This window comes from Pseudophryne corroboree, chromosome 10 (genome assembly GCF_028390025.1).
Source record: "Pseudophryne corroboree isolate aPseCor3 chromosome 10, aPseCor3.hap2, whole genome shotgun sequence".
Lineage (NCBI taxonomy): Eukaryota > Metazoa > Chordata > Amphibia > Anura > Myobatrachidae > Pseudophryne > Pseudophryne corroboree.
In genome coordinates, this window is record NC_086453.1 from 258,640,916 (window position 1) to 258,785,094 (window position 144,179).

Genomic DNA, 144,179 nt, shown 5'->3' on the forward strand with positions numbered 1-144,179 from the left:
TTTGTTTAATACACAAAGTTATTAAAAATATTGTATTAAATGACCTTTAGGCTGTGTGTATAAGGTGTATTTGAAACATACATGAATTGTGTGAATGTACACACACTTTGTTTAATGCACAAAGTTATAAAAAATATTGGCTAAAATTACCTACAGGCTGTGTGTATAAGGTGTATATGAAACATAAATACATTCTGTGCTTAGACTTGGGTCCCATCACCATGATATCTCATTATGATAGGCAATTATTCCAAAATACGGAAAAATCCCATATCCAAAATACCTCTGGTTCCAAGCATTTTGGATAAGGGATACTCAACCTGTATATACATACATACAGTACACACCTTGATGAAGTCTGTGAGATGAAACGCGTTGGTCCAACCCTTAAATTACCTCTGATTGAGATTATACAGGTTGAGTATCCCATATCCAAATATTCCAAAATACGGAATATTCCGAAATACGGACTTTTTTGAGTGAGAGTGAGATAGTGAAACCTTTGTTTTTTGATGGCTCAATGTACACAAACTTTGTTTAATACACAAAGTTATTAATAATATTGTATTAAATGACCTTCAGGCTGTGTATAAGGTGTATATGAAACATAAATTAAATGTGTGAATGTACACACACTTTGTTTAATGCACAAAGTTATAAAAAATATTGGCTAAAATTACCTTCAGGCTGTGTGTTTAGGGTGTATATGTAACATAAATGCATTCTGTGCTTAGATTTAGGTCCTATCATCATAAGATCTCATTATGGTATCTAATTATTCCAAATTACGTAAAAATCAGATATCCAAAATACCTATGCATTTTGGATAAGGGATACTCAACCTGTATATATATATATGTATATATATATATATCTATATATATATATATATATATTATCTTCATATATTTTTTTTACTCACATATATTTCTGCTAGGTTCTTCATCGCGCCCTAAGGGCGCTCTTCACACCGTCATAGGGGGCTACGCCCCCTTAACCCCTGCACGCCTTTGTGTGGTTGAATATATGTATTATATGGAGTATTACCTGCATTCCTACTGTTGTTAGTGATGAAATATTGCGTAATGTAAGGGCTGCCAATGGTGAAGGTGCCATCACCTCTTGTGATGGCGTGAACAGCGGCTGCAGGGCACGATGTAGAGAATGTAGCGGGTGGGGGGGGGGGGGCGTGGATGGGGGAGGGTGTCTGTAGATGCTGCAGGTGGATGGGCGGATGGGGTTGGTAGGTGCTGCGGGTGTGGATGGGCGGGGGAGTGGGGTCCAGAGGTGCTATGGGTGGGGGAAGGGCGGGTGTGGCGCGGGTGGGGGAAGGGCAGGTGTGGTTTCCTGAGGTGGTGTGGATGTGCCACGGGTAAGGGAAGGTATGGGTGCGGGGGTATCTGCGGTGTGGGGCAGGGTGTCTGTAGATGCTATGGGTGGAGGGGGGTTGATATGGGGGAGGGGGTGCGCGGATGGGTGAAGGGGTCGGGAGGTGCTGGGGGGCCGCGAATGGGGGAGGATGTCTGGAGGTGGTGCGAATAGTGGAGGGGAGAGGGTGTGGTGGATGGGGGAGGGGCAGATGCAGGGCTGTTGGGGATGGGGGAGGGGTTCCGAAGGTGCTGCGAGTGGAGAAGGGGCTGGTTGCGGGGGTGCGGTGGATGTGGGAGGTTGGCCGGAGGTGCTGCGGGTGGTAGAGGTGCAGGTGTGGGGGTGCATGGATGCTACGGGTGGGAGAGGGTGCTGCAGGTGGGGTAGGGGGTTGGGAGGTGCCGTGTGGGGGGGAGAAGCATGGGTGGTGTGGGTGGGAGAGGGTCAGGTGCGATGGTGTGACGGATGGGGAGGGGGTCAGGAAGTGCCGCAGGTGGTGTAGGGGCAGTTACGGGGGTTGCTGCAGGTGGGGGACGGGGTCCTATACACACAGCATGCATTGCACACACATACTGGTCTGTACAGTCTTTACAGACGCAGCGACTGCACCCCTGTCCGCACTCACCACTTGTGGCTGTGCTGGGCCCAGGCATTCGCATGGGCTGGCACTTCCTCACACAGCTGTAGTATATTTCCCACAGCAGCGGCAGCAGCTGCACGTTCAGCGCCGCCGCCGCTGCCATCTCTGCTCCCCGGCGTCTCCGTCAGGAGAAACAGTGACCCGGCATCCCCCGAGCCCGTCACTTCCCCACCCAGCCGCAGATTGCTCTGTTCCACCGCCACCACCAGCCCTGATCCCCGGGTCACACAGCTGAGCTTTCCCCCTTGCAGCATGGTGCAGAGAGGGGCTGCACCTGGAGAGCTGTGCCCCAGGGCAGTCCACCGGACAGGGAGAGCACTGTGCCTCAGTGTCCCGTGGCTGCAGCCATGCTGGGACACCAGAGACAGTAAATCCTGGGCTGGGTGTTTCTCCCTCTCCTATATAATTAGGCAGATCTGTGACTCCACACATCGCTGTGACTCCGCCCAGCATTAGAGGGCCAAGCACAGAGTCACAAGGCTATTATACAGGAGATCTTTTATCTGTTTATGTACCTCTTTTTTTATGTCTTTGAAAAATTAACTCTTTTTAACATAATGAATTTGTCATATGTGAAAATGTATTTATTTCACTTTCATGCTCCTGTTGTTATAATAAATTGTATATATTTTTATATATATATATATATATATATATATATTTATATATATATATATATATATACCGGGTATTGTTCCTTTATTAGCCATATTACTGTCATAACACCAGTGGTTGCTTATGCCCCCATTCTTTTTCGTTGCATAAATTTTTACAGGGACTTACCACCTCTGTCTGTGTGACATAGTTCATAGTGTAACACCACTTTCCTTGCTTAATGGGGATACTACTGGTAATTAGTGCCTATTCCCAAGCTGTTTAATAGTTATACCCCTTTCACATCGCAAAAATAACCCGGTATCGACCTGGCATATTGCGATGTGAAAGGGGCCTTGGAGAGTTCCCGAGTCGCCTGACCCGGTAATTCAACCCGGGTAAAAAGAAGGGTTATTCCTGGGTTGAATACCAGGTCAATGGCAGTGTAATGGTTTCCTGGGTCGATGCGACCCGGGACCCGTTTACTACATAGGGACATGCGGCGTGGAGATGAGCTCATCTCCCAGCGCCGCCTCCACCCCCACCCCTGGCTCCACCCCCTGCTGCTATGGCAACCGCGCCGGGTCGGGAAGCCAGCGCTGAGGCTCCAATGCGGGATTCCACCCGGGAAGGACCAGTTTCAAATTCTCGGGTGGGATCCGGCATTGGGTATTTAATGATCTTGGCTTAGGCCAGCTCGGGACAGCCTATATTTGATCCAAGTATTTTGTGATGTGAGATAGAGATGTTACTTTAGTACACATTAGTACTTTCAAACACCATTAATACCTGTTCTTCAGTACTCCCCCTTCTGGGTATTTATCCTTTTTATTTAATAATCCTTTTTAATAATGACAACCAGCAACCGACATATTTGATACAGTATATATAACTATATTTAAATAAACAGTGGTTCACAAGATGATACCTAAAGGTTAATACTGATATGACTCAGTTGCTTCACATCCATAGCATAACTTTAATACTGTAACCAGAGGCGTAACTAGGGTTTTTGGAAAGATGAAGAGTGGTGCCCCCCCCCCCCCTCCCCCCCAATAAATAGATAAATAAAAAAGAAATAAAAAAATCAACTATATGTGCGTGCCTTCAGCATGCACCCCAAAAAAATGGGCGTGGCCATGCACCAGAATGGGCGTGGTCACATACCAGAAGGGGCATGGCCACTGAAAATGGGGCTAGCCAACATGACTATCACCTACCCCCTGTGTCGCCTCTCAGCACACTATCACCTCCCCCTGCATCGTCTCTCAGCACAGTATCATCTACCCCTTGTGTCGTCTCTCAGCACACTTTCATTCAATTTTTGCACATTACGGCACAAGAGTTCCCTATTTACACAGTACACAGGTAGAGTCCCCTTTTTACACAGTACACAGGCAGAGTCCCATTTTTACACAGTACGCAGGCAGAGTCCATTTTTTACACAATACACAGAGTCCCCTTTTTACACAGTACACACAGATACACACTGCCCCACAGTGCCAGGTACACATTGCCCCACAGTGCCAGATACACATTGCCCCACAGTGCCAGATACACAAATGCCCCACAGTGCCAGATACACAAATGCCCCACAGTGCCAGATACATAAATGCCCCACAGTGCCAGATACATAAATGCCCCACAGTGCCAGATACATAAATGCCGCACAGCGCCAGATACATATTACCCCACAGTGCCAGATACACAAATGCCCATATGCCCCCAGTGGTGCCTCATAAACATATGCCCTTATAGTGCCAGATATACATATGCCCCCGTGGTGTCAGATACACATATGCCCCCAGCTGTGCCAGATACATATATGCCCCCAGTTGTGCCAGATACATATATGCCCCCAGGGTCCCAGATACATATTTGCCCCCTCAGCGGTGCCAGATACATATGCTCCTTCCCAGGGCCGGTGCTAGGGTGTTCGAAGCCCTCCTGCAAACTATAAATTTGCACCCTCCCATACTTTACAAAGGGACAGCGCACATAACACCCCCTGTAGTAGTGACATGTATACACATAATGCTCCCTGTAGTAGTGCCGCTTACACACATAACGCCCCCCTGTACCAGTGATGCTTACACACGTAACGACCCCCTAAACCAGTGACACTTACACATGTAACGCCACTGTACCAGTGACACTTACACACGTAATGCCCCCCTGTACCAGTGATGCTTACACACGTAACGCCCACTGTACCAATGATGTAACGCCCCTGTACCATTGGCGCTTACACATGTAACGCGCCCCTATACCAGTGGCGCTTACACACGTAACTCCCCCCTGTACCAGTGACGCTTACACACGTAACGCCACCTGTACCAGTGGCGCTTACACACGTAACGGCCCCTATAGTAGTGATGCTTACACACGTAACGCCCCCAGTACCAGTAACGCTTACACACATAACGCCCCCTGTAGTAGTGATGCTTACACATGCAACGCCCCTTGTATTAGTGACACTTACACACGCTATGCAGCGTACACACGTAATGCCCTTTGTAGCGGTTACACTTACACACATAACGCCACCCTGTACCAGTGACGCTTACACATGTTAGGCCCCCCTGTACCAGTGACGCTTACACACGTAACATCCCCTGCAGCAGTGACGCTTACACAATGTAGCAGTGACGCTTATACACACAACACCCCCTGTAGTAGTGACGCTTACAAACATGCAACGCCCCCTTTACCAGTGACGCTTACACACGCAACGTCCCCTGTAGCAGTGACGCTTACACACATTATGCCGCACAGTCACCAACACAGATACACACATACATACTGTACATACATTACACACATACACAGTCACACATATATTACACATACACACACATACATACTGTACACATAGTACATTACACACATACACAGTGTCACATATTTTACACACACACACACACACACACACACACACACACACACACACACACACACACACACACACACACACACACTCTTTTTCCATCCTCTTACCTGAGGAAGTCTGGCAGGCCAGAGCTGGAGCAGATTATCTTCCTGTTCAGCCTGGTTCCGTGTAGCTCCGCTCCCAGGTCCATGTAGCTCTGCCCCCTTCTAGGTCAGCACACGGGGGAGGGGAGAGGAGGCTTCATGCTGCCGGCGACACTGCCTGTCATAGAGTGTGATAGGTGCAGAAGCAGCCGGGGGATGTCAGCTCAGTACAGGGATGCAGTGCAGGAAGAGCGCCTCTCCATTCCTGGCGCTTCCCTGCACTGCATCCCTTTGCTGAGCGGCTTGCGCCAGCTCTGCTCCTTCCAATACCAGTTTTCCATTTTTTGTGTTTATGTTTATACCCATAAAACTTTCCTTGGCAATACTTTAACTTGCATCTATACAACCAAGGGTCAATATGGCAAATGTACTATGCATCCTATGGTGGTCATTCCGAGTTGATCGCTTGCTAGCAGTTTTTAGCAGCAGTGCAAACGCTATGCCGCCGCCCACTGGGAGTGTATTTTAGCTTAGCAGAAGTGCGAATGAAAGGATCGCAGAGTGGCTACAAAGTTTTTTGTGCAGCTTCAGAGTAGCTCAATACATACTCAGCGCTTGCGATCACTTCAGACTGTTCAGTTCCTGTTTTGATGTCACAAACACGCCCTGCTTTCGCCCAGCCACGCCTGCGTTTTTCCTGGCACAGTATGTATAACACAGCGCTCAGCCCCTGATAATTGAACTTATGGGGTGTCAGTGTTCACCTTATCTATGTAGTCTTGATTATAATATTATGTCACAGGTGTGAATCATAGATTGTATTGATGTCAAACAGATAATAATAACTTAAGGTATCAATTAAACTTTTATTGGGGAGTCACAGTGCTCCTCCCAGACACTTTGTTAATACTATGGGTTCAGGGTTAATTCTGTCCATGCAAATTGCGTGAATTTTCTCCTGTAAATGACTTTTAATAATCTCTGACAATTATCATAGGCCCGCAAAGTTAATGCGCCCAAATGATCCAATCAACAAAATATAGAAATAAAAATAAAAAATAAATAAAAGAATTCAATTGCTGATCGCAAATGTACTTGTTAAATGTGATGTTCCACCCTAGATAGAGCCGTCTTTAGTCCTGCTAACCGCAGAAGATTCTTGGGTATAAAATAGAAATGCAGGTATACGTTGGGGGATATATGTTCTGGGGGTGCGGCGTCCCGTAACCCTCAGGTGCATATACTTACCCTTCTTCTTCTGGTCGTCCTTGTCTTTCGTCCCCCGCTGTGCTTGCTTGTCCCTCCGTCTCGCTCCCCGGCCGGTGTAGAACCTCTGTGTGCAACCTGCACACCGATGCTCGGACCTCCGGGATGACGAGATCACCGGCGGCTACGGCACTTCCGGGTACTGTTAGCCTGTTGTAGGCATTCAGTCCCCGGCGCGCTGCAGCACTGACGGCGGCTCTACTTCACTAGCCAGTGAAGGAGACTGTAGGATCGGGAAGCGGTTGATGCTGTCAGCGGATCTTTTAAAGGTGATAAATGTTAGATCATGTCGTGTTCCTCCAACGCGTTTCAGCCTTAATTGGCCTTCCTCTGGGAGCAGTGTATCAATTAGTGCTGTATGGGACTCCTTATATGGTCCCTCCTAATTTCTGATTTGCTGTAATTGATTGAATAAATGGGAGTTAATCTAAAACACACGCTGAGTTGTAATTGATACTGTCTGTTTGATGTAAACGTTATTTCTTTTTACATTTGATGCAGTGTTTCAATTGCGGATTTGTAAATATACATGAGCCTCATTATAATTCCTTTGGATAAATGAGATATATAATGCAACACTGTCCACCTTTCCGTTTAGTGGAATAATTTCAAATTAGCACCCCTTATATGTGCCAGCGTAATATGCTAAAGTACCCTGACAATCATTAACCTTATTTCTGATAAGCTTATATGTGTATGTATCCCCATATTACCTTACTAACTGTAGAGAGAGGGGACAATTAGTATAGGAAACTTAGTGATGAAAACACACACACACACACACACACACACACACACACACACACACACACACACACACACACACACACACCCTCCTCCTCCTCCTCACTCACACTGGTCCACCAGAAAAATGGAAGAAGAGACGAAGCATTATAACAGACTGCTTCAGCATGGGAAGGAGTTTCCAGATACTGTTTTCTATGTAAATGTGAGTACATACCTTTCATATTATTTTCATTTTAATATAGCATTGTCTGCATTACCACTCTTCAACCCGGCTAGCTACCAGGGTAGGATTCCCGGATCACTTGATCCGGGAATTTGCCGGGGGACACGTTTCCACTAGAGAAAACCACAGGTAAATACGCGCCCCGCGCATTTACCCGTGTTTAAAAAAGTTAGTGGAAAAGGGGGATTAATAAATGGATCACCTGCCAGGTCACCTCAACCACTCCTCCCCTACTGTCCTCCCCCCCCATCTCCTGCCCATTATTACCCTCCCTGTTCTCAGTCCTCTGCATTCCCATCGCTGTGACAAATGCATGCAATGCACAGGACCCAGGGGCTCCTGTGCATTGCACACCATGCACTCAATATAGATACACCTATGTCTACCAAGTAGGCAATGTTATAAAGAGCTCCGGTGCAATGCTGCGGAGCAAGGCGTCTCTCTCTCTCTTGTTATGGTGCCAAAAAAGTCATAATTATGCCCCGGATGCATTCAGTGGCCCTCCCTGCACCACACAGTGTTTCGGGCCAGCGCCTTCTCCATGCCGTGTGACATCATGTAGGTGCCATCCACCACAGCGCCCATAACCAGTCAAGCCCAAGATCATCTCTGGGTCGAGTAACTGATCTTTAGGTGTCTGTGTCCTGCTGGCTGCTTATCATGGTGTCCTCAGCCTCACACAGGGGTGCATCACATAAGAGATATGAATATCAGTACAGTATCCAACATAATGCAAAAGAGGGGTGTACTCACCAGATTTTTTAAAAAGGTTTTAAAAGTTTTAATCAGCAAAATGTCATGGTGCTAAAGGTCCTAAAATGGGATGTAGTTAGGATCCCGGAATTCGGGATCCTGACAGATAGGGAGGGGTTAGAGTTAGGCTGCATGGAGGAGGGGTTAGGGTTAGACTGCGTGGAGGGGAGGGTTAGGGTTAGACTGTGTGGAGGGGAGGGTTAGGGTTAGACTGCGTGGAGGGGGGGTTAGGGTTAGGCTGCGGGGAGGGGAGGGTTAGGGTTAGACTGCGTGGAGGGGAGGGTTAGGGTTAGACTACGGGGAGGGGGGGTTAGGGTTAGGCTGCGGGGAGGGGGGGTTAGGGTTAGGCTGCGGGGAGGGTTAGGGTTAGACTGCGTGGAGGGGAAGGTTAGGGATAGACTGCGTGGAGGGGAGGGTTAGGGTTAGACTGCAGGAAGGGGGGTTAGGGTTAGACTGCGGGGAGGGGGGGTTAGGGTTAGGCTGCGGGGAGGGGGGGTTAGGGTTAGGCTGCGGGGAGGGGAGGGTTAGGGTTAGACTGCGTGGAGGGGAAGGTTAGGGATAGACTGCGTGGAGGGGAGGGTTAGGGTTAGACTGCAGGAAGGGGGGTTAGGGTTAGACTGCGTGAAGGGGAAGGTTAGGGATAGACTGCGTGGAGGGGAGGGTTAGGGTTAACTGCGGGAAGGGGGGTTAGGGTTAGACTGCAAAGGAGATATTAGGGTTACGCTGCAGGGAGGGGAGGGTTACTGTTAGGCTGCTGGGAGGGAGGGTTAGAATTAGCTGTACCTGCCTCCTACACCACTGTGACTTTTTGCTGAATAAAACTTTGGGAACCTTAACAAAAATAAAATAAGAGTCTGGTATTGACAATATAACACTCCCTTATATGCTATAGAGCTTCAGCCTTCCCCTAAAGGTTCAGCCTTGGTAAGATGCTGTATCAAATTAAAGTAAAATGTGGGGAAATAGGGGTTCTGGTGACCAACGGTGTTAAAAGCATATTTAGAATATATATATATATAATATATATACACACACACACACACACACACACACACACACACACACACACACACACACACACTATGTATATATTTACATATGTATGTGTGTGCTGTATATAGAAATATACTGCCTATCTATACACACACATTAGATACATTATGTCAGGTCAGATCTCAGTATGCCCCCAGCTTCACCCCAACCCCTCTATCTGCTGCTTCCATCATGCCCCAACTCCTGCCCCATCCGGTCTGGTATTGCCTCTTTCTCTTTCCTACCACAGCCCTCTCCCATACTTACCCCATTTCCATTGGGCAGCCAGGTCCTCTTCCTAGGCTAGATCTGTCCCGTCTCCTTTTGCGCATGAAAGTCAGAGACAGGACAGACCTTACCAAATTTACATCATCACTAAGTGCCATTTCCATTTATTTTATCAGATTATGGTCACATTAACAACGTTTTTTTCCCTTTATAGGCTCTCACAATACATTATTATAACCTCTCTGCAGGGTATACCCCTGTGCAGACCACACCCCAACAACACTGGTCACATCCTCTATGGCGGTACACAATAGGCCTTTCATAAATTCTAGCTCCAGGCCCATATGGTCCGTTATCTGGCACTGGGGGCATGTCCGCAGCCACGGTGACCTCAGAGTCTGCCTGGCTGACAGGCACCTTGTAAGGCAGCTGCAGACTTGTCTTGCTAGGTCTGCCTTGCGGGGTGAGAAGGGCTTTATGGCAGGGAGATTACTGCAGCAATGGACAAAATAGCATTCACTCCCACTCCCTCCCCAGTCCCAAACACTAATATTTGATTTTTATTTTATAAAAATGTACAACATATTAGCTGCCTGTTTGATGAGCAGGCAAGCTACGGGCATTGGTGGCATTGGAATGAGATGTGAAATGGCAGCGGGGGAGTTAGATGGTGGTGATTTTGTAGGCCATTAGTGGCAGTGGCAGCAATTAGTGGTAGAGGGCATCAGGGGCGGTGGCAGTAGCAGGCATCGGCTCGGGGGCAGTAGCAGGCATCAGGGACAGTGATAGTAGCAGATATTGGCTTGGGGCGGTAGCGGGCATCAGCTCAGCGTGTCATCGGCTGGACTCAGCGGACATTGTGGCTGCAGTGCCTCACCAGCCACTGACCTCACTGCACGCCACTGGGCAGTAGGCACAGGAGGGAGGGAACACCAGTCTAGCTGTCAGCTGTAACTGACAGCTCTTCTTTATCCTGAAGTGAGGTAAGGTTTCTCCCACTGGCAATCACCCCATATCACTCTGGGTCATAGGCCTGGGTGATAGGCCAATCCAATAGCTCCAAAGCAATAACTCCACTGTGTGATTAACAGCTATAAAAATATATTTCACATTTGTTAACTTTTTGTCACTTTGTCACTTTTACCTCACATATAGCACTTAACCCTTAAGGCCAGTACTCACTGGCCGATGGCAGAGAGATGTGTGCTGAGCGAACCGCTCAGCACAAATCTCTCCCGGCGCTCAGCACAGCGCGATCTGTGCTGAGCGTGCGGGGGGAGACGGGGGGAGCGCTCACTTCACCCAGCGGGTGAAGTGAGCGACCCGCTAGATTGGCCTGCATGCAGGCCAATCTAGCAGCAGCGATAGCGATGCGCGGGGCTGCGCATCGCTATCGCTGAGGGGGCTACACACGGAGCGATCGTGCTTAAAATCTAAGCAATCTAGTCAGATTGCTTAGATTTTAAGCAGCGATCGCTCCGTGAGTACCCCCCTTTAATCAGGGTTACACAAACATGAAATAGGCCCTTACTGCAAGAGAAAACAGGCATCTATGCCTACAGATGTGCCTCATCATGCAATATGGCTACAGTCATGGCAAACAGTCCCTCTGGAAGCACCAGGTTCCTGGTGTAGTATCGGCTGCGCAGATCGTCTTTCTCTTTTAAAATGTGCATCTTATTTGCAAGAATAAAACAACTGCGAGCAATAAACAAGATTGTACTGATAAATGTGATGTGTGACATTTGTACATGTGGGTGCAAATGACTGAATCTGAATACTAAGTGCTATGATGCAGCGACTGTGGCTTTTCTCACGCCAAGTTCCATTGTGCTTCATCTGCAACTTTATACATGGTTAAAATGAATTCCTGTGCAGTTAAAGTTGTAGCCCAGAGTCTATAGTAAGCAGTGAATGGTGTTTCGCTGCATCTGTGATGCAAATATGACTTAAATCGTTTAAATACAGTATAAGGATGGTACACATCTCGATTAGCTTAGTCACACCATGCGACTTGTGCTATATAGCGTATTGAGGCTAGGTGTATAAGGACACATCTGTAGCCTGTACTGTATTTCTATAGATACATAGTTGCCTCCCTCCCTCATTCAGCAGGAGACTCCCTGAAATAGTAGCAATCTCCCTGACTCCCTGAATAGTCAGTCCATCAATCTCCCTGACTGCACCTTATTCCCATTATATAGCTGTTATATTCTTGGGGGAAAAAGAGATCAGAGATACATACATTCAAATGGGATCATTAGTGCAATTTCCCTGCATTGGTTATAAGGCAAAGTGATCCCTATGGCTACATGCATTTTAAATAAAGGTTTCTTGTGGCCACTTACAGCATAGGGAACCTCTTATAAAACACAGTACACAAACAAATCCTGAAAAAACAGGATTATAATACCTACCAGTAAATCCTTTTCTCCTAGTCCGTAGAGGATGCTGGGGTCCACTTCAGTACCATGGAGTATAGACGGTTCCGCAGGAGCCATGGGCACTTTAAGACTTTTCTAGAGTGTGAACTGGCTCCTCCCTCTACGCTCCTCCTCCAGACGACAGTATAGGAACTGTGCCCAGGGAGACAGACATTTCGAGTAAAGGATTCACTTTTAAGTTAACGTGAGAGTCATACCAGCTCTCACTTCAACCATGCCGCACACATGGCAATCAACAAAACACATGCCAACAGGCATGAACATTACAGCAACCGTGCTGAAAACATTTTAACAAAATAACAACTGCAGGTAAAGTACGCACTGGGCTGGGTGCCCAGCATCCTCTACGGACTAGGAGAAAAGGATTTACCAGTAGGTATTAAAATCCTGTTTTCTCAATGTCCTAGAGGATGCTGGGTCCACTTCAGTACCATGGGGTTATACCAAAGCTCCAGTACAGGCGGGAGAGTGCGGATGACCCTGCAGCGCCCATTGACCAAACTTGAGGTCCTCATCGGCCAAGGTGTCAAACTTGTAAAACTTAGCAAACGTGTTTGCCCCTGATCAAGTAGCTTCTCGGCAAAGTTGTAACGCCGAGACCCCCCGGGCAGCCGATCAGGATGAGCCCACCTTTATAGAAGAATGGGCATTCAACGAATTCGGTATCGGCAATCCTGCCGTGGAATGAGCGTGCTTAATCGTACCTCTGATCCAGCGCGCAATGGTCTGCTTAGAAGCAGGACACCCAATCTTGTTGGTAGCATACAGGACAAACAAAGCCTCTGTTTTCCGTATCCGAGCTGTTCTTGCGATATGAATTTTCAAAACTCTGACGACATCAGAGACTTTGACGCAGCGAAGGCGTCAGTAGCCACTGGCACCACAATAGGTTGGGTTATACGGAAAGAAGAAACCACCTTCGGAAGAAATTGCTGACGAGTTCTCAACTCTTCATGGAAGATCAAGTAAGGACTCTTGTGAGACAAGGCCCCTAACTCAGACACCCTCCTTGCGGATGCCAAGGCCAATAGCATGACCAATTTTGAAGTGAGAAACTTCAACTCTATCTCCTGGAGAGGTTCAAACCAATCCGGATGAAGGAACTGCAACACCACGTTAAGTTCCCATGGTGCCACCGGAGGCATAAATGGAGGTTGGATGTGCAGAACCCCTTTCACAAACGTCTGAACTTCTGGAAGGGAGGCCAATTGTTTCTGAAAGAAAACGGACAAGGCCGAAATCTGGACCTTGATTGAACCCAGTCTTAGGCCCGCATCCACACCTGCCTGCAGAAAATGGAGAAAACGTCCTAACTGAAACTCTTCCGTAGGAGCTTTCTTGGATTCACACCAAGACACATATTTTCTCCAAATACGGTGGTAATGTTTAGACGTTACTCCTTTCCTGGCCTGAAACAGAGTGGGAATGACTTCTTTTGGAATACCCTTTCGGGCTAGGATCCGGCGCTCAACAGCCATGCCGTCAAACGTAGCCGCGGTAAGTCTTGATACACGCACGGGCCCTGCTGCAGCAGGTCCTCACGAAGAGGAAGAGGCCGAGGATCTTCTATTAGCAACTCCTGAAGATCTGGATACCAAGCTCTCCTTGGTCAGTCTGGGACAAGGAGGATTGCTCGAACCCTTGTTTTTTTCACGATCTTGAGCACTTTTGGTATTAGTGGATGTGAAGGAAAGTCATACACCGACCGAAACACCAACTGGGTCACCAGTGCATCCACTGCTATGCTTGAGGGTGTCTCGACCTGGACCAATAGCTCTGAAGCTTCTTGTTGAGATGAGATGCCATCATGTCTACTTGAGGAACTCCCCAAAGACCTGTCACCTCTGCGAAGACTTCTTGGTGGAGGCCCCATTCTCCTGGATGGAGATCATGTCTGCTGAGGAAGTCTGCTTCCCAGTTGTCCACTCCCGGAATGAAAATTGCTGACAGAGCTCTTGCATGTCTTTCTGCCCAGAGGAGGATCTTTGTCACCTCTGCCATCTCCGCTCTGCTTTTCGTTCTGCCCTGACGGTTTATGTACGTGACTGCTGTTACATTGTCCGACTGGATCTGTGCGGGTTGATCTTGAAGAAGATGCCCCACTTGTAGAAGGCCATTGTAAACGGCTCTCAACTCCAGAACGTTTATGTGAAGACAGGTTTCCTGACTTGACCATCTTCCTTGGAAGCTTTCTCCCTGCGTGACTGCACCCCAGCCTCGGAGACTTGCATCCGTGGTTACTAGGACTCAGTCCTGTATCCCGAACCTGCGTCCCTCTAGTAGGTGAGAACTGTGTAGCCACCACAGAAGCGAAATTCTGGCTTTGGATGACAGGATTATCTTCCGGTGCATGAGTAGGTGGGATCCGGACCACTTGTCCAACAGGTCCCACTGGAATACTCTGGCATGGAACTGGCCAAACTATATGGCCTCGTAGGCAGCTACCATCTTTCCCAACAACCATATGCATTGATTAATCAACACTCTTGTTGGTTTCAGAATTTGTTTGACCATTCTTTGGATTTCCCGAGCCTTTTCCATCGGAAGAAATACCCTCTGTACTTCTGTGTCCAGTAGCATCCCGAGAAAGGATAATCTTGTCGTCGGTTCCAACTGTGACTTTGGAAAATTTATTATCCAACCGTGTTGTTGAAGTACTGTCAGGGAGGGTGCGATGTTCTGCACCAATTTTTCCCTGGACCTCGCTTTTATCAGGAGATCGTCCAGGTAAGGAATTATATTGACTCCTTTCTGTCCAAGGAGGACCATCATCTCCGCCATCACCTTGGTGAACACACTCGGTGCCGTGAAGAGCCCAAACGGCAACGTCTGAAATTGGTAATGACACTCCTGTATCGCGAATCTCAGATAAGCTTGATGAGTAGGATAGATGGGAACATATAAGTAAGCATCCTTTATGTCCACTGGCACCATGAACTCCCCTTCCTCCAGACTGAAAATCAATGCCCTCAGAGACTCCATCTTGAACGTGAACCTTTGCAGGTAGAGATTCAGAGATTTCAGGTTTAAAATTGGTCTGACCGAGCCGTCCGGCTTCGGAACTACAAAGAGGTTTGAATAAAACTATTCTCCTTGTTGTGACAAGAGAACCAGGACAATGACTTGATCCTGGCATAATTTTTGTATTGCTGCTGCTACTGCTTCCCTGTCTGGAAGAGAAGCTGAGGTTGATTTCTGCTCCTGTGATCCTGGAGACGCTGCAGACTTTTTTCCTTTTCCCCTTCCTCTACCCACAAAGAAAGGGTATCCTTTACCCTTTTTGTATTTATTGGTCCGAAAGGACTGCATCTGAGAGTGATGTGTCTTTTTCGCCGGCGCAGGAGCATAAGGCAAGAATGTCGACTTACTAAACTAAAGCATCTAGCCCATCTCCAAACAAGGCCTCACCTTTATATGGAAGAGCCTCCATATTTCTTTTGGAATCTGCATCAGCATTTCATTGGCGAATCCACAATGCCCTCCTTACTGAAATAGCCATGGTAGCGGCTTTTCATCCCAAGAGCCCAATATCTTTCATGGCTTCTTGCATATACGCAGCAGCGTCTTTGATATGACCCAATGTTAGGAGAATCTCGTCTCTATCTTTGTGTCAATCTCTGATGACAAGTTTTCTGACCACTTTTCAATAGCACTACTCACCCACGCACAGGCAATGGTAGGTCTGAGTAGTGTCCCATTGGACCAAATAAATATATTTTAACGTATACTCTAACTTGCGGTCTGCCGGTTCCTTTAGGGAAGCCGTCCCAGGTGCAGGGAGAATCACCTATTTTGTTAATCGTGACAGGGCACGGTCTAAAACGGGGGGTGACTCCCACCTTTTCCTGTCTTCTGCCGGGAAAGGAGGACAGGAAAAGGTGGTAATCTGAAATTTCTTTTCAGGGTTTACCCAGACTCCCTCAAAGAAAGTGTTCAGCTCATGAGATGGAGGAAAAGTTACGTTCATTTTCTTTTCTTTATAAAAGTAAGCCTTCTCCTGAGATAATGGAGGGGCTTCCGTAACTTCTAAGACCTCCTTTATAGCAACAATCATGTACTGAATGTTTTTCGATAATTTTGGATCTATTCCTCTGGAATCACTAGTGTTGACACAGGAATCAGAGTCTGTGTCGGTATCAGTTTGTACTACTTTTGCAAATGACCTTTTATGTGACCCAGAGGCGTCCCCTGTGGATGAAAAAGCAGAACTATTAAAAATCACGTCTTCCAGGAATTTTCTCCAGGTTTCTGCATGAGACTCAGACTTATCCAATCTCTTACTGATATGATTCACACTATCACGTAATTCTTTCACCCATTCAGGCTCGTGGTGTGCCGGCAGCGCCACCACATTACAACTCTGTGTCCTTAAAATGGCTCCCTCAGGAGAAGAGCTCCCTGCCTCAGACACGTCACCACTCGTGCACAAACACACCACAGACTCTCCGGGGCTTATAGGGGACAGACCCACAGTAAAATCTGTCAGAAGGACACAGAAAGGATTTGCCAGTTCACAACTCAGCGCCAATATAAAATCCCTGTGTAATATAAAATGTCCACAGAGTCCTGTAGCACTTTTATAATGTCAAATTATACAATACAGCACCAAATACACTGTACCCCCCCTTATTTACACCCTGATACTTGGTTCAGAAGTGGAGGAGGACCACCGTTTCTTCCCCTGCAGCCTGTGTGGAGAAAATGGCACTGAGCAGTGTGCTGGCTGAGGAGAAAGCCCCGCCCCCTGTAATGGCGCGTTTCCCCTCAGAATTTCTCACTAAAATATTTATACTGGCGGGGGTGTAGGATTGGGCCACGGCATAATAGGCTACTTTTGCCAGTGTAAGAGTAGGTTTTCATGCTGCCCAGGGCGCCACGCGCCCTGCACCCTGCTGTGCGCTGTGTATGGATAGCATATCCGCGCAGCATTCCTGCTCGCTGCGCGGTACCTTGAGCCGTCACGATGACCAGAGGTCCCTCTTGCAGATCTCCGGTAATAATACTCACGCATCTTCTGACTTCTGGCTCTGGTAGGGAGGTGACGGCGTGCTGTGGGAGTGAGCTCATAGCCGCAGCTAGTGTTCAGTACCTTTCAGGAGCTAATGGTGTCCTGTCAGCAAGAAGCAGAGCCATGAAACTATTTAGGAAGTTGGTTCCTACTTCTTCCCCCTAAGTCCCATGAAGCAGGGATACTGTTGCCAGCAGTGTCCCTGAAAATAAAAAACCTAACATAAAGTCTTTTCAGTGAAACTCAGTAGAGCTCCACTGGAGTGCAACCAGTCTGCCTGGGCACATTTTATAAACTGAGGTCTGGAGGAAGGGCATAGAGAGAGGAGCCAGTTCACACACTAGAAAAGTCCTAAAGTGCCCATGGCTCCTGCGGAACCATCTATACCACATGGTACTGAAGTGGACTCCAGCATCCTCTAGGACGTATGAGAAATATCAGTGTCTTTTCTTCAACAAGTAGTTCTTACTAACTTTGGGGCTCATTCACATTTGGATGTAAGTCATGTTTATGACACACCTCTCAGATGTAGCAGTCCACATCCGTGCTTATAGGTGTTACTTTCACAATCTCCCTGAAATGCTTTTTCAAAAGTAGGCAAGTATGACATACACCCATAACACACCCTTGCTCAGGGGCGTAGCTAAGATATATGGGGCCCCATAGCAACTTTTTCTCACCCCCCTTCCCGCTAACAGCCCTGCTGCATCAGCTCCCCGCAAACCCGCCCCACCACCACCGCCGGACACTGTGCGGGCGGGCACTCACCTCTTGTGCCCCGCAGCTTCTCCTCCTGCTGCAGGCACATCTGCTGTCAATGTCCCGGCCGCTGACTCCGTGTCTCTCCATCCTCACTGAAGCTGGGAGGAGCCAGACTAAGCAATGCCATGGCTCCTCCCAGCGTCAGTGAGAATGGGGAGTAGAGCCATCCGTTACCCGTAAATCACTGACAGTAGATGTGCCTGCAACAGCAAGTAGGCATATTATCCAGGTGCAGGGGGAATGGAGGGCCGGGCCCTGGACATGGCTAGGGCCACATAGCAACCGCACTCCCTGCACCTACGATACCTACGCCTATGCCCTTGCTATAAAATTACCTTGCTGAACATTTTTACAGTTTTGCTGAGCAAATGCTATTTTCCCAGTTAAGAAACCACAGTAAGCATAATAAAGCAGCTTTTGGCAGTCTAACAACAAGGCTTTGAGCACAGCATGCAGAGACAGAGCTCTGTAGTCATTCAACCAAAAAGTACAAAACAAACACTGTAGGAACTTGTTAAACTTTCTGTTCATTAACATAAATGACCTGATTTCACATTGCATTTTTTCTCTAGAGACAAACATGTCAGGAAGATTTTCCAAAGCTTGGAGTGAGATAAAGTGGAGAGAGAGAAAGTACCAACAAGAGCCGGCCCTAAGCAATATGATGCCCTAGGCAAAATTTTGGCTGGTGCCCCCTAGCACCACCACTAGTTCCGCCTCTGACCCTACACCCCTTTCCCAGCACCATCACTTCCCACCCATAGCAGTCCTTTTTTTTTTTTTCCCTACATCCTGTAGTTTAAATAAGAACAGTGTGCACATTCGGCGCACAGACCAAAAAAGTATGTGTTTTTGCTGGCTAGGGGCATGGCCACACAATAGTAACCCCAATTCAAATTATGCCTCACAGTAGTGCAACTTTATTCACAATTTATAATGCGATGGTGTCCCTTATTCACATTACATCACACAGTAGTACCACTTTACCTTATATACGTTACTCCTCACAGTAGTGCCCCTCATTCACTTAACATCATACTGAATTGCTCCTTATTCACATTACACCACACCATATTGCTCCTTATTCACATTACACCACACCATTTTGCTCTTTATTCACATTAGACAACACAGTAGTGCCCTTTCTATACGTTACGCCACAGTAGAGCACCTTATACACATAATGACACACATTTGTAATGCATTTATACACATAATACCACACAGTAATGCCCCTTACACAGATGACACACATTATTAATGTCCTTATAAACATAATGCACCTTACACATTATGCCAACCCTTATTAATGCCCTTATACACATAATTTCCCTTACACATATGCTGCACATTGTCAATGCCCTTATACACATAATGACCAACATAATGTCCCTTACACATATGCCGTACATTATTAGTGCCCTTATACACATAATGACACACATAGTGCCCCTTACACATATGTTACACATTATTGATGCCCTTATACACATAATGACACATATAGTTCCTGGCGTAAGTCAACTGGCAGCTCTGCTAACGTTGGGTGCCTATTTTTTATGAAAATGCATCTTATTTGCATTGCTATGTGGCTAGGATGCACAAGCAGCTTCTGCTGATTAAAATGATATGCGGCATGCCTATATACTGTGTGCGACTGTGGCTATATCTGCATACAAAATGCTACACACAGAATATAGGCATGCTGCATATAATTTTTATCAGCAGAAGCTGATTGTGCCCCTAAGCATACCAGATGCCCTAGGCAATTGCCTAGTTTGCCTATGCCTAGGGCCGGCTCTGGTACCAACCAATCAGCTTGTACCAGTAATTTTTTAAACACAACCTGTAAAATGACAGCTAGAAGCTGATTAGTACTGTATCTCTGTCCACTTTAAATCTCTCCTACAGAGCGGCATACCAGTGGCTTAAAATATATTGTGTCATCAACTTGGCAAATCAGGAACAGATAGGAACGCCTTTACAACAGCACAGGAAAGTCACAAGGAAGTTTACTACTGAATTCATACAAGAGAGCCACTCATACTAGAGGTAAGAAATATTTAATGCCTTCAACTAATACAGTGTGTCTTGAACTTTTTGAACATGAGCTACAGTAAGTTGGTCTAGCTGCATTGTGTGTTTCAAAAATATTTTTAAAATACAATTTCTGACAATTATAGACCTGTAAAGCAATGCATAATCTGAACTTGAAACACTGAATTGGTGTGAACTAGATACGTTTATTGTCTACCATAGGTGTGCACACGGGGGGTGCCTGGTGCGCACAGGCACGCCCTAATGTTCCGTCACTGACTCCCCGCACACACCTGATGCAGTGATCACAGAGCTTTCTAATTACTGTCCCCGCACGCTGCAGCTGCACCCGGTCAGGACTGCGTTACTGACCAGATACCCGGCTTAATCAATCTGCCATTGGCTTTCAAAGTCCCAAGCTCCAAAGCGCGATGTAACGTGGTGACATCACGCCGCGCGCACGCCCACCAGCCATCCTCTCTGCTGTGACACGCCAACGCCAGCTGCAGATGAGGAATTGCATGCAGCCAGCGTTCTTTAGGAAGAAAAGTTCAATACTGGCAGGCAGTCGGCGGCAGCTTCACGTCACTCAGTTGTTTGGCAACAGCAGTACTGGTCGGCAACTGTGACTGAGTGACTTGTAAGTATGCTGCTGCTTGTACTGCTGCAGGGGCCAGGGGGCATAAAATATAAAATACAGGTTGAGTATCCCATATCCAAATATTCCGAAATACGGAATATTCCGAAATACGGACTTTTTTGAGTGAGAGTGAGATAGTGAAACCTTTGTTTCCTGATGACTCAATGTACACAAACTTTGTTTAATGCACAAAGTTATTAAAAATATTGTATTAAATGACCTTCAGGCTGTGTGCATAAGGTGTATATGAAACATAAATGAATTGTGTGAATGTAAACACACTTTGTTTAATGCACAAAGTTATAAAAAATATTGGCTAAAATGACCGTCAGGCTGTGTGTATAAGGTGTATATGAATCATAAATGCATTCTGTGCTTAGATTTAGGTCCCATCACCATGATATCTCATTATGGTATGCAATTATTCCAAAATACGGAAAAATCCGATATCCAAAATACCTCTGGTCCCAAACATTTTGGATAAGAGATACTCAACCTGTATTAATAACTGAATACATTTTTTTCAGGGATATCATATTAGTAAGAAAACATTTTAACATTTGTTAAATATATATATATATATATATATATATATAATAAACAGGGTGCGTTCTATTATGCAGATCATTTTATTCATAAAAGACACAGCTTTAAAGGATAGAAACCTCGGCACACAGATATTGTATATAACTTGTACCAAATTTTTCAGCGCTGTGGGCTTTAAATCACATGATTCTGCCTATTGTATCACGGCAGACAGGAACACTCTTCTAGTACCTCCGTGTCGGGACCACACACCGCACCACTGGCCGCAAACCACAGCACGATGGGACACCAACTACTCTAGTACCAGGAAATCCTAACTGGGATAAATTTATGGTGCGGTGTGTGGTCCCAACATGTAGGTACTAGGTAGTGTTCCTGTCTGCCGTGGTACAATAGACAAAATCATGTGGTTTTAAGCCCACAGCGCTGAGAAATTTGGTACAAGTTATGTACAATATCTATTAGTGATGAGCGGGTTCGGTTTCTCGGAAACCGAACCCCCCCGAACTTCACCCTTTTTACACGGGTCCGAGGCAGGTTCGAACCTTCCCGCCTTGCTCGGCTAACCCGAGCGCGCCCGAACGTCATCATCCCGCTGTCGGATTCTCGCGAGATTCGGATTCTATATAAGCAGCCGCGCGTCGCCGCCATTTTCACTCGTGCATTGGAGATGATAGGGAGAGGACGTGGCTGGCGTCCTCTCCGTTTATTGTTGAAGTTGATTGGTTTATTGCTTAATTGTGGGGAGGACTGGGGAGCAGCTGTTAGGAGGAGTACAGTGCAGAGTTTTGCTGATAAGTGACCACCAGTTTTTATCCGTTCTCTGCCTGAAAAAAACGCTACATACCATATCTGTGCTCAGTGTGCTGCATAATATATCTGTGCTGAGTGCTCACTGCTTAATTGTGGGGACTGGGGAGCAGCTATAGCAGGAGTACAGTGCAGAGTTTTGCTGACAGTGACCACCAGTATACATTGTCTGCCTGAAAAACACTCCATATCTGTGCTCAGTGTGCTGCTTTATTGTGGGGACTGGGGACCACCATTATAATTAATATTATAAAGGAGGAGTACAGTGCAGAGTGCACTGCTGTACCTACCTCTGTGTCATCATCCATTAAGCATACTATCCATCTACATTCTATACCTGTGGTGCATTTTAGTTTTGCAGTTTGCTGACAGTGTCCACCAGTATACTATATATAGCAGTACGGTAGGCCACTGCTGTACCTACCTCTGTGTCGTCATCCATTAAGTATACTATCCATCTACATTCTATACCTGTGGTGCATTTTAGTTTTGCAGTTTGCTGACAGTGTCCACCAGTATACTATATATAGCAGTACGGTAGGCCACTGCTGTACCTACCTCTGTGTCGTCATCCATTAAGTATACTATCCATCTACATTCTATACCTGTGGTGCATTTTAGTTTTGCAGTTTGCTGACAGTGTCCACCAGTATACTATATATAGCAGTACGGTAGGCCACTGCTGTACCTACCTCTGTGTCGTCATCCATTAAGTATACTATCCATCTACATTCTATACCTGTGGTGCATTTTAGTTTTGCAGTTTTCTGACAGTGTCCACCAGTATACTATATATAGCAGTACGGTAGGCCACTGCTGTACCTACCTCTGTGTCGTCATCCATTAAGTATACTATCCAATATCCATCTACATTCTATACCTGTGGTGCATTTTAGTTTTGCAGTTTGCTGACAGTGTCCACCAGTATACTATATATAGCAGTACGGTAGGCCACTGCTGTACCTACCTCTGTGTCGTCATTCATTAAGTATACTATCCATCTACATTCTATACCTGTGGTGCATTTTAGTTTTGCAGTTTGCTGACAGTGTCCACCAGTATACTATATATAGCAGTACGGTAGGCCACTGCTGTACCTACCTCTGTGTCGTTATCCATTAAGTATACTTTCTCTGACGTCCTAAGTGGATGCTGGGACTCCCTAAGGACCATGGGGAATAGCGGCTCTGCAGGAGACTGGGCACAACTATAAAGAAAGCTTTAAGTCTAACTGGTGTGCACTGGCTCCTCCCACTATGACCCTCCTCCAGACTTCAGTTAGAATCTTGTGCCCGGCTGAGCGCTAGATGCACACTAGGGGCTCTCCTGAGCTCCTAGAAAGAAAGTATATTTAGGTTTTTTATTTTACAGTGAGATCTGCTGGCAACAGACTCACTGCAGCGAGGGACTAAGGGGAGAAGAAGCGAACCTACCTAACAGGTGGTAGTTTGGGCTTCTTAGGCTACTGGACACCATTAGCTCCAGAGGGATCGACCGCAGGACCCGACCTTGGTGTTCGTTCCCGGAGCCGCGCCGCCGTCCCCCTTACAGAGCCAGAAGCACGAAGAGGTCCGGAAAATCGGCGGCAGAAGACCTCGGTCTTCACCAAGGTAGCGCACAGCACTGCAGCTGTGCGCCATTGCTCCTCATGTACACCTCACACTCCGGTCACTGATGGGTGCAGGGCGCTGGGGGGGGGCGCCCTGAGGGCAATATATGACACCTTGGCTGGCAAATCTACATCATATATAGTCCTAGAGGCTATATAGATGTAAAATTACCCTTGCCAGTATTCCAGAAAAAGCGGGAGAAAGTCCGCCGGAAAAGGTGCGGGGCCATCTCCCTCAGCACACTGGCGCCATTTTTCCCTCACAGCTCCGCTGGAAGGAAGCTCCCTGGCTCTCCCCTGCAGTCTGAACACTACAGAAGGGTAAAAAAGAGAGGGGGGGCACTAAATTTAGGCGCAGGATAGATAGATATATATATGATATATAAAAAAGCAGCTATAAGGGAAAACACTCATTTAAAGTGGGATCCCTGTGTTATATAGCGCTCTGGTGTGTGCTGGCATACTCTCTCTCTGTCTCCCCAAAGGGATTTGTGGGGTCCTGTTCTCTGTCAGAGCATTCCCTGTGTGTTTGCGGTGTGTCGGTATGGCTGTGTCGACATGTTTGATGAGGAGGCTTATGTGGAGGCGGAGCAGATGCCTGTAAACGTGATGTCACCCCCTGCGGGGTGTCGACACCTGAGTGGATGGTGCTGTGGAAGGAATTACGCGACAGTGTCGACTCCTTGCATAAAAGGTTTGACGACATACCTAATGTGGGACAGCCGGCTTCTCAGCCTGTGCCTGCCCAGGCGTCTCAAAAGTCATCAGGGGCTCTAAAACGCCCGCTACCTCAGATGACAGACACAGATGTCGACACGGATACTGACTCCAGTGTCGACGACGATGAGACTAATGTAACTTCCAGTAGGGCCACACGTTACATGATTGAGGCAATGAAAAATGTGTTGCACATTTCTGATGTTACCCCCGGTACCACAAAAAAGGGTATTATGTTTGGAGAGAAAAAACTACCAGTCGCTTTTCCTCCATCATAAGAGTTAAATGAAGTGTGTGAAGAAGCGTGGGCTTCCCCTGATAAAAAGCTGGTAATTTCTAAGAGGTTACTAATGGCGTACCCTTTCCCGCCAGAGGATAGGGCACGCTGGGAAACATCCCCTAGGGTGGATAAAGCGCTCACACGCTTGTCAAAGAAGGTGGCACTACCGTCTCCGGATACGGCCGCCCTGAAGGAATCTGCTGATAGAAAGCAGGAGGCTATCCTGAAATCTATATATACACACACAGGTGTTATACTGAGACCGGCTATTGCTTCAGCCTGGATGTGCAGTGCTGCTGCTGCGTGGTCAGATTCCCTGTCAGAAAATATAGATACCCTAGACAGGGACACTATATTGCTAAACGTAGAGCATATAAAAGACGCACTTTTATACATGAGGGATGCACAGAGGGATATTTGCCGGCTGGCATCCAAAATTAGTGCAATGTCCATTTTTGCCAGGAGAGGGTTATGGACTCGGCAGTGGACAGGAGATGCAGATTCCAAACGACACATGGAAGTTCTGCCTTATAAGGGTGAGGAGTTGTTCGGGGATGGTCTCTCGGACCTCGTATCCACAGCAACAGCTGGGAAGTCTACATTTTTACCCCATATTCCCTCACAACCAAAGAAAGCACCGTATTATCAGGTACAGTCCTTTCGGCCCAATAGGGGCAAGCGGGTTAAAGGCGCGTCCTTTCTGCCCAGAGGCAGAGGTAGGGGAAAGAAGCTGCAGCATACAGCCAGTTCCCAGGAGCAAAAGTCCTCCCCCGCTTCCTCTAAGTCCGCAGCATGACGCTGGGGCTCCACAGGCGGAGCAAGGTGCGGTGGGGGCCCGTCTCAAATATTTCAGCAATCAGTGGGCTCGCTCACGGGTGGATCCCTGGATCCTTCAAGTAGTATTTCAGGGGTACAAGCTGGAATTTGAGACGTCTCCCCCCCCCGCCGTTTCCTCAAATCTGCCTTGCCAACCACTTCCTCAGGCAGGGAGGCAGTGTTACAGGCAATTCACAAGCTGTATTCACAACAAGTGATAGTAAAGGTGCCCCTACTTCAACAAGGAAGGGGTTACTATTCCACAATGTTTGTGGTAACGAAACCGGACGGTTCGGTGAGACCCATTTTAAATTTGAAATCCTTGAACACATATATAAAAAAATTCAAGTTCAAGATGGAATCGCTCAGGGCGGTTATTGCAAGTCTGGACGAGGGAGATTACATGGTATCACTGGACATCAAGGATGCTCACCTGCATGTCCCCATTTACCATCCTCACCAGGAGTACCTCAGATTTGTGGTACAGGATTGTCATTACCAATTCCAGATGTTGCCGTTCGGTCTATCCACGGCTCCGAGAGTCTTTACCATGGTAATGGCCGAAATGATGATACTCCTTCGAAAGAAGGGAGTTTTGATTATCCCGTACTTGGACGATCTCCTAATAAAGGCGAGGTCCAGAGAGCAGTTGTTGGTCGGGGTAGCACTATCTCGGGAAGTGCTACAACAGCACGGCTGGATTCTAAACATTCCAAATTCACTAATGGTCCCTACGACACGTCTACTGTTCCTGGGGATGGTTCTGGACACAGAACAGAGAAAAGTGTTTCTCCCGGAGGAGAAGGCCAAGGAGCTGTCATCTCTAGTCAGAGGCCTCCTAAAACCAAAACAGGTGTCGGTGCATCACTGCACGCGGATCCTGGGAAAAATGGTAGCTTCCTACGAAGCAATTCCATTCGGCAGGTTTCATGCAAGAACCTTTCAGTGGGACCTGTTGGACAAGTGGTCCGGATCGCATCTTCAGATGCATCGTCTGATATCCCTGTCTCCAAGGACAAGGGTGTCTCTGCTGTGGTGGCTGCAGAGTTCTCATCTTCAAGAGGGCCGCAGATTCGGCATACAGGACTGGGTCCTGGTGACCACGGATGCCAGCCTTCGAGGCTGGTGGGCAGTCACACAGGGAAGAAACTTCCAGGGACTATGGTCAAGTCAGGAGACTTCCCTGCACATAAATATTCTGGAACTAAGGGCCATTTACAATGCCCTAAGTCAGGCAAAACCCCTGCATCAAAACCAGCCGGTACTGATCCAGTCAGACAACATCACGGCGGTCGCCCATGTAAACCGACAGGGCGGCACGAGAAGGAGGACGGCGATGGCAGAAGCCACAAGGATTCTCCGATGGGCGGAAAATCACGTGTTAGCACTGTCAGCAGTGTTCATTCCGGGAGTGGACAACTGGGAAGCAGACTTCCTCAGCAGGCATAACCTCCACCCGGGAGAGTGGGGACTTCATCCAGAAGTCTTCCAAATGATTGTAAACCGTTGGGAAAGGCCACAGGTGGACATGATGGCGTCCCGCCTAAACAAAAAGCTAGAAAAGTATTGCGCCAGGTCAAGAGACCCGCAGGCGATAGCTGTGGACGCTCTAGTGACACCGTGGGTGTACCGGTCGGTTTATGTGTTCCCTCCTCTTCCTCTCATACCAAAGGTACTGAGGATAATACGGAGAAGAGGAGTAAGAACTATACTCATTGTTCCGGATTGGCCAAGAAGAGCTTGGTACCCGGAACTTCAAGAAATGATCTCAGAGGACCCATGGCCTCTACCGCTCAGACAAGACCTGCTGCTGCAGGGGCCCTGTCTGTTCCAAGACTTACCGCAACTGCGTTTGACGGCATGGCGGTTGAACACCGGATCCTGAAGGAAAAGGGCATTCCGGAGGAAGTCATTCCTACGCTGATTAAGGCTAGGAAAGAAGTAACCGCAAACCATTATCACCGCATATGGCGAAAATATGTTGCGTGGTGTGAGGCCAGGAAGGCCCCAACGGAGGAATTTCAGCTGGGCCGTTTCCTGCACTTCCTACAGTCAGGGGTGACTATGGGCCTTAAATTGGGTTCCATTAAGGTCCAGATTTCGGCTCTATCGATTTTCTTCCAGAGAGAACTGGCTTCGCTACCTGAAGTTCAGACTTTTGTTAAGGGAGTGCTGCATATTCAGCCCCCTTTTGTGCCTCCAGTGGCACCTTGGGATCTCAACGTGGTGTTGGATTTCCTAAAGTCACATTGGTTTGAGCCACTGAAAACCGTGGATTTGAAATATCTCACGTGGAAAGTGGTCATGATGTTGGCCTTGGCTTCGGCCAGGCGTGTATCAGAATTGGCAGCTTTGTCCTGTAAAAGCCCTTATCTGATTTTCCATATGGATAGGGCAGAATTGAGGACTCGTCCCCAGTTTCTCCCTAAAGTGGTATCAGCGTTTCATCTGAACCAACTTATTGTGGTACCTGCGGCTACAAAAGACTTGGAGGCTTCCAAGTTGTTGGACGTAGTCAGGGCCCTGAAAATATATGTTTCCAGGACGGCTGGAGTCAGGAAAACTGACTCGCTATTTATCCTGTATGCGCCCAACAAGTTGGGCGCACCTGCTTCAAAGCAGACTATTGCTCGCTGGATCTGTAGTACGATTCAGCTTGCACATTCTGCGGCTGGACTGCCGCATCCAAAATCAGTGAAAGCCCATTCCACGAGGAAGGTGGGCTCTTCTTGGGCGGCTGCCCGAGGAGTCTCGGCTCTACAACTTTGCCGAGCAGCTACTTGGTCGGGGTCAAACACATTTGCAAAATTCTACAAGTTTGACACCCAGGCTGAGGAGGACCTAGAGTTTGCCCATTCGGTGCTGCAGAGTCATCCGCACTCTCCCGCCCGTTTGGGAGCTTTGGTATAATCCCCATGGTCCTTACGGAGTCCCAGCATCCACTTAGGACGTCAGAGAAAATAAGATTTTACTCACCGGTAAATCTATTTCTCGTAGTCCGTAGTGGATGCTGGGCGCCCATCCCAAGTGCGGATTGTCTGCAATACTTGTATATAGTTGTTGCTTAACTACAGGGTTATTGTTGAGCCATCTGTTGAGAGGCTCAGTTGTTATCATACTGTTAACTGGGTATTGTATCACGAGTTATACGGCGTGATTGGTGTGGCTGGTATGAGTCTTACCCGGGATTCAAAATCCTTCCTTCTTGTGTCAGCTCTTCCGGGCACAGTATCCTAACTGAAGTCTGGAGGAGGGTCATAGTGGGAGGAGCCAGTGCACACCAGTTAGACCTAAAGCTTTCTTTATAGTTGTGCCTAGTCTCCTGCGGAGCCGCTATTCCCCATGGTCCTTACGGAGTCCCAGCATCCACTACGGACTACGAGAAATAGATTTACCGGTGAGTAAAATCTTATTATCCATCTACATTCTATACCTGTGGTGCATTTTAGTTTTGCAATTTGCTGACAGTGTCCACCAGTATACTATATATAGCAGTACGGTAGGCCACTGCTGTACCTACCTCTGTGTCGTCATCCATTAAGTATACTATCCATCTACATTCTATACCTGTGGTGCATTTTAGTTTTGCAGTTTGCTGACAATGTCCACCAGTATACTATATATAGCAGTACGGTAGGCCACTGCTGTACCTACCTCTGTGTCGTCATCCATTAAGTATACTATCCATCTACATTCTATACCTGTGGTGCATTTTAGTTTTGCAGTTTGCTGACACAGTGTCCACCAGTATACTATATATAGCAGTACGGTAGGCCACTGCTGTACCTACCTCTGTGTCGTCATCCATTAAGTATACTATCCATCTACATTCTATACCTGTGGTGCATTTCAGTTGTGCGCAGTAAATATAGTAGTAGGCCATTGCTATTGATACTGGCATATAATTCCACACATTAAAAAATGGAGAACAAAAATGTGGAGGTTAAAATAGGGAAAGATCAAGATCCACTTACACCTCGTGCTGAAGCTGCTGCCACTAGTCATGGCCGAGACGATGAAATGCCATCAACGTCGTCTGCCAAGGCCGATGCCCAATGTCATAGTAGAGAGCATGTAAAATCCAAAACACAAAAGTTCAGTAAAATGACCCAAAAATCAAAATTAAAAGCGTCTGAGGAGAAGCGTAAACTTGCCAATATGCCATTTACGACACGGAGTGGCAAGGAACGGCTGAGGCCCTGGCCTATGTTCATGGCTAGTGGTTCAGCTTCACATGAGGATGGAAGCACTCATCCTCTCACTAGAAAAAAGAAAAGACTTAAGCTGGCAAAAGCACAGCAAAGAACTGTGCGTTCTTCTAAATCACAAATCCCCAAGGAGATTCTGATTGTGTCGGTTGCGATGCCTGACCTTCCCAACACTGGACGGGAAGAGCTTGCGCCTTCCACCATTTGCACGCCCCCTGCAAGTGCTGGAAGAAGCACCCGCAGTCCAGTTCCTGATAGTCAAATTGAAGATGTCACTGTTGAAGTACACCAGGATGAGGATATGGGTGTTGCTGGCGCTGGGGAGGAAATTGACAAGGAGGATTCTGATGGTGAGGTGGTTTGTTTAAGTCAGGCACCCGGGGAGACACCTGTTGTCCGTGGGAGGAATATGGCCATTGACATGCCTGGTCAAAATACAAAAAAATCAGCTCTTCGGTGTGGAATTGTTTCAACACAAATGCGGACAACAGGTGTCAAGCTGTGTGTTGCCTTTGTCAAGCTGTAATAAGTAGGGGTAAGGACGTTAACCACCTCGGAACATCCTCCATTATACGTCACCTGCAGCGCATTCATCATAAGTCAGTGACAAGTTCAAAAACTTTGGGTGACAGCGGAAGCAGTCCACTGGCCACTAAATCCCTTCCTCTTGTAACCAAGCTCCTGCAAACCACATTTATCAACTCCCTCAGTGTCAATTTCCTCCTTACCCAGGAAAGCCAATAGTCCTGCAGGCCATGTCACTGTCAAGTCTGACGAGTCCTCTCCTGCCTGTGATTCCTCCGATGCATCCTTGAGTGTAACGCCTACTGCTGCTGGCGCTGCTGTTGTTGCTGCTGGGAGTCGATCGTCATCCAAGAGGGGAAGTCGGAAGACCACTTGTACTACTTCCAGTAAGCAATTGACTGTCCAACAGTCCTTTGCGAGGAAGATAAAATATCACAGCTGTCATCCTGCTGCAAAGCAGATAACTCAGGCCTTGGCAGCCTGGGCGGTGAGAAACGTGGTTCCGGTATCCATCGTTAATTCAGAGGCAACTATAGACTTGATTGAGGTACTGTGTCCCCGGTACCAAATACCATCTAGGTTCCATTTCTCTAGGCAGGCTATACCGAAAATGTACACAGACCTCAGAAAAAGACTCACCAGTGTCCTAAAAAATGCAGTTGTACCCAATGTCCACTTAACCACGGACATGTGGACAAGTGGAGCAGGGCAGACTCAGGACTATATGACTGTGACAGCCCACTGGGTAGATGTATTGCCTCCCGCAGCAAGAACAGCAGCGGCGGCACCAGTAGCAGCATCTCGCAAACGCCAACTCGTTCCTAGGCAGGCTACGCTTTGTATCACCGCTTTCCAGAATAGGCACACAGCTGACAACCTCTTACGGCAACTGAGGAAGATCATCGCAGAATGGCTTACCGGAATTGGACTCTCCTGGGGATTTGTGACATCGGACAACGCCAGCAATATTGTGCGTGCATTACATCTGGGCAAACTCCAGCACGTCCCATGTTTTGCACATACATTGAATTTGGTGGTGCAGAATTATTTAAAAAACGACAGGGGCGTGCAAGAGATGCTGTCGGTGGCCCGAAGAATTGCGGGCCACTTTCAGCATTCAGGCACCGCGTACAGAAGACTGGAGCACCACCAAACATTCCTGAACCTGCCCTGCCATCATCTGAAGCAAGAAGTGGTAACGAGGTGGAATTCAACCCTCTATATGCTTCAGAGGATGGAGGAGCAGCAAAAGGCCATTCAAGCCTATACATCTGCCCACGATATAGGCAAAGGAGGGGGAATGCACCTGACTCAAGCGCAGTGGAGAATGATTTCAACGTTGTGCAAGGTTCTGCAACCCTTTGAACTTGCCACACGTGAAGTCAGTTCAGACACTGCCAGCCTGAGTCAGGTCATTCCCCTCATCAGGCTTTTGCAGAAGAAGCTGGAGACATTGAAGGAGAAGCTAAAACAGAGCGATTCCGCTAGGCATGTGGGACTTGTGGATGGAGCCCTTAATTCGCTTAACCAGGATTCACGGGTGGTCAATCTGTTGAAATCAGAGCACTACATTTTGGCCACCGTGCTCGATCCTAGATTTAAAACCTACGTTGTATCTATCTTTCCGGCAGACAGGGTGCGAGGAAAAGGCTAAGAATTCCTAGCCCACCTGCTGGCGGTGATGCAGGGCAGTCTGGAGCGAGTGCTGACATCTGGTCCGGACTGAAGGACCTGCCAATGATTACTGACATGTCGTCTACTGTCACTGCATATGATGCTCTCACCATGGAAAGAATGGTGGAGGATTATATGAGTGACCGCATCCAAGTAGGCACGTCAGACAGTCCGTATGTATACTGGCAGGAAAAAGAGGCAATTTGGAGGCCCTTGCACAAACTGGCTTTATTCTAGCTAATTTGCCCTCCCTCCAGTGTGTACTCCGAAAGAGTGTTTAGTGCAGCCGCTCACCTTGTCAGCAATCAGCGTACGAGGTTACTTCCAGAAAATGTGGAGAAGATGATGTTCATCAAAATGAATTATAATCAATTCCTCCGTGGAGACATTCACCAGCAGCAATAGCCTCCAGAAAGTACACGGGGACCTGAGATGGTGGATTCCAGTGGGGACGAATTAATAATCTGTGAGGAGGGGGATGTACACAGTGAAGGGGTGAGGAATCGGAGGATGATGATGAGGTGGACATCTTGCCTCTGTAGAGCCAGTTTGTGCAAGGAGAGATTGATTGCTTCTTTTTTGGTGGGGGCACAAACCAACCAGTCATTTCAGTCACAGTCGTGTGGCAGACCCTGTCGCTGAAATGATGGGTTCGTTAAAGTGTGCATGTCCTGTTTATACAACATAAGGGTGGGTGGGAGGGCCCAAAGACAATTCCATCTTGCACCTCTTTTTTCTTTCATTTTTCTTTGCATCATGTGCTGTTTGGGGACAATTTTTTGGAAGTGCCATCCTGTCTGACACTGCAGTGCCACTCCTAGATGGGCCAGGTGTTTGTGTCGGCTACTTGTGTCGCTTAGCTTAGTCACACAGCCACCTTGGTGCGCCTCTTTTTTTCTTTGCATCATGTGCTGTTTGGGGACAATTTTTTGGAAGTGCCATCCTGTCTTGATTGACACTGCAGTGCCAGTCCTGGATGGGCCAGGTGTTTGTGTCGGCCACTTGTGTCGCTTAGCTTAGTCACACAGCCACCTTGGTGCGCCTCTTTTTTTCTTTGCATCATGTGCTGTTTGGGGACAATTTTTTGGAAGTGCCATCCTGTCTGACACTGCAGTGCCACTCCTAGATGGGCCAGGTGTTTGTGTCGGCCACTTGTGTCGCTTAGCTTAGTCACACAGCCACCTTGGTGCGCCTCTTTTTTTCTTTGCATCATGTGCTGTTTGGGGACAATTTTTTGGAAGTGCCATCCTGTCTTGATTGACACTGCAGTGCCACTCCTAGATGGGCCAGGTGTTTGTGTCGGCCACTTGTGTCGCTTAGCTTAGTCAAACAGCCACCTTGGTGCGCCTCTTTTTTTCTTTGCATCATGTGCTGTTTGGGGACTATTTTTTAAATAGGCCATCCTGTCTGACACTGCAGTGCCACTCCTAGATGGGCCAGGTGTTTGTGTCGGCCACTTGGGTCGCTTAGCTTAGTCATCCAGCGACCTTGGTGCAAATTGTAGGACTAAAAATAATATTGTGAGGTGTTCAGAATAGACTGGAAATGAGTGGAAATTATGGTAATTGAGGTAAATAATACTATGGGATCTAAATGACCCCCAAATTCTATGATTTAAGCTGTTTTTTAGGGGTTTTTGAAAAAAACACCCGAATTCAAAACACACCCGAATCCGACAAAAAAATTTCGGTGAGGTTTTGCCAAAACGCGTCCGAATCCAAAACACGGCCGCGGAACCGAATCCAAAACCAAAACACAAAACCCGAAAAATGTCCGGTGCACATCACTAATATCTATGTGCCGAGGCTTCCATCCTTTAAAGCTGTGTCTTTCATGAATAAACCATACTTGCCTACCTGACCCTCTCCATGAGGGAGAAAATCCTCTGTTCCTGGACTTCCCTGGTAATGTACGATTGCTATCACCTGGGGTGAAACACGTTTCTTATCAATTAACTAGCTCACCACAGGTGATAGCAATCATACATTACCAGGAAAGTCCAGGAACAGAGCATTTTCTCCCTCATGGAGAGGGTCAGGTAGGCAAGTATGGAATAAACTGATCTGCACTATAGACTGCTCTCTCTGTTTATTATTTTCAGATCTTTTCATCCCATGGGGTCCCAGGACTTACTTACAGTGGGGAGCTGTGGTCTGGTAATTTAGAAGGGAGCGAGTGCAATCATTCCTGTGGTTTATTGGATGTGGAGTTGTTTAATTTAATATTCCGGTGAGACTTATACACCTATATATTGGAATTTGAGCACTCCTATTAAGTGTTCTTTTACTTATTTGCATATTCAATGCGATCTGGGTGCAATATTTGTGTCCAGGATCTTATTGCATTATGCATTCGTATCCCTTGGATGTATTACTAAGCAGGTAAGGGCAGGCTGAGAGATACAGAAGGGAGTGGGAGGCTAAAGGACTCAGAGTGTAGAGGACAGGCTGACAGGGACAGAGTGAAGGGGGGAGGCTGAGATAGACAAAGTGAGGGGGATGATGATAGACGCAGGGATGGGATGACAGACCCTCCAACATGACCCTCCCCACTAGGTACAAAATGCTCTGTTTCTGGATTTCCCTCTTAATTTATGATTTCCATCACCTGTGTTGAACTAGTTAAATGATAAGAAAGGTGTTTCACCACAGGTGATGGCAATAATTAATTAAGAGGGAAGTCCAGGAGCAGAGCATTTTGTACCTAGTGGGGCGGGTCATGTTGGAGGGTATGGGATGATGGTGTGGCTAAGAGATGCAAAGGGGAGGAGGTGACATGAGTCTGGTTGAACCTCTGTTGTATGACGATAACTTTGTTTATATTACTACATAAACAGACATCTTTTGGACCACGTGATATCCTACATGAATAATGAACACCAACTGAAGACGTTGTCTGCCTAGGGAGGATACATTTCTTCAGAGGTTCCCCGTTGTGAGAAACCACTATATAGGTAAGGTCAGGGTATATCTACCCATTGGTCAGGATGGCACTCACCAGGGGCACCAGGCAAGGAGGGGGTGCCGCCTGGCAGTCCCACCCGAGGCCAAAGGGTAGAAAAGTAGTACTGTCAGACTGTACCTGGTCAGAGTCTGTTACTGCCGCCGCGGCCCCAGTGTCCGTCAGTACCGCACTGCACTAGTGATCAGATTAGTGTCCAGCAGCACCGCACTTTGTAATCAGACTCAAAATTAACTACAGCTCCCAGCAGCCCTTGCTCAGACCCCTAGATACACCCCTGGGTAAGGTGCATATGAAATGGAAAGGAATGCTCCCAGAGTGACAAGAAATGGGGCGTGTCATGTTGACACGTCTGCATTTTCAGTAGTCATGCCCCTTAGGTGGGCTGTAGAGTGTGTGTGTGTGTGTGTGTGTGTGTGTGTGTGTGTGTGTGTGTGTGTGTGTGTGTGTGTGTGTGTGTGAAGGGGGGGTGCTTGCTGCCAGGCTGAGGAGGAAAACTATAATTGCAGCGAGTACCATCAGGGATGTTTGTTTGGGACATGCCACAATATCTGACAAGGGCCCTCATTCCAAGTTGATCACTCGCTAGCAACTTTTAGCAGCCGTGCAAACGCATAGTCATCGCCCATGGGGGAGTGTATTTTTGCTTTGCAAGAGTCCGAACGCCTGTGCAGTCGAGCGGTGCAAAAACATTTTCTGCAAAACAAGACCAGCCCTGTAGTTACTTATTCTGTGCGATGATTGCTGCGACGGAGGTACCGGAATTGACGTCAGATACCTGCCCTGCAAACGCATGGACACGCCTGCGTTTTTCCAAACACTCCCAGAAAATGGTCAGTTGACACCCAGAAACTCCCACTTCCTGTCAATCTCCTTGCGATCGGCTGTGCGAATGGAAATGTTGCTAGAAGCAGTGCTAAACAACAATGCTCTTTGTAACCGTATGCTGCGCATGCGCATTGCGGCCCGTACGCATGCGTAGTTTTGCCATTTTTTTAAATGATCACTACGCAGCGAACAACGGCAGCTAGCGATCGACTCGGAATGAGGGCCAATGTATCTGCATTATTAGGATTGGCACAAAGGTGGATGTTTTATATTGCAGTGAACGCCAATAGGCGGTGTTAGCCACACTCAATAGGTGGTGCTAGAAACGCCCAATAGGTGGTGCTAGACACACCCCTATGGTGCACCCCCTAATAAAATGTGCTGTGCTCGCCTATGTTGTCTGCCAGCATTTTATGAGAGCATGCAAGTATTATTTTTTTGCAATGGATCCCAAAGGCACCCCAACAGACCAGGTTTTAAGGATATACAGGTTATACATATCCAAATATTCAGAAATACGGAATATTCCGAAATACGAACTTTTTTTGAGTGAGAGTGAGATAGTGAAACCTTTGTTTTCTGATGGCTCAATGTACACAAACTTTGTTTAATACACAAGTTATTAAAATATTGTATTAAATGACCTTCAGGCTGTGTGTATAAGGTGTATTTCAAACATAAATGAATTGTGTGAATGTATACACACTTTGTTTAATGCACAAAGTTATAAAAAATATTGGGTAAAATGACCTTCAGGCTGTGTGTATAAGCTGTATATGTAACATAAATGCATTCTGTGCTTAGATTTAGGTCCCATCACCATGATATCTCATTATGGTATGCAATTATTCCAAAGTACGGAAAAATCCCATATCCAAAATACCTCTGGTCCCAAGCATTTTGGATAAGGGATACTCAACCTGTACAAGCTTAGGCACAGGTGATTTAATTTGTACTGTACAGTACCTCAGTAGGTTTGATTATACCATCTGTGCCCAAGCAGGGATATCCCTATAACATGGGCTGTTGGGGTGCCTAGAGGACCGTGTTTTGGAAACACTGCACTATACTAAGAACAAAAGGTTTTTTTGTTTTTTATTCTATTCAAAAGTGGCAGCAATGACCTAAGTGACAATGTTATAGCATAGTATATTTTTTTAAACACTTGTTTTTCTTTTTTTATGACTTCATGGATTTATTTTTGTTTTCAATGCTGGTAACTGTATAAGAATTAAAATGAATATCACAAAAATGATGCCCATATTGCTAAGTACCAGCAGAATAAAAGTATGACTGTATGCACTGTATTGTTACTTTGTACTAGTATGGTTGGTTCTTAGTTTTAGAATAACTCAGTATGGGTTCCTGAGAACCAAACCCCCCCAAACATCACAATCCGTGCCCAGATCCGAGTCTGGCTCGGGACTTCCTGACAGACTCGGAAACCAGAACGAGGCAAAACGTCACATATCGCTGTCGGAATCTCACAGGTTTTGGATCCCATATAAACAGCCGCGCATCACTCTGGACTTGGAGAGTGAGGGAGGCAGACCTCTGTCTCTCTCTCTGGGTGTGGCGTTGGGTGGGGTTAGTGTGTGCTCTGTAGGGGTGCTGCTGCAGTGACTGTGGTAAACCTGTGCTGTATTAGGGGTGCTGCCCTGGCTGACACTGGTGTTTCATGTGCTGCTACGGGTGCTGCAGCTGTACATGGGTGTTGCTGTCCTGGCTGTCACTGTGTTGTACAGGGGGCAGGGGCACTGTCCTCCTGTATGCTGGAAAATATAGGGGTGCTGCTGACCCTGTATGTTGTAAAAATTCAGAGGTGCAGTTGTTAAAAATTAAAAGCACACTGCTCCTGTATGCTGTAAAATATTGGGGTGCTGCTGGCCCTGTGTGCTATAAAAATTCAGGGATGCAGTTGTTAAAAATTAAAAGCACACTGCTTTATGCTGTCAAATATAGGGATGTTGCTGTTCAAATAACATTACACTGGACCTGTATGTTGTAAAAATTCAGGGGTGCAGTTGTAAAAAATTAAAAGCACACTGTTGTATGCTGTAAAATAGAGGGATGTTGCTCTTCAAATAACATTACACTGGCCCTGTATGCTATAAAAATTCAGGGGTGCAGTTGTTAAAAATTTAAGGCACACTGCTGTACGCTCTAAAACAGTGGTTCTCAAACTCAGTCCTCAGGACCCCACACAGTTCACATTTTCCATGTCACCCGGCAGCTGCACTGTGTATCACCAACTGTCACATTTTAAAAATCTACAGGTGACCTGCAAAACACGAACCGTGTGGGGTCCTGAGGACCGAGTTTGAGAACCTGTGCTCTAAAATATAGTGGTGTTGCTGTTCAAATAACATTACACTGGCCCTGTTTGCTATAAAAATTCAGGGGTGCAGTGAAAATCTATGTACACTGGCCCAGTCTTGTATGCTGTAATTATTCTAGGGTGCAGTGAAAATCAATGTACACTGGCCCTGTCTTGTATGCTGTAAAATTACAGGGGTATTGTGAAAATACAGGGGTGCTGGCACTGTCTGAAGTTGCAATGTCTAGGCCTGACCTTCACAACACTGTATGGGAAGAGGAGGCTTCTATCACCATTTGCATGGCCCCTGCTAGTGCTGGGAGGAGCACCACCAGTCCAGTTGCTGATATTGAGACTATGTCACAGTAGAAGTACACCAGGATGAGGAGGATATGGGTGTAGCTGGCGCTGCGGAAGCAGTTGATGATGAGGATTCTGATGGTGATGTGGTTTGTTTGAATAAGGCACCAGTGGAGACAGCTGTTGGCCATGGAATGAAAAAGCCCATTGTCATGCCTGGGCAAAATACCAAAAAAGCCACCCCTTTGGTGTGGAATTATTTATCCACAAATTTGGACAACAGGTGTCAAGCCATCTGTTGCCTTTGTCAATCAATAATAAGTAGGGGTAAGGCCATTAACTACCTAGGAACATCCTCCCTTATATGTCACCTGCAGCCCATTCATCATAAGTCATTGGGGGTAATTCTGAGTTGATCGCAGCATCAAATTTGTTAGCAGTTGGGCAAAACCATGTGCACTGCAGGGGGCAGATATAACGTGCAGAGAGAGTTAGATTTGGGTGTGGCGTGTTCAAACTGAAATCTAAATTGCAGTGTAACAATAAAGCAGCCAGTATTTACCCTGCACAGAAACAATATAACCCACCCAAATCTAACTCTTTCTGCACATGTTATATCTGCCTCCCCTGCAGTGCACATGGTTTTGCCCAATTGCTAACAAACTTGCTGCTGCGATCAACTCAGAATTACCCCCATTGTCAAGTTCAGAAACTTTGGGTAATAACGTAAGCAGTCCACTGACACCTATATAATGTGGTTTTGTTTGTTTGAATATTATTTCTCTGTGAAGATGAGGATGTAAATACGGAAGGTGGGGGGGGGGAGGAATCTGAGGATGAGGACGACATCTTGCCACTGTAGAGCCAGTTTGTGCAAGGAGAGATTAATTGCTTCTTTTTTGGTGGGGGCCCAAACAAAGCAATCATTTCAGCCACATTCATGTGGCAGACCCTGTCGCTGAAATTATTGGTTTGTTAAAGTGTGCATGTCCGGTTTATACAACATAAGGGTAGGTGGGAGGGCCCAAGGACAATTCCATCTTGCACCTCTTTTTCTTCTTTGCATTATGTGCTATATGGGGCCTAGTTTTTAAACCTGCCATCTTGACTGACACTGCAGTGCCACTCCAAGATGGGCAATGTGTTTGTGCCTCCCACTTGGGTCGCTTAGCGTAGTCATCCAACTACCTCATTGCATCTCTTTTTCTTCTATGCATTATGTGCTCTTTGGGGCCTAGTTTTTAAAACTGCCATCCTGTCTGACACTGCAGTGCCACTCCTAGATGGGCCAGGTGTTTGTGCCGCACACTTGTATCGCTTAGCTTAGTCATCCAGCTACCTCATTGTACCTCTTTTTCTTCCTTACGTTATGTGCTCTTTGGGGCCTAGTTTCTAAAACTGCCATCCTGTCTGACACTGCAGTGCCACTCCTAGATGGGCCAGGTGTTTGTGCCGCACACTTGTGTCGCTTAGCTTAGTCATCCAACGACCTCGGTGCAACCTTTTGGCCTAAAAATAATATTTTGAGGTGTTCAGAATAGACTGGAAATGAGTGGAAATGAATGTTATTGAGGTTAATAATACTGTAGGATCAAAATTAGCCCCAAATTCTGTAATTTTAGCTGTTTTTATATTTTTTTCAAAAATCATCCAGATCCAAAATGAAAACCCGAAAGGGTGGTTTTGGCAAAACCAATCCAGATCCAAAACAGGAGCAGGGATACAAATCCAAAACCAAAACACCACTGGCATTTCTATAATGGGTGCAGTGTGTGCGACGCACACGGGCCCCTGAGTCCAGAGGGGGCCCCCACCGCACACGCTGCACCCATTTTCTGAATACTCACCCCTCCAGAGTCCCGCGGCGACGTCCACGGCTGTGTTAAAACTCCGTGAAAATGGCCCAGCGGCTATTTTCACAGAGTTCTTCGCATGTGCAGTAGAGAAACCTCAGGAAAAATGGACGCCGCGTCATTTTCCCGGAGATCTGCGCATGCGCAGTAGAGTCTGAGCGCTCTAGTGCTCAGACTCTCAGCGCTGCCATCAGATAGGAGGGGGCACGAATGGAGGAGGCTGCACCCGGGCCTCCTCCTCTCTTAAAACACCCCTGCAAAACACAAAACCCGAAAAGTGCCCATCGCACATCTCTAGTCATAAGTGCTAAAGTAAAGCACAAATCTTCTGTGTCATCATGCAGCTACTTGTTACAGGTAAGAACATACAGTAGATCATCAGGGTTAGTAGCCCTTGTTAATTCAGTCTAGATACATAAAAGGAAATTCAGACTTGCACTGAACTTTTCAAACTACATTACACTTTGCAGGTTTTGATGTGAGAGAGGAAAAGGAGTGTTCGTGAATTCAGAAACTGGGCATAGTCTAGTGAATACAAGGTCAAGGGAGTGGCCCTCCTAATGAGTAGAGGAGTCAGGCCATTGGGAGAGCAGTTTTCAGACTATCAATAGTGATATTGAAGTCACCTACAGTATGATAATGGTGAAGATGTCAGAGGATAGGAAGTGAGGAAGCCAGGTAGTAAAATCTTCCAGAAATTGTTTGGTTTGCCCAGGTGGGCAATAGCTACAACACGCAGAGAGAGGAAAGTTAATCCTGATAGAATGTACTTCAAATAATGTAAATGTGAGTGGTGGAATTTGTGGTAGAACTGTGTATGTGAAAGATTGGGATAGTAGTATTCCAACCTCACCTCCATTACTGTTACCAGGCATGGAGGTGTATGTGAAGTGAAGACCACCATGTGACAGTACTGCAAGGGAGGCCATGTCTCAGTGTGTGAGCCATGTTTCTGTTATAGCCAGCAGGTTGAAGTTGTTAGATATGAAGAGATCATGGATGGATGTTCATTTGTTGCAGAGTGTGCATTCCATAAGGCACATTTTAGTGATTTGGAGGGTGATGGAAGACATGTTACGTTTAAGAGGTCAGCTGGATTTATATATTGCTGTAAATCAGGTGAATGTGAGTGGGGCAAGTGGTGGGGGAATCAGATTTGGCTAAATGTCACAAGCTAATAGAAGCAGGAGAGAGATAAATGTAACTGTAGGATGTTTGTTAATATGTTGCGAAAAGGTTGGTTTGATTGAAAAAAGGAGTCTTCTTTCTTCCTCTTTTAGTGTCAATGTTTTTTTTATGTGACAGGTTGTGGATGTTATTGTCAATGTATAAAGATAAATGAAAAGCTAATGAGTGTTAAAAGGGGAGTGGATAAATGAGGTGGCAATGTGTACAGAGAGGTGAGTTACAGGAAGAGTGAATGATGTTCTTGCATTGGAGAAAATACCAAGGAGTACTATGAAGAAAAACAATTTGTGGTACATGGTGTGTTTGAAAAAATACTAATCTTTTTTTAGGCTTAGAGCATAAAGAAGTTGCAATTGTTAAAGTTAAACATCCAAATACCCGTTAACTGATGTTGTTCAGCTGTTCATTTTTAAAAACATAATGTTATGAACAATTTGTGTATGTGAACACACATTGGCCCTCATTCCGAGTTGATCGCTCGCAAGGCGAATTTAGCAGAGTTGCTCACGCTAAGCCTACGCCTACTGGGAGTGTATCTTAGCTTCTTAAAATTGCGACCGATGTATTCGCAATATTGCGATTACAAACTACTTAGCAGTTTCAGAGTAGCTTCAGACTTACTCGGCATCTGCGTTCAGTTCAGTGCTTGTCGTTCCTGGTTTGACGTCATAAACACACCCAGCGTTCGCCCAGACACTCCCCCGTTTCTCCGGCCACTCCTGCGTTTTTTCCGGAAACGGTAGCGTTTTTATCCACACGCCCCGAAAACGCCGTGTTTCCGCCCAGTAACACCCATTTCCTGTCAATCACACTACGTTCGCCAGAGCGAAGAAAAAGCCGTGAGTAAAAATACTATCTTCATTGTAAAATTACTTGGCGCAGTCGCAGTGCGAATATTGCGCATGCGTACTAAGCGGAATTTCACTGCGATGCAAAGAAAATTACAGAGCGAACGACTCGGAATGAGGGCCATTGACCAGCACAGCTGACCCTGGTTTGCATCTAAAGGAATATTATGGCTTATTAATACAGGTTACCAGTGAGGCAATTGTTTATCTGATGAAAGGTGATAAATTACACTTTGACTATGTAAACACTAGCCTAGTATACCATAAATTAATTATGAATCACTAAGTAAAATTTTAAACTTAGGTATTTACAATTGCAAATAAATAATGATATAACTGTTTTTTTTAATAGATACAAATTGTTTATGTAGTGTTCTCAGACAGTATGAGGATTGCAGATTGAAAGATATGAACATAAGTTTAAAGTAATATACACCCTGTTACTCAAGTACACACTCATATGTGTCTCCAACACCATCCCACCTGTGTCTCCTTAGCACCATACCCCCGGTGTGTCTCTAGCACCATTCCGTCTTTCTCTCCAGCAACATCCCCCTTGTATCTCCAGCACCAATAACTCTGTGTTTCTACAGTACCACCCTCCCTATCTCTGCAGCACCATACACCATGTCTCAAGTACACACCCTCCTGTGTCTCCAACACCAAGCCCCTTGTCTTCAACGCTAACTATATCCCTGTGTTTCTGGCTCCACCCCCTGTGTCTCCAGCACCACCCCTCTGTTTCTGTACAGCAAAATCTACATTATGTATCTAGCCTTGCTCATTACCCCCTGTATGTCTCCAGTGCCATCCTTTCTGTGTTTCTACAGTACCACCCCCTGTGTCTCCAGATTCAACCCATCAAAGCCTCCTGCACTAACCACCTGTATCTCCAGTACTAATATACCCGTGTTTCCAGCACCATTCCGATTTTGTCTCCAAACCATTACCGTTGTGTCTCTATCACCATGCCACCTATGTTTTCCCAGCACCATCCCCTTGTATCTACAGCACCATCCCACTGCCTCCCCAGCACCATCCCATTGTCTCTCCAGAACCATCCCCTTGTATCTGCAACACCATCCCACTGCCTCCCCAGCACCATCCCATTGTCTCTCCAGAACCATCCCCTTGTATCTGCAACACCATCCCACTGCCTCCCCAGTACCATCCCATTGTCTCTCCAGAACCATCGCCTTGTATCTGCAGCACCATACCACTACCTCCCAGCACCATCTCATTGTCTCTCCAGCACCATCCGCTTGTTGATTCAGTACCATCTCCATGTGTCTTCAGCACCATCCAACTGTGTGCCTAATTCAGAGTTGATTGCAGTAGCAAATTTGTTAGCAGTTGGACAAAACCATGTGCACTGCAGGGGGGCAGATATAGCATGTGCAGAGAGTGTAAGATTTGGGAGGGGTGTGTTCAAATTGAATCTAAATTGCAGTGTAAAAATAAAGCAGCCAGTATTTACCCTGCACAGAAACAAAACAACCCACCCAAATCTAACTCTCTCTGCAAATGTTATATCTGCCCCCACTGCAGTGCACATTGTTTTACCCAGCTGCTAACAAATTTGCTTATGCGATAAACTCTGAATTACCCCCTGTATCTCCAGCACAACCCTTTTTTTTTCAGCACCATTCCCCTGTCTCCAGCACCATCCCACTGCCTCTCCAGCACCATTCTTCTCTGTCTTCAGCACTATTTACCTGTGCCTACTGTATCTCTCACTATACCCCCTAGTTCACTCCAGAGGCAGACAATACTTATTTCCCTATCTTTTTCTGTGCTCCTCTTTGTGGCCCTACTTCTTCTTTCCAGGAACATAATATCTTGTTTTACAAGCTGTGCTGAAAAATGAAAAACTATTGCTTTTATTGAGCTGACTACATTGGTGAAAGTGCAGAGGTCAGGAGGCACAGTATGTGAACAGGGACTGTCTCCAACCCATGTGGAGACAGAGCGCAGCTACATGCTGTCACTGTAGGTTAATACACAGCATACTTCAGTTGCGTATTTTGAATGGGCTGCATCCACTGTCACATCATTACCTCTGTTACTCCAGGGATTGGGAATCTGTCCCTTGTTGTCTATTTAATAACTGGTTTTGGGCAGAGCTGTAGAAATGATTCCTGTGCTCTGATAATGAAAGGGGGCATGGCCTAATAGTGGAGGTGTGGCCATGTCTGGAAAAAAATAAGCATAGAAAATAATTTTCATGGCACCGATCTGCAGTAGGGGGCACCATGTGCTCCTTTGCCCCTGGGTCAGATCTATGGAGAGGGCATGATCAGTGCAATCACTCATCCCCCTTCCAGCTAGAGGAAACTGCTGCACTCAGCAGCAGTAGCCTCCCTGGACCTGCAGGAGATCAGCACACAGCAGCAGTGGCGGAACTACCGCCAGTGCAAGATGTGCCTTGCACTGGGGCCCGCAACTGTCAAGGGGCCCAAAGCAACGCAGCATGTACGGAGTCAAACTGACACATTACATGCCGCTATACACATCCGCCTGTTGAGGAGGTGAGTGCTGCGGCCACGGGGGGAAGGAGGAGGAGGGAGGTGGAGGAGGGAGCAGTAGCAGCGCTGTATAATATGTGGAAGCACTGCTGAAGCTGTCCCAGCCTCCACCAATTACACTGAGCTGCTGCGGCTCCCTCCTCCTCCTTCTTCCCTGCCCGGGATCTCTGTCAGAAGCTGCTGCACTGAGGATCCTGACTGCCAGCAGAGACAGTAAGTATAATCTATTCTTTCTTTCTGGTCTGTCTGTGTTATGTGTAAAAAGGGGGACTCTGTCTGCCGTAAGGTGTAAAAAGGGGGATGCTGTCTGCCGTAAGGTGTAAAAAGGGGCTCTACCTGGTGTAGTGGTGCTACTGTGCTGCATAATTTGAAAAATGGAGACTACTGTGCACCGTTGTATGAATTGGTATTATTTTGTGGCCACACCCCCTTCCCTGTGAAGCCACGCCCCTATATAGTTTTTGCACGCACCTACGTCACGCACTGCCCCTGTTTTACATGGGGGGCTCTGATGCTGTTTCTTGCACACAGAGCTAAAATGTCTGGTTATGGCACTGTTGCTAGGTATCCATTTCTCTGGCCCTGAGCAGGTCACCCTCACCAGATCCTCTCCAGGGGTGAGGGGGTGGACTTGGATGGGATGAGGGGGGGCCCAAAGCATTTTGTCACACCTGGACCCACTGCTCGCTAGTTCCGCCACTGCACAGCAGTGTATGTTTGGCTGGGGAGAGAGGCTGCAGCTGCCAGCTGACAAGTAAGGAGAGTTGGGAGATGTGGGACTGTATGGACCCGGCCCCTGCCACGCCCCTTCAAGAAGCTGAGACCAGGGAAAATTAGGTTTGTGCTTTTAAATGTAAGCAATAGCACAGTGTTGGAGATAGACTCCATATATCAACGCCCTTCGGTCATCTGTTTAATACCCTTGAACATCAGTCAATGGTTCTGTACTTAGCAGCCGGCTGGAGACCAGAAATAATGAGACAACACACAGGAGATATGTAGAAGCTCAGCAAGTCATTTCTGATCTGACTTGTTATTTTAGGAGCCTTTATTTATACACAAATGAACAAAGGAATAAAGGTATGACAGTGTGTTAGCCAATCAAAGCACACCATGTGCAAAGATAAACAATGATTTAATTAAACCAATTATAGCAATCCTGTATGTATATTCTTATCAGTATTTGCTCATTAATTTAATGAGAAGGCATTTTCCTTATCGCCATCTGGACATTAATCTTGAAAGCCTTCTTTCTATTGTCACCTGGACATTCCAAAACATACTCCTTTAATGTTCTCATAAGCAATTAAAGTTTTATCTCAGCCTGGGAGTTAACTAGATGTCCTTGTGACTGCAGCTGGACAATTCATATAGCTTTCAACAAAATAGTTTCTCACAGAAACATCTATGTAATTCATTTAAGGAAATTACATGTACTAGCTGGCTATGTTCATTGATTATTGCAATGAACATTCTAATCAATACCAAATTACGAAACATAGAATCACATAACTGCTTATTGGGTTGAAACTTATTATATATATAGCATTATACATGTTTTAAGTTATTAAATACAAAGCTTACAACAGTTATAAAGATGATTTTATATTTAAAACTGTTTAAATTCCCTTAAAATGCTCTAAGGTAATTTTTCTGGGCGTCTTGCCGATATCTGGGAATCTTGCCAAAAAACTCCTATCTAGCAATTATAAATCTGCATGTGTAAATTCCTTTGCATATACATTAAGGGAGCATCTTCCCTATCATGTCATTATTTCTAACAAGCTACTGACGTCTTATCATGTAATAAGCTTCAATTATGTAGTACAAAAATTCACTTAAAACTCTTAAAGGGGTAGGTAGGATTAATAACCCATACATGCATCTGAGCTGATCCTTGATCATTATCAATATGTTGAAGTGCATATTTCTTATACAGGTTGCTAGGGCTAAGGTTCTCATGCATATATCATATAAATGTCAGCATTACTTATAAACCTATATAAAATAGCTTGAAATACATCTAGAATTGCTGCCATTACACAAAATGGCTGATAACTACTTTAGCATAATGTTGTCTCTTTCAGTCCCTGCTTTTTATAATAATCTGACATTACAGTATATCTGGCATTACAGTTTCTCTGCCTAATGAGTCTAAGCAGACAGTCTAGCTTTGATGGTGCTAAAGGCTATATCCCCGCAAGATGGTGCTTTCACTCTGTCTGACGAAGGGTTGATGACCGTTCACTTATATTCATTAAGGTAGACTGTTCACAACTCTTTCTTGCCAGACTTTTCTGTAAGTCCTTAAACTTGGAAATATCAAAACCTTTCTTGACTTGTTTCTTGCAAACTGAAAAACAGCAAAGCAGTATCTTAAAACACATATATATTATAATTGTTAAGCCAACAATATTTAACAAAAACATAAAATTTTTAACAATCCATCCTTTGTTTTTACTAAACCACTTAGTAGGATTTAGCCATGATAACCATCCCCAGTCACCCTCTAGAGTGTCAGGGATATTGTTTTTATTGGCATATGCATATTTTTCATTTTCTATTTCTTGGACATGCCATTGAATCACTTCTTGTGCATTATCTGTTTCATTAGTGATAAATGTACAACACACTCTACCTGTCTGGGTATATAATGTCATGCAATAAGAACTGAAGTTCCCAATTTATTGACCCATAGTGGCCTGTCTAGTTTAGGCCCAATTAGTCTCTGCATTTTGTGTATTTCATTGTTCAAACTTAACTTGGGCAAGTTTGCAGTAGGACCCAAGTCTCTCTCTCTCCTTAATTTTCACAGAAGTGGGCGTGGTCAGCAACACTTGATATGGACCATCAAATCTGGGCTCAAGTGACTATCTCACGTGTCTTTTCAGATACACCCAATCTCTTGGTTAAAGCTTGTGGGGATTCAGATTTGCTCCTGAATCTGGGAGAGAGGCAAAAAAACCTAGAGAACCCAGAGGTGTCAGTTTCTTCAGTAAGACTTTTTTTAACATATGCAGTGAAATTACCATATTTATGCTGTAACTCTTGTGGATAATAACATCCTATCTTAGGTATGCTATCAAACAATATTTCATAAGGTGAATAACCTGGGGTATTATTGAGTATGATTCTACTATAACCAGTACTAAAAATAAACACTTCAGCATCTCTTTCTGGTTTCTGTGACACACTCACTAATCTGATACTGTAACTTCTGGTACTCCTTATCTGCAAATATCTTCTGAACTTAATTTTCTAGCTATTGATCTTGCTGTAGCTTTTTCCATTGGCCAATACCTGAAAATGTCTGTTACTACCAATACATCTTTGGCAATTAGTAATAGTCAATTTGCAGTCTTCTAAATGGAAAATAACTTTTGGGGATTGCTCCAATGGTTGTCTTGACCTTCTGTACTGGATTGGACATTTCCACAGATCCAGCAGGCTTGTACAAACTTGGTTGCATTTGGATAAAATCCTGGAGCTCTCCATCTTTCTTTAACTAAATTTCCCATTTGATCCTTTCCCAGGTATGTGAGTACATGGCTGACTTAACACATAAGTGGATATAAGCTTCTGGGTAAGCATAACTTCTCTTATAATTTCCATAAGCCAGTTTCTTCTTCTTGTCTGGCTCCTCTTCTCTGCCATGCTGCTTCTTCTTCAGGACCTGCTTGTTCCTGAACTTTCTTCAAATCCTGTAGATCAGGATTTGAGGCTTTGTTCCATCTGTTTCTTCTGTTTGTGTATTGTAGATTGCTACCTTCACTGGTTGCTTGGTTGCTTTCTTTATCCACAGGCTACTCTCTCATTCTCTCCTGCTTTGTTCTGAAGTTCAATCAGTGTAGCATAATCAGGCAGTTTGGTCTGGTGCTGGAATGGTTACTTTACTGTATAGGCTTGCCTTTTCTGCTGAGGGCATATTGCTGCCCTCTTGGCTTCAGCATCTTGCCAGATTGTTGCCTCTTGTTTCAGGAGTATTGTTTCTTGCGTGTGCATGGATCTTCATCATTGCAACTTTTTTGTGGCTCTTGCAGAGTGCTGAACTGGTGTTTGATCGGTGAAGCATGTTGTATGTCTTCGCCACTTGCCATCTTGAAGCCTCTGCTGTTCCATATCTGGCCCACAATCCTGTGCTGGGATGGTAAAGATCCTGAGTCCACAACTTCATGTTCAGTGGTTACTGCATATCCTGTATAAGGAATCCCATCCTCATAGTATCTTGAACAATACACATATAGCTCATGGTGAGCATTGAGTACGGCTGTATCTGTAACATGTGGCAAAAGTTGAATTTCTTGTTCCATTAAAGCCACACAATCATGAGAGAAAGAAAAAATTTGATTATTAGAATTATTCTCTTCCTCTTCTGGACCATCCCTCTGGTCCTGCATCCATGATGATCTGTCTCTATCTTCTTCTTCTGGACCACCTTCCTGGTCCTCATCATCATCTTCTTGCTGATCCATCAATAGGGAAGATAATCTGTTTCTCCCTCCTTTATTTATTAATGCTGGTAAAAGGGTTGCTGGGTTGAGGGTAGTACATCTTCTGATGGTCACATTTGTTGCCCTTAGCAGTGCTACTTCATACTTGGTCAGCCTCGCTGCTGACAGGTGTTTTGGTTCTTGCTTGTTGAAGCTTCTCTGTACCTGCATGCGGTACCTGGATGATAAGCTCATGATTCAGCACTATGCCTGTGCTCTTGTCCTCTTCTAGGACTGCTGATTCAGCACTGTGTCTGTGCTCTTGTCCTCTTCTAGGACAGTTGCTGCTGCCACTGCTCTGACACCGGTAGGTGCTCCTTAAGTACTGCTGTCAAGCTTGCTTGAGTGGTAGGCGACTGGTCTTCACCTCAGTCAATAATTTTGCGTAATGACTATTATTTATGGCCTCCTTCTTCAATAGTCAGGTAGTTCTAGGTCTTGAGATGAGGCAACTGCTGTTTCCAATTGTTCAATTGCTTCATCCAGCTGTTGCTGTGTGTAGGATGCGGACCCTCCTCCCTTTCAGTGTTGTCATTGAATGCTTGCATGTAGACTGTTGCTAGAGGTATCCATTTTCTGCAGTATCCTACTAGGCCCTGGAATGATCATCTGACTTGCTTGATACTAGTTGGCATCTTAGCTTGCAGTATGAATTTTTCCCTTCTTACTTTTGTTAGATATCAGGTACCTTGAGTGTCCTAGAAAGATTACCTCTTGCTTGGCTAGCTGCAATTTCTCCTTCTGAGGCTCTGCAGTCTTGTTCTTCCAGAAACATCAATAAGGACACTGTCTCTTCTTGGTACTTCTTTTAGTAGTGGTGGCAATCAGCAATTCATTCATATCCTGTATTTGACTGTGTGTCTTTTGGATAAATCACTTGGTGATAGAGCCCATCCATGGGGTACTCTGGTCCTAGTAGTATTGCTTACTTTATTCCATAACTGGTACTGTGGAAATGAGCCAATACTGAACTTCTATTTTAACTTGCTTCTTAACTTTTCTTTTTCCAATCACCTCTTCTTATGATCCATCCATTATTCTTCATAATTTGTCCTTTCTTCACCTGCATATTTTTTACTTCTGTTGCTGGCAGGTTATTTCCTTAGTCCAGGTCCACTCATGCTGGTGTTCAACACAATGATGTTCATACTAGGAGTTGTTGTTCCTCTTTGTCTTACTTTTTCCTGTGAGAGGTAGACTTGTATAACAGCTTCTATCTGAGGTTGTACCTTTGCTGGAATGTTGCTGGTATACTTGATGCCTTTTGGGGTGTACTGGATTGTTGCTTGCATTAGGGCTAGTATGTCTGCTCCCAAAAGGTTGACTGGACAGGTGGATGAAGTCAGGAATACCGCTGGGACTGGTGTGGCTTTATCATTGTTGAGTAAGAGCATCATTTTACTTTCTTGCAGGGGTAGGGCTTGACCTCCCAATCCAGTTGCTTCGATGGCCTGATCTGTAAGTAAATGTGGAGGAATTTGGTTGTACACAAAAACAGTTCTTGAAGCCTCTGTTTCTATTAAACAATCAAGTTTTTTTCCTGTGGGTAAAGTCACTGAAATGGTACCTTTTGTTGAGATGTCAGGTGCCGCAGGATACACAGATACTGTCGTTGACACAGGGGTTGCGCACCTTCATGCTCTGTCATCTTGTGCATGTTGGTTTACATATGGCTGGTCAGAAGTTTGCTGTTGTCTTTGCGTCAATCTAAGATATTTTCTGCAATCCTTTTTCTGATGTCCTGGGAGCTTACACCAAAAACATTTGCCAGTCATGTAATTACCTTGTGCATCCATTTGTTTCCTTGGTTGGTGTGGCTTTCCTTCTTGTCCACTCCTGGGTCTTGGGGTCCATGTCTTTTGAGGATCCTGTATCAGGTGAACAGTCACTGCAAGAGTTGTAGACATGCATTTGTCCTTTTCCTTTTCCATATCCTCAATGGCCTCCAGCACCTGTATCTGGAAAAGCAGAGATCTTAATTCATTATATAAACCATTTAAAAACTTTGTCTTTAACATTCTTCCTCCGGCAGCATCACATACTGGATATCCTTCATCCTCTTGTCTAACCACAAGTTTATCATAGTACTGGCGTACATTGTCTGTTTTCTGTACAATATCTGGTGTTGTGTGTGTGGTTTTCCTGTATTTGGAAACATCTCCACTGTAGTCTTGCTAAGAGATTTGTTCCACTTGCTCTAGTATATCTTTTGTCTGCTGCTGGCCTGTCTGCAATTTTCTTTTTCTACCGTCTGCTGCATCTTGGGCAGCCATTTGTTCCATAAGGGAATATTTTCCAGAGCCAACTGCTGTTCTAATAATTTGCTCTAAATCTATCCAGCAAGGTCTGTATATACCACATACTTGTGACAATTGCTTAAAAAAAATTCAGCAGGATTTTTCCTTATATCTGGTAATTCATTTACAATTCTTAACATATCAGACTGAAACCATGGTGTGTAATGTTCCTGATCAATATGTCTGGGGTTGTAATGTCGGGTTCATTTTCCCCTGCATTAAAACTGCTTTACAGAAACTTCTAGTATGTCAGATAATAACAAAGTACAGTAGTAATGAGTCACTATACTACTGTCTCCAAATACCTAACAGCTGATAACTTTTTTTCTTAAACCAAAACTAAAATACACATTGCTTATATGTAAAACAATCTATGGGAATATATATATATATATATATATATCTACATAAGTATGCGTGACTACCCATTAATATAATTGGCAGTCATAAACATTTTACATTTGTATGTGTGTACATATTACAGTATGCTCTTTCACGCAGAAGCATTATTTATACATACTGTTTCTTTAACTCTTTTCTGAGCCACATTAAAGCCTTCCAGCTTATAAACGAGGGGGCAGCAAAACTGCAATTCCCACTACATGCACACATTGCTGTTTTCCTGTAATCTACAGAGGTGTGCATGTAATATAAAAATGATAACAGAGGGTTAGACATTTTTCTCTAATAAATCAATGCATGTGCAAAGACTGTTTTCTTCTAGGGGCATTATTATTTCTCATATATACGGGTGATGTATTGAACCTCAATTTCCTGAGACAGTTTGCCAAATTTTTACAGTGTCAGAAAAACCTTATTTATCAATTCAGTGTTTGTTATTTGCTTTAAACCTTCTCCATTGGTCAGGATCCAGTGTCCTTTCCTCTGGGAAGTTTGACCATTTAAAAGCTGCACAAATACCATTAAGTGCCTTTTTCCCTCCCAATAACTGACAATCTCCAGGGGAGACCTCTCCCTGGTTATCCTACCATGTGCACCCACCGCGTGAATGATCAGTTCACCTTGTGATATACTTATGGGCTGCAACCGTTGCTTGCACTGCGTAGCACTCAAAAACAAAGGGCAATATATACCTCAGCTTTAAAGATTTACTTTTTAAAGCATCACACTTATGGTAATAAGTGTCCTCTAGGGAACTCAGTTTAGAAAACTTAGAATTCTAAACATCACACTTGGATTAAGTGTGTTCTTAAAATACCTCAGTTTAAGAGACTTGCTTCTCTTAAACGTCACACTTATGTTATTTAAGTGTTTTCTATATTCATCAACAAAAAGGATCAAATGAAGCAAACCACTTGGATCGAGGTCCTCTGACACAATAAAACTCTGACATTACTGACTTATATTGTGTGTACAACAATTTAGACAGTGGTTCCCTACAAAACTGAAATTACTTTGTGGCAATATTCCCTTAACTTCACAATATTTTCGTTCAGGTTTAAGATTATACCATAATAATAATAATAATAATAATAATAATAATAATAGTAGTAATAATGAACATTTACAATACTGACATGTCATTTGAGAAAGAGAAAGAAATTTTTTTGTAAATGTAAAAAAACTGAAACTGAAACTTATGTACACACTTTATCAGATAACACAGAAAAACAACAAATTGTGCACTTTTTAAAAAACTGGTTCTATATCACATAAAACTACCTGCAAATAGATGAACAGATTAGTAGATAGTATACAAACACTGAGAGAGTAATCAAGTTGAAAATCAATTTTTAGATTACTCACCTGGGGTTTTGTCAGTGGTTGTATACGAGCATCAGCCACGTTGTCATCTGCTGGCAGGAGCATTAGTGATCACGGATGAGCCCCCATGTAACTGTTGGAGATAGACTCCATGTATCAACGACCTTCGGTCATCTGTTTAATACCCTTGAACATCAGTCAATGGTTCTGTACTTAGCAGCCGGCTGGAGAACAGAAATAATGAGACAACACACAGGAGATATGTAGAAGCTCAGCAAGTCATTTGTGATCTGACTTGTTATTTTAGGAGCCTTTATACACAAATGAACAATGGAATAAAGGTATGACAGTGTGTTAGCCAATTAAAGCACACCGTGTGCAAAGATAAACAATGATTTAATTAAACCAATTATAGCATTCCTGTATGTATATTCTTATCAGTATTTGCTCATTAATTTAATGAGAAGGCATTTTCCTTATCGCCATCTGGACATTAATCTTGAAAGCCTTCTTTCTATTGTCACCTGGACATTCCAAAACATACTCCTTTAATGTTCTCATACGCAATTAAAGTTTTATCTCAGCCTGGGAGTTAACTAGATGTCCTTGTGACTGCAGCTGGACAATTCATATTGCTTTCAACAAAATAGTTTCTCACAGAAACATCTATGTAATTCATTTAAGGAAATTACATGTACTAGCTGGCTATGTTCATTGATTATTGCAATGAACATTCTAATCAATACCAAAGTATGAAACATAGAATCACATAACTGCTTATTGGGTTGAAACTTATTATATATATATATATATATATATATATATATAGCATTATACATGCTTTAAGTTATTAAATACAAAGCTTACAACAGTTATAAAGATGATTTTATATTTAAAACTGTTTAAATTCCCTTAAAATGTTCTAACATCATTTTTCTACGCATCTTGCCAATATCTGGGAATCTTGCCAAAAAAACTCCTATCTAGCAATTATAAATCTGCAGGTGTAAATTCCTTTGCATATACATTTAGGGTGTCTCTTCCCTGTCATGTCATTATGTCCAACAAGCTACTGATGTCTTATCATATAATAAGCTTCAATTATGTAGTACAAAAATTCACTTAAAACTCTTAAAGGGGTACGTAGGATTAATAACCCATATATGCATCTGAGCTGATCCTTGTCCATTATCAATATGTTGAAGTGCATATTTCACAGGTTGCTAGGGCTAAGGGTCTCATGCATATATCATATAAATGTCAGCATTACTTATAAACCTATAAAAAATAGCTTGAAATACATCTAGAATTGCTGCCATTATATAAAATGGCTGATAACTGCTTTAGCATAATGTTGTCTCTTTCAGTACCTACCATGGGTGCAGGGAGTGCAGATGCTATGGGATCCTGAGCTGAGAGGGCCCCATCTTCCGTGTCAGTTACATGTGTTACTGTATATACATTTTTCACCATTAGTTGGCACATAGGAGTCCTTACAAACTCTTGCCTTCGGGCCTGCAATATATCTAGTTACACCGCTGGACCTGCTCATTGTAATGTAGTATAAAATGTACTGGAAGGCATAACAGCAGCAAACGCAGGATTTATATGGGGAGTTTCCGTGTGTTTGTTGCTATGTTGTTGCTGCATATAGCAGCATTTACTAGCACACTGCGATGCGTATGCACCACGTTATGCTTAGAGATGAGCGGGTTCGGTTTCTCTGAATCCGAACCCGCACGAACTTCATGTTTTTTTTCACGGGTCCGAGCGACTCGGATCTTCCCGCCTTGCTCGGTTAACCCGAGCGCGCCCGAACGTCATCATGACGCTGTCGGATTCTCGCGAGGCTCGGATTCTATCGCGAGACTCGGATTCTATATAAGGAGCCGCGCGTCGCCGCCATTTTCACACGTGCATTGAGATTGATAGGGAGAGGACGTGGCTGGCGTCCTGTCCGTTTAGAATAGATTAGAGAGACACTTGATTTACTAATTTTGGGGAGCATTAGGAGTACTCAGTACAGTGCAGAGTTTTGCTGATAGTGACCACCAGTTTTATTTATAATCCGTTCTCTGCCTGAAAAAAGCGATACACAGCACACAGTGACTCAGTCACATACCATATCTGTGTGCACTGCTCAGGCTCAGGCCAGTGTGCTGCATCATCTATTATCTATATATAATATTATATATATCTGATTATCTGTCTGACTGCTCAGCTCACACAGCTTATAATTGTGGGGGAGACTGGGGAGCACTACTGCAGTGCCAGTTATAGGTTATAGCAGGAGCCAGGAGTACATAATATATTATATAGTGAGTGACCACCAGACACACAGTGCAGTTTATTTAATATATCCGTTCTCTGCCTGAAAAAAGCGATACACACAGTGACTCAGTCAGTCACATACCATATCTGTGTGCACTGCTCAGGCTCAGGCCAGTGTGCTGCATCATCTATATATATTATATATCTGTCTGACTGCTCAGCTCACACAGCTTATAATTGTAGGGGAGACTGGGGAGCACTACTGCAGTGCCAGTTATAGGTTATAGCAGGAGCCAGGAGTACATAATATTATATTAAAACAGTGCACACTTTTGCTGCAGGAGTGCCACTGCCAGTGTGACTAGTGACCAGTGACCTGACCACCAGTATATATAATATTAGTAGTATACTATCTCTTTATCAACCAGTCTATATATTAGCAGCAGACACAGTACAGTGCGGTAGTTCACGGCTGTGGCTACCTCTGTGTCGGCACTCGGCAGCCCGTCCATAATTGTATATACCACCTAACCGTGGTTTTTTTTTCTTTCTTTATACATACATACTAGTTACGAGTATACTATCTCTTTATCAACCAGTCTATATATTAGCAGCAGACACAGTACAGTGCGGTAGTTCACGGCTGTGGCTACCTCTGTGTCGGCACTCGGCAGCCCGTCCATAATTGTATATACCACCTAACCGTGGTTTTTTTTTCTTTCTTTATACATACATACTAGTTACGAGTATACTATCTCTTTATCAACCAGTCTATATATTAGCAGCAGACACAGTACAGTGCGGTAGTTCACGGCTGTGGCTACCTCTGTGTCGGCACTCGGCAGCCCGTCCATAATTGTATATACCACCTAACCGTGGTTTTTTTTTCTTTCTTTATACATACATACTAGTTACGAGTATACTATCTCTTTATCAACCAGTCTATATATTAGCAGCAGACACAGTACAGTGCGGTAGTTCACGGCTGTGGCTACCTCTGTGTCGGCACTCGGCAGCCCGTCCATAATTGTATATACCACCTAACCGTGGTTTTTTTTTCTTTCTTTATACATACATACTAGTTACGAGTATACTATCTCTTTATCAACCAGTCTATATATTAGCAGCAGACACAGTACAGTGCGGTAGTTCACGGCTGTGGCTACCTCTGTGTCGGCACTCGGCAGCCCGTCCATAATTGTATATACCACCTAACCGTGGTTTTTTTTTCTTTCTTTATACATACATACTAGTTACGAGTATACTATCTCTTTATCAACCAGTCTATATATTAGCAGCAGACACAGTACAGTGCGGTAGTTCACGGCTGTGGCTACCTCTGTGTCGGCACTCGGCAGCCCGTCCATAATTGTATATACCACCTAACCGTGGTTTTTTTTTCTTTCTTTATACATACATACTAGTTACGAGTATACTATCTCTTTATCAACCAGTCTATATATTAGCAGCAGACACAGTACAGTGCGGTAGTTCACGGCTGTGGCTACCTCTGTGTCGGCACTCGGCAGCCCGTCCATAATTGTATATACCACCTAACCGTGGTTTTTTTTTCTTTCTTTATACATACATACTAGTTACGAGTATACTATCTCTTTATCAACCAGTCTATATATTAGCAGCAGACACAGTACAGTGCGGTAGTTCACGGCTGTGGCTACCTCTGTGTCGGCACTCGGCAGCCCGTCCATAATTGTATATACCACCTAACCGTGGTTTTTTTTTCTTTCTTTATACATACATACTAGTTACGAGTATACTATCTCTTTATCAACCAGTCTATATATTAGCAGCAGACACAGTACAGTGCGGTAGTTCACGGCTGTGGCTACCTCTGTGTCGGCACTCGGCAGCCCGTCCATAATTGTATATACCACCTAACCGTGTTTTTTTTTTCTTTCTTTATACATACATACTAGTTACGAGTATACTATCTCTTTATCAACCAGTCTATATATTAGCAGCAGACACAGTACAGTGCGGTAGTTCACGGCTGTGGCTACCTCTGTGTCGGCACTCGGCAGCCCGTCCATAATTGTATATACCACCTAACCGTGGTTTTTTTTTCTTTCTTTATACATACATACTAGTTACGAGTATACTATCTCTTTATCAACCAGTCTATATATTAGCAGCAGACACAGTACAGTGCGGTAGTTCACGGCTGTAGCTACCTCTGTGTCGGCACTCGGCAGCCCGTCCATAATTGTATATACCACCTAACCGTGGTTTTTTTTTCTTTCTTTATACATACATACTAGTTACGAGTATACTATCTCTTTATCAACCAGTCTATATATTAGCAGCAGACACAGTACAGTGCGGTAGTTCACGGCTGTGGCTACCTCTGTGTCGGCACTCGGCAGCCCGTCCATAATTGTATATACCACCTAACCATGGTTTTTTTTTCTTTCTTTATACATACATACTAGTTACGAGTATACTATCTCTTTATCAACCAGTCTATATATTAGCAGCAGACACAGTACAGTGCGGTAGTTCACGGCTGTGGCTACCTCTGTGTCGGCACTTGGCAGCCCGTCCATAATTGTATATACCACCTAACCGTGGTTTTTTTTTCTTTCTTTATACATACATACTAGTTACGAGTATACTATCTCTTTATCAACCAGTCTATATATTAGCAGCAGACACAGTACAGTGCGGTAGTTCACGGCTGTGGCTACCTCTGTGTCGGCACTCGGCAGCCCGTCCATAATTGTATATACCACCTAACCGTGGTTTTTTTTTCTTTCTTTATACATACATACTAGTTACGAGTATACTATCTCTTTATCAACCAGTCTATATATTAGCAGCAGACACAGTACAGTGCGGTAGTTCACGGCTGTGGCTACCTCTGTGTCGGCACTCGACAGCCCGTCCATAATTGTATACTAGTATCCAATCCATCCATCTCCATTGTTTACCTGAGGTGCCTTTTAGTTGTGCCTATTAAAATATGGAGAACAAAAATGTTGAGGTTCCAAAATTAGGGAAAGATCAAGATCCACTTCCACCTCGTGCTGAAGCTGCTGCCACTAGTCATGGCCGAGACGATGAAATGCCAGCAACGTCGTCTGCCAAGGCCGATGCCCAATGGCATAGTACAGAGCATGTCAAAACCAAAACACCAAATATCAGTAAAAAAAGGACTCCAAAACCTAAAATAAAATTGTCGGAGGAGAAGCGTAAACTTGCCAATATGCCATTTACCACACGGAGTGGCAAGGAACGGCTGAGGCCCTGGCCTATGTTCATGGCTAGTGGTTCAGCTTCACATGAGGATGGAAGCACTCAGCCTCTTGCTAGAAAACTGAAAAGACTCAAGCTGGCAAAAGCACCGCAAAGAACTGTGCGTTCTTTGAAATCCCAAATCCACAAGGAGAGTCCAATTGTGTCGGTTGCGATGCCTGACCTTCCCAACACTGGACGTGAAGAGCATGCGCCTTCCACCATTTGCACGCCCCCTGCAAGTGCTGGAAGGAGCACCCGCAGTCCAGTTCCTGATAGTCAGATTGAAGATGTCAGTGTTGAAGTACACCAGGATGAGGAGGATATGGGTGTTGCTGGCGCTGGGGAGGAAATTGACCAGGAGGATTCTGATGGTGAGGTGGTTTGTTTAAGTCAGGCACCCGGGGAGACACCTGTTGTCCGTGGGAGGAATATGGCCGTTGACATGCCAGGTGAAAATACCAAAAAAATCAGCTCTTCGGTGTGGAGGTATTTCACCAGAAATGAGGACAACAGGTGTCAAGCCGTGTGTTCCCTTTGTCAAGCTGTAATAAGTAGGGGTAAGGACGTTAACCACCTCGGAACATCCTCCCTTATACGTCACCTGCAGCGCATTCATAATAAGTCAGTGACAAGTTCAAAAACTTTCGGTGACAGCGGAAGCAGTCCACTGACCAGTAAATCCCTTCCTCTTGTAACCAAGCTCACGCAAACCACCCCACCAACTCCCTCAGTGTCAATTTCCTCCTTCCCCAGGAATGCCAATAGTCCTGCAGGCCATGTCACTGGCAATTCTGATGAGTCCTCTCCTGCCTGGGATTCCTCCGATGCATCCTTGCGTGTAACGCCTACTGCTGCTGGCGCTGCTGTTGTTGCCGCTGGGAGTCGATGGTCATCCCAGAGGGGAAGTCGTAAGCCCACTTGTACTACTTCCAGTAAGCAATTGACTGTTCAACAGTCCTTTGCGAGGAAGATGAAATATCACAGCAGTCATCCTACTGCAAAGCGGATAACTGAGTCCTTGACAACTATGTTGGTGTTAGACGTGCGTCCGGTATCCGCCGTTAGTTCACAGGGAACTAGACAATTTATTGAGGCAGTGTGCCCCCGTTACCAAATACCATCTAGGTTCCACTTCTCTAGGCAGGCGATACCGAGAATGTACACGGACGTCAGAAAAAGACTCACCAGTGTCCTAAAAAATGCAGTTGTACCCAATGTCCACTTAACCACGGACATGTGGACAAGTGGAGCAGGGCAGGGTCAGGACTATATGACTGTGACAGCCCACTGGGTAGATGTATGGACTCCCGCCGCAAGAACAGCAGCGGCGGCACCAGTAGCAGTATCTCGCAAACGCCAACTCTTTCCTAGGCAGGCTACGCTTTGTATCACCGCTTTCCAGAATACGCACACAGCTGAAAACCTCTTACGGCAACTGAGGAAGATCATCGCGGAATGGCTTACCCCAATTGAACTCTCCTGTGGATTTGTGGCATCGGACAACGCCAGCAATATTGTGTGTGCATTAAATATGGGCAAATTCCAGCACGTCCCATGTTTTGCACATACCTTGAATTTGGTGGTGCAGAATTTTTTAAAAAACGACAGGGGCGTGCAAGAGATGCTGTCGGTGGCCAGAAAAATTGCGGGACACTTTCGGCGTACAGGCACCACGTACAGAAGACTGGAGCACCACCAAAAACTACTGAACCTGCCCTGCCATCATCTGAAGCAAGAAGTGGTAACGAGGTGGAATTCAACCCTCTATATGCTTCAGAGGTTGGAGGAGCAGCAAAAGGCCATTCAAGCCTATACAATTGAGCACGATATAGTAGGTGGAATGCACCTGTCTCAAGTGCAGTGGAGAATGATTTCAACGTTGTGCAAGGTTCTGATGCCCTTTGAACTTGCCACACGTGAAGTCAGTTCAGACACTGCCAGCCTGAGTCAGGTCATTCCCCTCATCAGGCTTTTGCAGAAGAAGCTGGAGGCATTGAAGAAGGAGCTAAAAGGGAGCGATTCCGCTAGGCATGTGGGACTTGTGGATGCAGCCCTTAATTCGCTTAACAAGGATTCACGGGTGGTCAATCTGTTGGAATCAGAGCACTACATTTTGGCCACCGTGCTCGATCCTAGATTTAAAGCCTACCTTGGATCTCTCTTTCCGGCAGACACAGGTCTGCTGGGGTTGAAAGACCTGCTGGTGACAAAATTGTCAAGTCAAGCGGAACGCGACCTGTCAACATCTCCTCCTTCACATTCTCCCGCAACTGGGGGTGCGAGGAAAAGGCTCAGAATTCCGAGCCCACCCGCTGGCGGTGATGCAGGGCAGTCTGGAGCGACTGCTGATGCTGACATCTGGTCCGGACTGAAGGACCTGACAACGATTACGGACATGTCGTCTACTGTCACTGCATATGATTCTCTCAACATTGATAGAATGGTGGAGGATTATATGAGTGACCGCATCCAAGTAGGCACGTCACACAGTCCGTACTTATACTGGCAGGAAAAAGAGGCAATTTGGAGGCCCTTGCACAAACTGGCTTTATTCTACCTAAGTTGCCCTCCCACAAGTGTGTACTCCGAAAGAGTGTTTAGTGCCGCCGCTCACCTTGTCAGCAATCGGCGTACGAGGTTACATCCAGAAAATGTGGAGAAGATGATGTTCATTAAAATGAATTATAATCAATTCCTCCGCGGAGACATTGACCAGCAGCAATTGCCTCCACAAAGTACACAGGGAGCTGAGATGGTGGATTCCAGTGGGGACGAATTGATAATCTGTGAGGAGGGGGATGTACACGGTGATATATCGGAGGGTGAAGATGAGGTGGACAGCTTGCCTCTGTAGAGCCAGTTTGTGCAAGGAGAGATTAATTGCTTCTTTTTTGGGGGGGGTCCAAACCAACCCGTCATATCAGTCACAGTCGTGTGGCAGACCCTGTCACTGAAATGATGGGTTGGTTAAAGTGTGCATGTCCTGTTTTGTTTATACAACATAAGGGTGGGTGGGAGGGCCCAAGGACAATTCCATCTTGCACCTCTTTTTTCTTTTCTTTTTCTTTGCATCATGTGCTGATTGGGGAGGGTTTTTTGGAAGGGACATCCTGCGTGACACTGCAGTGCCACTCCTAGATGGGCCCGGTGTTTGTGTCGGCCACTAGGGTCGCTAATCTTACTCACACAGTCAGCTACCTCATTGCGCCTCTTTTTTTCTTTGCGTCATGTGCTGTTTGGGGAGGGTTTTTTGGAAGGGACATCCTGCGTGACACTGCAGTGCCACTCCTAGATGGGCCCGGTGTTTGTGTCGGCCACTAGGGTCGCTAATCTTACTCACACAGCTACCTCATTGCGCCTCTTTTTTTCTTTGCGTCATGTGCTGTTTGGGGAGGGTTTTTTGGAAGGGACATCCTGCGTGACACTGCAGTGCCACTCCTAGATGGGCCCGGTGTTTGTGTCGGCCACTAGGGTCGCTAATCTTACTCACACAGCTACCTCATTGCGCCTCTTTTTTTCTTTGCGTCATGTGCTGTTTGGGGAGGGTTTTTTGGAAGGGCCATCCTGCGTGACACTGCAGTGCCACTCCTAGATGGGCCCGGTGTTTGTGTCGGCCACTAGGGTCGCTAATCTTACTCACACAGCTACCTCATTGCGCCTCTTTTTTTCTTTGCGTCATGTGCTGTTTGGGGAGGGTTTTTTGGAAGGGACATCCTGCGTGACACTGCAGTGCCACTCCTAGATGGGCCCGGTGTTTGTGTCGGCCACTAGGGTCGCTTATCTTACTCACACAGCGACCTCGGTGCAAATTTTAGGACTAAAAATAATATTGTGAGGTGTGAGGTATTCAGAATAGACTGAAAATGAGTGTAAATTATGGTTTTTGAGGTTAATAATACTTTGGGATCAAAATGACCCCCAAATTCTATGATTTAAGCTGTTTTTAGTGTTTTTTGAAAAAAACACCCGAATCCAAAACACACCCGAATCCGACAAAAAAAATTCGGTGAGGTTTTGCCAAAACGCGTTCGAACCCAAAACACGGCCGCGGAACCGAACCCAAAACCAAAACACAAAACCCGAAAAATTTCAGGCGCTCATCTCTAGTTATGCTGCGCTCAGTCTAAATAATGACACGATGTGGCAAGACCATAGCAGGACACATCTATATGCAGTATAAATATATATATATATATATATATATATATATTTAGCACATCATACAAGCAGCGGCACTCGGAGACTCTCAGTATTGAAAAAATGCTGTGAAAATGTATTCCATATCACTACATATACAGGCCCTACGTACTGTATATATATATATATATATATGTATATACGTATGTCACTCAAATGGTATGGTACTGCTTTTATAAATGGCATTGAAACACTGACATACAACAGTACTGCAGTTTATGTTGTTTGTATGCAGCACCATTTGAGTGACCTGTACTAAGAACCCTATGTGAGACCACCCAGCTAGGTAAAGGTTTTTAAGTGGTAGTGTAGTATAATACATTTTGCATATATATATATATATATATATATATATATATATGTATGTGCCAGTAGAGGAATAGGCACACTTGGGTTGTTTTTCCACCCAATATTCAATGGGGGAAAACAGCAGTCTCCCTAAGATATTTACTCCTAATTCGTGAGCATAAAACCACATTTAACATGTTCCATGTAAAAATTTATTACAACATAAAAGCAATGATACAAAACGGTATAGTATCTCTTCTTGCAGATAACACCATATAGTACAGAGGACCAGTTGAAATAACTTTGATAGATTCCTCCTTCTCCTTTGACAATTCGGAGATTTGATGGTTATGAACAAATAACCCTAGCTTTTTTTTATATATATATATATATATATATATATATATATATATAGATAGATAGATAGATAGATAGATAGAGATATATATATATATATATATATATATATATATATATATATATAAAACCAGTCCCCAGGTACTGTAGATGTAGAATCCTGATATAAAGATAAATGTGAGAGACCCTGTAGATAGATAGAAACCCCCTAAAGAGAGATAGACAGAGACAGACAGAAACCAAGTGAGAGAGAGAAATGGAGAGAGAGAAGAGAGAGGGGGGGATAGGGGGATAAAGAGAGAGAAAGAGAGAGAGACTGTAGATAGATCACACACAAAGCCAAAGTTACTCTTCCTCTGTAGGATCCCAGCTCCTGAGTGTGCCCTCTGGAATCCACTCTGTCGGGTCTCTCCCCCACACTTCCTGCTCCTGCCTCTGAGCTGCATGCCTCATGTCTGCTCAGCATTCAATTTATGCTCAGGGACAACTTCTTGCAGTGTGTACAGCACAAATGGAGATGGGGGCATCTAGAGGCACCCGGAAAAACTGCACCCGGCAGTGACACTGATAGGGCTGAAACACCTTTTCATGTGTCAACCTGTCATGTGTCGACCATTTTCATGTATAAACCATTAGTCCATGTCGACCAAGTCAATGTCGATCAATAGCGGTCGACCTAATGACTGTCGACCTTGACATGGTCGACCATTCATACTGTAACACATGGAGACACCCAGTGCAGTACTTTAGGATCAATCCGCATGCTGGGGGCATGGCCTTGTGGGAGGAGGTGTGGCTTCAAATCAAAACCCCTTTTTTCATCACCTGGGAGGGCATTTCCGTCGGAGTGGTGCGATACCTGCAGCCAGACACCGCAACAGTCTAAATTACCATGCTGAGCTCACAGTGCGCTGGTCCTTCCTGTTAGAGGATCCACCGAGTGGAGTGCTGAGCATCAACGCGGCGCTCCTCCCGAGTGACCTGGACACTGTGCTTTGGGGGTCGGGTCGCAGATGTCATGTAACATCCAACTGCGACCCTGAGGAGTTGGATGTGTCGAGGAGCGTTCAGCCATTCAGAGAAGAGCTGCGCGGCTGTCAGTCTGTGTATGGATGGGAGTCGGGAGAGATGAGAACAGCAGCTGCAGCTGCATCATAATGGGCCTTGGGTGGGTGTCTGTATGTGCTGCGGAGGGGGGAGGAGGTGTTTGGTGAGCAGATGTCTGTATGTGCTGCACAGGGGGGTGATCAGTTGTCTGTATGTGCTGCACAGGGAGGTGAGCAGGTGTCTGTGTGCTGCACAGGGGGTTGAGCAGGTGTCTGTATGTGCTGTGGAGTGGCGGGTGAGCAGGTGACTGTATGTGGGGGGAGGGAGGTTAGTGGGTAACTATGTGCTGCAGGGGGAGGGAGGTCAGTGGGTGACTGTATGTGCTGCGGGGGAAATCGAGCGACTGTAGGTGCTGCTGGGGGAAGGTAGGTCATTGGGTGACTGTATGTGCTGCAGGGGGAGGGAGGTCACTGGGTGACTGTATGTGCTACTGGGGAGGGACGTCAGTGGGTGACTGTATGTGTTGCGGGGGTAGGGAGGTCAGTGGGTGACTGCATGTGCTGTGGGGGTAGGGAGGTCATTGGGTGACTGTATGTGCTGCGGGGGGGGGATCGGGTGACTATGTTTGTATTTAGTGGGGGAAGGGGGACGGGTTACTGTGTATGTGCTTCAGGGGGGAGGTGAGCAGGTGACTGTGTGTGTGCTTTGGGGGGGTGAGACGGTGCCTGCATGTGCTGCCAGGGGGGAGGTGAGCGGGTGATTGTATGTGCTGTGAGGGGGAGGTGAGCCAGTGACTGTATGTGCTGCGGAGGTGGTGAAGGTGAGCAGGTGACTGTATGTGCTGTGGGGTCGGTGGGTGTGGGTGAGTGGGTAACTGTGTATGTGCTGTGGGCGGGGAGGTGAGTGGGTGACTGTATGTGCTACAGGAGGGAGGTGAGCAGGTGACTGTATGTGCTGCTGGGGTGGTGAGCAGGTGACTGTATGTGTTGCGGGAGGGTGAGCACCGGTGACTGTGTATGTGCTGCAGGGAGGTGCGGTGAGTTGGTGATGGTGTATGACATTACAGAATAAGGGGCACTACTATGTGACATGATGTACGTAATGTGAATAAGGTTTACTACAGTGCAGTGTAATTAAAATAAGATTACACTACTGTGTGGCGTAATTTGAATTGGTGGTATTGTTGTGAGGACACACTCCTTCACATATAGACAACACCTCTTTTTGGTGCTGTGCCTATTTAGCATGTGGTGGGGTAGGGGGGCACCAACATCTATCTTGCCTCCGGGCTACTGGGATGAAGTTACGCCACTGTTGTGAAGGCACTGTAATGTGGCATAATATGACGTAAAAGCACTATAGTGTGGCTTAGTATGAACTTTGTGCACTGTAAGGTGACATAATATGAACTGGGTGCACTTTCAAAATTTTGCTATGGAGCCTACAAAGTTCGGGGCTACACCCCTGAATGTAAGTCTTTATATTTTGTGCTTTTAAATGATCCTTAATGTACAGAACTAAAGTTACTTTTAATTTGAATAACAAGCATGCTGGAAAATTAGATGATATATTTCTATAAAAGGACAGGAAATTCACTTTATAAATGAGTCTCAGGAGTAGATTTACTAAAGCTTCTAAAACACACGAGCTGAAATGTTGCCCATAGCAACCAATCAGATTCTACAATTTCCTAGAATGTAATAAAGATATTATAGTTACAATATGGGGGGTCATTCTGAGTTGATCGCTAGCTGCATTTGTTCGCAGCGCAGCGATCAGGCTACAAAACAACAATTCTGCGCATGCGTATGTGGCGCAATGCGCACGCGCGACGTACGGGCACAACGAACGATGCAGTGTTGCACAGGGTCTAGCGATGCATTTCAGTCGCACTGGTTGCCGTAGCAGAGCCGGGCATAGGCAGAGGCAAACTATGCTTTTGCTTAGGGCATTTGATATGCCTAGGGGCATCATCAGCTTCTGCTGATTAAAATGATATGCGGCATGCCTATATTCTGTATGTAGCATTTCATATGCAGATACAGCCACAATCTCACACAGTCTATTGGCATGCTGCATATCAGTTTAATCAGCAGAAGCTGCTTGTGCATCCTAGCCACATAGCAATGCAAATAAGATGCATTTTCATTTAAAAAAAAAAGGTGCCCGACTTTAGCATTGATGCAAGATTTGTGAGGTCACAGTGTTAGTGGAAGTGTGAGTGCTGTGTGCATGTGAGTGGGTTGGTTGTGCAGTAGTGTTCAGAATATGGGCAAAAATGCTTTAATAATGTGCAACATATGTGTAAAGGGCCACTATGTGTGTCATTATGTATATAAGGGCATTAATAATGTGCGGCATATGTGTAAGGGACATTATGTGTAAAAGGGCATTAATAAAGGTTGTCGTAATGTGTAAGGCGCATTATGTTTATAAGGACATTAATGTGTCTCATATGTGTAAGGGGCATTACTGTGTGGAATTGTGTATAAATGCATTACTAATGTGTGGCATTATGTGTATAAGGTGCTCTACTATGTGGCGTTGCATATAGAAAGGGCACTACTGTGTCGTCTAATGTGAATAAAGAGCAATAAGGTGTGGTGTAATGTGAATAAGGAGAAATTCAGTGTTATGTAATGTGAATAAGGGGCTCTACTGTGAGGAGTAACGTTTATAAGGTAAAGTGATACTACTGTGGGATGTAATATGAATTATGGACACTATCGCAAGATAAAATGTGAATAAAGTTGCAGCACTGTGTGGCGTAATTGGAATTGTGGTTACTATTGTGTGGCCATGCCCCTTCCCAGCAAGAAGATGCCCCTTTTTGAGCTGTGCGTCAAATGTGCGAACTATTCCTATTTAAAATATAGGGGTTACAAGGACTGATATGGGTGAGAGGTGATGGTGCTGGGAAAGAGGTGCAAGGTCAGAGGCAGAACCAGCGGTGGTGCTAGGGGCACCAGCCAAAATCTTGCCTAGGGCATCATATTGGTTAGGGCCGGCTCTGTGCTGTAGAGTGATTGACATGAAGTGGGCGTTTCTGGGTGGCAACTGACAGTTTTCACGGAGTGTTTGGAAAAACGCAGGCGTGTCAGGGAAAACGCAGGCGTGGCCGGGCGAACGCTGGGCGGGTGTGTGACGTAAAATCCGGAACTGAATAGTCTGAAGTGATCGCAAGCGCTGAGTAGGTTTTGAGCTACTCTGAAACTACACAAAAATGTTTTGCAGGTGCTCTGCAATACAAGCTTTCGCACTTCTGCTAAGTTAAAATACACTCCCAGTGGGCAGCGGCATATCTTTTGCACGGCTGCTAAAAACTGCTAGCAAGCAACTCGGAATGACCCCCATGGTTGGTTGGTTGCTATTGGCAAAACCTCCACTTTTCATTGTTACAAGCTTTAATAAATCTACCCATTATAGACTAATTAAAAAATTATGTGCTAAATAGTGCAGTGAGTAATGGGGTTTTTCATGTAGCGATTCGACCGCAATAACCCCGTTGGTGGCGCTAGTGTGCACGCACAGGTCCCGTCCTGCGCGTGCGCATCTGGCCAATGCAATTGGATTGCATTGGCTGCGAACGGCTCTGACAGGCAGAAGCATTCATGGGGCAGTGATGGACCGTTACGGGGGCGACGTGGGGAAAACGTGGGTGGCTCAGCGGCATTTTCGGGGCAGCTGTGTGACATCACACGCAGCCACTCTGATGGGAAAAATGGTGGCGGACTGCCTGCATACGCAGCCTAGCTGCAGCTGCAGGGGGTCGTCCACAGTTGCTGTGACCGTAATTAAATTGCGGTTGCAGCCACTGGGCAAACCACTCAGCATTCCAGGTGTCCTTGTCCTGCGATGGACTGCCCCCCAGATGCGATAGAAAGGATTGCAGATTTTTATTTTTAGCAGAATCTGCAATCCTTATTGAATAACCCCCATTGTTACCTTTTGAGACTGTTTGAGAAATAAATCAAAGTAAAAAATATTATCTTATGTTAATCCATATTTTTTTATTTTTTTATTTAATCATAATTTGAGTCAGCCTGAGAGAAGAACATCATGGAGACACCCTTCACCACCCAGCAGACCTACATTGATGAGTTTAACCCAGTAGATTACTACAATACATACTATGCTCCAGGAGAAGGAACTCTTACTGGAGAATGGACAGACTTTGTATTGCGGAATCTTCATGAAACCTTTTCTCCAGGTAAATATAAAATACTAAATAGAAACACCAATTCATTGAGTTTAGTGCTGTGCAAGCAGTGATAACTCTACATTAGTTCATGCAATAGTAGTTGCTATGATTAAGGTGTTACTAAAAAAAAAAAAATATTTACAATATCTGTGTTTAATGATATGACTGAGCATCAAGAAATTAATTATTTTTCTGCAGATTTTTTTTAAGTAAACCAAATAAAGTCGCTTGCATAAGTATTCACCCCTGTGCTCTCCACTTTCAAACAATGTACAGTACCGCTTCCAGTGCCGTAACTAGGCATTTTAGCGCTGTGTGCGAGAAACGACAGTGGCGCCCCCCCCCATAAAAGACTGGGGTAGTGCGCGCCGCAGGCGCGCTAAAAATGTCTAGGGGCGTGGCTTCACGGGGAAGGGGCGTGGCCACAAAATAATAGCAATTCATACTACGGTGCACAGTAGTCTACATTATTCAAATTACGCTGCACAGTAGCGCCACTACACCAGGTAGAGCCCCTTTTATACATTACAGCAGACAGTGTCCCCCTTTTTACACATTGCGGCAGCCAGTCCCCCTTTTTACACATTGCGGCAGCCAGGACCCCTTCGAACACATTGCGGCAGCCAGGCCCCCTTTTTACACATTGTGGCAGATAGACCCTTTTTACACATTGCGGCAGCCAGTCCCCCTTTTTACACATTGCGGCAGATAGACCCTTTTTACACATTGCGGCAGCCAGTCCCCCTTTTTACACATTACAGCAGCCAATCTCCCTTTTAACACATTGCGGCAGCCGTCCTCCTTTTTACACATTGCGGCAGCCAGGACCCCTTTTTACACATTGCGGCAGCCAGGCCCCCTTTTTACACATTGCAGCAGCCAGTCCCATTTTTTACACATTGCGGCAGCCAGTCCCATTTTACACATTGCGGCAGCCAGTCCCTCTTTTTACACATTGCAGCAGCCAGTCCCCCTTTTTACACATTGCAGCAGCCAGTCCCCCTTTTTACACATTGCAGCAGCCAGTCCCATATTTTACACATTGCGGCAGCCAGTCCCATTTTACACATTGCGGCAGCCAGTCCCATTTTTTACACATTGCGGCAACCAGTCCCATTTTACACATTGCGGCAGCCAGTCCCTCTTTTTACACATTGCAGCAGCCAGACCCCCTTTTTACACATTGCAGCAGCCAGTCCCTTTTTTTACACATTGCAGCAGCCAGTCCCATTTTTTACACATTGCGGCAGCCAGTCCCATTTTACACATTGCGGCAGCCAGTCCCATTTTTTACACATTGCGGCAACCAGTCCCATTTTACACATTGCGGCAGCCAGTCCCATTTTACACATTGCGGCAGCCAGTCCCATTTTTTACACATTGCGGCAACCAGTCCCATTTTACACATTGCGGCAGCCAGTCCCATTTTACACATTGCGGCAGCCAGTCCCATTTTACACATTGCGGCAGCCAGTCCCATTTTTTACACATAGCGGCAGCCAGTCCCATTTTACACATTGCGGCAGCCAGTTCCATTTTTTACACATTGCGGCAGCCAGTCCCAATTTTTACACATTGCGGCAGCCAGTCCCATTTTTTACACATTGCGGCAGCCAGTCCCATTTTACACATTGCGGCAGCCAGTCCCATTTTTTACACATTGCGGCAGCCAGTCCCATTTTTTACACATTGCGGCAGCCAGTCCCATTTTTTACACATTGCGGCAGCCAGTCCCATTTTACACATTGCGGCAGCCAGTCCCATTTTTTACATATTGCGGCAGGCGGTGTCCGAGAGAGAGAGAGAGAGAGAGAGGGGGGGGGGGGGATATACTTACCTTCTCCCCGCTGACAGGCTCCTCGTGCAGCTCCCTCGGTGCAGGCAGTGAGGTGAGAAGAAGGAGGAGGGAGGGGGAGCAGGGAGCCGCAGCAGCGCTATGTTATTGGTAGTAAGCGCCGCTGCAGCATCCCCCTCTCCTTCCGTATTGGCTGCCCAGCAGCCAATACGGAAGGAGAGGGGGATGCTGCAGCGGCGCTTACTACCAATAACATAGCGCTGCTGCGGCTCCCTGCTCCCCCTCCCTCCTCCTTCTCCGCTGCCCGGCGGCGACGCTGATGTCTTCTATCTTCACAGCGCGGCGCACGGCGCAGAGACTTAGAGGCGGCATGTAATGAGTCAATTTGACTCATTACATGCCGCTGGCCGTGCGCCCTCAGGGCAACTGCGCTGTGTGCCAAGCCCACTTGGCACACACGTAGTTACGGCCCTGACCGCTTCATACCCCTTTCCACTACCGAATTAAGCAGGGCCACGGCTCAGTAGAAAAAGGTCCCTTTAAAAGCAGTGGGAGAGTCGGATCACCTGCAGAACATAAGCACTGCACACGGGTGCAGTGTGGAAGATGCCAGGTCTGTCCTTGGTTGAAACCGTGTTCCAAAACCTAGGTTGAAGCTGGAATTTAGATGGAAAAGTGGTATTAGTAATTATTGTCTATTGATCATCAGGCAATGACTAAAACAGAGGTTTCCAAGCACCATAACGGTCCAAGTTTTAAGTTTCCAATAGAGGTTTCCAAGGCACCATAATGGTCCAGGTTTAAAGTTTATCCTTGGCTCAGCACAGATAGTTAAATCAAATTGACTGAGGTATTACTTAAGTGACTTGCATAAATATACTTAAAACCTGGACTAGGGTACCTTGAGGAATGCGTTTGCTAACCTCTGGACTTATACATTTCACAAAAAAATTCCATGGCCAGGTCTTTCCATCTTATTTAAAATAAAAAATGGTCTCTTCATTTACTACAGGAGGTTTTCTAATTTAATACATATACCCCTTTCGACACGGGTTGCTGTGCGATGTGAAAGGGTCACTCCCGAATTCCCGGGTCGCCTTACCTGGTCATTTAACCTGGGAATAAAGATGGGTTATTCCCGGGTCTGGTGCACTGTGAACGGGTTACCCGGATCGATGCTACCGGGTTCCCGTTCACAGCATAGGGAGAGGCGGTGTGGAGATGATCTCAGCTCCCAGCTCCGCCCCTGCCCCCAACAGTTCGGGTTGCAGATTTGTTTCATGAAAACTTACTGTTACATCCAGTTTTTGTAAAGTTGGAAAAGTGGTAAATGCTAAAGTAACATTTTTTTGTGGTGTTTAGAAAAAATACCAATAACTAAGTTACTATTTTTAGTAAAGTTGGCTAGATTTTTTATTTGATATTTAGAAGGCGCAAAAAGTCTTATTGTGCTTTCTGAAATTTCAGTCTTTTGAAAAAAATAAGGTAGAGTATAATTACTGATACTGATGTCGACATTTTCACAAGCACAAACACTGAATAATGGGCTCAGCAGTGAAGCAATTAACTTATGAATAAGGATAGGTAAGGAGACTAGTACTTAACAAATTTCCATGGATACTTTGCTATTGCCAAAAAATGTCCCTGGTAAGTGTCTTACTGATAATTACTGTGAAAATTAATTATCAGCAAAAGCATTTCCTGTGTACCGTATGTTATAGAATCCATAAGCAGTTTTAATTTCAAACAACTAACAAAGAGCTTTAGATGAAGAATAGTAATAAGGAATCAACATTAAAATGTTAGGATCTGATTCAGAGTTGGACACAATGTAGACAGCAGCTGTAGATTTGGATGCAGCTGCTGTGTGTAAATATGCTAAAGCTACATGAAGTGTCTCATGCAGGTTTCTGTAATTCACTGCCTGAGAATCAAGCATCTGATCAACTGAGTTATCCTTGGATTGCACAAGATGGGGTAAATTTACTAAGATGGGAGTTCTATATAAGATGGGATGTTGCCCATAGCAACCAATCAGATTCTGCTTCTCATTTTTTTAGCATCTTCCAGAAGATAATACCTGGAATCTGATTGGTTGCTATGGGCAACATCCCATCTTAAATAGAACACCCATCTTAGTAAATTTACCCCGATGACTGGTGATTTGAGTCAGCCGTGGCCATGAAATCTACATTGGAATATGCAGACCCTGCTCTCGGGACTACCAGGGAAAGACCATGATGCCCCCCCCCCCCACCTCCATTTTCTGGAATGCTGGCAATTGACCATTTGCTCCCAAACACTGAAAAACAGACAAAAACTGTCAATCAGACAATTCCATTTGATTTAACCAATTTTTTGAACAACCGTTTTTGTCAGTTTTCCAGCATTTCGGAGCAAATGGCCAATTGTCATTTGCTCCCATCCATTACCAGATTTTTATTCCAACCAGCCAAATCGGACAATAAATCTTTAGGTGTATGGGCAGCTAATCTATCACACTATATAGACAAGCGCGAAGACATTCTGTTTACTAAATAGATATATGCATATATCTATACCACTGAACTTTCAGCTAATCTAATAGTCTTTTTGGTCACAATAACCCTTGATGCACATACAGTATATTGTTGAATCAATATAGGGAGTATTCTGTGCCATGAAAAATAGTGATTAAACCTGGACTCCAATGGGTAAATTAAATATATAGCAGTTCTGTGGTTAAAGTAACATGTCTTGACAGATTTATTAGACTTAATTACAATGGCTAATTTCAGAATGTTCATTTGAGCTGGATTGCTTTAGATGTTTATTTATGCTTATATATCATGTTACAGTATTTCGCAAAAGGGTAGCTCTCATATGTAAATGCTGGTTTACCACCGAGTTGCTGGTACCAGGGATGTTTTAACAGAGGAGGGGGCCCGTGTGCACCTTCCGGAAGGCCCTCTCCTCTGTACCTCGCATTGTGCCAGTCTACTGTGCATGCGGCCGCCATGTTCAGGAGACCAAATGCACTACTACGCATGCGTGGCAGCCATTATGGCAGCATTTTTTGTCACAACTGCAGCGCCCGATGCTGGACTCCGGAAATGTAAGTATTAAAAATGGGCGCAGCCTGTGCGGTATGGGCCCTTCCTGGATGCAGGGGCCAATGTTCACCCATTATAAAACACCTATGTTGGTACCAGTATTGCAGGTACTGTAGGCAGGGTTGGACTGGCTCACTGGGGTACAGGGGAAACCACCGGAGGGCCCTACTGCCTAGGGCACCGCCCCCTCCTCTAGGGATCAGGTTCCAGACTGTGATGTTACTAATCTAGTACAGTATCATGCATGCACTACAGTATTTACTGTATATATTTATCTAGGGGACCAACACTTGCAAAATGGTTAGGTAAACCAATGTGGTGGCTGGGCACTAGAGATGAGCGGGTTCGGTTCCTCGGAATCCGAACCCCCCCGAACTTCAGTCTTTTTACACGGGTCCGAGGCAGACTCGGATCTTCCCGCCTTGCTCGGCTAACCCGAGCGCGCCCGAACGTCATCATACCGCTGTCGGATTCTCGCGAGGCTCGTATTCTATCGCGAGACTCGGATTCTATATAAGGAGCCGCGCGTCGCCGCCATTTTCACACGTGCATTAAGATTGATAGGGAGAGGACGTGGCTGGCGTCCTCTCCGTTAGAATAGATAGAGACACTTGAGTTGATTACTTAGTAATTTTGGGGAGCATTAGGAGTACTCAGAGTGCAGAGTTTTGCTGATAGTTACTAGTGACTGACCACCACCAGTTTTATTTATTATTTAATATAATCCGTTCTCTGCCTGAAAAAAAATGATACACAGTCACATACCATATCTGTGCTCAGCCTCAGTGTGCTGCATGATAATATCATCTTTATGTATATCTGACTGTGCTGAGTGCTCACTGCTCACACAGCTGAATTGTGGGGGAGACTGGGGTGCAGTTATAGCAGGAGTACAGTGCACACTTGCTGCCAGTGTGACTGACCAGTGACCACCAGTATATTGTCTGCCTGAAAAAGTTAAACACTCCTGTCTGTGGTGTGTTTTTTTTTAATTCTATAAACGCATTCTGCTGACAGTGTCCAGCAGATCCGTCATTCATTATATTATATAAATATTTACCTGCAGTAGTGTTATATTTTTTTTGTTCATCTCTATCATCTTTATCATCTCTATATTAGCAGACGCAGTACGGTAGTCCACGGCTGTGGCTACCTCTGTGTCGTCAGTGCTCGTCCATAATTGTATACCTACCTGTGGTGGGTTTTTTTTTTCTATCTTCTTCATACTAGTAGTTTAGGAGTCTGCTGACAGTGTCCAGCAGGTCCGTCACTATATTATATATACCTGCAGTAGTGATATATATATATTTTTTATATCATTATCATCTCTATACTAGCAGACGCAGTACGGTAGTCCACGGCTGTAGCTACCTCTGTGTCGTCAGTGCCTCGTCCATAATTGTATACCTACCTGTGGTGGGGGTTTTTTTTTCTATCTTCTTCATACTAGTAGTTTAGGAGTCTGCTGACAGTGTCCAGCAGGTCCGTCATTATATTATATATACCTGCAGTAGTGATATATATATATTTTTTATATCATTATCATCTCTATACTAGCAGACGCAGTACGGTAGTCCACGGCTGTAGCTACCTCTGTGTCATCAGTGCCTCATCCATAATTGTATACCTACCTGTGGTGGGTTTTTTTTTCTATCTTCTTCATACTAGTAGTTTAGGAGTCTGCTGACAGTGTCCAGCAGGTCCGTCATTATATTATATATACCTGCAGTAGTGATATATATATTTTTTTTATATCATTATCATCTCTATACTAGCAGACGCAGTACGGTAGTCCACGGCTGTAGCTACCTCTGTGTCGTCAATGCCTCGTCCATAATTGTATACCTACCTGTGGTGGGTTTTTTTTTTTTATCTTCTTCATACTAGTAGTTTAGGAGTCTGCTGACAGTGTCCAGCAGGTCCGTCATTATATTATATATACCTGCGGTAGTGATATATATATATTTTTTTATATCATTATCATCTCTATACTAGCAGACGCAGTACGGTAGTCCACGGCTGTAGCTACCTCTGTGTCGTCAGTGCCTCGTCCATAATTGTATACCTACCTGTGGTGGGGTTTTTTTTTCTATCTTCTTCATACTAGTAGTTTAGGAGTCTGCTGACAGTGTCCAGCAGGTCCGTCATTATATTATATATACCTGCAGTAGTGATATATATATATTTTTTATATCATTATCATCTCTATACTAGCAGACGCAGTACGGTAGTCCACGGCTGTAGCTACCTCTGTGTCGTCAGTGCCTTGTCCATAATTGTATACCTACCTGTGGTGGTTTTTTTTTTCTATCTTCTTCATACTAGTAGTTTAGGAGTCTGCTGACAGTGTCCAGCAGGTCCGTCATTATATTATATATACCTGCAGTAGTGATATATATATATTTTTTATATCATTATCATCTCTATACTAGCAGACGCAGTACGGTAGTCCACGGCTGTAGCTACCTCTGTGTCGTCAGTGCCTCGTCCATAATTGTATACCTACCTGTGGTGGGGTTTTTTTTTCTATCTTCTTCATACTAGTAGTTTAGGAGTCTGCTGACAGTGTCCAGCAGGTCCGTCATTATATTATATATACCTGCAGTAGTGATATATATATTTTTTATATCATTATCATCTCTATACTAGCAGACGCAGTACGGTAGTCCACGGCTGTAGCTACCTCTGTGTCGTCAGTGCCTCGTCCATAATTGTATACCTACCTGTGGTGGGGTTTTTTTTTCTATCTTCTTCATACTAGTAGTTTAGGAGTCTGCTGACAGTGTCCAGCAGGTCCGTCATTATATTATATATACCTGCAGTAGTGATATATATATATTTTTTATATCATTATCATCTCTATACTAGCAGACGCAGTACGGTAGTCCACGGCTGTAGCTACCTATGTGTCGTCAGTGCCTCGTCCATAATTGTATACCTACCAGTGGTGGGGTTTTTTTTTCTATCTTCTTCATACTAGTAGTTTAGGAGTCTGCTGACAGTGTCCAGCAGGTCCGTCATTATATTATATATACCTGCAGTAGTGATATATATATTTTTTTAATATCATTATCATCTCTATACTAGCAGACGCAGTACGGTAGTCCACGGCTGTAGTTACCTCTGTGTCGTCAGTGCTCATCCATAATTGTATACCTACCTGTGGTGGGTTTTTTTTTACTATCTTCTTCATACTAGTAGTTTAGGAGTCTGCTGACAGTGTCCAGCAGGTCCGTCATTATATTATATATACCTGCAGTAGTGATATATATATATTTTTTATATCATTATCATCTCTATACTAGCAGACGCAGTACGGTAGTCCACGGCTGTAGCTACCTCTGTGTCGTCAGTCACTCGTCATCCATAAGTATACTAGTATCCATCCATCTCCATTGTTTACCTGAGGTGCCTTTTAGTTGTGCCTATTAAAATATGGAGAACAAAAATGTTGAGGTTCCAAAAATAGGGAAAGATCAAGATCCACTTCCACCTCATGCTGAAGCTGCTGCCACTAGTCATGGCCGAGACGATGAAATTCCATCAACGTCGTCTGCCAAGGCCGATGCCCAATGTCATAGTACAGAGCATGTAAAATCCAAAATACAAAATATCAGTAAAAAAATTACTCAAAAATCTAAAATAAAATCGTCGGAGGAGAAGCGTAAACTTGCCAATATGCCATTTACCACACGGAGTGGCAAGGAACGGCTGAGGCCCTGGCCTATGTTCATGGCTAGTGGTTCAGCTTCACATGAGGATGGAAGTACTCAGCCTCTCGCTAGAAAAATGAAAAGACTTAAGCTGGCAAAAGCACAGCAAAGAACTGTGCGTTCTTCGAAATCACAAATCCACAAGGAGAGTCCAATTGTGTCGGTTGTGATGCCTGACCTTCCCAACACTGGACGTGAAGAGCATGTGCCTTCCACCATTTGCACGCCCCCTGCAAGTGCTGGAAGGAGCACCCGCAGTCCAGTTCCTGATAGTCAGATTGAAGATGTCAGTGTTGAAGTACACCAGGATGAGGAGGATATGGGTGTTGCTGGCGCTGGGGAGGAAATTGACAAGGAGGATTCTGATGTTGAGGTGGTTTGTTTAAGTCAGGCACCCGGGGAAACACCTGTTGTCCGTGGGAGGAATATGGCCATTGACATGCCTGGTGAAAATACCAAAAAAATCAGCTCTTCGGTGTGGAAGTATTTCAACAGAAATGCGGACAACATTTGTCAAGCCGTGTGTTGCCTTTGTCAAGCTGTAATAAGTAGGGGTAAGGACGTTAACCACCTCGGAACATCCTCCCTTATACGTCACCTGCAGCGCATTCATCAAAAGTCAGTGACAAGTTCAAAAACTTTGGGCGACAGCGGAAGCAGTCCACTGACCAGTAAATCCCTTCCTCTTGTAACCAAGCTCACGCAAACCACCCCACCAACTCCCTCAGTGTCAATTTCCTCCTTCCCCAGGAATGCCAATAGTCCTGCAGGCCATGTCACTGGCAATTCTGACGAGTCCTCTCCTGCCTGGGATTCCTCCGATGCATCCTTGCGTGTGACGCCTACTGCTGCTGGCGCTGCTGTTGTTGCTGCTGGGAGTCGATAGTCATCCCAGAGGGGAAGTCGTAAGACCACTTTTACTACTTCCACCAAGCAATTGACTGTCCAACAGTCCTTTGCGAGGAAGATGAAATATCACAGCAGTCATCCTGCTGCAAAGCGGATAACTGAGGCCTTGGCATCCTGGGCGGTGAGAAACGTGGTTCCGGTATCCATCATTACTGCAGAGCCAACTATAGACTTGATTGAGGTACTGTGTCCCCGGTACCAAATACCATCTAGGTTCCATTTCTCTAGGCAGGCGATACCGAAAATGTACACAGACCTCAGAAAAAGACTCACCAGTGTCCTAAAAATGCAGTTGTACCCAATGTCCACTTAACCACGGACATGTGGACAAGTGGAGCAGGGCAGACTCAGGACTATATGACTGTGACAGCCCACTGGGTAGATGTATTGACTCCCGCCGCAAGAACAGCAGCGGCGGCACCAGTAGCAGCATCTCGCAAACGCCAAGTCTTTCCTAGGCAGGCTACGCTTTGTATCACCGCTTTCCAGAATACGCACACAGCTAAAAACCTCTTACGGCAACTGAGGAAGATCATCGCGGAATGGCTTACCCCAATTGGACTCTCCTGTGGATTTGTGGCATCGGACAACGCCAGCAATATTGTGTGTGCATTAAATATGGGCAAATTCCAGCACGTCCCATGTTTTGCACATACCTTGAATTTGGTGGTGCAGAATTATTTAAAAAACGAGAGGGGCGTGCAAGAGATGCTGTCGGTGGCCAGAAGAATTGCGGGACACTTTCGGCGTACAGGCACCACGTACAGAAGACTGGAGCAACACCAAAAACGCCTGAACCTGCCCTGCCATCATCTGAAGCAAGAAGTGGTAACGAGGTGGAATTCAACCCTTTAAATGCTTCAGAGGTTGGAGGAGCAGCAAAAGGCCATTCAAGCCTATACAACTGAGCACGATATAGGAGGTGGAATGCACCTGTCTCAAGCGCAGTGGAGAATGATTTCAACGTTGTGCAAGGTTCTGCAACCTTTTGAACTTGCCACACGTGAAGTCAGTTCAGACACTGCCAGCCTGAGTCAGGTCATTCCCCTCATCAGGCTTTTGCAGAAGAAGCTGGAGACATTGAAGGAGGAGCTAACACAGAGCGATTCCGCTAGGCATGTGGGACTTGTGGATGGAGCCCTTAATTCGCTTAACAAGGATTCACGGGTGGTCAATCTGTTGAAATCAGAGCACTACATTTTGGCCACCGTGCTCGATCCTAGATTTAAAACCTACCTTGGATCTCTCTTTCCGGCAGACACAAGTCTGCAGAGGTTCAAAGAACTGCTGGTGAGAAAATTGTCAAGTCAAGCGGAACGCGACCTGTCAACATCTCCTCCTTCACATTCTCCCGCAACTGGGGGTGCGAGGAAAAGGCTAAGAATTCTGAGCCCACCCGCTGGCGGTGATGCAGGGCAGTCTGGAGCGACTGCTGATGCTGACATCTGGTCCGGACTGAAGGACCTGACAACGATTACGGACATGTCGTCTACTGTCACTGCATATGATTCTCTCCCCATTGAAAGAATGGTGGAGGATTATATGAGTGACCGCATCCAAGTAGGCACGTCAGACAGTCCGTACGTATACTGGCAGGAAAAAGAGGCAATTTGGAGGCCCTTGCACAAACTGGCTTTATTCTACCTAAGTTGCCCTCCCACAAGTGTGTACTCCGAAAGAGTGTTTAGTGCCGCCGCTCACCTTGTCAGCAATCGGCGTACGAGGTTACTTCCAGAAAATGTTGAGAAGATGATGTTCATTAAAATTAATTATAATCAATTCCTCCATGGAGACATTCACCAGCAGCAATTGCCTCCACAAAGTACACAGGGAGCTGTGATGGTGGATTCCAGTGGGGACGAATTGATAATCTGTGAGGAGGGGGATGTACACGGTGATGAATCGGAGGATGATGATGAGGTGGACATCTTGCCTCTGTAGAGCCAGTTTGTGCAAGGAGAGATTAATTGCTTCTTTTTTGGTTGGGGTCCAAACCAACCCGTCATTTCAGTCACAGTCGTGTGGCAGACCCTGTCACTGAAATGATGGGTTGGTTAAAGTGTGCATGTCCTGTTTATACAACATAAGGGTGGGTGGGAGGGCCCAAGGACAATTCCATCTTGCACCTCTTTTTTCTTTCATTTTTCTTTGCGTCATGTGCTGTTTGGGGAGTGTTTTTTGGAAGGGCCATCCTGCGTGACACTGCAGTTCCACTCCTAGATGGGCCAGGTGTTTGTGTCGGCCACTAGGGTCACTTATCTTAGTCACACAGCTACCTCATTGCGCCTCTTTTTTTCTTCTTTGCGTCATGTGCTGTTTGGGGAGTATTTTTTGGAAGGGCCATCCGGCCTGACACTGCAGTGCCACTCCTAGATGGGCCAGGTGTTTGTGTCGGCCACTAGGGTCGCTTAGCTTACTCACACAGCTACCTCATTGCGCCTCTTTTTTTCTTTGCGTCATGTGCTGTTTGGGGAGTGTTTTTTGGAAGGGCCATCCTGCGTGACACTGCAGTGCCACTCCTAGATGGGCCAGGTGTTTGTGTCGGCCACTTGGGTCGCTGAGCTTAGTCATCCAGCGACCTCGGTGCAAATTTTAGGACTAAAAATAATATTGTGAGGTGTGAGGTGTTCAGAATAGACTGAAAATGAGTGGAAATTATGGTTATTGAGGTTAATAATACTTTGGGATCAAAATGACCCCCAAATTCTATGATTTAAGCTGTTTTTTAGGGTTTTTTGAAAAAAAACACCTGAATCCAAAACACACCCGAATCCGACAAAAAAAATTCGGTGAGGTTTTGCCAAACCCAAAACCAAAACACAAAACCCGAAAAATTTCCGGTGCACATCTCTACTGGGCACACCCCCTCTAGAGACTGGCCACACCCCTAAACATGGGCTCCTACCACTGCATTCTCCCGGTGGGCCCTACATGCCCCAGTCCGACACTGACAGTAGGTATTATTAGGTTATATTAAATTAAAATACCAGTCGCCAAAATGAGGGCTTATATTCTGACAATGAAAATAATATAATTGGATGGCAATACTATAGTGTCTAGGGGTACACTAACCCCTAAATCCGCCCTGCCCCTAAGCCTATGGGCCTTATATTAATGGCACTACTTGCAGCCACTGTAGCTATGCATATGCACAGAACACAGAGTCTAATGGTGCATACACACTGGCTGATATATCGACTATTCTATTGAACGGCCGATATATCGTTGGTCTATCTACCAATATATTGGTGCATTGTTGTGTATGTACGGGTTAGCCAACTACCCGTACACAAGCTGCAGCAACCGGCGATGACTGACGGCTGAACTGGGCTGGCGCATGTAAACGCCAGCCCAGTTCTTGCCGTCAGTCCTGACGGATCCCGACGGATCGGGCAGTGTGTATACACAACACACTGCACGATCCGACTATAGATATGTCTGCAGATCAATTGATCTGCAGATATATCTATAGGTGTGTACCCAGCATAAGTTGCATGTAAATTTGCTACAATATTTGCTTCAATATATATAAAACTGGAAATATGTGTGTGTGTGTGTGTGTGTGTGTGTGTGTGTGTGTGTGTGTGTGTGTGTGTGTGTATGTATGTTCCAGCATAACTCTGGAATGCCTAGACACCCATAGCACCCCTAGGGGTGGAGGTGGAAAGATGGTGACATGTGAAAATCCATAGTTTTTTGCATAACTCTGGAATGCCTAGTGCAATTTACACCAAACTTGGTACACATATGACTTACAATCTGGAAAAAATACTGTGGGGGGTAAGACACCCCTCGCACTCCTAGGGGTGGGGGTGGGAAGAGGGTGACATGAAAAAATCCATAGTTTTCGGCATAATTCTGAAATGCCTGGAGCAATTTACACAGAGGCACACATACGTTGGGGCAGAGGCACCCATGTGTAGGGGCAGAGGCACACACGGGTGGGGGCAGAGTCATACTTTAGTTTCAAAGCTAAGCAAGGAGACCTAGGGCCCTTAGATATAGAGTCAGCCTGCAAACCTAACATATTTAACATACAGCGGGCAGAGCTTGGCCTGTCGTGGGCGGAGCTTGGCCTGTCATCCCAGCATTTACAGCACTGAGCAGGGCAGCATCAGAAGCGGGACAGGGCAGAGACGGAGGTGGATTATTCTCCTCAGCACCAGCATTTTGAAAGCATCAATCTGGGTAAGCCCAGAGGTGCGGCTTGCCAAAGATTGGCATTATTCTTTAAATACCATAGCGAAGCACGGGTATTCCGCTAGTTGTTAAATAAAATAAATGGTGTTTTATTGTAATGTTCAATAAGGGCATGTGGCAGGGAATGTTTTGAATACTGAAAAGCTGACCCGCTTTGAAATATTCAGCAAAAAGGGTCATTAGAAAAGATTTTATTAAACCAATTGAAATTAGAGGATTTTGCAATGAGTCAAGATAAAATTAAGATTGTGTTCTTCTATACACCTTAGTGGATTCTTTGTGATAGTAGATTCTCAGTGTGCAACTAGTGAAATAAAAAGAGAGAGACACACACACACACACACACACACACACACACACACACACAAAGACAGAAGGGGTATTTTCAGAGTTGATCGCAGCAGTAAATTTGTTAGCAGTTGGGCAAAACCATGGGGGTAATTCAGACCTGATCACTGCTCTGTATTTTCAATCAGCAGCCGATCAGGTCTGAACTGCGCGTGTGCTGGCGCCGCAGTGCGTTGACGCATGCCAGACAGCCGATGACCATCTCAGCCCTGTGATCTCCTCTGCCTGATTGACAGGCAGAGGTGGTCGCTGGGCTGGAGGGTGCGGGCCGGCGGCATTTGCCTGCCGCTTTACCGGCGCGGTCCGGGCAACGCAGGCAGAGGCGTCACTCACCTCTTAGACACCCGGTGCGGCGGCAAAAGAGGGGGCGGGGCTTCGGGGGAAGGGGCGGGGCTTCACGGACTGACACCCCTTGTTTATCAGCTTGAATGGCTTGAAAGGGGCGGGGCTTCTCGAAAGGGGCGGGGCTTCACGTCCCGACACCCGTTTTTATTTTCAACTTGGGGGGTTAGGAGGGGCAGGCTCACTCCTGGGGAGTGCTGTGCCTGCAGTGCTGGCTCCTACACAGTGACAGGAGCCGACTGCTGCACTTAATATAACAGTGCAGCACTCAGCTCCTGTCTCTAAGCAGGAGCCGGCATTTTGGTGTCACCCCTCGGTGGGTGACACCCGGGAGCGGGCCGCACCCCCCGCACCCCCCTTGTGACGCCACTGAACGCAGGCATGCCCGGAAGATGCGCGCGGGGTGGGGGGTACGGCGGCTGCGTGACATCACACGCAGCCTCTGTGACCCGGACAGCGATGAGTGGCTCCCTGGAGCTGCACCGGTAGGGAGCTACTCTTCAAGTACAAAAGCATCGATGCCGTGCAATGCTTTTGTACTTGTGCGGTGGGGTCGGGCCTGACATGCTGGTGGACTAGCCCTGTGCTGGGTGTCTCCCTGCATGTCAGGGAAGCTGATCGTAGATGTGCTAAATTTGAGTATCCGGTCTTTAGGTCGACCTCACTTAGGTTGACAGTCAGGGCCGGTGCTAGGGTGTTCGGCGCCCCCCTGCAAACTATAAATTTGCGCCCTCCAATATTCCTTTAGCGCGCGCCGGGAAAAGGGTTCTGGTCTCACAAGTAAGGGGCATGGCCACACAGTAGTACCCCCATTTAAAATTACGCCACAATGTAGTACAATCTTATTAATCTTATACGTAATGCCCCACCCGTAGTAGTAGCGTCCTTATATGTAATGCACCCCAGTAATAATAGCATCCTTATACAAAATGCCACCCAGTAGTAGTAGCGTCCTTATACGTAGTGCACCCCCAGTAGTAGTAGCGTTCTTATACGTAATGCCCCCAGTAGTAGTAGCGTCCTTATATGTAATGCCCCCCACAGTAGTAGTAGCGTCCTTATACGTAGTGCACCCCCAGTAGTAGTAGCGTCCTTATACGTAATGCCCCCCACAGTAGTAGTAGCGTCCTTATACGTAATGCCCCCCAGTAGTAGTAGCGTTCTTATACGTAATGCCCCCCACAGTAGTAGTAGCGTCCTTATACGTAATGCCCCCCAATAGTAGTAGCGTTCTTATACGTAATGCCCCCCACAGTAGTAGTAGCGTCCTTATACGTAATGCCCCGCCAGTAGTAGTAGCGTCCTTATACGTAGTGCACCCCTGTAGTAATAGCGTCCTTATATGTAATGCCCCTCCCAGTAGTAGTAGCGTTCTTATACGTAATGCCCCCACAGTAGTAGTAGCATCCTTATACGTAATGCCCCCCAGTAGTAGTAGCGTTCTTATACGTAATGCCCCCCACAGTAGTAGTAGCGTCCTTATACGTAATGCCCCCCAGTAGTAGTAGCGTTCTTATACGTAATGCCCCCCACAGTAGTAGTAGCGTCCTTATACGTAATGCCCCGCCAGTAGTAGTAGCGTCCTTATACGTAGTGCACCCCTGTAGTAATAGCGTCCTTATATGTAATGCCCCTCCCAGTAGTAGTAGCGTTCTTACATGTAATGCCCCCCCAGTAGTAGTAGCGTTCTTACATGTAATGCCCCCCCAGTAGTAGCGTCCATAAAGCGCGCGCACAGACATACCTCTCACACACACACACACACACACAATTCACACATATATACACACACATACACACCCACCATATACACACACGTCACATACACACTTCAAGTTCTCTCTCACCCTCCACTTACCTATGCCAGTCTCCCTCTGTACAGCAGCCTGGTCCGTGTAGCTCCGCCCCCTTGTGTCCCGTACTCGGCGCTGTCACAGGTGAGGGGAGGGGAAGGAAGCTTTTCATGCTGCAGGTGCCCGCTGCCAGTGCCTGTCATACAGTGACAGACACAGCACTGGCAGCAGCAGCAGCAGCAGCAGTGGGGACAGGACGGCGCAGCAGGGAAGGAATGCAGAGCAGGGGGAGCGCCTCTCCGTCCCAGCGCCTCCCTGCACTGCATCCCTTCGCTGAGCGGGTAGCGCCGGGCCTGTTGACAGTCATTAGGTCGACCACTATTGGTCGACATGCATTAGGTCGACATGGTCTTTAGGTCGACATGGCAAAGGACGACACATGAAAAGGTTGGCACAAGTTTTCAATTTAGTTTTTTTTACTTTTTCATACTTTACGATCCACGTGGATTATGATTGGATATACTGTATGTGGCCAAAATGACAAGTGGGATGGGCGCTCGGAATGAGTGTTCCACTAATAGCAGCTGCTACAAGGAGAGTCACTCCTATACACAGGGCCAGATTAACAATGGGGCGGATGAAGCTACAGCTCCAGGCCTCCCCATAAAAATAGGCCCATCATAATGGCAACGTGAGGATGACCAGCCACCCAGCTGGCCACACTATAGGCCATAAATCGTAAGTATTTAAATAGTTTTTCTAGTTTTCTCAGAAATATATGCATTTTTTTGTGGGACTGATATTGTAAGAGGTGTACACACCCATGTGGCTCTTGCCCACACTTACCTACTCTCCCGGACTCTGCAGGAGGCTCCCATTTTTTGGGGTAGCCCCCCATACCCCCGGAAGAGTAGGCAAGTCTCCCACATCTTGCTCGTCCCTAGTGATGAGGGCAGGATGGAGACATACACTCCCGTATTCGCGGGTCCGTGGGGAGGGGTTCAAATGATGCAAATTGCGTAATTTTAGCCTCGCCCCTTTCCCGCAGACCCGTGAATCGCGGCATTTACTCGATGTGGTGGCGGGACTTGATGATGTCACAGTCCGGCCCCGCCCCCCGAAGTCTCCTGTATCGTCTCCTCTCCGGGCTTCTCCCGGAGAGGAGAATTAGAAAGTGTGTAAGTATTCTCTGGTCCCACCCAAACTGTTCACAGCTCCTCCGCATTTCACAGTAGGCCCTTAAACATTTTCAGCTCCAGGCCCATGTGGCTCTTAATCCGGCCCTGCTTATACATAAACATATATAAACACAATTTAGTAGCGCTGGACAATATTAAAAAATATATATGCGGATTGATTGCATTAGCTGTAAATATGTATTTTATTGATACACTATAGATATAAAGGATGTATAAAATTAATAAAAAAAAAGTTTAAACTGTCATAAAAACAATTTGTGTAATATGACACCTCTGCTCCTAGGGACAATATTTATAGAGTCCGGTCCTGTGAAAGCTTTGCACTTTAGTTGTTAAGCTCTATTATCCTCAGGCAGGCTTTAGTTATGATGAGCCATTATATTTACCAGTCCACCATTAGCGTAGATGTCCACTTGTATATTGGTGTGGTGATGGATGCAAATTTGGTGGAAACTGCTTCACAAGCCTCCTTCCATTTGTGGAGTAGTTCAGCTATTGAGAAATAAATATTTACAGCTATCAATCCACATATATAGTATTTAATATTGTCTAGCGCTGCTAAATTGTGTTTATTCTCCTTGTAGCAGCTGCTATTAGTGCAACACTCATTCCCAGCGCCCATCCCACTTGTTCTTTTTGGCCACACATTACACATAGTACCACAGGGGGGCTGCTAATATGAGTTGTAATACTAATTTTGACGATAGGGAAAAAAGGAGGCAGACCTATTTTTCTCAGTGGGATTTACCACTTGATCAGGGAACTAATAGACATGATTGTGAATTGAAAGATGAATTTCACCAATTGTAGGATTTATTGAAGTCTGAAATGAAACACTGGATAGATAGTGTTCATTTACAGAAATATCTTGAAAAAAAAATGATACCCAGGGGTCTCAGACTTTTTAGACCCTCCGTATTTCAGGATGATGATGTTTTTCAGACTGAATGGGAAAACATCCTAGACAGCTGTTCATTCTCAATGATGGAACTTGTAATTAAATATAGAAAGAAAAAAGCAACATTGTTTGAAAAAGAGATTGAAGTGATTAAAAAGAAACTAGAACCGTTCAACCAAGTAAGGGACTATAAAGAGAGGGATCAAATACTGACAGGGAAAATAGAGAGATTCGAGCAAACACTGCTACATGCAAAATGTAAAAAATATAAGAGGGATTTTAAGGATTAAAAAGAGAGACAAGTGAGAACTTACAAACACAAAAACAGAAATAGGGAGAGGAGTCCCAAAATGTTTTAAAAAAACAGACTCATACGGGAGAAGATATAACAGATCACCTAGCAATTCCCAATCAAACTATAGATCCAAACAGAATCCGGGGAAAAACACTAGGAATTATAGATCAAGGAACCGTTCCTTTAATAATCAAAAACAGGGTGAAAGGACCCAGGACCAAGAGATGGTTACCAACGAGAACCAGAGGGACACAGAAAAAGATCACTGAGAAAACCATAGGGAACGTAAAAGAACAGGAGCTAGACCTAAAAATAAAACATTAACTAATTATAGAAACCGGGATGATGATTCTAGTAAGTTTTCAGAACAATGCAGGAAGAAACCATTCAGAGAGTCCTTTGTAACCAAAGAAAACCTACAGGGCACCCTAAAAAGAAGAAGACACAGGACAAGTTCAGAGGAAGAAGAGGAGTGAAGAAAGAGAAATTAAGAAAGCTAAAAGCTAAAAACAAAACATCTGTTTCAGGTAGTATATTTTATTTATCCTCCAAAAATCTCACAGAAGCAGAATTGTCTCTATTGAGTCGAGGTTTAAAGTTTGCCCCCTCCTCCACACCCAATATATTCACCTTGTTCATGGAATTAAACAGGTTTGTGAGGTCACTTTGCCGCAAATGATATTTTGCCAGGCAGTGCCTTAACAAAAAGAAGGAAGAAGCTACCCCTATCCTATTGGATGTGGAAGATCTTCCATTAATAGATGCCCTTACAGAACTATGGGAGGAGTCTAATAACGAACCCCAAAAATTGTTCGATATCTCTGGAAACAAATTCAAGCATAGATCAGAGTTTTATCCGATTAAGTCAAAGGGATCAAAAATAGAATCCTTTTACACCACAACTTTAGATGAATTTAAGCTTTGTGTTTGGATATAAACAAAACATTTTGTAAGAAAATATCCAACCTTACAGGAACAAAAAGCCCTCCAAGAGCTTACTAAGGACTCTTCAATTGTCATGTGTTGGAAGCCAACAGGCAATTAGATAATCAGAGTTTTTATAAAAAATTACAGGGTGACCCCACCCCTGCCTTCCGTATTGAATTACATCATTTTTTAGATGGGGTGATAATAAATGGGGTCTTGTCCAGAGAGGAATTCCGTATTTTATTTTCTGAACACCACCTGGTGCCCATTTATTATCATTTACCCAAAATTCACAAATCCCTCACGTCACCCCCGGGATGGCCTATCATTTGCTGAATTAATTCTTTAACTTCTAATCTGTCCTATTATGTTGACACATTTTTACAGCCACAAGTTTCCTCCCTCAGGTCACATATCAAGGATACAACGCATTTTCTCAAATTGATTGAAAAGTTCCAATGGAAGGACACCTACAGTTTTTTAACATTGGATGTACAAAGTTTGTACTCCAATATCCCACACAATTTAGGGATACAGGCCATTTCTAATAGATTGGAAAAAGATGGTGACCTGTTGGAGGAACACAGTTTATTTTGGATTCCATAGAATTCATCTTAAAGCACAATTATTTTCTGTTTTTAGACATTTTTTATTTACAGGTGATAGGAATGGCCATGGGAACCAGATTTGTGCCAAGTTACGCCAACCTATACATGGAAGAAGTGGAGGACCATCTAATTTGGGGCAGTGACTTTGGCGCAAATCTGTTCCTCTAGGGCCGTTATATTGATGATTTGTTTATAATTTAGGATGGGGATTTACTTTCAGCATCATCATTTGTAGATCACCTTAATACCAACCTTTAAATTTGATTTTCACTCACTCCTTTCACACCAGCCAGATGAACTTTCTGGACTTGACCCTAGAGGTGATAAATAACATGATTGAAACAAATAACTATGTGAAAGAAATAGGAACAAATGCCTACCTACATTATCAAAGTCAACATTATCCACATTGGAAAGCAAATATTCCAAAGGGTCAATTATCTTGTCTAAAACACAATTGTTCTAATCAAGAAAAATTCGAGGACCAGGCAACTACCATGCTTAACTCCTTTAGACAAAGGGGATACCCTGAACCCCTTTTGGAGAGAGCCCTCTCAGAAACTTCACAGTTAGATAGAAGGGAATTCTCCCCCGAAGGAAATTACCTGCAGAAAAATGAGAAAGACTCATAGCCTTCATCTCCACCTATACTAATTACTGCCCGGCTATTAAACGTATTATTAAAAAAAACTAATATATTTTGAGACAAGATCCCCTTTTGATAGAACACATACCCCCTAAACCTAATTTTATTTTCAAAAAGAATACTTCACTCAAAAATATATTGGCACCTAGCTTTTTGAAGGTAGAACCCTTACTGAAAGAGGTAGATACATGCCTAGACTGGCTCCCCCAAAACCAAATGGGTTCTTCAGGTGTGGGGGACACAATTGAATTACATGTAAACATGCAGTTGATCTTAGAACACAGAAGGAACCTAGGGAGAACAAGACATATGAAATAAAAAGTTTTATAAATTGTAACACCCCCTATGTTATATACACTGCTCAAAAAAATAAAGGGAACACTTAAACAACACAATGTAACTCCAAGTCAATCACACTTCTGTGAAATCAAACTGTCCAATTAGGAAGCAACACTGATTGCCAATCAATTTCACATGCTGTTGTGCAAATGGAATAGACAACAGGTGGAAATTATAGGCAATTAGCAAGACACCCCCAATAAAAGAGTTGTTCTGCAGGTGGTGACCACAGACCACTTCTCAGCTCCTATGCTTTCTGGCTGATGTTTTGGTCACTTTTGAAAGCTTGCGGTGCTTTCACTCTAGTGGTAGCATGAGACGGAGTCTACAACCCACACAAGTGGCTCAGGTAGTGCAGCTCATCCAGGATGGCACATCAATGCGAGCTGTGGCAAGAAGGTTTGCTGTGTCTGTCAGCGTAGTGTCCAGAGCATGGAGGCACTACCAGGAGACAGGCCAGTACATCAGAAGACATGGAGGAGGCCGTAGGAGGGAAACAACCCAGCAGCAGGACCGCTACCTCCGCCTTTGTGCAAGGAGGAACAGGAGGAGCACTGCCAGAGCCCTGCAAAATGACCTCCAGCAAGCCACAAATGTGCATGTGTCTACTCAAACGATCAGAAACAGACTCCATGAGGGTGGTATGAGGGCCTGATGTCCACAGGTGGGGGTTGTGCTTACAGTCCAACACCATGCAGGACGTTTGGCATTTGCCAGAGAACACCAAGATTGGCAAATTCGCCACTGGCGTGCTGTGCTCTTCACAGATGAAAGCAGGTTCTCACTGAGCACATGTGACAGACGTGACAGAGTCTGGAGACGCCAAGGAGAACGTTCTGCTGACTGCAACATCCTCAAGCATGACCGGTTTGGCAGTGGATCAGTAATAGTGTGGGGTGGCATTTCTTTGGGGGGCCGCACAGCCCTCCATGTGCTCGCCAGAGGTAGCCTGACTGCCATTAGGTACCAAGATGAGATCCTCAGACCCCTTGTGAGACAATATGCTGGTGCGGTTGGCCCTGGGTTCCTCCTAATGCAAGACAATGCTAGACCTCATGTTGCTGGAGTGCGTCAGCAGTTCCTGCAAGATGAAGTCATTGATGCTATGGACTGGCCCGCCCGTTCCCCAGACCTGAATCCAATTGAGCACATCTGGGACATCATGTCTCGCTCCATCCACCAACGCCACATTGCACCACAGACTGTCCAGGAGTTGGCAGATGCTTTAGTCCAGGTCTGGGAGGAGATCCCTCAGGAGACCATCCGCCACCTCATCAGGAGCATGCCCAGGCATTGTAGGGAGGTCATACAGGCACATGGAGGCCACACACACTACTGAGCCTCATTTTGACTTGTTTTAATTACATTACATCAAAGTTGGATCAGCCTGTAGTGTGTTTTTCCACTTTAATTTTGAGTGTCACTCCTAATCCAGACCTCCATGGGTTAATAAATTTGATTTCCATTGATAATTTTTGTGTGATTTTGTTGTCGGCACATTCAACTATGTAAAGAAGAACAATGTCGGGAGAACAATTATTCAACCAGTCATTAGCTACAGGAGAAATTCCAGGGGACTGGAAAAGAGCAAACGTAGTCCCACTGCACAAAAGTGGAAGCAAGGAAGAGGCAAACAACTACAGACCAGTGAGTCTTACATCAGTAGTAGGGAAATTGATGGAAACACTCTTAAAAGAAAGAGTTGTAGATTATCTCAAATCCGGCAATTTACTGGATCCCAAACAGCATGGATTCACTGGGGGGAGATCATGTCAAACAAATCTTATTGACTTTTTTGATTGTGTGACTAAAGTGATGGATAAAGGTGGAGCCATGGATATAGCTTATCTAGACTTTAGTAAGGCTTTTGACACAGTTCCACATCGCAGACTGCTAAATAAACTTGAAAGTTTGGGATTGGATATTAGGATTATTGAATGGATAAGATCTTGGTTGAAGGATAGAAAACAGAGAGTTGTGGTAAATGGAGTGCATTCACAGGAGGGAAATGTTACCAGTGGAGTACCCCAGGGATCTGTACTTGGACCAGTGCTTTTTAATATCTTTATTGGTGACATTGCAAATGGCATTAAAGGGAAAGTATGCCTTTTTGCAGATGACACAAAGGTATGCAACAGGGTAGACACACCAGGTGGGGTAAAACAAATGATTGAGGATCTAGGTAGATTAGAGGAATGGTCAAGAGTCTGGCAATTACAGTTTAATGCCAAAAAATGCAAAATCATGCACTTGGGTCTCAAAAATCCTAAAGCTAAATACAGTATTAATGGCACTATACTGGAAACTACTGAGGAGGAAAGGGATCTAGGAGTCACTATTTCAGATGACTTAAAGCTGGTAAGCAATGTAACAAGGCAATGAGGAAGGCTAGTCAGATGCTTGGCTGCATTGGGAGAGGAATCAGCAGCAGAAAGAAAGAAGTAATAATGCCACTGTATAGGTCATTGGTACGGCCTCATCTAGAATACTGTATTCAGTTCTGGAGGCCATATCTTCAAAAGGATATTAATACATTAGAAACTGTACAAAGGAGGGCAACTAAAATGGTGCATGGCCTACATCACAAAACATACCCAGAAAGACTAAGAAATCTCAATATGTATAGTTTGGAGAAGAGAAGGGAAAGGGGGGACATGATAGAAACTTTCAAATATATGAAGGGTTTTAACAAAGTCCAGGAGGGAAACATTCTCCAAATGAAGAGAAGCAATAGGACACGAGGACATGCACTGAGACTGGAGGGGGGGAGGTTCAGGGGAAATTTGCGGAAAAATTATTTCACAGAAAGGGTAGTGGACAAGTGGAATAGCCTCCCATCAGAGGTGGTAGAGGCTAAGACAGTAGAGCAATTTAAACATGCATGGGATAGACATAAGGATATCCTTACAAAGAAATAAGGATCAAATAAGGTTAGTGATAAAAAATAATATAAAAAAAAAGGGGCAGACTAGATGGGCCAAGTGGTTCTTATCTGCCGACAAATTCTATGTTTCTATGTTAACAAAGTATTTAAAAAAGAATATTTCATTCATTCAGATCTAGGATGTGTTGTTTAAGTATTCCCTTTATTTTTTTGAGCAGTGTATATTCATAGTTGCACTTGAAACCTCATGTACGTCGGGAGAACAATAAGAAAACTAAGGACTAAGTTTTTAGAGCATCACAGGAATGTTCAGAATCATGTAATGACACACAGTGTGTCCAAACACTTTTCTGAACACCACAGAAGCGACCCTACAGGTCTTAGAATTGTGGGGGTAGAAACCATAAGAGCAATGAAAAGAGGAGGGAACAGATTTAAGAAACTGTGTAAACAGGAGGTGTACTGGATGTACAAGATGGGGTCCATATACCCCACGGTGTGGAATCAGAGTCGTAACTAGGGTAGGGCGAGTGGGCACGTGCCCTGGGCGCCTTGGCAGGCCCAGCAGAGGGGGGCGCCGCTGGCAGCCAGGGCATCATGCCAACTCGCCCCCGTCACACCGCAATGTGAGGGTAGAAGAGCGCATCGTCTCTCACTCCCCTCAATGTCCTCACCACCGCTGCTGCGCGGCGCTGCCAGCAGCGCTGCGTGTGTCCGGTCTCCGCCGACGTTAGCAAATCAGAGCTTGAGGACTGGCTCCTGATTGGCTGCCGGTCCACGAGCTCTGATTGGCTAACGAACCGGCACCACATAGCCACCGCCGGAGACCTGGAGCGTTGAGGGGCAGGAGAGGCTGCGGTCTCCTCCCCTCACATAGCACAGAGGAAAGGAAGCAGTGAGTGACCGGGGGGGCTGGGGGGTCTTATATCTGGCACTGTGGGGCATGTAACTGGCACTGTGGGGCATGTATCTGGCACTGTGGGGCATGTATCTGGCACTTTGGGGCATGTATCTGGCACTGTGGGGCATGTAACAGGCACTGTGGGGCATGTAACAGGCACTGTGGGGCATGTATCTGGCACTGTTGGGCATGTATGGCACTGTGGGGCATGTAACTGGCATTGTGGGGCATTGTATCTGGCCTTGTGGGGCATTGTATCTGCCACTGTGGGGTGCTGTATCTGGCACTGTGGATCTGACACTGTGGGGCATTGTATCTGGCGCTGTGGGGCATTGTATCTGGCGCTGTGGGGCAATATGTATCTGGCACTGTGGGGCGCTGTATCTGGCACTGTGTATCTGGCACTGTGGGGCACTGTGTATCTGGCACTGTGGGGCATTTGTGTATCTGGCACTGTAAAAAGGGGACTCTGCATGCGTACTGTGCAAAAATTGAATGAAGGTGTGCTGAGAGACGACACAAGGGGTAGGTGATAGTGTGCTGAGAGGAGACACAAGGGGTAGGCGATAGTCATGTTGGCATGCCCCATTTTCAGTGGCCACACCCCTTCTGGAGCGTGGCCACGCCCATTTGTTCGGCGCACATACTTCTTTTGGTGTGTTTTTTTTTTTTTTGGGGGGGGGGGCACTCTTCATCTTGCCCTGGGCTCCGAAAACCCTAGTTACGCCTCTGTGTGGAATTAAATTCTGTTATTTGACATTCCCACCTCCTGTCCCTCTCCCAATACCACTTTATTAATTTACACCACTCTCCCACTCCCCCTTCATGTGTGGTGTATAGTACACGTGTCTTTTCATGTGCCACTTTGTCCTATACAGAAGAGCAATTCATTTATTTTATTTTTTTAAGAAAATTGTATTTTGTTTATCAGATTTGTTGCTGTAGCAACTAGACTGATATAGAAATATGTTTTGTATAAGCGATTTATTTGATATGAATGGGTTCAGAAGGATTGCTGTTATATATTTAAAATATGTTTAATGTTTTTTTGCCAGCTCTTGTGTTATCTAAAAGAAAGCCCAGTGATTGATAGAGCAGTGCTATGTGCCTAAATGCGCATGCGCACATGCACACACAAAGTCCCGATTGGGGATATGTGCTTGTATCACTGGTTGACACGGCGCATGTGCGGGAGCAGTGGAAGCATGGCCGGCGTTATCACAACGTGGTGGCATCAGGAACGCAGCCTCCTGGGGTAACGCGCATGCACCGTGTGTAGAGGATTGATGACTATAGTGTCCCAAGTAAGCCCTACACAGCAGGCGATAGATGCGGTGGGGCGGCGCACACGTGATCGGCGCCATCGCATCAGGGATGACGCCGGTCGCAGTGCCGGTGATGCTGCATTGTGTCCACCTAGATATTATTGTTGCATCATGTGATTAAGCACATGATCGGATTAACATCATCACATGATTAAGGTGAACCAATGGAGATGTGTGGACCAGCGGTTACCAAGCAACTGCTTTAAACAAACTAGTAAGGGCTGATCCACCCATCTCAAAAAGGGAAGAAATTCAGTAATAACGCTGTGTATATTTGGAATTTTTGAATAAAACAGTGAGCATATGTATAGTGTATTAATGGGTCTGCCTCCCTCACTTTTACTAAGTGTTTTTTATATAATTAATGTTAATTGGATTGATTGCATAGCAACAGGTGCTAACAATAGCACCACCTAACAGGGTATATAAACACAAGCCATAGGAGCAGAGGTGTCAGATTACACAAATTGTTTTTCTGACAGTTTAAACTTTTTTTAAAATTCATTTTATACATCTTTTATATATATATATATATGGTGTATCAATAAAATAAATATTTATTGCAATCAATCCGCATATATATTTTTTAATATTGTCCAGCGCTGCTAAATTGTGTTTATATATGGTTACGATTGGAAATAGTAGCCTGTGCTGCGTGCAGCTGTAGCAGATCGAGGTACCTTTCCCGAAGCATGGCGAGCGATGCGAGTGCACTAATTGGGGTTACAATGAAAGCGACACCCAAAAAACGAATGTCGACCTTTTCTGTGTCGAGCTCATGACTCTGGCGACCTATTTCAGGTGTCAACCTAGTCACTGTCAACCAATAGTGGTCGACCTAATGACTGTCGCCCTAGTTAGGGTCGACCCATTGATCCACACCCGAGTAATTGACAGGAAAGGCCGTTTGGGTGTACCACCTGGAACCCGGGAGTGGCAGTAAAAAGGCAGGTGTGCCATGGCCGTTTTCGGGGTGTGTGTCTGCCTTCATCTGCGAACATGCACGTAGAGAAACATGTCACCAGTGTGGCTACTGCCTTGGCTAGTCTGCGTGACCACAGAACACTTGTGTACAGTCTGAGTATATGTATGCAACCCTTTTATGATTTGCCCATCAATACGTTGACTGTTGTCTAATAAAATTGTTCAGGATTATAAAGGAATAAAAATATATATTTATTGTTTTTAAATTCAGTCTATTTATTAATGTACAGCATGTAGTGGTAGTTTAAGAATTAAAAATGTAACATTTAAATATCTATATATAAGAAGCAGTGAACCAGCACTCTCCCTAAAAGTAGAACCTTGCCTGGGTAGTAAAATGTGAATATTTCAAGAAATGACAGTGGCACTCCCACAATTATATTAGGTTAAGGCATCCGCAGTACAAATTATAACAGCATAATCCACCAACATTTCAGGGCCATGTCAGCCCTTTTCTCAAGGTGTCAGCATGTGATTTAGGGGTCATGTACTAAGCAGTGCTGAAAGTGGAGAAGTGAGCCAGTGGAGAAGTTGCCCAACCAATCAGTTGCTTTGTATAATTTTATAGTATGCAAATTATAAATGTTACGTCAATGCTGATTGGTTGCCATTGGCAAATTCTCCACTGGCTCACTTCTCCACTTTTATCTTAACAGCCTGCAATCTTTTATCAGACTGTGGGGGACATTTACTAAGCAGTGATAAGAGTGGAGAAGTGAGCCAGTGGAGAAGTTGCCCCATCAACCAATCAGCAGATCTGTATAATTTTATAGTATGCAAATTATAGATGTTACTTCAGTGCTGATTGGTTGCCATGGGCACTTCTCCACTGGCTCACTTCTCTGCTCTTATCACTGCTTAGTAAATGTCCCCCTTTATCCCACTCCACCACAGCAGCAGAAACCCTTCATACCTACCAGGGCTAGTTGAGAGGTCCACTCACACACCATTCACTGGTTTCACATGGTGTACAGCAGCCATCTCCACCATCCTGATACTTTATATTTTCTAACCTATTATCTAGTGATTAGAACTGTGTTCTGTACCAGACCAAACTCTTCTCTATTGCTCTAAACTATTATCGACTGTATTTTGTATAAGGGATTTTGTGTTCCAGTGAGTGGTGTACTTCATGTTGACAAGGCAACATATGCTAACTAGATTAAAAAAAAAATCACTTTTTTATTCAGAAATTACCATTGTGTAGAGTTTGCACGCGTTCCCCTTGGAGACGCTCACTTTGAGTTATTCTTTATAAATTATTTATTTTAGTACACTTTAAGCAATACACATCCATTTTATGTCCTACTGTATACCTATGTGGCATAATACATGCATCCTCACATACAGGAACTGACTATGTAGAGTCTTTCTGTGCTTACCTCAGCAATAATTTCTGTGTTTTAGTTTTTTATTGTATTGCTTTGTTACAACAACAAACACCTGTATTATTTGCTGTTCCAGTGTACAATATGTCACTCTATGCGCTTTTTGATTTGACCTCTGTGTATAGTTTTTATGTCCTCACTTTCGTAACATCATTCAATTTGCAATACATTTCTGTGAGACCTAGACTACCAGTATTTACATTTATACTATGTTTGGTCTACAAACCTGCCATCCTAAGTGTTTTCTGAGTTGTTGTTTAAATATACTGAGTGCTATATTTTAAGTCAGGATTCTCCATTATTCTGTATTGTGACCTTACTTAAGGATTACATCAAGGTGACATTTATATGCTCATTGATTGACATTTCACAATATTCTCGCAAACTGCACTATTTTGTATTTATATCTTGCCACAATGGAATGTATCCAGTAACTGTGTAGGTGTGTTATAATAACATTTGCGAATTGTGATCACCCTGTTCATACAAACAGATCACATTAACATATCTTAGGGAGCTCTCCCTTCTGACTGTACAAATTATTCTTATGCTATTTTCCCTAATCTGAGAATTTATTTCTCAGACTGTTTTATTATTAAACTTTCCAATATCCTCCTTACCCCCTTACATCAAGCATGATTATTAATTGTGTACGGTGGATATTTGTTTGATCTACAAATATATTTTAACCATTACCTATTATATTTTTCTTTACTACAGCATCCGACTACTATCATTTTAATGAATACCATTAAAAGCTACGTTTTAGCTATACTTTGGTTAGGACGAGTGCTCCATAAAAACAGAGTACTTTTCTTTCTTTTTTTGTATCTAAATAACTTACACTCTCTGGTGCACCTCCAATGTTAGAATTATTACACAACTACAAAGTTCTTATTACTTGTGATTGTCGGATAGTTACCTGTCCCCTCTCTCTATTATTTTACACATTCTTGTGCTCTGGAATACACCCTTCCCCTCTCCTGTGGGAAAACACACTAAAGGGGGGTACACACGGAGAGATCCATGCTTAATTTGGAAGCAATCTGACTAGATTGTTTAGAAATTAAGCACAGATCTCTCCTTGTGTATGCCCCATAGTGACAGCGGTGGGCGAACCCGTGCATCGCTATCGCCAGTACTAGATAGGCACAATCTAGCTACATCGCTCATTTCACTGCTGGGTGAAATGAGTGTTTCCCCCCCCCTCCCCCCCGCGCTGTGTGCTGAGCGGGGAAGATGTGTGATGAGCGTTCTGTGATAGATCGCTCAGCACACAACTCTGGGAGAAGTCTCCCGATGTGTACAGGGCTTTAGACTCTCCTCAGGGATTTATGACTTTTCTGAACTGTTTGTTTTCCTTCCATTTTTATCAGCACTGATTTACGATTTTCAAGTTTTGACACCTGATCTAGACTCTGAGTAAGAAGGGAATTGCATTGTCATGAGAGGTAGAAGAAGATGCTTCTCTGACAGTTGAAAATCCACCAAATAAATGCTCTGGTCGGAGACTTTCCTTTCCACTGCATGTGGTGAATGGCATGTTGGCAATTTCATATTTTTCTGCTGTAACCTTTCCCTTTATTAGAGGTGTTTTTTCTTTACCAATGTAAAATATATATATATATATATATATATATATATATATAGAGTGAGAAAATGGACCGGCACTCGTATAAACATTTCAATGGGCCCGGTGCCCTCCACAACAATGAAGTAAGCACACATGCACAGAGAGGCAGCACTCACGGCTGGCAGTTTCAAAGACAAAAGACGCCACGCAGGGGGCTTGTTTCAACGTTTCAATTCGATAGAATTTTTGTTATCCTGCTGAAAATTCTATCGAATTGAAACGTTGAAACAAGCCCCCTGCGTGGCGTCTTTTGTCTTTGAAACTGCCAGCCGTGAGTGCCGCCTCTCTGTGCATGTGTATATATATATATATATATATATATATATATTTTTTTTTTTTTTTTAATTCAGATGCCCTGACTAATACCATCTATGCCCTTGAGTATTGGCTTTAGTAGATGACATTGAAGGACTAGTATTATTATGACTAGTGGCAGCAGCTGCAGTGCTGGTATTTGGTTGCTGCTCCTGCTTTTCTCTCAACTGATCATTATCCATAATGATGAAATCCCGCAAGTTGTGCAAAAAAAAAACAATAGTATTTATTTAGTTAAACTTTTTTTGCAAATGATAACTCACAATGCAGAATCACACTGCTTATATTTATGTGAACGCAGTGGGGCAAAGCACCTACACCAAACATAAGTTGCACAAAAAACAACTATTTAAAGTATTTATTTTTTATTTGAACTTTTTTGCGCAATCCAAAATTACTAAGATATATTGGTTACCCCGCTTTGATTTTTCTATTGGACCAACAAGATCCATCACAATGAGGTCAAATGGTACCCCAACAATAAGCACTGGCACTAATGGTGCCCACAAATAAGTCCTTGGGTTTGTCTTCTGGCACACAGGACAGCATTGGCAGAATCTTTTTACTTCAGTCATGATTCTGGGCCAAAAGATGCAGAGCAAAATACGTTCTAGTGTTTTCTCTTCTCCGGGATGAACTCTCCAATGGTAGGTATGAGCGTCTCGCAACCCTAGTGGTATATGTACCCTGGACACCAAAAACTTTTCAATCTTCTTCCCTTGCTCCACTTTAACTCTATTTAGCAGATAGGCAGATCAGCAACATTTTTCTTACAAAAAAATGCACTAACTACTGTATATACAGTAGATACAGCTGTAGCCAACATCATTATTGCTGCAATGCATATGCATGTGTGCAGTGACTATGTGCGCCTGGCATACAACTATAATCATCCATGATCACACAATGTAATGTCTATGGTCCGTGGGTGCAACTATACGTATATATGCCAGTATAAGGGCACATGGGTGCAAATACTTGAAGGAGAGAGGGAGAGTGGAAATAGAGAGAGAGAGTAAGAGAGAGGGGAAAAATAGATTAAGAGAAAGAGAGGGGGTGGGGGGGATGGGAGCTTAGTAGGGCAGTGGCTCCATCTAGAGGCATCTACTTGCTAGGGGAGTACCAGCACAATTTTTCATACAAAAAAGCAGTAGACATGAGTGCTAGGAAAGATAGAGAGGGAGTGGGGAGGAGAGATTGGGGGCAGGGAGAGAGAGATAGTAATACAAAAAGTATCAGTAAAACAGTTCTGGGCCGTACTCTCCTATGTGTAATTCTTCTTGATCCACACAACATAATCAAACTGATGCACAGTATCTGGGCCCTACCAGAACTTGTTGACCTGACCATCCTTCTTCCACCTCAGAGGCAGAAGGGCAGGGGTGCCTTGTCGTCCTGCTGCACCCCCATTCTCTTCTTCTGCTTGACTCCTCCTTTTCAACCTCCTTGTAGGCAACTAGTAATGCTGCCACTATCCTCTTTGGCTAGTCTGTTTTCTACCTTGCTGGCTGCACATAAAGGATGAATGAAACAGGGGGTTGTCTTTTATGCTGTTGCACAATGGCAGACAGGACTCAGAGCCACAAGAATCACAGGAGAAAAATAATGTTGAAGGTTGGGTTTCTGTCCTGTGTATTATGCTGTGTGTGGGTACTGCAAGGGAGAGCTGTCATAGTATGAACTATAAGGAGCAAAGGTGATTCTGCACCAGTTAAGATCCTATAAACAGTCAAAAATTAACCAAAATGGGACAATCTATGTGGACAACCTGTGTTCATCAATAAGTCTCATCAATACAGTTTTATCTGTACTGGTCAGGGTGATAAGGTTGCAGTATTAATCAGTGGCTGCATACCTTCAACCCACCCAACATTGACGTTGACCAGAACATATTCTCTTTTTTCCACATAACAATTGAGTGTGGATGTTTTGTGATTGAATGTGTACATTTTCCTGATAATGAATATCTAAATGTGCATTGAATTTGTAGTATTTAACTTCTGTTCTGTTGAGGCACTGTTCCTAGCTGCTCTCTGTGAACCTTTTATTGTTGAAATATTAAAAGTTATATCTTATCTTGAATACACTTTACATGGTATTTACCTAACTAGTAAGAGTGCGCCCACACAAAGTCTTCTTTTTCTCCCTATGTGCATAGTATGAACTATAAAATGCATTAATTGTCTGAAATGCATTAATTGGGAAGAAGACTCATAATGTTTACAAGCCATGTCCCCTGCCCTATCATTCCCTCATCCTGATGCTGAGGACACATAACCCAGCGTCTTTTGATAATTCTGCAAATTTTCTACAATGTTAGGCAATAACCATGTTAATTATAGTCACATAGCACAAGATGAAGTGTGAAGAGAGATTTTGGAGTATCCGTTTTTAGATCTGTTTTCACTGTGACATCCTCCCACATCTTCGGTCCGCTCTGCCATCACATGACATTTTGAAACACTGGAAGCCTGTGATTGTGTAGCAGATTGACTGTCTTAAAATATGGCTATAAAATTAATGTTTAAAAAGCTTTTACAGTAACTTTATATTTAAATTAAAAACTTTGTAAATGGGGATGCAGCTTTCAATATCTGATGTGCACGCCTTACAAAAACAAAGAGGAATTAGATTTTCCTGTTGTAGTACAAAAATGTGGTAAAGAAATGTCAGAAGGGGATTGATTCACATCAAACTGTACATGAGCCACACAATGTACAAATGTCCTTAGTCTGCTTTTGTCATTATAATCCATAAAAAAAAAATAGAAACGGTGAAGATTAGATGTTTCATTTCATGACCCCTTTGCACCAGCAGATGTCTTAAGTAAATGCAGTTGTGCAAGTGTTTAAAAATATATATGGTCACGCAATACAAATGTTGAAAAGACACAGTTTACCTAATTTCATGCATACTGTATGGGCGGTCATTCCGAGTTGTTCGCTCACTAGCAGTTTTTAGCAGCCATGCAAACGCATAGTCAACGCCCACTGGGGAGTGCATTTTCACTTTGCAGAAGTGCGAACACCTGTGCAGCAGAGCGCCTGCAAAAACATTTTGTGCAAAACAAGACCAACCCTATACTTACTCTTCGTGTGCGTTGATTCTAACGTTGGTGGGTTGGCTTTTGACTTCACACACCCGCCCAGCGTTCGGCCAGCCACATCTGCGTTTTTCCTGGCACGCCTGCGTTTTTCTAAGCACTCCCTGAAAACGGTCAGTTGACACCCAGAAACGCCCCTTTCCTGTCAATCTTCTTGCGCCCGCCAGTGCGAATGAAAATGTCGCTAGAACCTGTGCAAAACTACAACTTTGTACCCGTATGTCGCGTGTGCGGTCCATACGCATGCGCAGAAATGCAGATTTTTAGCCTGATCGCTGCGCTGCGAACAACTGCAGCTAGCGATCAACTCGAAATGAATTGCCATATGTAATAGGTAATACAGAGTTATAAGATGCTTACCTAATTGGACTGATTTTGAGTAGAGAGCAAAGCAAAAACAAAAAATGTTCCACAGCAAGGGGAGCAAATACTCTTTTTTTTTTTTTTTTTTGGATACAGGGTAAATACGGGCTGCTTTTGCATGTAGCCCACACATGATGGACAGCTTTATTATTTTTACAATGCAATTAATATTTGACTTTGGACACGCTCTTCCCAAATCTAAATTTCTCTACACGTTTGAAATCTGTCCCACCTGTATCGCATCATACTTTTACCAAAGTGCATACAGTAGTTACTTACTTTACTGCTTTGCTCGCTAATCACAAGCTGGCCCAATATATTTTTAACTTCTTTTTTTTTTACCAGAAAAATATATTTTAGTCTATTTTTATATCATGTTTAAAATACTTGTCTATGTGGGAGCTAGAAATTCACTTAGTCATGTGGCCACTAACCTCATGTAGCTACTAACAGTCCTCTGTATATTATATTTTGTAAGGTTGTGTAGAAGGCGACACTTTGATTGATTTTGGCTCTGGACCAACCATCTACCAAGTCCTTACTGCTTGTGAAGTCTTTAAGAACATAATCCTCTCTGATTTTCTTGAACAAAACCGAGCTGAACTTCAGAAATGGCTGAGGAAAGATCCCAATGCTTTAGATTGGACCCATATTATCAAACATGTGTGTGAGTTTGAAGGGAACAGGTATGCACAAGGCTTTCTCTTGAATTGATCATAACTTAAAATAATTTAGCCTAACAAAGTTCACTCTTCGTGACAGGGCTGCCATCAGAAATTGTGGGGACCGGGACTGACAAACTATGAAGGGCCCGCCACAACACACACAATGCCCCCATTGCCACACATACACGCTGCCCCAGACTGACAAGATTTCATTGCAAATTCGTCCAACAGCCTCATAAGAGAACATGAGCCGCACACAAACACTGACACCGGTAGCCGTACACACACACTGACCCCTCCGCTGCGCACACACTCTACCCCTTAGCTAAACACACACACGCGCGCGCGCACACACACACACACACACACACACACACATATATATATACACACACTGCCCCATAGCTACACACTCACAAACACTGCCCCATTGACACACACACACACCTGCCTGCATCACCTCCTTGTAGCTCCAGCCTCACTTTCCGCTCCCCCTGCAGCCCCACACCTCAACAGCTTACCATGCTGGTTGTCCAAGTTGGAGAACTCCAGGCAGGAGGCAGAAGTCGCAGCAGTCCATTTGGGTGGAGAACAACCAATGGGCTCAGTATACACCACTACCCTTCCATCTCCTCCCACAGCAAGTAGCAAGTGTCAGTGGCATTTTAAATTTGGTGCTTGCCGTGAACCATTTGGAGCTTACGGGCCGTGCTGCAACAGCTGCAGCTCCTGATTGCCTGCCAATATACAAGTTAACAGCCAGCTCTAAATTTAAAATGCAGGTCTGTCCCGCCATGGCTGCCTGCCTGTCCATCCCAGATCCACACTGCTGCCACCCAGAGTCTCCTCTTGGTCCGGGCCCGGGACTGAAGTCCCGTTCATCCTCCCCTGATGGCTGTCCTGCTACTTGGTACTGAACCTTACTGAGATAACGCCTGATATTCAATTAGGATTTCTGCCTACATAGGCAGTTGCATGGATGTATGTGGTACTAAAGCATTTCAGTTATATACATCTACAAAATAACAGTATTAGGATGAGTGAGTCTTACTGATCAATTATATATCAATAATGTACTCTGTGTTTTGTGTTTTGGTTCTAATTACATTTTTCTGTTTTGGTTATGGCTTGGTTTTGCCAAAACCACCCTTTCGTGTTTTGGTTTTGGATCTGGATGATTTAAAAAAAAAACACATAAAAACAGCTAAATTCACAGAATTTGGGGTTAATTTTGATCCTACGGTATTATTAACCTCAATAACATTCATTTCCACTTATTTCCAGTCTATTCTGAACACCTCACAATATTGTTTTCAGGCCAAAAGGTTGCACCGAGGTGGCTGTATGACTAAGCTAAACGACACAAGTGTGCAGCACAAACACCTGTCCCATCTAGTCGTGGCAATGTAGTGTCAGACACGAGGGCAGATATAAAAAAAGGCCCCAAACAGCACATCATGCAAAGAAGAAAAAGAGGGGCACCAAGGCTGCTGTATGACCAAGCCAAGCGACACAAGTGTGCGGCACAAACACCTGGCCCATCTAGCAGTGGCACTGCCATGTCAGACAGGATGGCACTTTTCAAAAACTAGGCCCCAAACAGCACTTCATGCAAAGATGTAGAAGAGGTGCAATTAGGTAGCTGTATGACTAAGCCAAGCGACACAAACAATTGGCACATCTAGGAGTGGCATTGCAGTGGCAGACAGGAGGGCAGATATCCAAAAAAAGACCCCAAACAGCACATGATGCAAAGAAGAAAAAGAGGTGCACCAAGGTTGCTGTGTGACTAAGCTAAGCAACACAACCACCTGGCCAATCTAGTAGTATCACGCAGTGGCTGAATGTTGAAAGTGGGCCGCAATTGTTCGGTCCACTGACAGCATCTCCTGCACGCCCTTGTCATTTTTAAAAAATTCTGCAATTGGTGTAATTATACGGCAGTACCCCAGGACTAATATAGCAGTACCCCTGGACTCATACGGCAGTGTCAGACAGGATGGCACTTTTCAAAAACTAGGCCCCAAACAACACCTCATGCAAAGATGTTGAAGAGGTGCAATGAGGTAGCTGTATGACTAAGCCAAGCGACACAAACAATTCCCACTAGAATTATACGTCCAAATCACTGGAATTATACGTCCAAATCACAGGAATTACATGGCAAAATCACTGGAATTATACGTCCAAATCACTGGAATTATACTGCAAAATCACTGGAATTATAGGTCCAAATCACTGGAAATATACTTCCAAATCACTGGAATTATATGGCCAAATCACTGGAATTAAATGACAGTACCAATGGACATACACTATACGGAAGTGTCAGACAGGATGGCACTTTGAAACAATAGTCCTCAAACAGCACATGATGCAAAGAAGAAAAAGAGGTGAAATGAGTGGCTCATCTAGGAGTGGCACTGCAGTTGCAGACAGGACTGCACTTTAAAAACTATGCCCCAAACAGCACATCATGCAAAGAAGAAAAAGAGGTTCAATGAGGTAGCTGTATGACTAAGCTAAGCGACACAAGTGTGTGGCACAAACAACATGGAACGTGCTGGAATTTGCCCAGATGTAATACACGCACAATATTGGTAGCACAGGATAGTGTACCCCTAAACCAAACACACACACACACCCTTTTATTAGGAGCTATTATAATAATAGGCAGCACAGGCGAGAGTACCGCTACACCACAGGGCAAACCCTGTAAAAATTGTTTGGATAATAATATAAGTAATGTATAAAACCCTTTTATTTGGAGTAAATAATATACAGGAGTTGTATGGCATGCCGGCGGCCGGGCTCCCGGCGACCAGCATACCGGCGCCGGAAGCCCGACCGCCGGCATACCGACAGCGTGGCGAGCGCAAATGAGTCCCTTGCGGGCTCGCTGCGCTCGTCACACTGCGGGCACGGTGGCACGCTACGCTATTTATTCTCCCTCCAGGGGGGTTGTGGACTCCCACAAGGGAGAAAAACTGCCGGTATGCTGTCTGTCGGAATTCCGGCGCCGGTATACTGTGCGCCGGGATCCCGACAGTCGGCAACCTGAAGACCACCCTAATATACAGCACAGGACACCACCACTGGACTTATGGCAGTACAACACACCGCCACTGGACTGATGCAGCACAAGAAAGCACCACTGGACTGGAATTATACGATGGTACTCCTGGACTTATACGGCAGTACCCCTGGACTTGTACGGCAGTGTCAGACAGGATGGCACTTTAAAAAAAACTATTTCCCAAACAGCACATGATGCAAAGAATAAAAATAGGTGCAAGATGGAATTGTCCTTGGGCCCTCCCACCCACCCTTATGTTGTATAAACAGGACATGCACACTTTAGCAATCCAATCATTTCAGCGCCATGGTTTTCCACACGACTGTGGCTAAAATGACTGGCGTGTTTGGGCCCCCACCAAAAAAGAAGCAATCAATTTCTCCTTGCACAAACTGGCTCTACAGAGTAAAGATGTCGACCTCATCCTCATCATCCAATTCCTCACCCCTTTTCACTGTTTACATCCCCCTCCTCACAGAGTATTATTTCGTCCCCACTGGAATCCACCATCACAGGTCCCTGTGTACTTTCCGGAGACAATTGCTGGTCAAGGTCTTCCTGGAGGAATTTATCATTCATTTTGATGAACATCATCTTCTCCACATTTTGTGGAAGTAACCTTCTATGCCGATCACTGACAAGGTTACCGGCTGCACTAAACACTCTTTCGGAGTACACACTGGAGGGGATGCAACTTAGGTAAAATAAAGCCAGTTTGTGCCAGTTTGCCTCTTTTTCCTGCCAGTATACATATGGACTGTCTGACATGCCTACTTGGATGCTGTCACTCATTTAATCCTCCACCATTCTTTCAATGGTGACAAAATCATATGCAGTGACAGTAGACATGTCAGTAATTGTTGGCAGGTCCTTCAGTCCGGACCAGATGTCAGCTTTCACTCCTGACTGCCCTGCATCACCGCCAGCAGGTGGGCTAGGAAATCATATCCTTTTCCTTGCAGCCCCAGTGGTGGGAAAAATTGAAGGAGGAGCTGTTGACGGGTCACATTCCGCTTGAGTTGACAATTGACTAACCAGCAGGTCTTTGCACCTCTGCGCACTTGTGTCTGATGGAAAAGGAATATATACAACGTAGGCTTTAAATTCTGGGATCGAGCACGGTGGCCAAAATGTAGTGCTCTGATTTCAACAGACTGACCACCCTTAAAACCTGGCAAAGCTAATGAAGGGCTCCATCCACAAGTCCCACATACTTAGCGGAATCGCTCCGTCTTAGCTCCTCCTTTAATTTCTCAAGCTGCTTCTGCAAAAGCCTGATGAGGGGAATGGCCTGACTCAAGCTGGCAGTGTCTGAACTGACTTCACGTGTTCAAAGGGTCGGAGAACTTTGCACAAGACAGAAATCATTCTCCACTGCACTTGAGTCAGGTGCATTCCCCCTCCTTTGCCTATATCATAGGTGGATGTATAGGCTTTAATGGCCTTTTGCTGTTCCTCCATCCTCTGAAGCATATAGAGTGTTGAATTCCACCTCGTTACCACCTCTTGCTTCAGTTGATGGCAGGGCAGGTTCAGGAGTGTTTGCTGGTGCTCCAGTATTAGGCACGCAGTGGCAGAATGTCGAAAGTGGCACAATTTTTCAGTCCACTGACAGCATCTCCTGTACACCCCTGTCATTTTTCAAAAAATTCTGCCACTAAATTAATTGTATGTGCAAAACATGGGATGTGCTGGAATTTGCCCAGTTGTAATGCACGCACAATATTGGTGGCGTTGTCCGATATCACAAATCCCCAGGAGAGTCTAAGCGGGATAAGCCACTGCGTGATGATGTCCCTCAGTTTCCGTAAGAGGTTGTCAGCGGTGTGCCTCTTACGGAAAACGGTGATACACAAGCGTAGCCTGCCTAGAAACGAGTTGGGATTTGCGAGATGCTGCTACTGGTGCCGCTGCTGCTGTTGTTGCTGCGGGAGGCAATACATCTACCCAGTGGGCTGTCACAGTCATATAGTTCTTAGTCTGCCCTGTTCCACTTGTCCACATGTCCGTGGTAATGTGGACACTGGATACAACCACATTTTTTAGGACACTGGTGACACTTTTTCTGACATCTCTGTACATACTCGGTATCGCCTGCCTAGAGAAGTGGAACCTAGATGGGATTTGGTACTGGGGACACACTACCTCCATCAATTGTCTAAATCCTACTGCACTAATGGCGGATACCGGACACATGTCTAACACCAACATAAGTGTCAAGGCCTCAGTTATCCGCTTTGCAACAGGATGTCTGCTGTCATATTTCATCTTCCTCACAAAGGACTGTTGGACAGTCAATTGCTTAGTTGATGTAGTACAAGTGGTCTTCCGACTTCCCCTCTGGGATGACGATTGACTCCCAGCAGCAGCAACAGCAGGCGTACCAATCAAGGATAATCCGGAGGAATCCCGGTTAGGAGAGGACTCGTCAGTCTTGCTAGGGACATGGCCTGCAGGACTACTGACGTTCATGGCCAAGGAGGAAGTTGACATTGAGGGAGTTGCTGGTGTGGCTTGCAGGAGCTTGGGTACAAGAGGAAGAAGGGATTTAAATGTCAGTGGACTGCTTACACTCTTACCCAAAGTTTCACAACTTGACACTGACTTCTGATGAATGCTCTGCAGGTGACGTATAAGGGAGGATGTTCCTAGGTGGTTAACATCCTTACCCCTACTGATTACAGATTGACAGAGGCAACACACAGCTTGACACCTGTTGTCTGGATTTGTGGAGAAATAATTCCACACCGAAGAGGTGGCTTTTTTGGTAGTTTGCCAAGGCATCACAATGGGCTCCTTCATCCCACGGAACACAGTTGCCTTCCCCAGTGCCTCATTTAAACAAACCACATCACTATCAGGATCCTCATCGTAAACTTCCTCCTCAGCGCCAGAAACACACATATCCTCATCCTGGTGTACTTCAACAGTGACATCTTCAATTTGAATATCAGAAACTGGACTGTGGGTGCTCCTTCCAGCACTTGCAGGGGGCGTGCAAATGGTGGAAGGAGCCACCTCTTCCCATCAATTGTTGGGAAGGTCAGGCATCGCAACCGCCGACACACTTGGACTCTCCTTGGGGATTTCTGATACCATCTCAGAACGCACAGTTCTTTTCTGTGCTTTTTCCAGCTTAACTCTTTTAATTTTTCTAGTGGGAGGATGAGGGCTTCCATCGTCATGTGAAGCTGAACCACTAGTCATGACCATAGGCCAGGGCCTTAGCTGTCCCTTGCCACTCCGTGTCGTAAATGGCATTTTGGCAAGTTTACATTTCTCCTCAGACCATATAAATTTCTTTTTTTGGGTCTTTTTACTGAACTTTGGCTTTTTGGATTTTACATGCCCTCTACTATCCCATTGGGATTCGGCCTTGGCAGACGACGTTGATGGCATTTCATCATCTATGTCATGGCTAGTGGCAGCAGCTTCAGCACTAGGGGGAAGTGGTTCTTCTTGCTCTATCCCTATTTTATCCTCCAAATATTTGTTCTCTATTATTTTTCTGGAGTTATATAACACAATATGCGGCACAGGAGCACTGGACATATGGCAGCAGAGGATACCACTGTGACTGGTCACTGGAATGACTGATGGCTGATTCACAGGACTCTACCACTGGTCTGATGCAGGACAACACAGCAGCACTGTAAGGGACTTGTTATCATTATACAGCAGCACTGGACATATGGCAGCAGAGTATACCACTGTGACTGGTCGCTGGAATGACTGATGGCTGATGCACAGGACACTACCACAGGTCTGATGCAGCACAAAACAACACACCCTATACAGCAGCACTGGACATATGGCAGCAAGAGGACACAACCACTGAGACTGGACAGATTCAGCACAAGATACGGACACTGAGGACACTGAGATAACGGAGACACGTCCTCTCTGTACACTCTCCAATGCCAGAGTGAAAATGGCAGGGATGCGCGGCTCCTTATATGGAATCCAAATCCCGCGAGAATCTGACAGCGGGATGATGACGTTTTGCCTCGTTCTGGTTTCCGAGTCAGGCGGGAAAACCCTCTGATCCAGACTCGTGTAGGGCGGTCCGGTAGGGTTCAGATCTCGGTGACCTGACTAGATTTGGCATGCATGCAGGGCCGCGCATTGCTATAGCTGTGGGCATACACATGGAGAGATCCGTGCTTAACTTCTAAGCAATCTAGTCAGATTGCTGAGAATTTAAGCACGGATCTCTCCGTATGTACCCCCCTTTAGCCTTCATTGAATAGCTCAGGCCTCGCAATTAGAAGCTAATTAAATTGGCCCCTTAGAGAAGTATTAGTGGCTTCTTTTGATTTATCAGATGGTGTACAGTACATTGGCCCAATCACACATTCTGATGTGCTCAGTGCGAGCACATACAATATACAGGTATGTTCCACAAAGGGATTTATGTTCAGTTCTTCATCATCACCACTAATTGGTATATTCAATTTGAGTGGAAAACTGCCGTTTTGTCAGAAAGACGGCATTTTCCGACTGGAATACGTCAGTTTTTCGGACAAGTTCGGAAATCCGACTTGTTGACATGCTGTCGGAATACATGCGGATCGGTAGCTTCAGCCATCGAGCCGCATGTATTTTTGGAAGCGGGGCCAAACACGACAGGTTTCAGCCCAGTTTCCGACAATGTCAATCTGACTTTAAAAAAAGTAGAATTGACACTGTCGGGAACGGGCCGAACCTGTTGGGTTTGGCCCAGCATTGAGTAGAGAGCTGTCGAGTCCTTTCCGTGGGAATATACCCCTGTGTATTGTCACATACAAATTCAAAGCACATTGTCCCTGAATCAGGTTTGTAAGCACAACAGTAAGCTCATAACTGGCCAAAACCATGTTGCACTGAGGTAGGGCAGATGTAACATGTGCAAAAGATTTAGATTTGGGTGAGATATATTGTTTCTGTGCAGGGTAAATACTGGATGCTATTGCATGTAGCCCACAAATGTTTACACCTGTATTTTTACACTGCAATTTAAATTTCAGTTTGAACACACCCCAACCAAATCTAACTCTATCTGCACATGTTACATCTGCCCCTCCTGCAGTGAACATGATGTTGCCCAATTGTGTGCTTTCCTGCATTGCTTAGAAGCTTGAATCAGGTCCATTCTCATTATTACAAGCACCCCCCTTCCCCCACATAAAAATACAGTAAAGAAAAAACAAATGCAACTTTTTTTGCCTTCAAAGCTATATGCACTGTGCATTTGTCACACACTGGAGGCTGTAGGCTGAAACAATAGTCATAAGAATGTGTCCTATTAAATCATTAGGAATCTGTGAGATTGCAGAGACACAAGTGGACACCACACCAAGCCGAGCTTTCCCTGACATCGTTGCATCTGATGGGACCATGTCAGAGGAAACTGTTGGTGGTTGTTGGAAGCTAATCTTCCACCCAGCCCCTCAGTTACTGCATTAACCTTCCCCCAACTTCCTCCTCCTGGCTGGGCAACTAAAAGTATCACCCATCCATGGCTGCAGTAAGACAAACTTCCTGCAGCACCTGCTGTGGTTTCTCTCACCGAACTTCTAGAAATTCCATGGAGGTCACTGCGATAGGTGATTCTGATCCAGGACTGAGTGTACTGGAGGTAAAAATGGTGTACTGCAGTAAAATGTCCTCCAGTTAAATGGTTCCACTTTTAAATGACTCATTCTCAGCAAAGTATTCACACCCCCTACCTGAAGTTTGAGTGTCAAACAGTACTGCTGCCTGTCCAATATTTCTACAGAGAGAACTAGAAGGACAATGGGCCACTTGAAAATTGCATACAAGTTGACCATAATTACACCTGTATTACATGTACAGAGAAAAATGTTAATATTCGCCCACATGATGCGTTGTACAAGTCAATGTCACTGTACCTCTGCCATCTATGTATTCAGTTTCATAGCAATTATCATTAGGAGTGCACACTTTTATTAATAATATCCTTGGTGCAAAAGTTCTTCCGGAAACCAGATGGATCTCTGTGTACACATAACTCAGGAAAGACCACAATTCTGTCTGTTGGCAATCAATATGCCTGCACTGAACTTAGACTACATGCAAATGCCCTGTAACCACCATTTAAGAGAGATTATATTAAGTGGCTTATGCCTGTGAATCACCCAAATGCATGCACTCAGCTCAGTTCTGGAGCCTGTACAGGATGTAAACATGCAAGATCTGTCTGAAAAAATTTACTTTTATTTAGTTATACATTAGAGTGTTACATTGACATGCATAAACGTAATCACTCTCAGAAATCCACTCTTCTGGTAGTTCTAATCCATTTATATTGATATTTACAGATTGAGCGGGAGATGTATCAAACCTTGGTGAAAGATACAGTATTAACCAATCAGCTTCTAACTGTCATTTTTCAAATAGCTTATAAAATGTCAGATAAAAGCTGATTAGCTGATACTTTATCTCTCTCCACTTTATCTCTCTCCAAGGCTTGATACATATACCCTTGTGGGCTCAAGATGAGAACATGGGACCCCTGGGCTAGCAGTTTTACAATCCACGTGGACATCTATTGGAAATAGTAACCTGTGGTGAAGTGGAGCGAGCCACCATATCCAAAGCATGGCAGAGTACATGTTTTAATGTTCTGAACAAGTTTAATGATGTTCTGAAGCAGTTTAGTTTTGTTGATCCAGGGGATCCCATGTTCTGAACTTGAACCCACTTGAAAATGATTACTGGTGTTTTTGAATATTGTTCTATTCTCAGAAGCTATTATGAAGTAATTCAATGTAATACACTTTATATTACTCCCTACATCAGTTTTGCATATAGCAAATTACTTGTTGAGCTACTGTATTAAGTTTAATTTGAGCTGACTGTCAGTGCTGACTCAGAACATTTCTATTATTGTTTAAAAGGGCAGTAGCATACCCTTAATGGGGTTGGTGGCTCTGAGTAACTACTGTAGTTGTTCTGCTTATAAATTCAATTTAGTATGGCTTAGAGTAGAATATAATACATAACAACAGTATGCTTTGTGCTTCTTTTAAAGGGAGAATTATGAAGAGAAAGCTGAGAAGCTCCGCAGTAAGGTGAAACAGGTCCTGAAATGTGATGCACTGAAAAGTAACCCTTATGATCCTATTGTTCTGCCTCCCGCTGATTGTCTCCTCACCTGCCTTTGCCTTGAAGTCCCTTGTGAGGACATAGAAACATTTTGCAATGTTCTGAAAAATTTCCAAAACTTACTTAAACCTGGGGGACACTTATTGGTTTTGAGTATGCTAAATGCCACCTTTTACTATGTTGGTAAAAAACGGTTTTCTTGCTTGTACTTAACAAAAGATGACCTGGAGATGGCTTTTATAAAGGCTGGTTATGAAATAAAGAAAATGGTAGTTTCTCCTTGGACTGATAAGTCAAGGGCGGATATTTCTGACCATGACAGTCCGTATTTTGTCCATGCCTGTAAACCAAAGTAATGGGAAGCCAGTCATAATTCACTTTGGAAACAAATTGAAAAATCTATATAGTGTGTTTGCATTGCCCTTTTTTTACAATCATTCATCTCTTTTTTCACAGATCTTCACTTTATATTCATGCACTTAAATGTTTGGCCACATACAATATAACTATGTGGTTCTTGCTCTAAAGCTTCATTTGCCAATAATAATTAATATTGCTGGATAGTTGAACCCAAATTTGTACATTATTAATGATATATTGTAATACCAAATTAAAGCATCTTGGGGTTGTATTCAAATGATAGTGTATATCATGCCCAATCTCCTTTCTAAAGTGATCCCCATTATGGTGCATATTGCGCATATAGTAATCAGGGTTAGCTGCATAAAGGGTTGGGTGCCTCACTACCCCGGGGGTTGCGAGCTGAAATTATGATACCACGCCCCACATCAGAAATAGCATGGGTTTGGAAGGGGGTGAATAGAATCGAATACCGCCCTTGGTGTCTAACTTGCTGTCTTATCAAACATAAATTTAAGTCAAACTGCAATAAAATTATAACTATAGACTATAATTAGAACATATTTAAAACAGAAACACATCCAGTAAAAAAGGCAATAATTAACTAGTTATTGTGCTTGCTGATTTATAAACTATATTTCACTAAAAACAGTCTTTATATCTTTGCAATTGGTTGCCCATTGTAACTTATGGGATGTTATGCTATTATCTGTAATATTATATTCTATCTGTGTTATCTGCATAAATAATCTATATGAAATAAAGTAATATGCATTGCAATAAAAATATTGTCCTTGTTATTTATATAATATTAGATATTATGTAAGGTGAGGAATTTCAATTGAATCCGTAAAACAACATTCATAACAAACTATGACATTTTCCAGTGATCTGCAAAAAGTGTACATTAAAAACGATAAAAAAAATATAGTTATATTTCTCTGCCATATATGAGTATAGCTCAAGTTAGGAAACAACATTTCATAATGCTATATACAAACTGTTGTGAGCTTTGGGGGGGGGGGGGGGGGGGGGAGTGTTACTGAATGGGGAACTGTTAATGATTAGGTCTGAGGGAACATGAAAAATGTCCCAGTCATAATACATTTATGATCCTATGTACTCCTGCAGTCTGCATTTCCATATGAAGCAAATATAATAATGACCAAGTAATAACTATCCATAATGAATAACTCATTAGTAAACCACACACAGAGTACCTGTTTACCATATGTGTTCAAAATACAATTATGGTTATATTGATAAAGATTGCACGTAAAGTAAGATGTACTGTATATAATCTAGAGTACATACTGTAACATGCTATGGGGGAATTCAATTGTCTGCAAAAATACTGGCTTTTTCGTGGGATTGCGGGTTTCATGAGAATATACAGCTTTTAATTTTACAATGCAATCCAATTGTACATGAAGTTCTGACTTGTTCTCCTGAAAACTGACTAATTCAGTGGAAAGGGGTGTTAACTTTTCACTTTCCTGTTCTTTTATCATACTACATAAGGGCTTATTGGGGGGTGTCCAGTCACCATTTTGATTGAACTGCAGTGTTGAGAGAGTATTGTGCAGTGTTGTATCAACTTGGTTTGCTGCTGTGGAAATTGCAGTGCTGGGTCTCTGTGTACCCCAGTTGATCAGAGACCCAGCAGAGTCTTGCTACTACATCCAGGACAGAAAGCCACAATGGTGTGGGAGAGGAGACATTGTTTGGACCCATTTCTTCTCTGTTAGGTAAGTACCATGTTAGGGTCCCTGAGGAGGGAGTGGCTATATGAGTACAGCGGTGTCTCTGTGGGTGAGGTATGGTGCAGTGTGGGTGCAGGGATGTGCAATGGTGCCTATGTGGGTGCATTTATGTGGAGGGCTGGATATAGGGGTGCCTATGTTGGGTGTATGTGAGGGTTGAGGATTGGTGCAGAATGGGTGCAGGGGTGCATGGGTGGGGGAGTGGTACATATAGTGGTACAGTGTAGGTGCAGGGGTACATTTGTGGGTGCATTGGTGGGTGAGCAGCGGCTATAGAAGTGCAAGGGTGCCTCTGTGGGGGGGTGGGGGGCAAAAGTTGGGTGAGTGGTGGTGCAGAATGGTTCATGGGTGATTAGGTGGGGTGAGAGGTGGTTATATTGGTGTATACAGGTGCCTGTGTGGGTGCCTGGGTGATGTATGGGCAGCTATAGTGGTGCATGGGTGGGGTGAGGTGTGGTTATAGCAGTGCAGTGGTGCCTATCTTGGTGCATTGGTGGGGAAGGGGTGGCCTTAGGGGTACAGTGGCACCTCTGTGGGTGTATGGGTGAGGTGAGGTGTGGTTATAGTGGTGCAGAGGTACCTATGTGTGTGCATAGGTGCAGGGATGGGGTAGCTATAGGGATGGAGGGGTTGTGTGTGTATGAGTAGGGTGAGGTGTTATTATAGTGTTGCATGGGTGCTTATGTTGGTATATGGGTGGGGGAGGGCTGTGCAAGTGTGCCTCTGTGGGTGCACTGGTGGGGGAAGGCTGGCTATAGGGGAGCAGAGTGGATGCAAGGCTTTGTAGGTGCACCACTATAGCCACTCCTCCCTCGACCCATGCACTCATACCTTTCTTTAAAAGTATATAAGAAAAAAATGTCAAGAGACAAGAGAACCCATGCATCCCCTTCGCATCACTCCTCAGAAGAATTCTTGGGCACCAGTGAGGAGTAGAACCCAGCACAGATGGAATTTGCACAGCAGGAAGAGAAAGAGAGAAGGATGTCAAGGGCCTCTTATCCAGGTACTCCTACTCCACATGTAACACTCACACATGTACACATACAGTATATACAGTCCACTTTACTTTCCACACTCCCAGACACACCTACATATACATAGGTACACCAACACTTCACTTTCCACACCTCCAGGTACATTCCACATTCACAGGTACCCAATTTTGTACACTCCCAGCTACTTTTACATCCCACATTGCATACTCCCAGATTCTTGCACAAATACCCACAGTAGGTACACAATAGGTAGGTAGATAGATAGATGTGTGTGTGTGTGTGTGTGTGTGTGTGTGTGTGTGTGTATGTATGTGTATATATATATATATATATATATATATATATATAGATGAGTACTGTAATACAAACAGCGGCACTCAGAGACTGACACAGCCGGAAAGATGTAAAGTGCTGGTGCTATTTATTCCATGATACAGGCTAAGTGTTCCAATGTTTCGGGGCACGCAAGCCCCTTTGTCAAGGTGAGCCAAATACAGAGTGAAGTGAAGAAAAAATAAATCATTACCTTTATGGTGAAAGAGACCCGCAAGCGGGAAGGACAGCAACGTCCGGGGGAGCGTGGTGCTTCCGTCCCAAATGGTGTGACGTGTATGCGCCGCGATCACGTGATCCTCCTGCGCGTCGTTGGATTCCCACTTTGCCATGGCAGCCTGACATACTGCTGTTGTCATGGATGCCTAGGGTTGACGTGGTCTACCGATCGCGGAGGTGGAGTGACCCGGGCTGCAAAGGGTGACAAGTGTGTAAACAATATAAGTGATATGCAAATATTACAAGGAGATGAATGGAATTCAAATACTGTAACAAGTCATTGAACATAACTGTATGCAGTGATCCAGAAGTGACAACAAATATCACATAAGTAATAAATATCACATGAATAATATATAGGTGATAGCAACACACTTCAGTGGCAGATGCATGGGCAGACTGGTATGCAAATAAGGGAAAGACCTTATTGCACTAGTAGGAACAACCTGATGGGAGACTTGACAGTATTTGAATTCCATTCATCTCCTTGTAATATTTGCATATCACTTATATTGTTTACACACTTGTCACCCTTTGCAGCCCGGGTCACTCCCCCTCCGCGATCGGGAGACCACGTCAACCCTAGGCATCCATGACAACAGCAGTATGTCAGGCTGCCATGGCAACGTGGGAATCCAACGACGCGCAGGAGGATCACGTGATCGCGGCGCATACACGTCACACCATCCGGGACGGAAGCACCACGCTCCCCCGGACGTTGCTGTCTTTCTCGCTTGCGGGTCTCTTTCACCATAAAGGTAATGATTTATTTTTTCTTCACTTATCTCTGTATTTGGCTCACCTTGACAAAGGGGCTTGCGTGCCCCGAAACATTGGAACACTTAGCCTGTATCATGGAATAAATAGCACCAGCACTTTACATCTTTCCGGCTGTGTCAGTCTCTGAGTGCCGCTGTTTGTATTACAGTACTCATTTGCATGAACTTTTCCAGAAGGCACCTGAGCAATTTACTCATATCCAGGAGAGTGCCGATCCGATACCAGCTGCTATATATATATATATATATATATAGTTGTCACAAAGAACCCACACATCCACTGTTAATGCTCATAAAAATATTGATATGATCTTAAAAAGTAGTAGCAAAATAATTTCACATAATGTGCATAATAAGAAGATACAGAGTCAGGACAAACAGTCTGTAAAAGTTGACAATATTTAAAAACCAGTGCAATCGTTAATATAACCGGACACAACTCTGATGAGAAGTGTGACTCTTTACCTTAAATAAACACGTTACAAGTGTACTGCGCTCCAACCCGCAAACATTTAATAAAGAGAAAAGGGGAAAACAGATACAGAATGCATTAACAATTGATCAAACAATAAACACAAATATACAGAGAAATTCAAGTACAGTATAATACACCAATAAGAACTTACAGGTAACAGACCAAATTCATACGCAAGCACCCCTGGATCCAGGCCACAGTTGTCAGCAGATAACCGTGATGATTCGAGATAGGAGATCTAATGCTTACTGTGGCTTTTCCTATATTTATACAGGATTTCCAACACCCACAAGCATTGAAGGATGCGCTGCTACAATTGGTCAGTAAAGTACACAGTTTTAAATCTTGATAGTCCATTGGTCCCCTTCAAAGGTATTGTCTTCAGGAATGTGTCTGTTACTGTCCTCAGGGTCTCACCAGACAACTAGTTTCTGTGTATCTAATTACTTATTCCTATTATGTTCACATATCAGATACTTGCTAATATCTTGCAAATGCCATATGCTACGGTCTTTTCACTACTACCGGACATTAGCTAATGAGCTGACGATCATTTTGATACTAGACATGGAGAGATAATATGTCCCTGTGTTTCTATCATCATTATTTATTAACAAATGAATCTTCTACCATAATGTGCACAGTAACTCGCCATTACGGTCATTCGCTCCCTACCATATTACCTATATACCATATTTGACGCATGCGTCGTAGATGCATCCATTAGTAAATGCCATAGTGTATTCTAAATATCAAAATATGCAATTTGACTTTGACAGACCACGCTTTGATAGTAACCAAAACTATCACATAAATTTCATAATTCATATTTCATAATACGTATACACACCATTTGAGTAAGTACCTTATAATATATATCTATTATTGTATGACCTAGTGGGATAGGTAAAGCATGTATGTATGGGTGTGTGTTTGAGGGGAATGTATTATTGTGCCATAATAAGACCTAGTTCTACAAAAAACTTCTAAGTATTCATTTAGTCCTCATCTCATATTAAGGGTCTGTAGATGTTCAAACATACCAAGCTTTTTACAAAAGGGCATTTGCCCTCATCTTGTTTAGATTATTAATAAATGGGGATAATTTACGTTCGATTTTAGTGCTGAGTCACTTTAAAAGACCGAAAATATTGAAAACTGAGAAAATGTGGCTCCCTGAAAAACCAGTAGGTTTCCATAAATGTGGCAAGCTTAATTGCTTGTCTTGTAAGAATGTACCCAGGAAAAGTATTGTATTTACATCTACAAATACTAGAGAAGAATTTCAGATTAAGGAGTTTCTTAATTGTAATTCTGTATATATCATTTATGTGATTACTTGTCGATGTGGTAAACAATATATTGGGAGGACCACACGTACTATGCATGTTCGTTACATGGAACATCAATGTAATGTACTTAAGGGAGCACAGCACCCACTGTCCAACCACATAATGCAGTGTCAGAACTCTGTTTTTGATAACAGTATGATGATAGCTATTGAACAGATTAAAAACACCATAAGAGGAGGGGATCGGTTTAACCTCCTTTGCAGGAGGGAAGCTTTTTGGATATATAGAATGGACACCTTGGTACCATGCTTAGGGGAAGCTGTTAATAGTCCAGCTACCAAGTATTCCCATGGCCATCTGGCTGTCAGCTTTTTGCAGCATTAAAGGAGGAAGCATATGTTGAGTGCTTTGCTAAGGGTACTCTAATCCTTTCTGGATGCTTTGTGGGTGGCCACTACACTACATTACTATCATACAAAGGGAATTGCATGCTGAAACCCTAAAAGTGCTTGAATTATTCACAGTTTGGTGTTATATAATCCGGACATTCACTGACTGCTTTACTAACTTATTTTTTGCTTTTCAACTGGACATTTCATCATTCATTTTTTTCTTCTTTTATGGAGTAATTGCATGCTGGATTGATTCAGTGCCTCATTAATTTAATCATTTATGCATTTGGACAATTTATTTTGTGCTTTACTAACCTGGTTTTGCGTTATAACTGGACATTTTATAGAAGAATTTATATTTGGTTGACTGCATGCGTAGCACATGTATAAATTATAAGATTATAGAATATTATCATCTGTAGTGTAAGCCTCAATAGGAGTATATTTCCAGCTACCATTAAAACACACTATGCTAATTAGCGGGGCTAAATAAATGGTGGCACTGGAAAAGTTATTATATATATGAATTTTATGGTGTTGTATCAAATCTTTACAGATTATTATTCATCACATATCTACCGTATGTTACTCTGATCTGTTTCAACTTTTCTGGGTCTAGAGTGCCATCAATAGACAACCCCGCCCGTTCAAACAACCGCCTCATACCCTTCAAGCATTCCTCACCATGTACACTTTTCATAATGTCCATGGCACTCCGATGTGCTTCACCCGAAGGAAAACTATTTATATTTCCCATACTTATGGCCAGTAAGTATTCAGAATCCGGGAAATATTAGTAACCTGGATCTAACGTATCCCCTGAGATACAACTGTGAGGAAAATTACCTGGAACAGAGGTAATCTGTAACCAATTCTTACATATTTCACTGTCCTCTGGTATGAAATTACATCCCATCAATATGACCCCTTCTTCTGCGGTGTACACTATGGCTTTTAAAATTAATGGATATCCTTCTTCTAACTTATGTATGATAGTTATGCAGACACAATACTGACAGGACATTTAACTTGCATTTGCTACCCGCACCTGTCTTTGAGGATCACAGAGAAAAAGTTTTAAATGACTTCCGCTCCTCTTTTTTTTCTCATATCTTTTTAAAAGCGTCAGGAAGTGTTTTGTTCAACTACTGGCAGCATACAAGTTAGAGGTTTCCTGGCAATGATATTCTACCATAACTATAACTTAGACTCTTATGTTATGTGTAGTACGATGTTCTGAGTTTCCCAATTCAGATAATACATCTGTCTAATACCTTCCAATATCTCTTACTTTAGGGATAAAATGACAACGTATTGTTACAAAAATGCCAACCCTTTCTTCCCACAGTTCAGAGAATAAGGGTGATTCTCCTGGACTGCAAATATAGTTTAGATAATATTTCTGATTGTGGTGTGCTTTTACTAAAATTGTTACACACTTACAAAGTGGACATGTTTCTTTCATAACTCTGAGTTAATTCTAAAGTCTTCCTACAGTATCCTACACATATAGACTGCAGTAACACAAACTTAACCTATGTTCTAATCTTTAGTATAAGACAAGACAAAACAGTGGTCCAGACCCCAAGTTCTACATGGGTCACTTGAGTAAGCGTACAGGATTGCTGCTGCACCAGATCACCTGACCAGACTCATTGGACACTTTTAACAAGCCACTTGATTCACTTGGTGGTATTTGAGGTCCACATACCAAGTTCACGGGTCCCAGGAGCTGCTACCACCAGTGAAGGCAGCTGTGCAAAGTCCAGTTTAACAACCCATCAGTTGATTATATGTGGACACAATCTAAATACACAGAACACATTCACTCCCACATTCATTGATTCTTACGCCTTGGTGACACATATAAGCAAGAAAATAGAAGTAAAATGAGAAAAGCAACCTGATTACTGAGTTACCGTTGTGTACGGTCCCTGATCCCTGTCTGGCAATGGATCAGATGGACAGTCAAAGGAGTGAGAGTCTAGAGAGAAATATCTCTACTCACCATGCACATGAATTTGTGTGTCTCAGTCCACGAACCGTCCACCCAGCTGTCTGTTGTTCAACAGGTGATGAGGATCTTGGATTCAGAACCTCCAAATTGATAAAGGCAACTCCAGGACAGGGCAACCCTCGCTGATCCCAGCTCAAGTACACACTCAATCGGTCAGCATCAGGTTCATTCATGGCTGCAGCCAGTGACCAGAAAACAAAGTAATCTTTGTAATAACTAGCCATGTGTGTATAGTAAAAGTAACAGAGCAGTGCTTTATTTCCTACAAGCAGTACATTATAAAGTGATACAAATTAACACATGGTGTCGTAGTTTCCTGACACGAAGCTTAATCCTATTTGCTAATAAAACTCCTATCTTATATGTAATATGTTTACCAATGTCTATATTTCCTATATGTGCTTTTTAGTGGTTTAGCTAAGGGAATTTTGCTAAAAGCGAGACAAGCTATGTCTAGTTATGTTTTCACACCTACCATACCGCAAACTACTGGACACCTTTGAAGCCTATGGGGGTCAATCCGAGTTTATCGCTAGCTGCCGTTGTTTGCAGCGCAGCGATCAGGCTAAAAATCTGCATTTCTGCGCACGCATATGGGCCGCCATGCGCACGCGTGACATACTTTCACAAAAAACTATGCAGTTTCACACAAGGTCTAGCAACGCTTCTCAGTCGCACTGCTGATCGTTGAGTGATTGACAGGAAGTGGATGTTTGTTGGTGGTAACTGACCGTTTTCTGGGAGTGAGCTAAAAAACGCAGGTGTGTCAGTTAAAAACGCAGGTGTGCCTGGGGAAGCAGGGGAGTGGCTGGCCGAATGCAGGGCATGTTTGTGACATCAAAACAGGAACTAAACAGACTGAAGTGATCGCAAGGAAGGAGTAGGTCTGCAGCTACTCTAAAACTGCTTGAAAAAAATTAATCCCGTTCTGCGATCCTTTTGGTCGCACTTCTGATAAGATAAGATACACTCCCAGAGGGCGGAGGCTTAGCGTTTCCACTGCTGCTTAAAGCAGCTAGCGAGCGATCAACTCGTAATGAGGGCCTATATGTCTAGCTGCTGACACCTTACATTTTACTCAGGAAAGTAACAAAAATAGATCATAAGAAGGTTTCATATAAGTGCAGTGCCTTGCACTTCTTTCCAATATCAGCTCTGATCTGAGAAAAAATTTTAAACAGCTTAACAGCTTAAATATGGAGTCTATGAACAAAGATGGATTCCATCTTTATCAGGAACAAGAGAGAGAGGAGTATTTCATGGAAAAAGAGGGAATGAGAGGCAAGAGAGAAAGTGTCAGGGAGAAAAGGAAAGGGATGAGAGGGGAAATAGGACATCAGGATAAGACAGAGAGGGTGAGAGAGGGAGTGTGATAGAGAGGGAGGGGAGCGAGCGGGAGTGAGAGAGTATGTCAGGGAGGGAAGGAGAAAGCGATAGAGAGGGAGAGATAGAGGGTGTCAAGGAGAGAGAAAACAAGAGAGAAAGGAGGGTGTCAGACAGAGAGTTTCGAGGGGGTGAGAGAAAGTGTCAAGAAGAGAGAGTGAGATACAGTGTCAGAGAGAGAGAGACAGTGCTAGAGAGAGAAATAGTGTGAGCGAGAGAAGGACAGTGTCAGGAAAAGAGAGGGAGAAGGAGAGACTGTCAGATAGAGAGAGGGGGCACGAGACGGAGAGAGACACAGTGTCGGGGAGGTAGTGAGAGAAAGAGAGGGGATTAAGAGAGAGCATCAGGGAGAGACAGAGGGATTAAGAGTTGGGAGAGAGAAGTGGGGTCAGGCAGAAAGAGAGAGTGTGTGTGTCCGAGAGAGAGAGAGAGACGTAAAATGTTGGGGAGAGATATTGAGAGAGAGATACTGTGTCAGGGAGAGAGAGACAGTGTCAGAGAAAAGGAGAGACAGACAGCATCAGGGAGAGAGTGAGAAAGTATGTCAGGGAGAGAGAGAGGAAGGGGAGAAAGTAGGAGAGGCATTACCTGATTACTTCTCATGTCTCTGATGGGACTTCACACAGGGCCGGCGCTTCCACTAGGCAGCTTTAGGCAGCTGCCTATGAGCGCAGAGAACTGAGGGGGCGGCACACTGAGGCTGTCAGGAGCCCTGGTCATTCTAGTGGTTAGACCCCCCTCCCTGTATCCCCCATGAAATAGCAGGCCAGCAGCAGCAGGGTACCAGGCGGCATGGACATTGGACACACTAGTAGCAGCGCTGCGGGGGTAGTCCTGCAACGCTACTAAACCAAGTGACAGCAACTGATGCTTTTTGGCCATTCCAGGCCACTATACCCTACTCAGTGTCCCGGGATCCACCACCGTTTTTCTTTAATTCACCACCTCTCTGTAGAAGATATGCAGTGGCAGCAGAGAGGTGGTTTCCCCCTCGGCCGTTCCCGTTCCCGTGTCCCCTCTCTGCCGGCTCCATAGACTGCTGCTTTAGATTTTTTTGATGATTTTATGTTAAGGGGCGTGGCCACATATCCGTGATTAGGCCACGCCCCCCGACTTTGCCAGTTCTCCCCGCGGTCTGTCTGTGGCTCTGCCTGGCCTGCCTGCTCTTTGGGAGACAGGCTCCTGTGATCAGAGCTGGAGGTAACTACTGTGGTAGTGCCAGGTGTGTGCCTCCAATATGAGTGTGTGCCTCTGTCCCAGTATGAGTGTCAGGGTGTGTGTGTGTGTGTGTGTGTGTGTGTGTGTGTGTGTGTGTGTGTTTCAGTGTGTGCCTCTGCCTCAGTATGAGTGTCAGTGTGTGTCTCCGTATCAGTGTGTGTGCCTCTGCCTCAGTATGAGTGTCAGTGTGTGTGTCTCCGTATCAGTGTGTGTGTTTCAATACGAGTGTGTGTGCCTCTGCCTCAGTATGAGTGTCAGTGTGTGTGTGTGTGTGTTTCAGTGTGTGCCTCTGCCTCAGTATGAGTGTCAGTGTGTGTGTCTCCGTATCAGTGTGTGTGTTTCAGTGTGTGCCTCTGCCTCAGTATGAGTGTCAGTGTGTGTCTCCGTATCAGTGTGTGTTTCAGTACGAGTGTGTGTGGCTCTGCCTCAGTATGAGTGTCAGTGTGTGTGTCTCCGTATCAGTGTGTGTGTTTCAGTACGAGTGTGTGTGGCTCTGCCTCAGTATGAGTGTCAGTGTGTGTGTCTCCGTATCAGTGTGTGTGTTTCAATACGAGTGTGTGTGCCTCTGCCTCAGTATGAGTGTCAGTGTGTGTGTGTGTGTGTGTTTCAGTGTGTGCCTCTGCCTCAGTATGAGTGTCAGTGTGTGTGTCTCCGTATCAGTGTGTGTGTTTCAGTACGAGTGTGTGTGCCTCTGCCTCAGTATGAGTGTCAGTGTGTGTGTCTCCGTATCAGTGTGTGTGTTTCAATACGAGTGTGTGCCTCTGCCTCAGTATGAGTGTCAGTGTGTGTGTTTCAGTGTGTGCCTCTGCCTCAGTATGAGTGTCAGTGTGTGTGTCTCCGTATCAGTGTGTGTGTTTCAGTACGAGTGTGTGTGCCTCTGCCTCAGTATGAGTGTCAGTGTGTGTGTGTGTGTCTCAGTATCAGTGTGTGTGTCTCAGTATGAGTGTCAGTGTGTGTGTCTCAGCATCAGTGTGTGTCTCTGCCTCAGTATGAGTGTCAGTGTGTGTCTCCGTATCAGTGTGTGTGTTTCAGTACGAGTGTGTGTGCCTCTGCCTCAGTATGAATGTCAGTGTGTGTGTGTGTGTCTCAGTATCAGTGTGTGTGTCTCAGTATGAGTGTCAGTGTGTGTGTGTCTCAGCATCAGTGTGTGTCTCTGCCTCAGTATGAGTGTCAGTGTGTGTGTCTCCGTATCAGTGTGTGTTTCAGTACGAGTGTGTGTGGCTCTGCCTCAGTATGAGTGTCAGTGTGTGTGTCTCCGTATCAGTGTGTGTGTTTCAGTACGAGTGTGTGTGCCTCTGCCTCAGTATGAGTGTCAGTGTGTGTGTCTCCGTATCAGTGTGTGTGTTTCAGTACGAGTGTGTGTGCCTCTGCCTCAGTATGAGTGTCAGTGTGTGTGTCTCCGTATCAGTGTGTGTGTTTCAATACGAGTGTGTGTGCCTCTGCCTCAGTATGAATGTCAGTGTGTGTGTCTCAGTATCAGTGTGTGTGTCTCAGTATCAGTGTGTGTGTCTCAGTATGAGTGTCGGTGTGTGTGTGTGTCTCAGCATCAGTATGAGTGTCAGTGTGTGTCTCCGTATCAGTGTGTGTGTTTCAGTACGAGTGTGTGTGCCTCTGCCTCAGTATGAATGTCAGTGTGTGTGTGTCTCAGTATCAGTGTGTGTGTCTCAGTATGAGTGTCAGTGTGTGTGTGTGTCTCAGCATCAGTGTGTGTGTGTCTCTGCCTCAGTATGAGTGTCAGTGTGTGTGTCTCCGTATCAGTGTGTGTGTTTCAGTACGAGTGTGTGTGGCTCTGCCTCAGTATGAGTGTCAGTGTGTGTGTTTCAGTACAAGTGTGTGTGGCTCTGCCTCAGTATGAGTGTCAGTGTGTGTGTCTCCGTATCAGTGTGTGTGTTTCAATACGAATGTGTGTGCCTCTGCCTCAGTATGAGTGTCCGTATCAGTGTGTGTGTTTCAGTACGAGTGTGTGCCTCTGCCTCAGTATGAATGTCAGTGTGTGTGTCTCAGTATGAGTGTCAGTGTGTGTGTGTCTCAGCATCAGTGTGTGTCTCTGCCTCAGTATGAGTGTCAGTGTGTGTGTCTCCGTATCAGTGTGTGTTTCAGTACGAGTGTGTGTGGCTCTGCCTCAGTATGAGTGTCAGTGTGTGTGTCTCCGTATCAGTGTGTGTGTGTTTCAGTACAAGTGTGTGTGGCTCTGCCTCAGTATGAGTGTCAGTGTGTGTGTCTCCGTATCAGTGTGTGTGTTTCAATACGAATGTGTGTGCCTCTGCCTCAGTATGAGTGTCCGTATCAGTGTGTGTGTTTCAGTACGAGTGTGTGTGCCTCTGCCTCAGTATGAATGTCAGTGTGTGTGTGTGTGTGTCTCAGTATCAGTGTGTGTGTGTCTCAGTATGAGTGTCAGTGTGTGTGTGTCTCAGCCTCAGTGTGTGTGTGTCTCTGCCTCAGTATGAGTATCAGTGTGTGTTTCAGTACGAGTGTGTGTGGCTCTGCCTCAGTATGAGTGTCAGTGTGTGTGTCTCCGTATCAGTGTGTGTGTTTCAATACGAATGTGTGTGCCTCTGCCTCAGTATGAGTGTCCGTATCAGTGTGTGTGTTTCAGTACGAGTGTGTGTGCCTCTGCCTCAGTATGAGTGTCAGTGTGTGTGTCTCCGTATCAGTGTGTGTGTTTCAGTGTGTGCCTCTGCCTCAGTATGAGTGTCAGTGTGTGTCTCCGTATCAGTGTGTGTTTCAGTACGAGTGTGTGTGGCTCTGCCTCAGTATGAGTGTCAGTGTGTGTGTCTCCGTATCAGTGTGTGTGTTTCAGTACGAGTGTGTGTGGCTCTGCCTCAGTATGAGTGTCAGTGTGTGTGTCTCCGTATCAGTGTGTGTGTTTCAGTACAAGTGTGTGTGGCTCTGCCTCAGTATGAGTGTCAGTGTGTGTCTCCGTATCAGTGTGTGTGTTTCAATACGAATGTGTGTGCCTCTGCCTCAGTATGAGTGTCCGTATCAGTGTGTGTGTGTTTCAGTACGAGTGTGTGGCTCTGCCTCAGTATGAGTGTCAGTGTGTGTGTCTCCGTATCAGTGTGTGTGTTTCAATACGAATGTGTGTGCCTCTGCCTCAGTATGAGTGTCCGTATCAGTGTGTGTGTTTCAGTACGAGTGTGTGTGCCTCTGCCTCAGTATGAGTGTCAGTGTGTGTGTCTCCATATCAGTGTGTGTGTTTCAGTGTGTGCCTCTGCCTCAGTATGAGTGTCAGTGTGTGTGTCTCCGTATCAGTGTGTGTTTCAGTACGAGTGTGTGTGCCTCTGCCTCAGTATGAGTGTCAGTGTGTGAGTCTCCGTATCAGTGTGTGTGTTTCATTACGAGTGTGTGTGCCTCTGCCTCAGTATGAATGTCAGTGTGTGTGTGTGTCTCAGTATCAGTGTGTGTGTCTCAGTATGAGTGTCAGTGTGTGTGTCTCAGCATCAGTGTGTGTGTGTGTCTCTGCCTCAGTATGAGTGTGTGTGTGTCTCTGCCTCAGTATGAGTGTGTGTGTGCCTCTGCCTCAGTATGAGTGTGTGTGTGTGTGTGTGTGTGTGTGTGTGTGTGTGTGTGTGTGTGTGTGCCTCTGCCTCAGTATGAGTGTGTATGTGTGCCTCTGCCTCAGTATGAGTGTCATTGGGAGTGTGCGTCTGCCTCAATGTGTGTTTTCTCTAACGTCCTAAGTGGATGCTGGGGACTCCGTAAGGACCATGGGGAATAGCGGCTCCGCAGGAGACTGGGCACATCTAAAGAAAGCTTTAGGACTAACTGGTGTGCACTGGCTCCTCCCCCTATGACCCTCATCCAAGCCTCAGTTAGATTTCTGTGCCCGACGAGAAGGGTGCACACTAGGGGCTCTCCTGAGCTTCTTAGTGAAAGTTTTAGTTTAGGTTTGTTATTTTCAGTGAGACCTGCTGGCAACAGGCTCACTGCATCGAGGGACTAAGGGGAGAAGAAGCGAACTCACCTGCGTGCAGAGTGGATTGGGCTTCTTGGCTACTGGACATTAGCTCCAGAGGGACGATCACAGGCCCAGCCTGGATGGGTCCCGGAGCCGCGCCGCCGGCCCCCTTACAGAGCCAGAAGAGCGAAGAGGTCCGGAAAAATCGGCGGCAGAAGACGTTCCTGTCTTCAATAAGGTAGCGCACAGCACTGCAGCTGTGCGCCATTGCTCTCAGCACACTTCATACTCCGGTCACTGAGGGTGCAGGGCGCTGGGGGGGGCGCCCTGAGACGCAATAAAACATGATAAAAATACCTTACATGGCAAAAAATACATCACATATAGCTCCTGGGCTATATGGATGCATTTAACCCCTGCCAGAATATACAGAAAAACGGGTGATAAGGCCGCCGAAAAGGGGGCGGAGCCTATCTCCTCAGCACACTGGCGCCATTTTCCCTCACAGCTCAGTTGGAGGGAAGCTCCCTGGCTCTTCCCTGCAGTCACTACACTACAGAAAGGGTTAAAAAAAGAGAGGGGGGCACTAATTAGGCGCAGCATTAAAACATACAGCAGCTATAAGGGGAAAAACACTTATATAAGGTTATCCCTGTATATATATATATAGCGCTCTGGTGTGTGCTGGCATACTCTCCCTCTGTCTCCCCAAAGGGCTAGTGGGGTCCTGTCCTCTATCAGAGCATTCCCTGTGTGTGTGCTGTGTGTCGGTACGTTTGTGTCGACATGTATGAGGAGAAAAATGATGTAGAGACGGAGCAGAGTGTCTGTAACAGTGATGTCACCACCTAGGGGGTCGACACCTGAGTGGATGTACTGTTGAAAATTACGTGACAGTGTCAGCTCTGTATAAAAAAAAACAGTGGTTGACATGAGACAGCCGGCTACTCAGCTTGTGCCTGTCCAGACGTCTCATAGGCCATCAGGGGCTCTAAAGCGCCCGTTACCTCAGATGGCAGATACAGACGCCGACACGGATACTGACTCCTGTGTCGACGGTGAAGAGACAACCGTGATTTCCAGTAGGGCCACACGTTACATGATTGAGACAATGGAAAATGTTTTATACATTTCTGATAATACGAGTACCACCAAAAAGGGGTATTATGTTCGGTGAGGGAAAAACTACCTGTAGTTTTCCTGAATCTGAGAAATAAAATGAGGTGTGTGATGATGCGTGGGTTTCCCCCCGATAACAATTGATAATTTCTTAAAAAGTATTGGCTGTATACCCTTTCCCGCCAGAGGTTAGGGTGCGTTGGGAAACACCCCCTAGGGGGGATAAGGCGCTCACACGCTTGTAAGAACAAGGGCTCTACCCTCTCATGAGATGGCCGCCCTTAAGGATCCTGCTGATAGAAAGCAGGAGGGTATCCAAAAATGTATTCACACACATACTGGTGTTATACTGCGACCAGCAATCGCCTCAGCCTGGAGGTGCAGTGCTGGGTTGGCATGGTCGGATTCCCTGACTGGAAATATTGATATCCTAGATAAGGATAGTATATTATTGCCTATAGAGCATTTAAAAGATGCATTTCTATATATGCAGGATGCACAGCGGAATATTTGCCGACTGGCATCAAGTATAAGTGCGTTGTCCAATTCTACCAGTAAAATGGTCAGGTGATGCGGATTCCAAACGGCATTTGGAAGTATTGCCTTTGAAAGGGGACATTTGGGGTCGGTCTTTTGGACCTGGTGGCCACGGCAACAACTGGGAAATCCACGTTTGTACCCCAGGTCGCCTCTCAAAATAAGACGCCGTATTATCAGGCGCAGTCCTTTGTTGGCAAGCGGACAAAAGGTTCCTCTTTTCTGCTCGTGACAGAGGGAGAGGAAAAAGGCTAAAGAGATTACCCAGTTCCCAGGAACAGAAATCCTTTCCCGCCTCTGCAAAGCCCTCAGTATGACGCTAGGGCCTTACAAGCTCAGGCACGGTGGGGGCCCGTTCTCAATGAATTTCAGTGCGCAGTGGGCTCACTCGCAAGTAGACCCCTGGATCCTTCAGGTAATATCTCAAGGGTACATATTGAAATTCGAGACGTCTCCCCCTCGCCGTTTCCAAAAGTCGGCTTTACCGACGTCTCCCTCTGACAGGGAGGCAGTTTTGGAAGCCATTCACAAGCTGTATTCCCAGCAGGTGATAATCAAGGTACCCCTCCTGCAACAGGGAACGGGGTATTATTCCACACTATTGTGGTACCGAAGCCAGACGGCTCGGTGAGACCGATTCTAAATCTAAAATCTTTGAACACTTACATACAGAGGTTCAAATTCAAGATTGAGTCACTCAGAGCAGTGATTGCGAACCTGGAAGAAGGGGACTACATGATGTCTCGGGACATCAAGGATGCTTACCTTCATGTCAAAATTTACCCTTCTCACCAAGGGTACCTCAGGTTATGGTACAGAACTGTCACTATCAGTTCAGACGCTGCCGTAGGGATGGTCCACGACACCCCGGGTCTTTACCAAGGTAATGGCCGAAATGATATCCCTTCGAAGGAAGGGAATTTTAGTTATCCCTTACTTGGACGATTCCCTGATAAGGGTAAGATCCAGGGAACAGTTGGAAGTCGGTGTAGCACTATCTCGGGTAGTGTTGCGGCAGCACGATTGGATTCTCAATATTCCAAAATCGCAGCTGGTTCCGACGACTTGTCTTCTGTTTCCTAGGGATGTTCCTGGACACAGTCCAGAAAAAAGGTGTTTCTCCCGGAAGAGAAAGCCAGGGAGTTATCCGAGCTAGTCAGGAACCTCCTAAAACCGAACCAAGTCTCAGTGCATCAATGCACAAGGGTTCTGGGTAAAAATGGTGGCTTCCTACGAAGCAATCCCATTCGTTAGATTCCACGCAAGAACTTTCCAGTGGAACCTACTGGACAAATGGTCCGGGTCGCATTTTCAGATGCATCAGCGGATAACCCTGTCACCAAGGACAAGGGTATCCATCCTGTGGTGGTTGCAGAGTGCTCATCTTCTAGAGGGCCGCAGATTCGGCATTCAGGACTGGGTCCTGGTGACCACGGATGCCAGCCTGCGAGGCTGGGGAGCAGTCACACAGGGAAGGAATATCCAGGGCTTAGGGTCAAGCCTGGATACATCACTTCACATAAATATCCTGAAGCTAAGGGCCATTTACAATGCTCTAAGCTTAGCAAGACCTCTGCTTCAAGGTCAGCCGGTGTTGATCCAGTCGGACAACATCATGGCAGTCACCCACGTAAACAGACAGGGTGGCACAAGAAGCAGGAGGGCAATGGCAGAAGCTGCAGGGATTCTTCGCTGGGCGGAAAATCATGTGATAGCACTGTCAACAGTATTCATTCCGGGAGTGGACAACTGGGAAGCAGACTTCCTCAGCACGACCTCCACCCGGGAGAGTGGGGACTTCACCCAGAAGTCGTCCACATGATTAAAAAACTTGACAGGTATTGCGCCAGGTCAAGAGACCCTCAGGCAATAGTTGTAGACGCTCTGGTAACACCGTGGGTGTACCAGTCAGTGTATGTGTTCCCTCCTCTGCCTCTCATACCCAAGGTACTGAGATTGATAAGATAGAGAGGAGAAAGCACTATATTCGTGGCTCCGGATTGGCCAAGAAGGACTTGGTAACCGGAACTTCAAGAGATGCTCACGGAGGATCCGTGGCCTCTACCTCTAAGAAGGGACCTGCTCCAGCAAGGACCCTGTCTGTTCCAAGACTTACCGCGGCTGCGTTTGACGGCATGGCGGTTGAACGCCGGATCCTGAAGAAAAAAAGGCATTCCGAATGAAGTCATCCCTATCCTGATCAAAGCCAGGAAGGATGTAACCGCAAAAACATTATCACTGCAATTGGCGAAAATATGTTGCGTGGTGCGAGGCCAGTAAGGCCTGACGAAGGAAATTCAACTGGGTCGATTCCTACATTTCCTGCAAACAGGAGTGTCTATGGGCCTGAAATTGGGGTCCATTAAGGTTCAAATTTCGGCCCTGTCAATTTTCTTCCAAAAAGAACTAGCTTCAGTCCCTGAAGTTCAGACGTTTGTAAAAGGGGTACTGCATATACAGCCTCCTTTTGTGCCTCCAGTGGCACTTTTGGATCTCAATGTAGTTTTGGGTTCCAAAAGTCACATTGGTTTGAACCACTTAAATCTGTGGAGTTAAAATATCTCACATGGAAAGTGGTCATGCTGTTGGCCCTGGCCTGGGCCAGGCGCGTGTCAGAATTGGCGGCTTTATCCTGAAAAAGCCCTTATCTGATTTTCCATTCGGACAGGGCGGAATTGAGGACTCGTCCTCCGTTTCTCCCCAAGGTGGTTTCAGCGTCTCACCTGAACCAACCTATTGGTGGTGCCTGCGGCTACTAGGGACTTGGAGGCCTCCAAGTTGCTAGACGTTGTCAGTGCCCTGAAAATATATGTTTCCAGGACGGCTGGAGTCAGGAAATCTGACTCGCTGTTTATCCTGTGTGCACCCAACAAGCTGGGTGCTCCTGCTTCTAAGCAGACTATTGCTCGTTGGATTTGTAGTACAATTCAGCCTGCACATTCTGTGGCAGGCCTGCCACAGCCAAAAATCTGTAAATGCCCACTCCACAAGGAAGGTGGGCTCATCTTGGGCGGCTGCCCGAGGGGTCTCGGCTTTACAACTTTGCCGAGCAGCTACTTGGTCAGGAGCAAATACGTTTGTAAAATTCTACAAAATTGATATCCTGGCTGAGGAGGACCTGGAGTTCTCTCATTTGGTGCTGCAGAGTCATCCGCACTCTCCCGCCCGTTTGGGAGCTTTGGTATAATCCCCATGGTCCTTACGGAGTCCCCAGCATCCACTTAGGACGTTAGAGAAAATAAGAATTTACTTACCGATAATTCTATTTCTCATAGTCCGTAGTGGATGCTGGGCGCCCATCCCAAGTGCGGATTGTCTGCAATACTTGTACATAGTTATTGTTACAAAAATCGGGTTATTATTGTTGTGAGCCATCTTTCAGAGGCTCCTCTGTTATCATGCTGTTAACTGGGTTCAGATCACAGGTTATACGGTGTGATTGGTGTGGCTGGTATGAGTCTTACCCGGGATTCAAAATCCTTCCTTATTGTGTACGCTCGTCCGGGCACGGTATCCTAACTGAGGCTTGGAGGAGGGTCATAGGGGGAGGAGCCAGTGCACACCAGTTAGTCCTAAAGCTTTCTTTAGATGTGCCCAGTCTCCTGCGGAGCCGCTATTCCCCATGGTCCTTACGGAGTCCCCAGCATCCACTACGGACTATGAGAAATAGAATTATCGGTAAGTAAATTCTTATTTTTTTTACGCTGTGGAGCCCAAAGTGTTATTTTCTTTTTTTCCTGAAAGGGGCGAATGTGTTTGTTATTATATATTCCTGTGGTGGCCAATGGCGGGGTGTTTATTTATTTATTTATTTATTTTTTTTGGGGGGGGGGCGGTGGAGTCTGAAGTTTTGCCTAGGGTGCCAAGAAACCTTGCACCGGCCCTGACTTCACAGCATTAAGCACTGCCTCCTAAATACCCGCGAACTGCGGCACTGCACTCCCTGCTACCAGGACATGGCCAGGTAGGGGCAAAGCGGGTGGGAAAGGCTGGGACTATTTTTTACAATAGTGTGGTCCCCCCTACCCCACTACATTCCCCACGGCCATTCTGTCCTCCGGCCAGAGGTGAAGGGGATGCTACGGGCTTCAAAGGCAGCCCATGACAGGGTGCATGGAGAGCTGCAGCCACTGGAACCAGACAGGGCCCTAAAGCAGCTGCACCCACTGCACCCTCGGTAGTTACGCCACTGGCAAGTTGTGCAAATACATGTATTATTTAGCATGCATAGTAAATACTGGCTGCTTTTGTATTTAGTTCACAAATGCTGAACAGCTTTATTATTACACTGAAATTTAAATTTGTGCAAAGTTACTTTTTGTTTTGCTTCCAACTCAAAATCAGCTCCTTAGTGGGACTTGGGAGCATATTTATCAATTAATATTTGCTTGATAACCCCACAAAACATCAGTTTTTCTCTGACGTCCTAGTGGATGCTGGGGACTCCGTCAGGACCATGGGGATTAGCGGCTCCGCAGGAGACAGGGCACAAAAATAAAGCTTTAGGATCAGGTGGTGTGCACTGGCTCCTCCCCCTATGACCCTCCTCCAAGCCTCAGTTAGGTTTTTGTGCCCGTCCGAGCAGGGTGCAATCTAGGTGGCTCTCCTAAAGAGCTGCTTAGAAAAAGTTTTTAGGTTTTTTATTTTACAGTGAGTCCTGCTGGCAACAGGCTCACTGCAACGAGGGACTTAGGGGAGAAGAAGTGAACTCACCTGCGTGCAGGATGGATTGGCTTCTTAGGCTACTGGACACCATTAGCTCCAGAGGGATCGAACACAGGCCCAGCCATGGAGTCCGGTCCCGGAGCCGCGCCGCCGACCCCCTTGCAGATGCCGAAAAGTGAAGAGGTCCAGAAACCGGCGGCAGAAGACTTTTCAGTCTTCATGAGGTAGCGCACAGCACTGCAGCTGTGCGCCATTGTTGTCACACACTTCACACCAGCGGTCACTGAGGGTGCAGGGCGCTGTGGGGGGCGCCCTGGGCAGCAATGAAATACCTATACTGGCTAAAAGATACATCACATATAGCCCCTGGGGCTATATGGATGTATTTAACCCCTGCCAGGTCTCAGAAAAACGGGAGAAGAAGCCCGCCGAAAAGGGGGCAGGGCCTATTCTCCTCAGCACACAGCGCCATTTTCCCTCACAGAAATGCTGGTGGGAAGGCTCCCAGGCTCTCCCCTGCACTGCACTACAGAAACAGGGTTAAAACAGAGAGGGGGGGCACTTATTTGGCGATATGATTATATATATTAAGATGCTATAAGGGAAAAACACTTATATAAAGGTTGTCCCTGTATAATTATAGCGTTTTGGTGTGTGCTGGCAAACTCTCCCTCTGTCTCTCCAAAGGGCTAGTGGGGTCCTGTCCTCTATCAGAGCATTCCCTGTGTGTGTGCTGTGTGTCGGTACGTGTGTGTCGACATGTATGAGGACGATGTTGGTGAGGAGGCGGAGCAATTGCCTGTAATGGTGATGTCACTCTCTAGGGAGTCGACACCGGAATGGATGGCTTATTAAAGGAATTACGTGATAATGTCAACACGCTGCAAGGTCGGTTGACGACATGAGACGGCCGGCAAACCAATTAGTACCTGTCCAGGCGTCTCAAACACCGTCAGGGGCGTTAAAACGTCTTTTTACCTCAGTCGGTCGACACAGACACAGACACGGACACTGACTCCAGTGTCGACGGTGAAGAAACAAACGTATTTTTCTTTTAGGGCCACACGTTACTTGTTAAGGGCAATGAAGGAGGTGTTACATATTTCTGATACTACAAGTACCACAAAAAAGGGTATTTTGTGGAGTGTGAAAAAACTACCTGTAGTTTTTCCTGAATCAGATAAATTAAATGAAGTGTGTGATGATGCGTGGGTTTCCCCCGATAGAAAATTATTGGCGGTATACCCTTTCCCGCCAGAAGTTAGGGCGCGTTGGGAAACACCCCGTAGGGTGGATAAGGCGCTCACACGCTTATCAAAACAAGTGGCGGTACCGTCTCCAGATAGGGCCGCCCTCAAGGAGCCAGCTGATAGGAGGCTGGAAAATATCCTAAAAAGTATATACACACATACTGGTGTTATACTGTGACCAGCGATCGCCTCAGCCTGGATGTGCAGCGCTGGGGTGGCTTGGTCGGATTCCCTGACTGAAAATATTGATACCCTTGACAGGGACAGTATTTTATTGACTATAGAGCATTTAAAGGATGCATTTCTATATATGCGAGATGCACAGAGGGATATTTGCACTCTGGCATCAAGAGTAAGTGCGATGTCCATATCTGCCAGAAGTTGTTTATGGACACGACAGTGGTCAGGTGATGCAGATTCCAAACGGCACATGGAAGTATTGCCGTATAAAGGAGAAAAAGACAACGTCTTTTCAGCCTCAGTCCTTTCGTCCCCATAAGGGCAAGCGGTCAAAAGGCCAGTCATATCTGCCATGGGATAGAGGAAAGGGAAGAAGACTGCAGCAGGCAGCCCATGCAGCAGGCAGCCCATTCCCAGGAACAGAAGCCCTCCACCGCTTCTGCCAAGTCCTCAGCATGACGCTGGGGCCGTACAAGCGGACTCAGGTGCGGTGGGGGGGTCGTCTCAAGAGTTTCAGCACGCAGTGGGCTCACTCGCAAGTGGACCCCTGGATCCTACAAGTAGTATCCCAGGGGTACAGATTGGAAATTCGAGACGTCTCCCCCTCGCAGGTTCCTGAAGTCTGTTTTACCAACGTCTCCCTCCGACAGGGAGGCAGTAGTGGAAACAGTTCACAAGCTGTATTCCCAGCAGGTGATAATCAAAGTACCCCTCCTACAACAAGGAAAGGGGTATTATTCCACACTATATTGTGGTACTGAAGCCAGACGGCTCGGTGAGACCTATTCTAAATCTGAAATATTTGAACACTTACATAAAAAGGTTCAAATCAAGATGGAGTCACTCAGAGCAGTGATAGCGAACCAGGAAAAAGGGGACTATATGGTGTCCCGGGACAGATGCTTACCTCCATGTCCCAATTTGCCCTTCTCACCAAGGGTACCTCAGGTTCGTGGTACAGAACTGTCACTATCAGTTTCAGACGCTACCGGTTGGATTGTCCACGGCACCCCGGGTCCTTACCAAGGTAATGGCCGAAATGATGATTCTTCTTCAAAGAAAATGGACGATCTCCTGATAAGGGCAAGGTCCAGAGAACAGTTGGAGGTCGGAGTAGCACTATCTCAAGTAGTTCTACGACAGCACGGGTGGATTCTAAATATTCCAAAACCGCAGCTGTTTCCGACGACACGTCTGCTGTTCCTAGGGATGATTCTGGACACAGTCCAGAAAAAGGTGTTTCTCCCGGAGAAGAAAGCCAGGGAGTTATCCGAGCTAGTCAGGAACCTCCTAAAACCAGGAAAAGTGTCAGTGCATCATTGCACAAGGGTCCTGGGAAAAATGGTGGCTTCTTACGAAGCGATTCCATTCGGCAGATTTCACGCAAGAACTTTTCAGTGGGATCTGCTGGACAAATGGTCCGGATCGCATCTGCAGATGCATCAGCGGATAACCTTATCGCCACGGACAAGGGTGTCTCTTCTGTGGTGGTTGCAGAGTGCTCATCTGTTAGAGGGCCGCAGATTCGGCATACAGGACTGGGTCCTGGTGACCACGGATGCCAGTCTGAGAGGCTGGGGAGCGGTCACACAGGGAAGAAACTTCCAGGGAGTATGGTCAAGCCTGGAGATGTCTCTTCACATAAATATACTGGAGCTAAGAGCGATTTACAATGCTCTAAGCCTGGCAAAACCCCTGCTTCAGGGTCAGCCGGTGTTGATCCAGTCGGACAACATCACGGCAGTCGCCCACGTAAACAGACAGGGCGGCACAAGAAGCAGGAGAGCAATGGCAGAAGCTGCAAGGATTCTTCGCTGGGCGGAAGATCATGTGATAGCACTGTCAGCAGTGTTCATTCCGGGAGTGGACAACTGGGAAGCAGACTTCCTCAGCAGACACGATCTACACCCGGGAGAGTGGGGACTTCATCCAGAAGTCTTCCACATGATTGTGAACCGTTGGGAAAAACCAAAGGTGGATATGATGGCGTCTCGCCTCAACAAAAAACTGGACAGGTATTGCGCCAGGTCAAGAGACCCTCAGGCAATAGCTGTGGACGCTCTGGTAACACCGTGGGTGTTCCAGTCAGTGTATGTGTTTCCTCCTCTGCCTCTCATACCAAAAGTACTGAGAATTATACGGCAAAGGGGAGTAAGAACGATACTCGTGGCTCCGGATTGGCCAAGAAGAACTTGGTACCCGGAACTTCAGGAGATGCTCACGGAAGATCCGTGGCCTCTACCTCTAAGACGGGACCTGCTTCAGCAGGGACCGTGTCTATTCCAAGACTTACCGCGGCTGCGTTTGACGGCATGGCGGTTGAACGCCGAATTCTAAGGGAAAAAGGCATTCCGGAAGAGGTCATTCCTACACTGGTAAAAGCCAGGAAGGAGGTGACTGCACAACATTATCACCGCATTTGGAGAAAATATGTTGCGTGGTGTGAGGCCAGGAAGGCCCCCACGAAGGAATTTCAATTGGGTCGATTCCTACATTTCCTGCAAACAGGATTGTCTATGGGCCTCAAATTGGGGTCCATTAAGGTTCAAATTTCGGCCCTGTCGATTTTCTTCCAGAAAGAATTGGCTTCAGTTCCTGAAGTCCAGACTTTTGTAAAAGGAGTACTAGATATACAGCCCCCGGTTGTGCCCCCAGTGGCTCCGTGGGACCTTAATGTAGTTTTGGATTTTCTCAAATCCCATTGGTTTGAGCCACTCAAATCGGTGGATTTGAAATATCTTACATGGAAAGTAACCATGCTACTGGCCCTGGCTTCAGCCAGGAGAGTGTCAGAATTGGCGGCTTTATCGTATAAAAGCCCATATCTGATTTTCCATTCGGACAGGGCAGAACTGCGGACGCGTCCTCAGTTTCTGCCTAAGGTGGTGTCAGCGTTTCACCTGAACCAGCCTATTGTGGTGCCTGCGGCTACTAGCGATTTGGAGGATTCCAAGTTGCTGGACGTTGTCAGGGCATTGAAAATATATATTTCAAGGACGGCTGGAGTCAGAAAATCTGACTCGCTGTTTATACTGTATGCACCCAACAAGCTGGGTGCTCCTGCTTCTAAGCAGACGATTGCTCGTTGGATTTGTAGCACAATTCAACTTGCACATTCTGTGGCAGGCCTGCCACAGCCTAAATCTGTCAAAGCCCATTCCACAAGGAAGGTGGGCTCATCCTGGGCGGCTGCCCGAGGGGTCTCGGCATTACAACTCTGCCGAGCAGCTACGTGGTCGGGGGAGAACACTAGAGATGAGCGCCGGAAATTTTTCGGGTTTTGTGTTTTGGTTTTGGGTTCGGTTCCGCGGCCGTGTTTTGGGTTCGACCGCGTTTTGGCAAAACCTCACCGAATTTTTTTTGTCGGATTCGGGTGTGTTTTGGATTCGGGTGTTTTTTTAAAAAAACCCTAAAAAACAGCTTAAATCATAGAATTTGGGGGTAATTTTGATCCCAAAGTATTATTAACCTCAAAAAACATAATTTACACTCATTTTCAGCCTATTCTGAACACATCACACCTCACAATATTATTTTTAGTCCTAAAATTTGCACCGAGGTCGCTGTGTGAGTAAGATAAGCGACCCTAGTGGCCGACACAAACACCGGGCCCATCTAGGAGTGGCACTGCAGTGTCACGCAGGATGGCCCTTCCAAAAAACCCTCCCCAAACAGCACATGACGCAAAGAAAAAAAGAGGCGCAATGAGGTAGCTGACTGTGTGAGTAAGATTAGCGACCCTAGTGGCCGACACAAACACCGGGCACATCTAGGAGTGGCACTGCAGTGTCACGCAGGATGTCCCTTCCAAAAAACCCTCCCCAAACAGCACATGACGCAAAGAAAAAAAGAGGCGCAATGAGGTAGCTGTGTGAGTAAGATTAGCGACCCTAGTGGCCGACACAAACACCGGGCCCATCTAGGAGTGGCACTGCAGTGTCACGCAGGATGTCCCTTCCAAAAAACCCTCCCCAATCAGCACATGATGCAAAGAAAAAGAAAAGAAAAAAGAGGTGCAAGATGGAATTATCCTTGGGCCCTCCCACCCACCCTTATGTTGTATAAACAAAACAGGACATGCACACTTTAACCAACCCATCATTTCAGTGACAGGGTCTGCCACACGACTGTGACTGATATGACGGGTTGGTTTGGACCCCCCCCAAAAAAGAAGCAATTAATCTCTCCTTGCACAAACTGGCTCTACAGAGGCAAGATGTCCACCTCATCTTCACCCTCCGATATATCACCGTGTACATCCCCCTCCTCACAGATTATCAATTCGTCCCCACTGGAATCCACCATCTCAGCTCCCTGTGTACTTTGTGGAGGCAATTGCTGCTGGTCAATGTCTCCGCGGAGGAATTGATTATAATTCATTTTAATGAACATCATCTTCTCCACATTTTCTGGATGTAACCTCGTACGCCGATTGCTGACAAGGTGAGCGGCGGCACTAAACACTCTTTCGGAGTACACACTTGTGGGAGGGCAACTTAGGTAGAATAAAGCCAGTTTGTGCAAGGGCCTCCAAATTGCCTCTTTTTCCTGCCAGTATAAGTACGGACTGTGTGACGTGCCTACTTGGATGCGGTCACTCATATAATCCTCCACCATTCTATCAATGTTGAGAGAATCATATGCAGTGACAGTAGACGACATGTCCGTAATCGTTGTCAGGTCCTTCAGTCCGGACCAGATGTCAGCATCAGCAGTCGCTCCAGACTGCCCTGCATCACCGCCAGCGGGTGGGCTCGGAATTCTGAGCCTTTTCCTCGCACCCCCAGTTGCGGGAGAATGTGAAGGAGGAGATGTTGACAGGTCGCGTTCCGCTTGACTTGACAATTTTGTCACCAGCAGGTCTTTCAACCCCAGCAGACCTGTGTCTGCCGGAAAGAGAGATCCAAGGTAGGCTTTAAATCTAGGATCGAGCACGGTGGCCAAAATGTAGTGCTCTGATTTCAACAGATTGACCACCCGTGAATCCTTGTTAAGCGAATTAAGGGCTGCATCCACAAGTCCCACATGCCTAGCGGAATCGCTCCGTGTTAGCTCCTTCTTCAATGCCTCCAGCTTCTTCTGCAAAAGCCTGATGAGGGGAATGACCTGACTCAGGCTGGCAGTGTCTGAACTGACTTCACGTGTGGCAAGTTCAAAGGGCATCAGAACCTTGCACAACGTTGAAATCATTCTCCACTGCACTTGAGACAGGTGCATTCCATCTCCTATATCGTGCTCAATTGTATAGGCTTGAATGGCCTTTTGCTGCTCCTCCAACCTCTGAAGCATATAGAGGGTTGAATTCCACCTCGTTACCACTTCTTGCTTCAGATGATGGCAGGGCAGGTTCAGTAGTTTTTGGTGGTGCTCCAGTCTTCTGTACGTGGTGCCTGTACGCCGAAAGTGTCCCGCAATTTTTCTGGCCACCGACAGCATCTCTTGCACGCCCCTGTCGTTTTTTAAAAAATTCTGCACCACCAAATTCAAGGTATGTGCAAAACATGGGACGTGCTGGAATTTGCCCATATTTAATGCACACACAATATTGCTGGCGTTGTCCGATGCCACAAATCCACAGGAGAGTCCAATTGGGGTAAGCCATTCCGCGATGATCTTCCTCAGTTGCCGTAAGAGGTTTTCAGCTGTGTGCGTATTCTGGAAAGCGGTGATACAAAGCGTAGCCTGCCTAGGAAAGAGTTGGCGTTTGCGAGATGCTGCTACTGGTGCCGCCGCTGCTGTTCTTGCGGCGGGAGTCCATACATCTACCCAGTGGGCTGTCACAGTCATATAGTCCTGACCCTGCCCTGCTCCACTTGTCCACATGTCCGTGGTTAAGTGGACATTGGGTACAACTGCATTTTTTAGGACACTGGTGAGTCTTTTTCTGACGTCCGTGTACATTCTCGGTATCGCCTGCCTAGAGAAGTGGAACCTAGATGGTATTTGGTAACGGGGGCACACTGCCTCAATAAATTGTCTAGTTCCCTGTGAACTAACGGCGGATACCGGACGCACGTCTAACACCAACATAGTTGTCAAGGACTCAGTTATCCGCTTTGCAGTAGGATGACTGCTGTGATATTTCATCTTCCTCGCAAAGGACTGTTGAACAGTCAATTGCTTACTGGAAGTAGTACAAGTGGGCTTACGACTTCCCCTCTGGGATGACCATCGACTCCCAGCGGCAACAACAGCAGCGCCAGCAGCAGTAGGCGTTACACGCAAGGATGCATCGGAGGAATCCCAGGCAGGAGAGGACTCGTCAGACTTGCCAGTGACATGGCCTGCAGGACTATTGGCATTCCTGGGGAAGGAGGAAATTGACACTGAGGGAGTCGGTGGGGTGGTTTGCGTGAGCTTGGTTACAAGAGGAAGGGATTTACTGGTCAGTGGACTGCTTCCGCTGTCACCCAAAGTTTTTGAACTTGTCACTGACTTATTATGAATGCGCTGCAGGTGACGTATAAGGGAGGATGTTCCGAGGTGGTTAACGTCCTTACCCCTACTTATTACAGCTTGACAAAGGGAACACACGGCTTGACACCTGTTGTCCGCATTTCTGGTGAAATACCTCCACACCGAAGAGCTGATTTTTTTGGTATTTTCACCTGGCATGTCAACGGCCATATTCCTCCCACGGACAACAGGTGTCTCCCCGGGTGCCTGACTTAAACAAACCACCTCACCATCAGAATCCTCCTGGTCAATTTCCTCCCCAGCGCCAGCAACACCCATATCCTCCTCATCCTGGTGTACTTCAACACTGACATCTTCAATCTGACTATCAGGAACTGGACTGCGGGTGCTCCTTCCAGCACTTGCAGGGGGCATGCAAATAGTGGAAGGCGCATGCTCTTCACGTCCAGTGTTGGGAAGGTCAGGCTTCGCAAACGACACAATTGGACTCTCCTTGTGGATTTGGGATTTCAAAGAACGCACAGTTCTTTGCGGTGCTTTTGCCAGCTTGAGTCTTTTCAGTTTTCTAGCGAGAGGCTGAGTGCTTCCATCCTCATGTGAAGCTGAACCACTAGCCATGAACATAGGCCAGGGCCTCAGCCGTTCCTTGCCACTCCGTGTGGTAAATGGCATATTGGCAAGTTTACGCTTCTCCTCCGACAATTTTATTTTAGGTTTTGGAGTCCTTTTTTTTCTGATATTTGGTGTTTTGGATTTGACATGCTCTGTACTATGACATTGGGCATCGGCCTTGGCAGACGACGTTGCTGGCATTTCATCGTCTCGGCCATGACTAGTGGCAGCAGCTTCAGCACGAGGTGGAAGTGGATCTTGATCTTTCCCTAATTTTGGAACCTCAACTTTTTTGTTCTCCATATTTTATAGGCAGAACTAAAAGGCACCTCAGGTAAACAATGGAGATGGATGGATTGGATACTAGTATACAATTATGGACGGACTGCCACGGTTAGGTGGTATAAAAAAACCACGGTTAGGTGGTATATATTATAATAATAATACAATTATGGATGGACGGACTGCCTGCCGACTGCCGACACAGAGGTAGCCACAGCCGTGAACTACCGCACTGTACACTGGTTGATAAAGAGATAGTAGTATACTCGTAACAACTAGTATGACACTATGACG

At 45.3% G+C, this 144,179-nt stretch overlaps 1 protein-coding gene across 4 annotated transcripts; it reads left to right on the forward strand.

The window, feature by feature from the left end:
* Positions 1-19,983: 19,983 nt before the first annotated feature.
* Positions 19,984-114,806, forward strand: LOC134966461 (indolethylamine N-methyltransferase-like). 4 transcript variants are annotated; one of them, XM_063943217.1, is made up of 5 exons: positions 19,985-20,090; positions 34,737-34,853; positions 68,690-68,857; positions 103,327-103,534; positions 113,623-114,806. In XM_063943217.1, exons 3-5 carry the CDS (start codon positions 68,707-68,709, stop codon positions 114,050-114,052), a joined length of 789 nt encoding a protein of 262 aa, XP_063799287.1. In that variant the 5' UTR covers positions 19,985-20,090; positions 34,737-34,853; positions 68,690-68,706; the 3' UTR covers positions 114,053-114,806. The 4 variants fall into 4 exon arrangements, with proteins under 4 accessions (XP_063799289.1, XP_063799287.1, XP_063799290.1 ...); XM_063943218.1 differs by lacking the exon at positions 19,985-20,090 and adding an exon at positions 20,588-20,715; XM_063943219.1 differs by lacking the exon at positions 34,737-34,853 and having other exon boundaries at positions 19,984-20,090.
* The last annotated feature ends 29,373 nt before the right edge of the window (positions 114,807-144,179 follow it).

Coding starts and splice junctions, on each gene's coding strand:
- LOC134966461 (XM_063943219.1), top strand. CDS start 68,707: ATGGAGACACCCTTCACCACCCAGCAGACCTACATTGATGAGTTTAAC. Junction 68,858..103,326: donor TCATGAAACCTTTTCTCCAG/GTAAATATAAAA, acceptor ATATTTTGTAAG/GTTGTGTAGAAGGCGACACT. Junction 103,535..113,622: donor TGTGAGTTTGAAGGGAACAG/GTATGCACAAGG, acceptor CTTCTTTTAAAG/GGAGAATTATGAAGAGAAAG.